Consider the following 144,179-nt stretch of genomic DNA (forward strand, 5'->3'; position numbering starts at 1 on the left):
TCGGTACCGAAATTCTCCCCAGTCCTTCCAGTCAATCACAAGAACACATACACAGTGTACCGAAGAACAAGCACTCGTTACGGTCTCACCCATGCGACGCAGATGCATACTTCAGAACTCGTCTGAGGGAAGCTGCGGGAAACCGTCTCAACTAGGACCGTTCCAAGGGCCACATCTGCCCACATCGCTCATTTCCATAATATGGGACTGACTTGACTTCTCATTGCATCGGAATCCATATGATGCTGTTGTGCGCAGAGATCGTTGAATATTGCAGTGGAAAAAAGAGTAGCAATCGATTGCGAAATTCCTCGTTTAATTACAGCAGATCTAGATTTCAGCGATTACATAGACATCTTCAGTGCATATAACAACAGGTGACATTACTTCGAAGTGCCACGTAGTAAACAACATTCCTAGATGCATACAGGAATCTAACATGAACGCCACATGAGCTCCCTTACGCTCTACGTCAAGCAATATTGTTTACTACGTGGCACATTGGACTAATGTCACCTGTTCTTGTAGGCACTGAAGACGACTACGTAATAGTTTAAATCTAGATCTGCTGTAATTAAACGACGAATTCTGCGATCTGCTCTTTTATTCACTGTCTGACTTTCTTCATGTGCCACTCGAGAGACACTGAAAGATTCTATGAACAAAACTCTGTCGACTGTCCGTATCTTGTTTTTTTTTTAGGTTTTTAACTGCAATATGTATTTTCGGAGAGGAAGGTCCATCATCATCGTATGAAAGATTTAACTGAAGCTTACCATAAAGACCTGATGAAGCAGTCGCATCTCGGGAATGTTATTTTGTTATATAGGATGATTCAAAAGTTTCGCACAAACTGACGTATCTAACAGAGGAGTCAAAATACAATAACTTTTGAACAGGAATTTGCGGTCTTGGAAGTAATCCCGAGCCACTCAAAGCTTCGGTATGTGAGGAATAACAAGGACAATAATGCAAGTGCTCCTTAAGTTCAGCAACGATAATGCAGTTGTTACTCGAAAATGTTGTTGCGCTACAGAGATTCTCAAATTGGCAACCACTATATTCGCTATGGCCATAACATCTCCGTAGATAATTCCGGAGCACTGTACCAAGTACACCTGGCAACGGAGTTTCTTCGTCGGGAACCGTTGTTACATACACAAGGGTTGTGATATGGTCCTACACACACACACACACAGACACACACACACACACACACACACACACACACACATATATATATATATATATATATATATATATATATATATATATATGTATGTATATGTATATGTATATATATATATATATATATATCCAACGTCTGTGGTATGTAGTACTCCTCCACAGTAAAGGGTGCAGGTGCTCCATGCAGTTGCAGCCAGTCACACGTACACAAAAACAGTGTATTATATTTGTTGAACATAAGATGCATGTATAAATGTGCAATAATTGTATTTGTCACTCCTGATAGCCATAACCTTTCACTAGCTCAGGATTACTTCCTATTCCAAATTTGTTGTATTTCGACTCTTCTACCAGCCCCTTGACTTTGTACGCTACGTCTGGATTCAGTCAATGCTGTGGGAATTAGATTAGGAAATGGGAGACTAAAACATAATAGAAGATTTTCGCTATTTGGGAAGGAAGGAAACTGATGATGGCTGAAGCAGAGAGAACAGAAAATGCTTACTCGCACTAGCTACAAAGGCGTTTCTGCACCGGGAAAATTTATTGGTATCGAATAGAATTTTAAGATTAATAAAGCTTGACATGGTGATTAAGCGGAGATATCAGTGTCAACTAATATCTTAATATTTTTTGTTACAGTTTTTATATTGCAGAGCACTACCAATGTAGTGTGGAGACTGAGAATAGAACGTATAACACATGGGTTGCTGTGGAACTACAGTTGACGCTAAGATGTTCTAAACTGGAACGATATCGATATTAGTTATAAACGTAAATGCGACTATAGACTGAAGCATTATCTTTTTAATTTAGTGTCTGAAAGTCTTTTGTTAAGGTATTTGTCTGAACGTGCAGCATTGTACGCAAATGAAACGTAGACGATAAACAGTTCAGACAAGAAGAGAGCAGAAGCTATAGGATACTGCTGAAAATTAGATGGACGCATCGAATAAGTAGTGAGCAGGTCATTCGAAGTAGTCGCATACTGAGGGAACGAGAGTAGGGAGGCCACATGCATGATGTCTGCGTTGTCATTCCAAGCGAGGTTTTGTTGCAGATGGTTTGCCGCTGCCTTCTTCCGAGCTGCTATGAAGTGTCAGATGAATATCTCTGAAGTATGGATGAATGTGATCAGTGGTTGTACAGTGTAGCGTCAGGTTTGTGTTGCTACGGATGAAGGGCAGGGAGAGGGTGAAACCTGGTGCTGATCCTTGCGATGAGCACCAAGGGGTCGCCAACCTTGATGTCCCTGTCCGATAAATAGATCACCATCAACAGTGCCACGTGTCCTTCCATCGTGAGACACCGCGTAGTCGTGTGGAATTCAGTCAAGGACACTGGTACAGAGACTGGTGAACAGAAATTTTGTGGCACCACCGCTTCTCCCCTGGCCTGACAAAAACAGGCAGTGAAAATTTTCCACTACGAGGATTACAGGCCGCGTTCCTCCAAGTCTAGCGCCACTGTAGAAGCGTACATTGCCAACCCCGGCTGTAGAGGAGGGAATTGTGAAGAGGTACTGAATTCGAGAAAAAGCACATTTATACCACATCTTGACTAATAGCATAGGACAAAGCCCAAGGCACTAACGAACCGTCATTTCGATAAAGGGTCAGGGCCGGGCGGGTCTTTGTGGCCGAGCGGTTCTAGGCGCTTCAATCCGGAACCGCGCAACTGCTACGGTCGCAGGTTCGAATCCTGCCTCGGGCATGGATGTGTGTGATGACCTTAGGTTAGTTACGTTTAAGTAGTTCTAAGTTCTAGGGGACTGATGACCTCCCATAGTGCTCAGAGCCATTTGAACCATCAGGGCCGGAGGGGAATTGTAGAAGGAGGCAAAGGAAGGATAATGTATGCAAGCTCAAGTGCATGTAGGGTCTAGCAGTTGCACTGAGATCAAGAGCCTTGCATTGAGCAGAGTAGCATGGAGAGCTGCACCAAACCATTCTTCGGACTGAAGACCGAGGCTAAAATCTAAATGGATGAAAGATGCAGCCAGCATGCAGATACGCTGAAGCGAAATAGAAAGATGAATATATGCAGACTGAAGCGACAAATAAAAAATTTGCACCAAACCTTGGATTCGTACTGAAGTCTCCTCCTCACTAGGCAAATGCGCTAACCACTTCACCACCCTGGTACAGCGGCTTTTTCACAATTTCACGCCTCCCTCCTCAGTCCAAATTCCCACCCATGCCTCAGCCCACTAGTATTAACCCAAAACTCGAAAAGCATTGCAGGGGCTGTCCAACTGTATCGGAAAAGCACCACAGCATCAAACGAAATCGAGGATCCTTCCTGAAACCCAGTAACAGTTGCGTTAATGAAATGGGAACTAAATTATTCCAGGTACCTTTTCAAGTCTCAAACATATGTAGACATAATTTCTGGATAGAAATTTGTACCATGTCTGGGATTCGAACCTGGTGTCTCGCTCATTGCCCAGATACGATGACCACTACACCATCCTGGTACAGTGGCTTTGCACAACTGCACAGAGGAAGGCGTGCTAGGGTGTTCCATGTAGTTGCGCAAAGCCACTGTACAAGGGTGGCGTTCTGGTTAACGTATCTGGGCAATGAGCGGGGCACCAGGTTCGGATCCTGGCCATGGTACAAATTTTGATTCTTCGTGTTGTGGCGTATCAAGACAGCCACGCCACTCGGAAGTAGCCGAAATGCACGCGTTACACGCGCCGGCTGGCGTGATGTCTGAAACAGGATACGTAATGAATGCTATAAAGAAAAGTACGTCGCTTCTGTAATACTTAACTTTAATCCATCATTTGTATATAGCATTCTTGATGATACAAGTGAGACTCTTTCCAGAAATGGTTGATGCCGCCTTGCTAAGTCGTAGCCATGGACTTAGCTGAAGGCTATTCTAACTGTCTCTCGGCAAATGAGAGAAAGGCTTCGTCAGTGTAGTCGCTAGCAAAGTCGTCATACAACTGGGGACGAGTCCTAGTACGTCTCTCTAGACCTGCCGTGTGGTGGCGCTCGGTCTGCAATTACTGACAGTGGCGACACGCGGGTCCGACATGTACTAATGGACCGCGGCCGATTTAAAGCTACCACCTAGCAAGTGTGGTGTCTGGCGGTGACACCACACTTCGGTTCAGTCAGGATATATGAATCATAGATGTATGAGACTTGAAAAGGTCTCTGGAATCGTTTACTTTCATTTGATAAAATAGTAGAAGTTACACGCTGCATTAAAGTGTATGGAACACCGTTACTCGTTAAGATAAAAGAATAATGAAAGGCTGTGAGCAGTAAACCGTAAAAGTCGTAATGATTGTTATTTGTTAAGATAAAAGAATAATGAAAGGCTGTGAGCAGTAAAACATAAATTTCGGAATGGTTGCTCTTAAATTTCTATTGTTACGTGGTCTTTGCATTTGTATCATGGTTGTTGGGAAGGGTGTGTAGCAAAGTACTGGAAGTCTGTGTGAGAGTTGGAGAGAAAACTGCGAATGACGAAGCAACTGAGGTGGCAGGGCAATGGCACGGAGAAGTTGCGTGGCAGCCTGCTGGAGTGCCTACCTGGCAGTCATCACGTACCCGTGGTGGCGGGGGAGGGGGGGGGGACGCAGGGACATTACACTTTTTACGCGGAACAGATTAGCGAGTTGCCAGTAACCGCCGTGGCGCGGCGCGGCGCGGAGCGGAAAGTTTTCCACTCGCCGCGGAGGCAGCCACGACGGCGCCTCTGGAGCGGCTATTATACCCCCAGGAGGCAGCCGGGCCCTGCTGACCCCGAATCCCGGTGCTCCCTATTAGGGAGGTGGCCGCAGGTACCGGGACTCAGCCAGGCAAGCGGCGAATGGAAAACTACCGCCTCGCCTCCCCACTTCACTCACTCATCATCGTTCTCTCTCTCTCTCTCTCTCTCTCTCTCTCTCTCGCTCGCTCGCTCTCTTCCTCCTCCTCCTCCTAACACACCTGCACACGCTCACGTAGACACCCTGTATCCGAGAAATTCCATTGCTAATCTTTTCCCAGAGACCATTCGCATCGTGTGTACAGGGTGATCAAAAAGACAGTATAAATTTGAAAACTTAATAAACCGCGGAATAATGTAGATAGAGAGGTAAAACTTGACACACATGCTTGGAATGGCATGGGGTTTTATTAGAACCAAAAAACAAAAACAAAGTTCATTAAATGTCCGACAGATGGCGCGTGAAAGATCTCTTGCCCGCGTCGTTTGGTGATGATCGTGTGCTCAGACGCCACTTTCGTCATGCTCGGCCTACCAGACCTCAGTCCGTGCGATTATTGGCTTTGGGGTTACCTGAAGTCGCAAGTGTATCGTGATCGACCGACATCTCTAGGGATGCTGAAAGACAACATACGACGCCGATACCTCACCACAACTCCGGACATGCTTTACAGTGCTGTTCAGAACATTATTCCTCGACTACAGCTATTGTTGAGGAATGATGCTGGACATATTGGGCATTTCCTGTAAAGAACATTATCTTTGCTTTGTCTTACTTTGTTATATTCCTCGACTACAGCTATTGTTGAGGGATGATGCTGGACATATTGGGCATTTCCTGTAAAGAACATTATCTTTGCTTTGTCTTACTTTGTTATGCTAATTATTGATATTCTGATCAGATGAAACGCCATCTGTTGGACATTTTTTGAACTTTTGTAGTTTTTTGGTTCTAATAAAGCTTCATGTCATTCCAAGCATGTCTGTCAATCTGTACCTCTCTATATACATTATTCCGTGATTTATTCAGTTTTCAAATTTATGGTTCAAATGGCTCTGAGCACTATGGGACTCAACTGCTGTGGTCATAAGTCCCATAGAACGTAGAACTACTTAAACCTAACTAACCTAAGGACATCACACACATCCATGCCCGAGGCATGATTCGAACCTGCGACCGTAGCGGTCGTGCGGTTCCAGACTGTAGCGCCTTTAACCGCTCGGCCACTCCGGCCGGCTTTCAAATTTATACTGACTTCTTGATCACCCGGTACTTTATTTATTATCTTTATTTATTTATTGTAGTCCTCTTTCCTGACGTTAACAATGGACTGTTATGACCAGGCGAAAGCACATTCGTCCGGCCACAGCTGTGGGTTCTTTGATTGCCTTGGAAGAAGACTCATCACACTAGAACACATTAAATATTAGTTCGCTTTATTACATAAATGAATAAACGTTTACTTAAAATTGACACACGTCTTTGCCACATGAGTACTTGATAATATTGTTATTGACTATTACAGATTCCCCTGATACATAAATTAACAAACAGTTGTCTTGCAGTAGAATGTTCCATATTCATATTAACAAGTCCGTCAGTAACTTTACCTATCACATTGGTCCTAGACGATGATGTTGACCACTGCAGCTGATGTCTTGAACTGGGCAGAGCTCTAGCACTGTATTGATCTCAGAGTGAGAGCACAGCTGCACTGAGAGGGAGGTGTGATCTTCCGAGCGGCTCTTAGACATCGTTGCAGATTGCAGTGAGCCCTCGCTAATGTCTGCGGTAGCGATTCGCGTTGCCGGTTTTTCTGTGGCACTGCGATCTGTGGACGATACCACATACATCGAAATGGTTCAAATGGCTCTGAGCACTATGGGACTTAACTTCTAAGGTCATCAGTCCCCTAGAACTTAGTACCACTTAAACCTAACTAACCTAAAGACATCACACACATCCATGCCCGAGGTAGGATTCGAACCTGCTATCGTTCCGGTCTCGCGATTCCAGACTGAAGCGCCTAGAACCGCTCGGCCACTACGGCCGGCAGTGGTCTTCATTCTAAAGACTTGCTTGATGCAGCTCTCCATGCTACTCTACCCTGTGCAACCCTCTTCAACTACTGCAACCTACAGCATTCTGAATCTGCTTAGTGTCTTCATCTCTTGGTCTACCACTGCGATTTTTACCCTCCACGCTTCCCTACAATATTAAATTAGTGATCCCTTAATGCCTCACAACGTGTCCTACAAACCGATCCCTTTTTCTAATCAAGTTGTGTCGCAAATTCCTCTTCTGCCCATTTCTACGAGTATTCAGTACTTCCCCCTTAGTTACACTTCAGCATTCTTCTGTAGCAGTACATTTCAAAAGCTTCTATTCTCTTCTTGTCTGAAGTGTTTATCGTCCATCTTCATTTCCATACATGGCTACTCTTCAGTCAAATACTTTCAGAAAAGACCGCCTGACATTTGAATCTATACTCGATGTTAACAAATTTCTCTTCTTCAGAAATGCTTTCCTTGCCGTAGCCAGTCTACATTTTATATCCTCTCTACTTGGACCATCATCAGTTATTTTGCTGCCGAAATAGCAAAACTCACCTACTACTTTAAGTGTCTTATTTCCTAATCTAATTCCCTCAGCATCACTTTATTTAGTTCGACTACATTCGATTATCCTCGTTTTGCTTTTGTTCATCTTATATCCTCATTTCAAGACACTGTCCATTCCGTTCAGCTACTTTTCCAGGTCCTTTGCTGTCTGTGACAGACGTACAATGTCATCGGTGAACCTCAAAGTTTTTATTTCTTCTCCACGGATTTTAATTCCTACTCCGAATTTTTCTTTTGTTTCCTTTACTGCTTGCTCAATATACAGATTGAGTAACATCGGGGATAGGCTACAACACTGTCTCATTCCCTTTACAACCACTGCTTCTCAATCGTTTCCCTCGATTCTTATAGCTGTCATCTGGTTTCTGTGCAAATTTTAAATAGCCTTTCGCTCCCTGCATTCTACCCCTGGTACATTTAGAATTTTGAAGAGAGCGTTCCAGTCAACACTGTCAAAAGCTTTCTCCAAATCTACAAATGCTATAAGCGTAGGTTTTCCTTTCCTTCACCTAAGCTACGTCGAACGGTCAGTATTACCTTGCGTGTTCCTACATTTCTACAAACTCGAAACTGATCTTCCCCAAGGTCGGCTTCTACCAATTTTTCCATTCGTCTGTAAATAATTCGTGTTAGTATTTTGCAACCGTGACATATTAAAGTGACAGTTCGGCGCCTGCTTCCTTTAGAATTGGAATTATTATATTCGTCTTGAAGACTGAGGGTATGTCGCCTGTCTCATATATCTTGCTCACCAGATGGAAGAGTTTCGTCATGGCTGACTCTCGTAGGCTATCTGTAGTTCTGACGGAATGTTGTCTATTGCCGGAGCCCTGTTTCGACTTAGGTCTTTCAGTGTTGTTACAACAGCAAATACCACTCCCACAATAATAAAAAGTTCAAATTTCATAAATATAAAAAGGCTTTACTACTACCACCAGCACCTTAATTTTTCTACAGCAGCTTCTACTACTGAAATGTAGGCTACTAACACGAATACTAATACTCAGAGAACAGATCACTGACCCTTGGAGAAAAGTTAAGTAGCATATATTCACAGAAAAGAGAGTATGCAAAAAGGAAAACAGAGCGCTGATCCCTTAATTTGTATGAAGTCAAGCCATATTGTAATCGAGTAAACGTGAAATGATAGCTGTTCGTTACCAAGGTTCGACATGGACATTGTTACGAAATGGAAGTAGTGTGACCAATTACTTTACGAAAGGAGACGCTAACGACACAAGGTGTGACATATGTGCTACTGCTATTAGCTTCAGACGAAAATGAAGCCACTTTGTTGTCTAAATACGGTTTTTTCTTTGCAGCAATTTTATTTAGCCTCTTAATTTTTCTTTTCTTGTGCTTCAAACTGGTAAATCAGCTTTACTTAAACGAGAATGACTCTGCATGAGTTTCAGTGCTTGTATCAGTGTTGGAATTTTCATTCACGTTTTCAGCCTGACGGCAACACGTAGGTGTTAATTCAGATGAAGACTGTAGGCTGCATTAAAGCTTAATTTATACAAATGCTTTGAAGTGGACCCATATCTATGATTCACTCTAATGTATAATGTAATATGAATGATATTCTTAATAAATGACGATCGATAAATGTCGCAAATAAACTTTTGTCAAGTTTTGATCTAAATATGGAATATGTTTCAGTTTTCCCATTAGGTATGTAACTGTTGGTGTGGAATGTCTTCTTCTTCATAATTTTCTTGGAATAGTAAATACAACAAGAAATCACGATCACTGATTTGAGAAACATTCGTCTGTTTGCACAAACTGTTCACGACTGAGCTACAGTCTTCTTTCACTTGGTGCCCACAGGCAGAACGCTCAAATAAAACGTTTTAAGAATGAGATTTTCACTCTGCAGCGGAGTGTGCGCTGATATGAAACTTCCTGGCAGATTAAAACTGTGTGCCCGACCGAGACTCGAACTCGGAACCTTTGCCTTTCGCGGGCAAGGTTCCGAGTTCGAGTCTCGGTCGGGCACACAGTTTTAATCTGCCAGGAAGTTTCATATCAGCGCACACTCCGCTGCAGAGTGAAAATCTCATTCTGGAAACATCCCCCAGGCTGTGGCTAAGCCATGTCTCCGCAATATCCTTTCTTTCAGGAGTGCTAGTTCTGCAAGGTTCGCGGGAGAGCTTCTGTAAAGTTTGGAAGGTAGGAGACGAGGTACTGGCAGAAGTAAAGCTGTGAGTACCGGGCGTGAGTCGTGCTTCGGTAGCTCAGTTGGTAGAGCACTTGCCCGCGAAAGGCAAAGGTTCCGAGTTCGAGTCTCGGTCGGGCACACAGTTTTAATCTGCCAGGAAGTTTCATATCAGCGCACACTCCGCTGCAGAGTGAAAATCTCATTCTGGAAACATCCCCCAGGCTGTGGCTAAGCCATGTCTCCGCAATATCCTTTCTTTCAGGAGTGCTAGTTCTGCAAGGTTCGCGGGAGAGCTTCTGTAAAGTTTGGAAGGTAGGAGACGAGGTACTGGCAGAAGTAAAGCTGTGAGTACCGGGCGTGAGTCGTGCTTCGGTAGCTCAGTTGGTAGAGCACTTGCCCGCGAAAGGCAAAGGTTCCGAGTTCGAGTCTCGGTCGGGCACACAGTTTTAATCTGCCAGGAAGTTTCATATCAGCGCACACTCCGCTGCAGAGTGAAAATCTCATTCTGGAAACATCCCCCAGGCTGTGGCTAAGCCATGTCTCCGCAATATCCTTTCTTTCAGGAGTGCTAGTTCTGCAAGGTTCGCGGGAGAGCTTCTGTAAAGTTTGGAAGGTAGGAGACGAGGTACTGGCAGAAGTAAAGCTGTGAGTACCGGGCGTGAGTCGTGCTTCGGTAGCTCAGTTGGTAGAGCACTTGCCCGCGAAAGGCAAAGGTTCCGAGTTCGAGTCTCGGTCGGGCACACAGTTTTAATCTGCCAGGAAGTTTCAAAACGTTTTAACTTCTGTTTTCTCCATACTGTAGAGAGATGTGGTTTTCTTTCCAACTTTGTGTTAGCTACGTTTAGTACAGATCAACGTATTTCCTACAATGCACCAAACGTAAAGCAGCCAGCGACTACATTTTTCACTACCAACTGTTCAAATTTTATGCTGCAGAGTAGGGAACTAAGTATCAAACTATGGCCGCTATGAAAAAACAGATGCTTCATCAACATGTTGTTATATGAACTTATAAGGTGCGAAATAAATCAGATTTGTGCACCAATTAGTTTTCTCAGAATGGCAAAAGAGGTTTTACATACAGCAGCGAAGAAAACGCACAAATGCGAAACAAGTTTTTCTAAATTTTTTAAGAAGAAGAAACTCTACCGAAAACCGAAGCCCAGGAGTTGATGCAGCTTTGTTTCCTTTATGTACAGTAGTTTTTATAGTTTAATGAGCGTTCATTTTTTACAGCAAGAAAGTCGGAAAACTCGTTTTTCTCATGCACTACTGTCAGCCTCTTTGTGAGTACAGCTCATTACTTTCCTGTGGGCTCCCTTTACCATTAGTCATTACATATTTCTAACAGTACGTTAAACAATTGCTTAGTTATAGATAAGCACGATATCCAAAATGTACACTCAACAAAATAAACAAAAGGTATCCGCTCGCCTTTTGCCTCAGACACACCTGTTTCTTTGGTTTCAGTACAGCACACATATACATACACTTTACAACTATTGCAATGTATGTAGTTCCTCTTTACAATCCATAGAAGATCACCCACGCTGTAGGTCGGAGCTAACCTTTTCTCTTTCAGCGATTTTGCTTGTTCAGCGTAGGTAAGTTTGTGGCCTCCTGTCCTGTAACTTGCCCAAACATCGTAGAGTTATCATATCTTGTTCTCTGTCGCTCGGATTGCCTACATGTCTCATTCATTTCTACTTTCGTAACTGTTGCGTGAATTCTTTTTGTAAACATGTTTATCTGAGACAGAGCAGTGTTCCACATTATGCCTAAAGAGGACCCTGTACTGCCACATTAGAAAGATTTATATTAATATCCACACATGAATCTGCATCATTATTCTGGAATTTCTCTTTTCTTTGTTTCACTGGTGAAGGGAACGAAGGGAAAATTGTTTGTATGTGTTGCTACTCACTCGGCCTGGTCTCTGTCACCTTATGATAAACCTTATATGAAATACATTGTGAACCCAAAATCTACTGACAAAGTCTCTGACGTTGTTCAGGAACATTTTTAGAGAATAATGGTGTTAGATACCTATTGTCTCCGGATTAGGGGGAGAAAGAGAAAGGTGATTCATTTTCTTAGTGCCAGGTGCCTACACTCGGGGGTAAGTATGCATTCAGGGGCAAACCCATTGTTCTTTCATTAACAGATCCTAAACCTGTTGTTCTGTTAAGTTGTTGAAGACCACCTGGGGATAATCCATCCAGTCAATCAAAAGGATGGAATATCCTCAGGTTAAGGACCAGTCAGTCAAAGGAGAATAGTAGGTTTGCCCCTGACTACATACATGCCCCTGAATGTAGGCAACCTGCATAACTAAATGCACCAGGTCTCTCTTTGTCCCCCTTGCTACCCTATTGTTCTGCCAAGAGGATGAAGACACCTGGGGATAATCTATCCTGTCAATCAAAAGGATGGATTAGCCCCAGAGGGTCTTAATCCTCTTACCAGAACAATAGGTTAAGGACCTGTCAATGAAAGGAGAACAATAGGTTTGTCCCTGAGTGCATACTTGCCCTGAATGTAGGCAACCTGCACTAACAAAATGCACCACGTCTCTCTTTGTCCCCTTACTCTCCTGTGTTCTGTCACACAGCACAATTTGTACACTGTGTGTGTGTGTGTGTGTGTGTGTGTGTGTGTGTGTTGTGTGCTGGAGAGATGGTTTTTGTAGGACTGCCATTCGCTTCCTCCTACACATCCCCTTTCCTGTTCAAGTAGCGAATGGTGTGTGGGCAGAATGTATGTGCTTGAATGTCTTCCATTTTACTTCATGGACTTTGCACGTGATGTATGTAGGAGGAAACACTACATGAGGGATGACTCTTCTAGGGCAGTACACTCACAGACATTTAAGAATAAACTACACTGTACCGAACAACGCCTCTCTTGTAGTGTCTGCCACCAGAGATGGCTGAGCATCTCCATGACGCCTCTGCATTTTTTAAACGAACCTGTGACGATACGAGCCACTCTTATTTAGACTTCTCGTTTCACATCTTAACCCTAATTATCTTTGTAATTGTATCAAACTGAAAGTATTTGCACAACAGTGCAACAGACGATGGTACAGGCTGTGCAGGTTATTTGGCAACAAGCTTTTATCCAATAACTCACAGTAGTTAAAGTTGACAACAGTAATCACCACTATAATATTTGCCCTCAAGCTCGCATTCATGCCTGCTCCATTTTGCTTGCTGTTTCTTTTCTGGCAATGTAAGCTGTACCTTAACAGTAATACATAGCAATGAGGACAGTTTAACTGATGAGGTCGTTATGCGCACCGCTTTTGGTTTCGATAAAAGCAATGGAAGAGTGACACAATGACGCAATGTTGGAATGTTCATGCAGCCACGTCAACCACACTGAGATAAAACTGCACATGTTTTGTCTGGGGGTTGAGCATTACTCAGTCTTTCATAATACACGTGTACGTTTTGGTGATGGTATACTATAGTTTTTTTCACTGTTGTGAAAGTACACTCCTGGAAATTGAAATAAGAACACCGTGAATTCATTGTCCCAGGAAGGGGAAGCTTTATTGACACATTCCTGGGGTCAGATACATCACATGATCACACTGACAGAACCACAGGCACATAGACACAGGCAACAGAGCATGCACAATGTCGGCACTAGTACAGTGTATATCAACCTTTCGCAGCAATGCAGGCTGCTATTCTCCCATGAAGACGATCGTAGAGATGCTGGATGTAGTCCTGTGGAACGGCTTGCCATGCCATTTCCACCTGGCGCCTCAGTTGGACCAGCGCTCGTGCTGGACGTGCAGACCGCGTGAGACGACGCTTCATCCAGTCCCAAACATGCTCAATGGGGGACAGATCCGGAGATCTTGCTGGCCAGGGTAGTTGACTTACACCTTCTAGAGCACGTTGGGTGGCACGGGATACATGCGGACGTGCGTTGTCCTGTTGGAACAGCAAGTTCCCTTGCCGGTCTAGGAATGGTAGAACGATGGTTTCGATGACGGTTTGGATGTCCCGTGCACTATTCAGTGTCCCCTCGACGATCACCAGTGGTGTACGGCCAGTGTAGGAGATCGCTCCCCACACCATGATGCCGGGTGTGGGCCCTGTGTGCCTCGGTCGTATGCAGTCCTGATTGTGGCGCTCACCTGCACGGCGCCAAACACGCATACGACCATCATTGGCACCAAGGCAGAAGCGACTCTCATCGCTGAAGACGACACGTCTCCATTCGTCCCTCCATTCACGCCTGTCGCGACACCACTGGAGGCGGGCTGCACGATGTTGGGGCGTGAGCGGAAGACGGCCTAACAGTGTGCGGGACCGTAGCCCAGCTTCATGGAGACGGTTGCGAATGGTCCTCGCCGATACCCCAAGAGCAACAGTGTCCCTAATTTGCTGGGAAGTGGCGGTGCGGTCCCCTACGGGACTGCGTAGGATCCTACGGTCTTGGCGTGCATCCGTGCGTCGCTGCGGTCCGGTCCCAGGTCGACGGGCACGTGCACCTTCCGCCGACCACTGGCGACAACATCGATGTACTGTGGAGACCTCACGCCCCACGTGTTGAGCAATTCGGCGGTACGTCCACCCGGCCTCCCGCATGCCCACTATACGCCCTCGCTCAAAGTCCGTCAACTGCACATACGGTTCACGTCCACGCTGTCGCGGCATGCTACCAGTGTTAAAGACTGCGATGGAGCTCCGTATACCACGGCAAACTGGCTGACACTGACGGCGGCGGTGCACAAATGCTGCGCAGCTAGCGCCATTCGACGGCCAACACCGCGGTTCCTGGTGTATCCGCTGTGCCGTGCGTGTGATCATTGCTTGTACAGCCCTCTCGCAGTGTCCGGAGCAAGTATGGTGGGTCTGACACACCGGTGTCAATGTGTTCTTTTTTCCATTTCCAGGAGTGTATTTTCATAGAAACAAAGATAAATACAATTAATCATAATTACGCTGTTACTCTGCAAAAGAGCAAACAGAGACCCGTGGGCCCTTGTACAAAAACACTTAGAAAATATCCCTGAAAAATCACCGAAATTTTGTCTGTGGAGTTCGTATGTGTATCCTGCATAAGATGAACCCAGAAACGTCACATTCCCGAAAATATATCCGCCAAACCTAATCTCGTTCGCAGGGTTGCCACGCAATACACCAGAATTGAGTGAATCAGTAAAAATTCTTGCAGCGGGTCTGAAAACTGCAGCAAACACTTTGATTACACATATAATAAACTGAAATGCCTGTTTCTTGCTACCATTTACATTTATTTACGTTTCAAACACGTTTCGGATTTTACATTAAGGTATCTTCAGTTTTATTTTTGCATGCAGTTTTTGCAGATTATACACTGAAGAGCGAGGGAAACTGGCAATCCTGCCTAATGTCGTGTAGAGCCCCACGAGCACGCAGAAGTGGCGCAACACGACGTGGCATGGACTCGACTAATTTCTGAAGTAGTGCTGGAGGGAACTGAGACTGTGAACCCTGCAGGGCTGTCTATAAATCCGTAAGAGCACGAGGGGGTGGAGATCTCTGCAAGGTGCCGGGGCAAGCAGTGAATTTAACACTAAATTCTTCTAGAATCTACATATGTAAATGATGCCCTAAGCCCCCCCTATTCTAACTCCGACTTTTGCTGTTGCACAAGGATTAAAAAAAAATACGCGAACTGACTCTAATCAACCCTGCCAGTGGAGTAGAAGAGAGTTTGGCACCTGCAATACTTTAATTTGATAAATACGTTAAATAAACGAAGGTTTCATTAACATAGTGAGGAATGATAGGGTTGCTCTACCGATTAACAGACTGAAAGTTCTGTCCAAAATAACAATATGATTTATTGAGACTAAACACAAAATAATAAACAAAAACACATGAAACATTTACAATACATCAAATTGGCTCAAATTGGATACTCAAACAAATGCTGTGAATGTGAAGTTGTCCCTAACCTAGATTGTGAGGATTATTACGAAGTGGTATGTGGAGCCAATTCCTTGCAACTCAAATCTTAAGAGAAAACACATAGCCAACCCAACATTAATTGCTGCTACCCAAGACAGAACAAAGTTAGAAAAAGATGAACAGGCGCGCTCTGCTGAGCTCTGATTATCACCTAGGAAAATCCCTGTCTGCCGGTGCTGCGGATATACCTTACCAATCTGTCTTCTTAACTGCAAGAACACGATTTGGCGTACCGCAGGCGATGGCTGGTTGCTTCGACGTCCTCGACCGATGGGCGAGAGCCGACTACCTAGAGCACCCGTACAGGCCGAACACACAACATTCCCGCTCCCACGACAGTGGCCGTGGTTAAACGTTCCAATCAGCAACTCGAAAACCGGCGGAAAATTCCACTCTATTGCCGGAGCACTACCATTCCACCAATGGAGATTCTTGGCGCCAATTTCTGCGCTGATTTTGCTACGTCACGGAGCTATGCCCTGAGCAAGCCAATCACAGTTACTATTTTGCAGAAAGCGCGGAAATTTTCCCGCCACAACTGCCTGGGTACACAAGTCATTCCCACGCCTCGCTGGTAGCCCGCCAGAAAGTGTTTTCGCTAAGTTTCTGCGAAGTAACGGAACCTCTAGCCCAGCCGCTACTTCAGACCCCTCTGGGCATGTCTTTTGACAATGTCAGCGTCTGCAAACCATTCACTCGACTTCCTCACACCCGTCGGCTTAACCCTTTCCAGATCAGCAGAGCCCGCCTGTCACCGGACCACCCGGGTGACGAGAGACGCTGCGTGGGAAGTCCGCGTGTGAAGGAATAGCGACTTTTCACTGCATGCAATTAGAGAGGAAAATCGTAAGATAGAAATATGAGAGGGGGCTCATGCCACCTCTCATCTCTTGTGAACAGCACACTGCAAGGCATCCCAGATATGATCAATAATGTTCATTTCTGTGGAGAATGGTGACCAGCGGAAGTGGTGAAACTCAGGAGAGTGTTCCTGGAGCTACTCTGTAGCAATTCTGGACGTGTGGAGTGTCGCATTGTCCTGATGAATTGCCCATGTCCTTCGGAATGCACAATGAAAATGAATGGATGCAGGTGATCGACCCGTCAGAGGCATATCTAGACGTGTCAGGGGCTTCATAACACTCCAAGTGCACACGCCCCACACCATTGCATAGCCTCCACCAGCTTGAACAGCCCCTGCTGACATGCAGGGTCCATGGATTCATGAGGTAAGTCTCCATACCTATATACGTACATCCGCTCGATACAATTTGGAACGAGACTCGTTTTCAGTCAACAATAGTCCAATGTCGGTGTTGATGGGCCCAGACGAGGTGTAAATCTTTGTGTCGTGAAATCATCTAGGGTACACGAGTGGCCTTCGGCTCCGAAACCCTATATCGATGGTGTTTCGTAGAATGGTTCTCACGCTGACACTTGTTGATGGCCCAGCACTGAAATATGCAGCAATTTTCGGAAGAGTTACACTTCTGTCACGATGAACGATTCTCTTCAGTCGTCGTTGGTTCCGTTCTTGCAGTACGGGAAAATTCCCACTTCATTGCTACCTCGGAAATGCTGTATCCCATCTCTCGTGCGCCGACTATGACACCACGTTCAGACTCACTTGAATGTTGATAACCTGCCTTCGTAGCAGCTGTAACTGATCTAAAACCTGCGCCAGACACTTGTTGTCTTATACAGGGTGTTACAAAAAGGTATGGCCAAACTTTCAGGAAACATTCCCCACACACAAATCAAGAAAAGATGTTATGTGGACTTGTGTCCGGAAACGCTTAATTTCCATGTTAGAGCTCATTTTAGTTTCGTCAGTATGTACTGTACTTCCTCGATTCACCACCAGTTGGCCCAATTGAAGGAAGGTAATGTTGACTTCGGTGCTTGTGTTGACATGCGACCCATTGCTCTACACTACTAGCATCAAGCACATCAGTACGTAGCATCAACAGGTCAGTGTTCATCACGAACGTGGTTTTCCAGTCAGTGCAATGTTTACAAATGCGGAGTTGGCAGATGCCCATTTGATGTATGGATTAGCACGGGGCAATAGCCGTGGCGCGGTACGTTTGTATCGAGACAGATTTCCAGAACGAAGGTGTCCCGACAGGAAGACGTTCGAAGCAATTGATCGGCGTCATAGGGAGCACGGAACATTCCAGCCTATGACTCGCGACTGGGGAAGACCTAGAACGACGAGGACACCTGCAATGGACGAGGTAATTCTTCGTGCAGTTGACGGTAACTCTAATGTCAGCGTCAGAGAAGTTGTTGCTGTACAAGGTAACGTTGACCACGTCACTGTATGGGGAGTGCTACGGGAGAACCAGTTGTTTCCGTACCATGTACAGCGTGTGCAGGCACTATCAGCAGCTGATTGGCTTCCACGGGTACACTTCTGCGAATGGTTCATCCAACAATGTGTCAATTCTCATTTCAGTGCAGATGTTCTCTTTACGGATGAGGCTTCATTGCAACGCGATCAAATTGTAAATTTTCACAATCAACATGTGTGGGCTGACGAGAGTCCGCACGCAATTGTGCAATCACGTCATCAACACAGATTTTCTGTGAACGTTTGGGCAGGCATTGTTGGTGATGTTTTGATTGGGCCCCATGTTCTTCCACTACTCTCAATGGAGCACGTTATCATGATTTCATACGGGATACTCTACCTGTGCTGCTAGAACATGTGCCTTTACAAGTATGACACAACATGTGGTTCATGCACGATGGAGCTCCTGCACATTTCAGTCGAAGTGTTCGTACGCTTCTCGACAACAGATTCGGTGACCGATGGATTGGCAGAGGCGGACCAATTCCATGGCCTCCACGCTCTCCTGACGTCAACCCTCTTGACATTCATTTATGGGGGCATTTGAAAGCTCTTGTCTACCCAACCCCAGTACCAAATGTAGTGACTCTTCGTGCTCGTATTGTGGACGGCTGTGATACAATACGCCATTCTCCAGGGCTGCATCAGCGCATCAGGGATTCCATGCGACGGAGGGTGGATGCATGTATCCTCGCTAACGGAGGACATTTTGAACATTTCCTGTAACGAAGTCTTTGAAGTCACGTTGATACGTTCTGTTGCTGTGTGTTTCCATTTCATGATTAATGTGATTTGAAGAGAAGTAATAAAATGAGCTCTATCATGGAAAGTAAGCGTTTCCGGACACATGTCCACATAACATATTTTCTTTCTTTGTGTGTGAGGAATGTTTCCTGAAAGTTTGGCCGTACCTTTTTGTAACACCCTGTATAAGCGTTGCTGACCGCAGCGCCGTATTCTGCCTGTTTACATATCTCTGTATTTGAATACGCATGCCTAAACCAGTTTCTTTGGCGCATCTGTGTAAAACAGTAAACGTCATAATAATTTATTATTGTTTACAGTGATTCGTTTTTGCTGCCAAAGTATGTGTTTCCTCTCATCTGGTCATAGGTCAGAGGTGGTACTATCTCTTCACTTACAAAATATTGGTACATCATCACGTCACGATGTTTTTGCTTCGAAGTTTTCGTATTTTGTAAGCCAATTGCCGTGAAACACTACTTCAGATCTTGCACAAACGTCAGATTTTTCTTACGAGAACAATGTGTGACTTCTCGTGTGTCGAATGAAACAACAAGTTTACTGTTACCAACCACTGTTCTCTTCTGTTGTAACTGAAGATGCCTTACATTGAGGTGACGGGGTCATGGAATAGCGACATGCAGTTCTACAAATGTCGACAATATCTCGTACACGAGGTGTAAAAAGGCAGTGCATAGGCGGAGCCGTCACTTCGACTCACGTGAATCATGTGAAAGAGTTTCCGACACGATTAAGGGCGCACGACGGGGATTAACAGACTTGCAACGACGAATAGTAGTTGGAGCTAGACGCACAGGACATCCAATTTCGGAACTCGTTAGTGAATTCAATACTCCGAGTTCCACAGTATCAAGAGTGTGTTCAGAATCCAAATTTCAGGTACGAAGCAACGTCATCAGGAGCTACATACCTGAGTAACAAGATTATTGATATAATGTTGTAAGTTACTAACAAACATGTAATACCTGTGGCTGAAAAAAATTACCTAAGCTTTAATTTTTACGCATTTTCGGTTTACAGTATTGTCGATCGTCTCTGTGTCGTCTCCACCTCAGACCAGTGTGTGCATCTTTCACACTGCTTGTCTGAATGTAATATAATGCACATTTATTCGCATATTCAACAGCTCGAGATAAAAAGATGGTGCGAAACAGCATTTAGTGAACTCCAGTAATAATAAACAGATAAATACACTCCTGGAAATTGAAATAAGAACACCGTGAATTCATTGTCCCAGGAAGGGGAAACTTTATTGACACATTCCTGGGGTCAGATACATCAATGATCACACTGACAGGACCACAGGCACATAGACACAGGCAACAGAGCATGTACAATGTCGGCACTAGTACAGTGTATATCCACCTTTCGCAGCAATGCAGGCTGCTATTCTCCCATGGAGACGATCGCAGAGATGCTGGATGTAGTCCTGTGGAACGGCTTGCCATGCCATTTCCACCTGGCGCCTCAGTTGGACCAGCGTTCGTGCTGGACGTGCAGACCGCGTGAGACGACGCTTCATCCAGTCCCAAACATGCTCAATGGGGGACAGATCCGGAGATCTTGCTGCCCAGGGTAGCTGACTTACACCTTCTAGAGCACGTTGGGTGGAACGGGATACATGCGGACGTGCATTGTCCTTTTGGAACAGCAAGTTCCCTTGCCGGTCTAGGAATGGTAGAACGATGGGTTCGATGACGGTTTGGATGTACCGTGCACTATTCAGTGTCCCCTCGACGATCACCAGTGGTGTACGGCCAGTGTAGGAGATCGCTCCCCACACCATGATGCCGGGTGTTGACCCTGTGTGCCTCGGTCTTATGCAGTCCTGACTGTGGCGCTCACCTGCACGGCGCCAAACACGCATACGACCATCATTGGCACCAAGGCAGAAGCGACTCTCATCGCTGAAGACGACACGTCTCCATTCGTCCCTCCATTCACGCCTGTCGCGACACCACTGGAGGCGGGCTGCACGATGTTGGGGCGTGAGCGGAAGACGGCCTAACGGTGTGCGGGACCGTAGCCCAGCTTCATGGAGACGGTTGCGAATGGTCCTCGCCGATACCCCAGGAGCAACAGTGTCCCTAATTTGCTGGGAAGTGGCGGTGCGGTCCCCTACGGCACTGCGTAGGATCCTACGGTCTTGGCGTGCATCCGTGCGTCGCTGCGGTCCGGTCCCAGGTCGACGGGCACGTGCACCTTCCGCCGACCACTGGCGACAACATCGATGTACTGCGGAGACCTCACGCCCCACGTGTTGAGCAATTCGGCGGTACGTCCACCCGGCCTCCCGCATGCCCACTATACGCCCTCGCTCAAAGTCCGTCAACTGCACATACGGTTCACGTCCACGCTGTCGCGGCATGCTACCAGTGTTAAAGACTGCGATGGAGCTCCGTATGCCACGGCAAACTGGCTGACACTGACGGCGGCGGTGCACAAATGCTGCGCAGCTAGCGCCATTCGACGGCCAACACCGCGGTTCCTGGTGTGTCCGCTGTGCCGTGCGTGTGATCATTGCTTGTACAGCCCTCTCGCAGTGTCCGGAGCAAGTATGGTGGGTCTGACACACCGGTGTCAATGTGTTCTTTTTTCCATTTCCAGGAGTGTACTTAAATGCACGCGACAAGAAGCGGCAAAATGCTAGAGAAAAGGACGCAGTTTCGTTGTATAGTGCACCAGTTCACTTCCTGCTCTCAGGATTTCATTACTGCTAGTGTTCGATGCATGAGGTGGCACATCTCTGTTGGCAACCATCAGTCATTTTATGTCTCAGGGTGCAAGTGTGAAACACAGTTCAAACAGTTTCTCTTTTTCAAACACTGGCATTCGGAACTTAAACCAATGAATAATGAATTACCAACTATTTTGTACAAAACCTGTCACAGGAATTTGGCTCGGCAAAAGATTTACATGATACGAATGCCCACTTTTTTCCCTTCCTTTTTTTCTCTGTTATATGAGAAGTAGAGTAACCAAAATACATTTGCTTCTTGTACGAAAATGTCCTGTCCACAGCAACAAATTCATTTTGAATTACTGCAAATAGCTGTATGAAGTTAACACATTTATAGAGCCTTCATGTGACAAATAAAGAAAGTAACTAATGTCGATTAGGATCGTGAGCTGTTATTCTGTTGTAAAAGTATGCTTTAAGAATGAGGTAATTCTACTTGCACTGTGGGCTGTGTTTACATGGGATGGACTGGGACCTCGACTATGTTCGACTACTTGGAGACTATTTGCGGCCATTCGTGGAGTTCACGTCCCCAAACAACGATGGAATTGTTATGGATGACGGTGCGCCATCTCACAGGACCACAACTGTTTGCGATTGGTTTGAAGAACAATCTGGACATTTCGAGCGAATGATTTGGCCACCCATATCGCCCGACATGGATACCGTCGAACATTTATGGGAGGTAATTGAGAGATCGGTCCGTGCACAAAATCCTGCAGGGGCAACACTTCCGCAATCACAGACAGCTGTAGAAGGAGCATACACTCAGTCGCAAAAGTATTCGGACAGTGGGAAGTTTCACAATGAGTACTCGAGAAAAACTGACTATGAAACCTTACATATTTATTAGCAATATATGTGCGTAACAACATTAATTAATAAGAATTATTGTATTATTTCGTTTCCAAAACATAAATAACAGAAGAATTAACAACAAAAATGAAACATCCTGCACACCCTGCTGCTACAAAAGTATTCGGACACTGTCCAATAAATGTTCATAAGTTGTACGACGAAAATGTCAATACTTTGTGGGACCACCTTTCACTTTCAGTGCCTCCTCCAATCTACTAGGCATACTTTCCACGAGTTTTCATGAAATCTGTGGCTAAATTTGCCCATTCTTGGCGCAGTTTCTCTTTCAAGGTCTACTTCGTATAGATGTTGTCCCCGCGGAGGGTCAGTTTCAATTTATCCCACAAATGTTCTATTGGTTTAAGGTCTGGTGATTGGGGAGGGGGGTGCAATACTTTCGGGCAATTGAAGAACAACCACATTTGTACAATATGCGCGTTATGCTTGGAATCATTATCCTGATAAAAATGAAAGTTGTTCGCAATACCTAGATGTCGTGCACTCTGCTTCATATGTCCTCGCAGTATATTCAAATACGCTTTCTTGTTCATCGTATCATCAATCACCCACACTATTGCCGGACATGCATCCCCACACCATGATGCTCCCACCTCCAAACTTTACTGTTGGTTTGAGCTTCCTGGGATTCAGCTCTTCATTGGTCTTTCGCCATACGTTTGCCTTTCCGTCGCTTTGCCATAATGTAAATTTACATTCGTCGCAAAATATCACCCGATTCCACTAAGCCTGATCGTATTCGGCGTATCCCCTCGCAAACTGCATGCGTTTCTTCTGGTTCACTGCATTTATGAATGCCTTGCGCCGTGCCACTCGACCACGGTATCTCCCTCCACCTCACTTGCAATTCGTGTGGCAGATATTCTCGGATTCTGTTGTACCTTTCGCACAATCACACGTTCATCTCTCTGTGAAAATGTCCGTGGCCGCCCTGTACTGCAACGGAGTTCCAGTCGGTCTTCTTTCTCGAACCGTTTAATAATGTCGTGAACTGTACTTTTCTTCATGTTCACTACTGCGGCAATTTCCCTGCAGGTTTTCCCCTTCGCGTGATGACAAACGACAAGTTGCCTCTGCTCGAACGTAGAACACTTCCCTCTGCGTCCCATCGTCGACCTGCACAGGCTCGCGCTATTTGTTCACTAATCATCGCTATCGTCTCGCGGAAATGTAGGACACACTGCAGTCGCTTCACCCTCTGTGCGTCTCGGAATGAACTATTCTCTCACGTTGTCCGCCTTTGTCCGATTACTTTTGTTGCACCTTCCCATGCCGTTTCCAGGAAATATTACTAACAGACACATGTCCAACAACAATTCTTCGTATTTGACGCTTGTTTCGCGTTGCGACATCGTACCCAGAGTCCCAAAAACATTATAAAGTGCAATTTCAGTATTTGTTCATGTGACAAACTGCACAATTATGCGCCGTTACGTGCTGTCCGAATACTTTTGCGACTGAGTGTATTTCTGCAGGGGACTTCCAGCGTCTTGAGTCAGTGCCTCGTCGTTGCTGCACTACGTCGGGAAAAAGGAGGTCCGGTATTGACATTACGAGGTACCCCATGACATTTGACATCGCAGTGTACTTTGCGTGGTTGCACTGAAATAATAAACCACTTGCGTATTCAATCAAGTTGTACACTCCATGCCAATCTGACGTTTATTGCGTTCCGTCTGGTAGGTATTGTGATTTCAAGCCCAGCATTAATGACTTAGAAGGGGATTATCACATATCATAGTAAGCTCTGTGCAGCGTTCATTAACACATGAGATTTTTCGTTAGATTTAGAAGCAACACTCCTTAACGTAATATGCAAAGTTCAGTGTCGTTTTTATGTATGAAATAGTTCGTGTACGGACAGTACACAACGTTCAGTTACAGTGTATTAAAAGGAGAACAATATTATATGAAGAGATGAAGTGGATAAAGGCTTCAGTCCAGGGTCAAGAATAATAATAAACTACTGGCCATTAAAATTGCTACACCAAGAAGAAATGCAGATGATAAATGGGTATTCATTGGACAAATATATTATGCCAAAACTGACATGTGATTACATTTTCACGCAGTTTGGTTGCATAGATCCTGAGAAATCAGTACCCAGAACAACCACCTCTGGCCGCATTAACGGCCTTGATACGCCTGGGCATGGAGTCCAACAGAGCTTGCATGGCGTGTACTGGTACAGCTGCCCATGCAGCTTCAACACGATACCACAGTTCAACAAGAGTAGTGACTGGCGTATTGTGACGAGCCAGTTGCTCGGCCACCATTGACCAAACTTTCTCAATGGTGAGAGATCTGGAGAATGTGCTGGCCAGGGCAGCAGTCGAACATTTTCTGTATCCAGAAAGGCCCGTACAGGAAATGCAACATGCGGTCGTGCATTATCCTGCTGAAATGTAAGATTTCGCAGGGATCGAATGGAGGGTAGAGCCACGGGTCGTAACACATCTGAAATGTAACGTCAACTGTTCAAAGCACCGTCAATGCGAACAAGAGGTGACCGAGACGTGTAACCTATGGCACCCCATCCCATCACGCCGGGTGATACGCCGGTATGGCGATGACGAATACACGCTTCCAACGTGCGTTCACCGCGATGTCACCAAACACGGGTGCGACCATCATGATGCTGTAAACAGAACCTGGATTTTGCACCCAGGTTTGTCGTTGAGTACACCATCGCAGGCGATCTTGTCTGTGATGCAGCGTCAAGGGGAACCGCAGCCATGGTCTCCGAGCTGATGGTCCATGCTGCTGCAAACATCGTCGAACTGTTCGTGCAGATGGTTGTTGTCTTGCAAACGTCCCCATCTGTTGACTCAGGGATCGAGATGTGGCTGCACGATCCGTTACAGCCATGCGGATAAGATGCCTGTCATCTCGACTGCTAGCGATACGAGACCGTTGGGATCCAGCACGGCGTTCCGTATTACTCTCCTGAACCCACCGATTCCATATTTTGCTAACAGTCATTGGATTCGACCAACGTGAGCAGCAATGTCGCGATACGATAAACCGCAATTGCGATAGGCTACAATCCGACCTTTATCAAAGTCGGAAACGTGATGGTTCGCATTTCTCCTCCTTGCACGAGGCATCACAACAACGTTTCACCAGGTGACACCGGTCAACTGCTGTTTGTGTATGACAAATCGGTTGGAAACTTTCCTCATGTCAACACGTTGTAGGTGTCACCTTGTGTGAATGCTCTGAAAAGCTAATGATTTGCATATCACAGCATCTTCTTCCTATCGGTTAAATTTCGTGTCTGTAGCACGTCATCTTTGTGGTGTAGCAATTTTAATGGCCAGTAGGGAATGAAGAAAAATATTTCGTCGCCCTTTTATTCCACATGGTATGTAATTACACTGCTTAATTAGTTTTTGGGAGACGACCGACGGGCTTGGTTTACCACAACGCTAACCGTGACAGGTACTCCACAAGGTTTAGCGTAATCGGTCCGTCACGAACGTTGCCTCGAGCCAGCAGCGCGGCACAAAGCGGACGGCGCGACCGCACGATATGGGTCGCGGCAACAGCCTCGACCGCGAAACCGCTCGCGGGCCATTGTCCGCCAGAGGTCGCGTCGCGGGAGGTGCGTATTGTTCCCGAGGGCTGCAAAACACGTGACTCACTGCCATTCTGCGGCGAACGCCTGCACCCAGGCACGTAGGTACCCGAGTGCAAATTACTTCTCTTCACCTTTCTTATTTCGTGGGTTACGACGGAAGAGAGGTGGTGCATTGAGTCCTAGTCATTAGAGCACGTTTAGTTTGCACCGCTGCCCTACCAGGACAATAATCCACGTCCTAGATGTTACGAGTACTGTTATTGGGCATCTCAACAAAACTTTCCACGATTGCAAAGGAAGGAGAAAGGGCAGCGTCGGTAGTTAATTTGTAATCTGTTTACTGCAAATGGATTTCAGTTGCTCTGTAGCTACAACGGATAGGCAAAATAGTGTGAACAGTGGTAGTAATGGGATGGTTATGGTTGACGGTCAACAACGCAGGTAAGACACGTGTTGCGCAGGACTGCGAGTCTTCAGTAGAGACCATCCATCAGTGTAGTTTGTTTACGAGTAGTGCACACTTCGTATTTGCGTTCGACATGAAATGAAAGACCTAACTGAGTTCCAAAGAGGGCCCGATTACCTGGAGCCTCAGTAACCAAGAAAGCCAACTTATTGAATGTTTCGAGAGCAACTGTTTCAACAGTCATGACAGCCTACACAAAACATGGAATGACGTCATCGTGTAAACGTAATAGTGGGCTCAAATCAAAACTAAATGACAGAGATCGACGTACGCTAACACGAACTGTCTCAAAACAGTACAAAACTACGGCGCCTAAAGTGACTGCAGAGCTCAATAGGCATCTTCGATACCCCGTATCTATTGACCTCGTCTGCTGAGAACTCCGTAAAGCGAATACTCATGGACGAGCTGCTATACCGAAACCATTAGTGACACCAATGCAAAGAAGCATAAAACATGGTGTCAGGAGCATAAATCCTGGTCCACTGATCAGTGGAAACACGTCATATGGTGCGACGGGTCAACGTTTTCGTTATTTCCAACATCGGACCGGTTACGATATTGGAAATAACGAAAACGTTGAATCGTCGCACCATATGACTTGTTTCCACTGATTAGCCGACCAAGATTTATGTTCCTGACACCATGTTTAACGGTTCTTTGAGCTGGTTGTTGTCACTAATGATTTACAGCCGACGATTCTGTGTACATTTTAGGTTACAACATGCACCATATGATTCAGATGTTGTTCCCCAACAGTGATGCCATATTTTAGGACGATAATGCACCCATTCACACAGCCAAGAAAGTGCAATCGTGGTTTGAGGAGCATGCAATTGAACTGCAGCGCCATCCCTGGCCAGACAATCCCCGGACTTTAACATTATTGAAACCTTGTGGGAGGTATTGGAGCGCAGACTCCGGAGCAGATTTCCGCCTCCCTCGTCACTACAGGAGTTAAAAGAGGTTCTGATCGAAGAGTGGCGTAAGATCCGCTGGCATTATATGCCAGTATTCCAAGAAGTATCGCAGCTGTATTACGAGCAAATGGAGATCGAACCCTTATTAATGAAACATTTTCAATTAAGTACAGGTGTTCACATTATTTTGCCTATCCCCTGGATCTTCAGTGCGATTTACATTCATCTAAGAATGTGTTGCATCACTTCGGTTCAAGCTCTCCTAAACACTGACGCTGAATGTGTATACTGCATCAATAACACAGTCCCTTAGATTGTTCATAGGCATCTCTCAACCCACACGAAGACGTAAACAACCATGCACGCTCAGTGTCTATGCAACTGAGTGGGTAAGACAGCCGATCAGTTCCAGTCATAACTCCAGGAAGGAAGTACATTGCTTGTGTTGTCCGTAGTTCTGCCATGCTAGGTCAATTCCGAAGTTTGATCGTATCCGCATTGTTACGTTGTCTCAGGATTGGCTCTGACAGAGGGCAGTTTCCATACGTCTCCAGTGAAGTTTTAAGCTGTGATCTTTAGCGAAATCGACGGTCTAACTCGTCCCAGTAGTATTCCGTTGAGACCAGTTCGGGACTCTGGGAAAGTCAGTGTACTTTAGGAATTTTACTGTCCAAAAGCATTTGCCTCACCGATACTGCTACATCACAGGGTGCAGTGTCCCGGATATTATTATCGTTCCAGTACACAATCACTGTAAATTGCGATAATACCCTTCCACATTAAGCATTTTCTTATGCACAATAAGAGGATTGCATCATACACTTCCATGATTGCTGATATTGACAAACATCAAGCACTCATACAAATACTTCAAAATTCAAGAATAAAAGATTGAAATAGTAAAAGAATTCAAATATCTCGGAGCTGGAATGCTGGGGAAAGCAAAGCAATTGAATCCGGAAAAAATAAACTTGGTTTGGCCTTCCAGCTAACAAAAAATACATACAACAAAAATTCCTTTCATGGGGCTCCAGAATTACACATCACAAGACAGTGATTAAGGCAGAAGCACTGTATGCAGCAGAAACACTAAACGTGAATTTCAAAGGCCAGATGGAGAAACTTGAGGTAAAGGAAAGAAAAATTTTAAGTAAAATCATAGAACGAAAATTTCAAAACAATTAGATTATATACATCAAAAATGAAACTCTCTACAAGAAAATTGAAACCCTTTCAGATGCTATGCGAAAAACGAGGACACATTTTTATGATCTTCTCAGAATGAATTCCAACAGATTAACCAAACAAATCTTCGACTTTCGTAACCGCAAAACGAAACCCAACTGGTTTAAAGAAACTGAGAAAGACCTAGTAGAATTAAAGATTTCAGAAAATTCACTTATCAATCGAACGGATAAATTAATTACTAAAGATTAAAACGTAAGGTTCCAAGACAAATCTACACAAAAGTCCAGACCCTCCATCTCGGAAGAAGAGAGGAAAAACGATCAGAAAGAATGAAGAAATACTGGGCCCTAAGAAAAGAAGAACGCACAAAGAAATGATTGATCCAGCGAACCCCAAAGAGGGTGAAACGAAAGAAGAAGGAGAAGGGGGACTACAACCCATACACGAAAAACACCCTCATACCGTAACACTACCCCTTCGTTCTTCACTGTTACCAAGGCACACGCTGGCAGGCATCGTTTTCCAGGCATTCGCGAAACACAGCACGTACCGTGACTTGTCACTCCAAATTACTCGTTTCCGGTCATCCATTGTCCAATGGTGTCACCCTTTCCACCACCTCAACCGTCGCTTTTCAGTGGCTACAGAAATATGTGGCTTATGAGGAGCCGCTTTAACATTGTACCCCATTCTTTTTAGCTCCCTACACACAGTCTTGGTGCTAGCATGACAGTCGACTGCACTTTGGAGTCGACGAGAGAATCCTGGTGTTGCTTTCATGCAACTTTCTACAGTCACCCTCAGCAACGCTCGACGGTCCTTGTCTTTCGGTGTATGAGGTCGGCTTAGTCATATTTTAGCTTTACTTGTTCCTTAGCTTTCCCATCTTACAGTCGGACCACTAACACACTCACTGGGAAGCTATAGCGGGGTTGAAATGTCCCTGATTAATTTGTTACTCGGGGAACATGCAGTGACTAGTCCACTTGTCTCTGAACTCCCCTGTCCGACTCTTTCTGTTCTTACTGCTTCTTTACTGAACTGACAACACAGTGCTTCCCGCTTCCTTTTATACTGGCTGGTCCACCTCTCGTGATTTCTAGTGATGGATTCAGCTTTGCACATGAGTGTCCGGATGCTTTTCATCAGCGTAAATCTGAAACGGATCTAACTTACTAATTCTTCGATTTTTCAGAAACTGCACTGCAAGGAAAGAAAACAGACACCACGAAACCCGAATGGGACGGGAATTGGTTGACGTGATGTACGTTTAAAGACAAATAAATGCTAAAGATTCAGAAAATTTGGATGACTTATTCTAGAGAAAGAGCTTCACAATCTGAGCAAGTCAATAACGCGTTAGTCCTCCTCTGGCCCTTACGCAAGCAGTGTTCCGGATTTGCCTTGATTGACAGAGTCGCTGGATTTCCTTCTGACAGATATCGTGGCAAATTCTCTCCAACTGGTGCGTTAGATCGTCAAAATCCCGAGCTGGTTCGAGGGCTTTGCCCGCAAAGTTCCAAACGTTCTCAACTGGGGAGAGATCCGGCGGCCTTCCTGGCTAAGGCAGGCTTTGACAACCACGAAGAAAAGCTGTAGAAACTGTCGCCGTGAGTGGGCGGGCGTTATCTTGTTGAAATGTATCTTGCTGATAGCTTAGGGTGGCTTGCCGTGAAGGGCAACAAATCGGAGCGCAGAATGTCATCGACGTACCGATGTACTATAAGGGTGCTACGGATAACCACCGATGGGGTTTTACTATGAAATGAAATGGCAGCGCGCGGAGTGGCCGCGTGGATTGAGGCACCATGTCACGGACTGCGCGGCCTCTCCCGCCGGAGGTTCGAGTCCTACCTCGAGCATGAGTGTGTGTATTGGTCTTAGCATAAGTTAGTTTAAATAACGTGTAAGTCTAGGGACCGATGACCTCAGCAAATGGTTCAAATGGCTCTGAGCACTATGGGACTTAACATCCGAGGTCATCAGTCCCCTAAAACTTAGAACTACTTAAACCTAACTAACCTAAGGCCATCACGAACATCCAGGCCCGGGGCAGGATTCGAACCTGCGACCGTAGCGTTCGCGCGGTTCCAGACTCTAGCGCCTAGAACCGCTCGGCCACTCTGGCCGGCTCTCGGTCCTCAAGTTCTGTCGCCTCTCTAGGCCGCCCGCTTCCTTCTTGACGCTGTGTTTGGCCACGGTTCACTCATTCCTGCCAACACCGTCGAATAGTGGCATTGCCTTTATGCAGATGTCGAGCGATTCGCCGGTTGTTCCAACCACCTTCTTTGAGCCCAACTACACATCCTCTCTCAAATCCTGACATCTGTGTATATTGTTCACGCTCCTGCCTGCGAGACATAGTTATTGTCCAATACAGTAGACGAATGAAATTCGCAGAGACTTCAACCCCTGTAATCGACATGTCCTCTGTTTACCATCCTTGCCAGAGGCATGGTGAAATTGAGCTGCATCGTTACACATTCATCCATCGGCCGCCGAAGTTTACAACTTTGAATATTCCGTCGACACATGTACGAATATCACTTCGTGACCAATTTGCCTAACTCCTTCGAGCTGCGTGCTTTTCTTCCAGTGCGTTTGATTCATATCGGTTCCTGCGTCAGTAAGCTTTGATTTTTTCGGAAACGGAAGCTACGTGTTTCAAGCTCTTACACAGGATTTACCGGGTGATCAAAAAGTCAGTATAAATTTGGAAACTGAATAAATCACAGAATAATGTAGATAGAGAGGAACAAATTGACACACATGCTTGGAATGACATGGGGTTTTATTAGAACCAAAAAAATACAAAATTTCAAATAATATCCGACAGATAGCGCTTCACCTGATCAGAATAGCAATAATTAGCATAACAAAGTAAGAGAAAGCAAAGATAATGTTATTTACGGGAAATGCTCAATATGTACACCATCATTCCTCAACAATAGCTGTAGTCGAGGAATAATGTTGTGAACAGCACTGTAAAGCATGTCCGGAGTTATGGTGAGGCATTGGCGTCGGATGCTGTCTTTCAGCATCCCTAGAAATTTTGGTCGATCATGTTACACTTGCGACTTCAGGTAACCCCAGAGCCAATAATCGCACGGACTGTGGTCTGGGGAGCTGGGAGGCCAAGGATGATGAGAAAGTGGCGGCTGAGCACACGATCATCACCAAACGACGCGCGCAAGAGATCTTGCACGTGTCTAGAAATATGGGGAGGTTCTAATAAAACCCCACGTCATTCCAAGCATGTGTGTCAATTTTTACCTCTCTATCTACATCATTCCGTGTTTTATTACGTTTTCAAATTTATACTGGCTTTTTGATCACCCGGTACTTTCGGGCGGCTCCCGACTAGTACGCTGAAACTCTTCAGAATCGATGAGTCACACTGTGCGGCCAGTCCTCGTCGTTCATCACTTTGCCAGCAGCGAGTTTCCCGACAAAGGGCTGAAGTCGCCGGCGGAGACCAACGCCGTCCCTCGACGCATTCGCCAGCCCCCACCTACCGCGCTCATACGGTATGCGTCCCTCTTCCTCCCCATCGCGTTCCGACGTGTTGTGCGCACTCCGCTGTTTTGTAGCTCCCTGGTGCCACATGGGCCGTGTATTTGCTAGTAACAGCCTCTCTCTCGCATATTTGTTGCTCTCTGGCGACACACCAGGGTTGTTTTTCTGCCCCTCGCCACGTCGTATCGTTTCCAGAGGCTGAGGGCCTTTTCATTTCTGCCTGCCGCCCCTATCACATTTGCTATGGAGACACATCCTCCAGAACAACTCTCGGTGCATAGTTCTCTCATGCATCAAGTCTATCTCTGCCTATAATCTCTAAATTACTTTACAGCAAGGGGCAGAGTATATTTATTCTCAATTCTTCTGGGCCTACAGCTTTACTAATTTTACTACACATTTTACAAGACAGTTTTAGTCATTTACTAGACATAGCTTTACTAGACGTTTTATGTCTAGTAAGCCAAAGTATTGTGTGGTGTGCACACTGTAAGACCTTCTATACACACACCATCAGACTATTTGACTTGTCGCTCTAACGAAGTAGGCGAGAGTCAGCAATACGTCTCGTGGTCTTATTGTGGCGTGTTTATCTTCTGCCGTTAGGTCAGACGATAGAAATGCCACTTCCACGCTTAGAGTAGCAGATTGACAGTGACAACTTTAAACAGAACTTGATTAATTTCACCACACATTTACTAAAATAATAACAAGCATAAAAACTACTGAACTTCGTTCTGGATGCTATTTACAATTGACAGTCTGAAGTTCCTGTGGTATTGGTACGTTAATCTTATTCTCACATATATCTCTGATACTTGACAAAAGTGTCTACACATTTACCTTCATGGCTATGTACAGGAATATGGTAATCTTATTAGGCGCAGACTGAAACTTGACTATAGACTAATGCAGACAAATGCAGACTGACTAATTGGAGGTCTGTACACTCGTTATAATACCTTGCACGTTCATGTATCACTGTGCGAGTGTGATCCGTGAGGAGAAAAGGTTCTACATTAGCAGCAATCTCATTGGCTGCGTGACATATTAATACGCTGATCGGCGGAAGCAAAATTAGGTCCGTCTCTATGGCAGCGCCATCTCGTAGTGCGGAGACGGACGAGCGCTGCGCCTGCGCTGTTGTGCTTAGCGGGGCGCGCTCTAGTGGGAAAGTTGCGTACGCGCTGACTATGCGGAACTATGTACACAACACATTGTTATGTTCAAAGACTTTTTATTATAATGTTATATTCTGGTGCTATAAGCTTATTTCGGCACCATAACCATCATCAAGCTACCTGCAAACATGTGGAGTTGTTAGTGTCTGTTTGTAACTAATAACAATTTTGTACATATCTGTCGTACTACTTACTTCCATAACGCATAGCTGATGCTGTTGCTGGCTAATGTCTTGCATTGCTGCGTATATTAGGTGTACACAGACGAATCTGCAGGTATGTAATGTCTCAGCAGTGGAATTTTTTGCTCAGCAGTATTCCGTAAGATCCATTTAATATTCTTCGTGAGTTTGACAGCTTCAACTGATAGCTGAGGCAACGATTTTATGTTGTTGTTGTTGTGGTCTTCAGTCCTGAGACTGGTTTGATGCAGCTCTCCATGCTACTCTATCCTGTGCAAGCTCCTTCATCTCCCAGTACCTACTGCAACCTACATCCTTCTGAATCTGCTTAGTGTATTCATCTCTTGGTCTCCCCCTACGATTTTTACCCTCCACGCTGCCCTCCAATACTAAATTGGTGATCCCTTGATGCCTCAGAACATGTCCTACCAACCGATCCCTTCTTCTGGTCAAGTTGTGCCACAAACTTCTCTTCTCCCCAATCCTATTCAATACTTCCTCATTAGTTATGTGATCCACCCATCTAATCTTCAGCATTCTTCTGTAGCACCACATTTCGAAAGCTTCTATTCTCTTCTTGTCCAAACTATTTACCGTCCATGTTTCACTTCCATACATGGCTACACTCCATACAAATACTTTCAGAAATGACTTCCTGACACTTAGATCTATACTCGATGTTAGCAAATTTCTCTTCTTCGGAAACGCTTTCCTTGCCATTGCCAGTCTACATTTTATATCCTCTCTACTTCGACCATCATCAGTTATTTTGCTCCCCAAATAGCAAAACTCCTTTACTACTTTAAGTGTCTCATTTCCTAATCTAATACCCTCAACATCACCCGACTTAATTCGACTACATTCCATTATCCTCGTTTTGCTTTTGTTGATGTTCATCTTACATCCTCCCTTCAAGACACCATCCATTCCGTTCAACTACTCTTCCAAGTCCTTTGCTGTCTCTGACGATTTTATATGGTTACATAAATGCCTTATTCGTCTATGGGGTTGTGCAGCCGTTGGAAATTCTTTGCTAATGTTCTCTGGTGTTGGCTTTGCCTGTAATTTTGTTTCATACGTTATCGTGTTACATAATTTCAATAAAGTGATCAACATAATTTTCATGTTCTCAGTCGGTTTATTCGTGAAGATTTTGTCTGGATATTTACGCGTGTGTATCTAGAGTTCTGTTTATTCTAAAACGTTAGTTACTGGGCAATTTTAAATGTAATTTACGAATACCTTGCCATGAAGGAAATTAAGTTTTTGGACTACATTGCACAACCAATCCAAATCACAAACATCACTGTAAATATGACCCTGTTTCCACAATTGCCATTGTCAGTTGACTTTCGGCCACTGCGGACTAGTCAGATTCACAGCTGACTACGATTACACGAGACAAAGCTCAGTTAAGAGACTGTTAGCGGCAGCTGTAATGGCCCACTCTGTACCGGTAGGAATTATCGGTGATAGAGTCATAAGGTCACACACTTTACCAAACAGATTTCTGCGCGATGAATTACTAGCGCTATTGGAGAACGTTACTCTTGTGGAAAATGGCTATGATATATGCACTAACTAATTTTCTACGGACCTTGCGGCAGTACCTCGCCTCTAGGTTTCATGCGTGATTGGTTGGTTGAGGGTATCCGGTAACATGGTCTGAATCCGTTGGCTTTCTGGCTATTAAAATTTATTTTGTGTATATTTGAAGAATAAAAGGACAAAAACTGTTTTCCTTTGTGATAAATAATACTCTTTCACTATCAAGCATTTTTTTGAGCTGACCGATTTTGAAAATCGGTGAAGTGAGGACCCGTATGTCCCACGAACCTAACCTAGATACACGTTTTCATGTGAACCTAGGATTTTAAGCGTAAAATTTTTAATTCTACAATGATATTATCAGGATGGAAATTATTGAAAAAGTACAACAAATCACTGTCAAATCACATTTATTCTTCTGACAATGAAACCCAAGAAATATCGCACACAGGCTTCCAGCACAACAGTTGAAGATGGTTTTGACATACCACACATCCTATTGAGTTTTCTGAAGCATATACGACCCACTACATATAAATTATGTACACATCAGCAGGATTATTGAGGTGTGTTGTAATGTTTGAAAACATTGCCTGTGATATATAAGAAAACACATTCATTTACTTCAAACATTTTTGGAATGGAGAAGATGGTGATTTGATTTTGCGAAAGAGACGCACTGTGCCACCTATCAACACATTCTGTCCCATTTGATGGCTCACAACCGTCTACATATCCACCCCATGGGGCGTAACATTATTCTCCACTTTCCAAAAGCATGTCGCTACATGGTAACAATAGACAGATAGGTGATATAGATGTCCCAAACCCTCAAAACCGCGTATTACTTCAGTGGGACAAAAAGGTTAAAGGTGATGGTGAATCCCCAGCCGATGAACAATGTGTAGACATCACAGGAGCGTGTGACGAATGCATGGGACGTAACTTGAAAGAGTGCGTGCGCTTCGATAAAGGGCTAAAGGATGTGTCAGGATGCGAGGCAAGCTCATTCAGCACTACCTAGTCTCTATTTCTACATAACAGATGGGTGTGAGGGATATATTTCAACAGGTATTGGGTTCCGGACAATTCACTACAGGAATTTTGCTTCTAGTTTTGACCAGCATTACCTGCTGTAGGAATACGTGACACTTTTTTAAACACTCTGTACATGTTGATTTCTGCATTTACCGATTGCTGTCTCAGCTCGTAGTAGTGTTAACCAGTCAGTTAGTTCTGCTCCCAGATATATGTTTGCGAATTTGTTAGTGTTGAATCCATTGTCTATGTCCTAATTAATTGACATCCCCTGTAATTAGGTTCGAGGTTGATTGCCTGTCATGGTCAGTACTGAGTTAGACCTCAATTAAATAACCTTGCAGGTTGCTGATTTCCGCCCCAAAACGCTGAGACAGTTGGTATGGGCTGAAAATTCAGTGGTAATCAGTTGATGACCATCTCTGCAGCCTTTAGGTTCAAATGGCTCTGAGCACTATGGGACTTAACATCTTAGGTCATCAGTCCCCTAGAACTTAGAACTACTTAAACCTAACTAACCTAAGGACATCACACAACACCCAGCCATCACGAGGCAGAGAAAATCCCTGACCCCGCCGGGAATCGAACCCGGGAAGCAGCCTTTAGGACACAGCAGCTGGGGAAGGGGGGGGGGGGTTACAATTGTGAGAAAGTGTCCACTGATGTGACGAGGGAAGTATTTACTGTTGAAAACTCGTCATGATCGACAACGTTCAGTCAACGTTTTTTTTTAATACTGGATTGCGCCGAACGCAAAGCCCCAAGCGACTGGAAGAAAGCGCAGGTGATTCTTGTATATAAGAAGGGTGAAATGACTGACCCGCAAAAGTTACAAACCAATATCGTTAAAATTGGTTTGTTGCCGAATTCTTGGTCATATTCTCAGCTCGAATGTAATAAAGTGCCTTGAGACGGAAGAACTTCTGTCCACAAACAGGGGCGGTTTTAAAAAGCGCCCTTTTCCAAACGATATACTGCGAACTATGAATTTAGAGGGCATATTCCTTATCCCTAGATTTCAGTAAAGGTTTTGACACGATGATGATGATGATGACGTTTGGTTCGTGGGGCGCTCAACTGCGCGGTTATCAGCGTCCGTAAAAATTCCCAACCTTTCCAGTCTCGCCACTTTTCATGAATAACGATGAAATGATGAGGACAACACAAACACCCAGTCATCTCGAGGCAGGGGAAAATCCCTGACCCCGCTGGGAATCGAACCCCGGACCCCGTACTCAGGAAGCGAGAACGCGATTACGAGAACACGAGGTGCGGCCGTTTGACACGGTACCCCACTGCAGACTGTTAACGAATGTGTGACCATAAGGAACGAGATTCCAGGAATGTGAGTGGCTCGAAGACTTCGTAAGTAGTAAGACCCTGTACGCAGTCGTCGACGGAAAGTGCTCATCAGAAACGAGGGCATCGTCAATAGTGCCCCGTGGAAGTGTGATAGGACCGCTGCCGTTCTCTAGATACAACTGAAAGAAAATCAGCCCTCGGTGACTATTTTTAACAAATTAACCTGGTTTCGACACTGCTAGGAGTGTCTTCCTCAGAATTTAAATCAGAGAATGGTCTGTATTCTATAACATGGTCTCTAGATACATAAATGATGCGACGAACAGAGTCAGCAGCAGTCTGGGACTGTTTACTAATGATGCAATAGTGTACGGGAAGGTGTAGTCAATGAGTGATTGTAGGAGGATACTAGATGACTTACACAAAATTCCTGGTTTGTGTTATGAATAGCAGCTAGCTTTAAACATAGAAAAATGTAAGGTATTGCAGATGAGTTGAGAAAACAATCCCGCACTGTTCGAATTCAGCATTAGAGGGCTGCTGCTTGACGCAGGTGGATTAAATGTCTGAGCGTAACGTTGCAAAGCGATATGAAATCGAATGAGCACGTAAGGATTATAGTGGGGAAGGCGAATGGTCGATTTCTCTTTATTAGGAGAGTTTCAGGAAAGTGTGGTTCCTCTGTAAAGGAAACCGCATATAGAACACTTAAGTACTGCTCGACTGTGTAAGATTCCCACCAGGTCGGATTAGAGTTAGGCTTGAAGCAGTTTAGAGGGGGGCTGCTAGATTTGTTACCGGTAGGTTCGACTAACATGCAAGTATTACCGGGCTACTTTGAGGACTCAAATGGGAATCCATGGAGGTAGGACGATGTTCTTTCCGAGGACGCTGTTGAGAAAATTTAGAGAACCGACATCTGAAGCTGTCTGCAGAATGGTTCTACTGCCCCCAATGTACATTTCGCGTCAGGATCACGAAGACAAGAGAAGACAGACTAGGACTCGTACTGAGGCACATAGATAGCCGTTACGCCCTCGCTGTGTTTGCAAGTGGAACAAGAAGGGAAATGATTGGTAGTGGTGTCTACATACCCTCCACCACGCACCGTACTGTGGGCTGCGGAGTGTGTACAGGGTGTTTCAAAAATGACCGGTATATTTGAAACGGCAATAAAAACTAAACGAGCAGCGATAGAAATACACCGTTTGTTGCAATATGCTTGGGACAACAGTACATTTTCAGGCAGACAAACTTTCGAAATTACAGTAGTTACAATTTTCAACAACAGATGGCGCTGCGGTCTGGGAAACTCTATAGTACGATATTTTCCACATATCCACCATGCGTAGCAATAATATGGCGTAGCCTCTGAATGAAATTACCCGAAACCTTTGACAACGTGTCTGGCGGAATGGCTTCACATGCAGATGAGATGTACTGCTTCAGCTGTTCAATTGTTTCTGGATTCTGGCGGTACACCTGGTCTTTCAAGTGTCCCCACAGAAAGAAGTCACAGGGGTTCATGTCTGGCGAATAGAGAGGCCAATCCACGCCGCCTCCTGTATGTTTCGGATAGCCCAAAGCAATCACACGATCATCGAAATATTCATTCAGGAAATTAAAGACGTCGGCCGTGCGATGTGGCCGGGCACCATCTTGCATAAACCACGAGGTGCTCGCAGTGTCGTCTAAGGCAGTTTGTACCGCCACAAATTCACGAAGAATGTCCAGATAGCGTGATGCAGTAATCGTTTCGGATCTGAAAAATGGGCCAATGATTCCTTTGGAAGAAACGGCGACCCAGACCAGTACTTTTTGAGGATGCAGGGACGATGGGACTGCAACACGGGGCTTTTCGGTTCCCCATACGCGCCAGTTCTGTTTATTGACGAAGCCGTCACGTAAAAATAAGCTTCGTCAGTAAACCAAATGCTGCCCACATGCATATCGCCGTCATCAATCCTGTGCACTATATCGTTAGCGAATGTCTCTCGTGCAGCAATGGTAGCGGCGCTGAGGGGTTGCCACGTTTGAATTTTGTATGGATAGAGGTGTAAACTCTGGCGCATGAGACGATACGTGGACGTTGGCGTCATTTGGACCGCAGCTGCAACACGGCGAACGGAAACCCGAGGTCGCTGTCGGATCACCTGCTGCACTAGCTGCGCGTTGCCCTCTGTGGTTGCCATACGCGGTCGCCCTACCTTTCCAGCACGTTCATCCGTCACGTTCCCAGTCCGTTGAAATTTTTCAAACAGATCCTTTATTGTATCGCTTTTCGGTCCTTTGGTTACATTAAACCTCCGTTGAAAACTTCGTCTTGTTGCAACAACACTGTGTTCTAGGCGGTGGAATTCCAACACCAGAAAAATCCTCTGTTCTAAGGAATAAACCATGTTGTCTACAGCACACTTGCACGTTGTGAACAGCACACGCTTACAGCAGAAAGACGACGTACAGAATGGCGCACCCACAGACTGCGTTGTCTTCTATATCTTTCACATCACTTGCAGCGCCATCTGTTGTTGAAAATTGTAACTACTGTAATTTCGAAAGTTTGTCCGCCTGAAAATGTACTGTTGTCCCAACCATATTGCAACAAACGGTGTATTTCTATCGCTGCTCATTTAGTTTTTATTGCCGTTTCAAATATACCGGTCATTTTTGAAACACCCTGTATGTAGACGCGAACGCGTGGACGTAGATCGCGCTGAGCTATGTCGAACTATCGGCTCTGCCAGAGATAACAGCTGTGTCTTCATCGGTGCCGCTTGCTGTGCATCATAGAACAACACGAGACGAGCGATGCTGCGGATGTACCCACGCAGCACAGGAAGCCAGTGCCGACCTCGACCTGTGCTGTAATGGAAAAAGAAAGGCGAGCGGCACGGAGGCAGACTGCACTCCAGCCAAGTGTTCCAGGTAAGGCTCTGCAGTCAGCCCTTCTGCGAACTGCTCTCACCCACTGCTCTCCCCACCCTCTATCGACGTTCTGCGTTTACATTAAAAGTTTCCATTGCTAGCTGTCTACATACAGACATGCTGATTATTTCTTCTTTTTCTGGGAATAATTTGCAAGCCAGTTTCTCTGATGGCGCCGACAGACGCCAAGTGCTACGGAGTTCTCAAAAAGTTTTACGTATGAACCGGAAAAAATAAAGTTTCGTGATTACGTGTTTGTTTGCAGCTCCATGTCTGTAGTGCTGCTACGCACATCCCTGCCTCACATTACTTCAGCACGCCGCTAGGGAACGTAATATCACATTTTATCACGGAAATAACTGTGTCACATACTGTGTTGTGAGGAGGAACCAAAGACGTTACTTCTTCCGTAAGAATATCGAACATTATCATTGCATTATCGCTGATTTTTGTTATCTCTGTTGTTTAATGCATAGAGTATGTCGTATCGATAGCAACGATGCCACGGCGTAGGTGCAAGTTCATAAGTTGGCACTACGAGACACCGACGACAGCGTCCTCTAGCCGGCGCTGTGGAACTCTACGAGCAACGCCCCGGATGCAGCCCATTTTGATCAAGAGCAGACGGCCTAGAAACATCACTTCAACTTCAGAGGGTGTTGGCTTGCTATTGAGACTCTACTACTTACGATGGGTCTAAGGCTTGCTCATCATTGCATAGTTATGTAACCATTTATTAACTTGTTTTTGCCTATAGTAAACATATACAGGGTGTTACAAAAAAGGTACGGCCAAACTTTCAGGAAACATTCCTCACACGCAAAGAAAGAAAATATGTTATGTGGACATGTGTCCGGAAACGCTTACTTTCCATGTTTCTTACTTCTCTTCAAATCACATTAATCATGGAATGGAAACACACAGCAACAGAACGTACCAGCGCGACTTCAAACGCTTTGTTACAGGAAATGTTCAAAATGTCCTCCATCGCATGGAATCCCTGATGCGCTGATGCAGCCCTGGAGAATGGCGTATTGTATCACAGCGGTCCACAAAACGAGCACGAAAAGTCTCTACATTTGGTACCGGGGTTGCGTAGACAAGAGCTTTCAAATGCCCCCATAAATGAAAGTCAAGAGGGTTGAGGTCAGGAGAGCTTGGAGGCCATGGAATTGGTCCGCCTCTACCAATCCATCAGTCACCGAAACTATTGTTGAGAAATGTACGAACACTTCGACTGAAATGTGCAGCAGCTCCATCGTGCATGAACCACATGTTGTGTCGTACTTTGCATGGGGGCTTACTTAAACAAAATGCAAATATTTTTTTTTTTAGTAGCTGTATGTCCGATTACGCAAGTCTCGTAAACGGCTGGCCCTGACTAGTTTTAGTACGCAATCTGACTGCTTAGAATGACAACAAAGAATGTAAGAAAATTTTCGTTAACACAGTTAATTAATTAAGTCCCCAGCAACTATAAAACCTACGAAACCAACAAAGCACAAGTGTAGCTGTTCTGTATGTGGTAGTATGACTCAACGCACATCTGGCACGGTTCTTCTTCAACAAGACAAGAATTTTTAAATAGCAATTATACTGACGTGATAAAAGAAAATTACAAATACCATAATTGTGCAAGAAAACCAAAATTACACTCTAATACAAGAACACAAGCCAGATGCTTTGTTGACTGAACCTGTAATGACACATTATTCAGGACACACAAATAAATAAACAACATAATATTTATTACCTTCATATATATTGACGAAAAGCACTCTGACCATTACAATATCTCCATTGGAATAACATCTGCTATCTCTCCCATCAAACCACTGCATAAAACATGGAACAACACTCTCCACTACCACATCTCACTCTGACTTCACGACAAGCAGTGTCCACCACAACTTCTCGGTAAGAACTGCTTGCCGCTACGTCTCAATAATCACTGCCAGTGGAGGCGGCGGAACAATACTCTCTGGCGCGATTTCTGGCGCTGTGGCTCAGTGTAGCAACCTTTCATATGCCCTTCCTCCACGGGCTAGAATTTGATGGCATTTTTGCCAGCATTGGTGGTGAAAATACCACCAAATTCATAAAAAAAATACAGACAAAAATAAAAGATAATATTAATACGTAAGTATCATATAACTAGATAAAATTTTGGCTTTGCAATGACCTTACAATAGCCTAATATATAAAATACATATGACTTCACATAATAGTTTACACAAATATCATGTGGTTAAACAATTCAATCGATAGTGTCAGCAATGACGAATATGAGCAGGTAAGAGTCTTATAACTTTTCACAAACAGTAATACACAAAAAATCAGTTTATATAAATATTCACATAAAATGTTTTCATAACAAGTGGTTGACAGTTCCAGCAGTAGCACCCAGCAATGTTGAGTAGGTGCAGACATCATCAGGTGACATCATTTCAGTAGAAGCAGTCCATCAGTGGCACCCAGCATTGTGGAACAGGTGCAGACTCCAACAGGTGACATCATTTCAGTAGAAGCAGTCCATCAGTGGCGCCCAGCATTGTGGAACAGGTACAGACTCCAACAGGTGACATCATTTCAGTAGAAGCAGTCCATCAGTGGCACCCAGCAATGTTGAGTAGGTGCAGACAGCAAGAAGTAACATCATTTCAGTAGAAGCAGTTCCATCTGTGGTACCCAGCAATGTTGAAGAGGTACAGACAGCAAGAAGTAACATCATTTCAGTATAAGCAGTTCCATCTGTGGTACCCAGCAATGTTGAAGAGGTACAGACAGCAAGAAGTAACATCATTTCAGTAGAAGCAGTTCCATTTGTGGTACCCAGCAATGTTGAAGAGGTACACACAGCAACAAGTCACATTTCTCAGTAGAAGCAGTTCATCAATGGCACCCAGCATTGTTGAGTAGGTGCAAACAGCAACAGGTGACATCTCAGTAGAATCAGTCCATCAGTGGCACCCAGCAATGTTGAGTAGGTGCAGACACCGACAAATGACATCATTTCCATAGAAGTAGCTCCATCTGTGCACCCAGTATTGTTGAGTAGGTGCAGAGACCAACAAGTGACATCATTTCAATAAAGGCAGTTCCATCAGTTGCACCCAGCAATGATGAGCAGGTGCAGAGAGCAGTCCATCATATTCACTATCACTGAACACACTATTCATCCGAGTTTATAAGCAGAAATTAAACATGTCCTATCGGCACCAATCATGTAGAAAAAGTACAAGTAACAGTCCATAATATTTACTATCACTGATCACACAGTTAATCAGCAGAAATTAAACATTTCTAAGTGTCACACATCATGTTGAAAAGTGCAGGTAACAGTTCAAAATATTCACCATCACTAATCAGACAGTTCAAGCATGAACAATAGTTTGAATGCACATACAAATGCTTTTACAATGCTCTTACACTAATCATACAAATCATAACAAACACACAATGATATCAGATAATTGTCATATTACTATTACAAATACACAAACATCAGTAAACCTATAATATTTATGGGTGTCAGTGCAAGCCACTACAAACAAATAAAATAATATTTAGGAGATACGTGGGTAGGATTAGGAAAGGAAAACACACAAAACACACTCACTCATCTTTCATCCACATTAAGTACTACTGTGTAATTGAATAGTGTTAACTGTGTAATTCAATTCTGTCAAAATTTTTTGTTCAACTTGTGTATCAAGTAGTAGTGGGAGCAGTGTATAACAGTCAATAATAGTTAAGTCAGCGTCATAGTCATCATGTCAAGACCAATGTTTGCCAAGCCAAATAAAAATGTACGGTTGCTGAACAACTGTCAGTGTGCCAAGATATGCAAATTCCTCTCTCCAAAAAAAAGTACATACTGCTTAGTGATTTAACAAAGTGTGTGTAGACAATCTTCCTTCCATTTTAGTGTTCTCTCACTTATTTTACCTCTTATACACCATAACTCCAATCAACTTCATATAATCTCAATACCTCCATAATACCTCTTCAATACGTCGATACATATAAACCTTATTGCCAGTATCATTTCACTTCCATAACAACTCTTTCCTCTAGTCAGTCTCCTCGATCGAGTATAGATAAAATCCTAATGCAAACCTCCTCATCCCATACAATCCGAAGACACACTGTCAACACACAACCTCTGTGTAATCCATCTGACCAAAATCTTCTACTCATTATGAATTATAAACAAAGAATGCATACATGACCTCTAACAGACTTAGTTCGAATAACTCTCAGTAATTAAGTACAATTACGGAGTGTGAATGATCCTAATATTTCACAGTGTGTACACCACTTCAAGAATTATGGCAAACAGAAGCAAACATGTGGAGTATTTCTTGTGTCAAGTGTCACTTCCTATTTCAATTGCTCACGAAAAATGCAGTGTAATAACTGTGTTGGTATGTCATGTCGTTAGCTTCCTTCCTATTGGCATACATTTATACAGCTTTCATAAAACCTCCAGCTCATGTGACTTCTATGAAGTTTCTTGTACTAATGTCATTCGTCGAATTATAGCAGTTCATTTTCTTATCTTAAAAATATAAGGCACTGAGCGTAAGCAAGGCAAGCAATAGCGAGTAAATATACCAGTAGTGAACAGAATGTCAACAAGTGGATGCAGCACAATTCTTACAACGAGGCTCTGCCAAGCGAACAATCTGTAACTAGTACCATAGTGTAACCTAAACTCTATGTTTGTACACTGTACATCAGCATTGCTATATACCAAATTAAAGTATAGTTATGACAACAAGCAGAAGTGTGTAAATGTGCAATCCATACGCATAGCAGTAAACATATATCTTACGTACTAAACAGGTCATTAGCATCGTATCTTAATAAGTAAACATGAAGGCGCAAGCAGATAAATCACAAAGTATAACTTACATACCTAACCACATCAGCACAATTAATCAGGTGACAATTATAATTTAAATAAATAGGCACAGCAGGCACATAATTAAAAATATGACATCAGTGAAAAAGCAGTGCAGCCAAGCAATGCATAATATACACAAGTAACAATCCAGTTCATTAATAATCATTGTCAAAATCAGTTAACGTATGCAAGCACGTCGCTTCACAAGTAATTTCATTGAACATGTAATTAGCACAAAGTATGAATCACGTAATCGCGAGCAGCAAATTACGTCTAAAGTACGTACCTAAGTGGAAATATGTTACCTGAAAAATAAACTCAATTAATAATTACCTTTTTAGTTTATTACTTTCTTCTTCGAAATAACATTTTTCCTGAAATTTTCTCGATAGCAAGTCGTCTTAACGTCGGACACGTACAGAATTTACCTGAAGTTCTTAAATATTTTATAGAACCGTATCCTGAAAAATACTGAATGTTAATAACAGAATTCATCAAGTCACTATAGCTTTATACTGAATTTAGTCGGAGAAATTAGACTGTGTATTTATTTACGGCTGTCAGTGCATTCGCACTGAGCGCTCGATCAGCTGTAGGCGCGTGACGTAGGAAGTGATTGTTTGCGGTCAACGACTGCCTTGTGCGGCGCGCAGACTTGACTGTTGCTTTGAGTATATGCCGCCGCCAAAACACAGCGCGGTATCCTTGTACTCTCCGCATGTTTACATGTAGCTGTTAGTTTCTCAAAAGTATGTCATTCTACAAAAATTTTTTAAAAGTATATCATTCCACAAAAATTTTAACGTTAGATATATGATGTATTCCCTTAGAGCGTCGTGATTTAAGAGTTTCTACTTCGACAGTGTTATCATGAATAATTTTGCGAATTCTATATGGGTCGTTATAAAGCAGAAAAAATTTGCGACACAAGCCTTTTCCTTTGTGAGACAAACGGTGAGACTTAATTAACACTTTTTGACCAACTGACAAAATTTTTAAACGACCAGGACGCTTCGCTGATTTCTCTCTTCTAGCAGCCGCAGATGCAATATTTTGCAGAGCCAGGTTGACAACTTCAGAATGCCGCAGTTTCCGTGCAGGCGGAAAAGGAACGATTTCAGAAATGCGATTTGTCGGTGCTTTGTTTTTTAATATCAGTATAGGTGGTAAAGAAGTTGAGTCGTTAGGAAGTTCATTCAGAATGTTTTGAAAAATATGAAGATACTTATCCCAAGTTCTGTGATTCTGATGACAATAAAGACGACACAATTTATTGATTTCCTTCATCCATCTCTCTGAAGCGTTAGATTGAGGGTGAAAAAGTGAAATGAAAATTGGTTTAATTTTACGACGCTGTAGAGTACGAAGCCAAATTTTAGAACGAAACTGTGATCCATTATCTGATATAACCTTATCAACATGACCCACTTCTTTAAGAAAATGTTTGATGAAAGCGTTAGATACTGAACGAGCTGTTGCTTTGCGTAACGGTGTAAAACACACATATTTTGATGTCAACTCCACTGCTACGAAAATGTACGCAAAACCATTAGTAGATCGAACCACTGGACCGAACAAATCAACTGCAGCCATCTCCTTTAATTTTGCTGGAATGATAGGAAACAACGGTGCTCTGTGAGAAACTGTCGGCGGCTTAGCCTTTTGACATAATTTGCATTTGGCAAGAACAAATCGAATACGTTTTTCCATATTATTGAAGTAGCAATTTTCTCGTAATTTATGAAAGCATTTTCTGGGACCAAAGTGTGCATAACTGAAATGCGTATACCAAATCAGCTTATTAACCCACTCATCAGGAATACAAACTAACCAAACAGAGTTGTCGACCGATTTTCGTTTGAAAAGAATGTCATTGCGAACTAAATAATGCTGTCTAATCGCTACGCTTTCCTTTCTCCTCCACTTCTCCTTAATGTCCTTCCAGATTGGATCCTTATTTTGCTCCTTAGCGATGTCCTGGAGCGAAGACGAAATAAAGTTCTCAAACGCAACACCTTGAATATACATCAAACAATAATTGTTTTCCTTGCAGTCCTCTTCAGCACTTTGTTTCAAACCCATAGGTGCACGTGATAAAGCATCAGCAACAATATTTGAAGAACCCTGTATGTAAACAATACTAAAGTCAAATTCCTGTAGGTACAACGCCCATCGTGACAATCTGCCATGAGTTAATTTTGTCGACATAAGAAATTCCAGAGCTCGATGATCGGTGTAAACCTTAGTATGTCTGCCAAACAAAAATGTGCGAAATTTTGTAAAAGCCCAAACAACAGCCAAAGCTTCAAGTTCCGTAATCGAATAATTCTTTTCCGATTTCGAGAGAACACGACTTCCAAATGCAATAGTCTTTTGTACTACAACGCCGTTTTCTTCTATCTCTTGAAATAAATGTGCACCTAGCCCTTTGTATGATGAGTCCGTTGCCAAACAAAAATCTTTACATAAATCCGGATGTGAAAGAAGTGAGGCAGCAACTAAGGCATCACGAAGTTGTTCAAATTCTGACTGAGCTTCCTCATCCCAACACCAATTAGATTTCTTTCCGGATAGTTCACATAAACGAGGTGTGGCCAAATTGTCCAATCTGACAAAGCGTCTAAGAAAATTACAGACACCAAGGAAACTACGAACATCACGTTTTGTGGTAGGAACAGCATAATTACGAATAGCGTCTAATTTTTCTGGATCAGGAAGAATACCTTCTGTAGAAATAATGTGACCGAGAAATTTCACCTGAGAACGACCAAATTCAGATTTTTCTAAGTTCACCGTAATGCCAACTCTTGCAAAGATACGTAACAATGAATCCAAAATTTTGTTGTGCTCACTCCAAGAACGTTTAGCAATAAGAATGTCGTCAACATATGAAGTAATATTGTCACGAAGATAAACAGGTAAAATTTCATTTAAGCTACGAATGAATGCTGCTGAAGATACAGTAAGTCCAAACGGTAATTTCCGAAACTGGTAACAGTTACCAAAGGCTAAAAAGGCAGTATATTTTCTACAATCAGGGTGGAGTTCTATTTGCCAAAAACTTGCGCGCATATCAATCGTGGATAAAACTTTAATTCCATGAAAATGTTGAAGAAGTTCATCTAAATTTTGTGGACGGTCAGTTTCAGGAATGATGATATTATTTATCTGTCTGGAATCCAGAACCAAACGAACTGACCCATCCTTTTTAAGAACAACGTGTAATGGGCTAGTATAAGGACTGACTGCAGGCTCAATAATGCCCTGATCTAACATGTATTGAAGTTCATTCTTAACCTTGTCCCTGTAAGCCAAAGGAATAGCGTACGTTTTCCCGCGAAATGGTGTGTGTTCTTTTACTTTAAATAAATATTGTAAGCCTTGTATAGTTCCTGTGTGATGTCTAAATACTGTAGCATGTGAAGTCAAAATGTGGTGCAGCTCTTCTCTTGCAACGTCATCTGGCACTTCAGCTTTCTTAACCTTTTCATTAATTAATTCTTCGCTATTAATTATATCATCCATTGTGTCGCTGTATCTATTGTCATTGTCATGAATAAACACACCGTCGTCATAATGCTCAACGAAAACATCAGAAGTAAGAAACCTTAAACATTTTGTATCTGACTCAGATCTTGTTAAACACTCGAAAAATTTCAAACATTTCGGCATTCCGGCAACAGTCAAGTTCACACTTCCTTCTTTGAAGTTCAAAATTGCCTTATGTGTGTTAAGAAACTCCATACCTAATATAATTTGTGTGCTGAGTAATGGAACAATAATAAAATTAGCAGAAAATTCGTATCCTTGACAAATGAAATTTAAGTTGGTCTGTTGTTTAACTTCCACACTTTTTCCAGAAATCGCTCCTCGAATTGTAGTTTTTGAAATAGGTAACACAGGACAGGCAATAGTTCTTTCACATATACGAAAAACTGATTCAATAATGACGTTCAATGGGCTCCCAGAATCTAAAACTGCAGTGAACTTATTCTTACCCACACATACTTCAATAACAGGGTGTAAAAATGCGTCTATATTATTTTCCTTTTCGTCTAACAAAATGTCTCTCATGTCTTCCAGGCGTACGTAGTGTAAAGTCGTAGTGTCATTACTTTCTCAACCGTCTATATTGCTGCCAGAAGCCGAAGCTGGAAGTCATTGTCGATTGTTTGCGTCACGTCTTTGATTATTCGCGTCATTTCGCGGATCCATTTCTACGATTTGCACTTGTCTCTCTGAAGTTCTGTCACGTGGAGGATGCCAATTAGGTCCCTCCTGTCAGATACAAATTCTTGGTTGTGTCTTATTAAAATTTCTGTTTTCCTGTCTGTCTGCATAACTACTTCTTGTGTAATTTCGACTGTCACTTCTGAAATTATTGTTGTATCTACTACCCTGATTATTTCTGTAGTAAGAATTTCTATTACTGTATGAATAATTTCTGTCTTGGTGATACCGATTACTGTTTCCGTATGATTGATCATTCCGGTACGAATCACCGTTATTATAATTGTCTGTGTAATTTCTGTTAGAACGTCTGTTATTGTCATAAGGCTGGTAGCTATTGTCCTGTCTGTTACGTCTGTCATTCTCAAAGTTACCCATATAACGCCCGTTCCGATCTCTATCCCTTTTCTCTGAAAATCTATCATAATTACTGTTATTGAAAAAATTACAGGTAGTCCCGTCGTCATTGTCGTACTCGAGTTCTTGTAGCAAAGTCTTAAAAGTCTCAATGTCGTCTTTACATCTTCCGGCTAAAGCAATTTGTCTTATGGATTGTGGCAGCTTGGTTAAACAAATGCGAATTAATTCAGTCGGGCTATAAGGGTTGGAAAGGAACTGATTCTTTCGAATCATGTCTTCAAAATATTCCGCTGGCGTGCGGAATTCAGACTGTTTGAAATTACGCTGCATGATAAGACTGTGTTTGACTCTGTCTTGCGTGTTTTCGGACCAATATGCCGATAGAAATGCATGATAAAAATCATTCAGATTATTACAATCTCTAATGAGTGCGCGCATCCGCGTCGCCGGTTCGTTTTCTAAATATCCACACATAAATTCCAGTTTGTGACTTAGTGGCCAATTTGGTGGGAGTGCGTACATAAATTGATCTAACCATGAACATGGATGTATGTCATTCTTAGAATTGCGGAAGATCTTAAATTTCCGAACAGTCAAAAAGTGTTTATAGTCAAAGTTTTCGCCTCGTGGCGACAAAGACCTACCGCGTCTGTCCCAGTCCGAATGTCGATTATTATAAAGTTCGCGCGCCTGGCGCTCTCTTGTTGCATCCCGTAAATGAAACAAATTATTTTCTTCAAGGCCCTCTGGTATCTGTGATTCTAGATTTCTTCTGCTGTCTTTACCTACGATTTCGCCTTCAATTTGTTTGACTTGCTTTTTTAATGCCTCAAATTCCCTTTTCACGCGTTCATTAAATTTTCCCTGATTTTCAACATGCTTATTTATGTTCTGGTACTCTTCGGTTTCTGAAAATGGCAATGGAGCTGTATCATCTGAATCTCTGTCCCCATGTAAACTAAGATTTGTCAATTTATCTGAAATTTCCTCAACTCTTTCCGATAAGTCACCTAATTGTTCTTTCTGTTTATTTACGTCTTCCGTAAGTGTCACGACTCGCGTTTCAGTATTGACGCATTTAGTACTTAACTGTTCATATTGTTGTGTTAGATTATTTATCCTGTCATTTGGTACGGATTCCTCAATTCTCTCAAATATTTCTTCCTTATCTTTTGCACGTTGTAAATTTAACTCTGAAAATTTCTGTACTATCACGCGATCTCTTTCTTCCTGTTCTCTATCCTGTTCCTTTTGTCTAATCTCTACTGCAATTAATCTCTTATTGTGAGAATTCAAAATCGGTTGTACTTCTTCTCTGATTTCTTTCTTTAATTCATCTTTCATGTTTTTGAAACATGTCCCTATTCGTGAGTCTAACCGTGTTTCCATTGTTCCCATATCAGTTTTTAATTCAGATCGTAAAGTTCCCATCTCTGTTTTAATTGTTCCTATTTGTGATCCCATTTGTGAGTCTAACCGTGTTGCCAAAGTTCCCATCTCTGTTTTTAATTCAGATCGTAACTGTGAACCCAAATTTAATATTGCACCCATCACCTGCTCCATATTAAATGTTTCAGAATTCTTTTCGCCCCTAACATTTCCCGCAAAACTAACTTCCTTCTGCATAGCCATAAGGCTATCTGTGTTCGATACTATTCCAGAATCTTCTATCGTTAATCTCGTATTCTGTGAATTTTCTGATTGAGAAAAATTTTGAAATGGTTCCGGACTATTTCCCCGACTTATTACATTGTTTTCCACTTCATTATTCATCACACGTATTCCTCTGTTGGCGAGTTCGCCATGTTAACAATTTCGTCATTCTCACTATCCATCATTTTTGCCTTTTTCATCGATCACGTAATCATTTACCAAACATACAAAACTCGTCACTGTGCGAAAGTTACACACAATGCCTCCTTATCTCCAACAATACCATTTACATGAAATGTCTCCCTCAAACACGATCAATCGAACAATTGAAATAATTGCACTAAATTGTCAAACGCGTATACAAGGCAATAAAAATTAAATTATAAAATACCATTAGGAGAATGACAATTACCAAATCTACACATGCAATCTAGACTACAATTACTAAACTACAAATTACTGCAATAATACTACTGTCTAGTATTTTTACAATCAGAAGAATTCCAAGGGACGATCCGAAGCAGCGGTCGACACGTGCATGGGGGCTTAATTAAACAAAATGCAAATATTTTTTTTTTTAGTAGCTGTATGTCCGATTACGCAAGTCTCGTAAACGGCTGGCCCTGACTAGTTTTAGTACGCAATCTGACTGCTTAGAATGACAACAAAGAATGTAAGAAAATTTTCGTTAACACAGTTAATTAATTAAGTCCCCAGCAACTATAAAACCTACGAAACCAACAAAGCACAAGTGTAGCTGTTCTGTATGTGGTAGTATGACTCAACGCACATCTGGCACGGTTCTTCTTCAACAAGACAAGAATTTTTAAATAGCAATTATACTGACGTGATAAAAGAAAATTACAAATACCATAATTGTGCAAAAAAACCAAAATTACACTCTAATACAAGAACACAAGCCAGATGCTTTGTTGACTGAACCTGTAATGACACATTATTCAGGACACACAAATAAATAAACAACATAATATTTATTACCTTCATATATATTGACGAAAAGCACTCTGACCATTACAATATCTCCATTGGAATAACATCTGCTATCTCTCCCATCAAACCACTGCATAAAACATGGAACAACACTCTCCACTACCACATCTCACTCTGACTTCACGACAAGCAGTGTCCACCACAACTTCTCGGTAAGAACTGCTTGCCGCTACGTCTCAATAATCACTGCCAGTGGAGGCGGCGGAACAATACTCTCTGGCGCGATTTCTGGCGCTGTGGCTCAGTGTAGCAACCTTTCAACTTGTAAAGGCACATGTTCTAGCAGCACAGGTAGAGTATCCCGCATGAAATCATGATAACGTGCTCCATTGAGAGTAGTGGAAGAACATGGGGCCCAATCAAGACATCACCAACAATGCCTGCCCAAACGTTCACAGAAAATCTGTGTTGATAACGTGATTGCACAATTGCGTGTGGACTCTCGTCAGCCCACACATGTTGATTGTGAAAATTCACAATTTGATCACGTTGGAATGAAGCCTCATCCGTAAAGAGAACATTTGCACTGAAATGAGGATTGACACATTGGTGGATGAACCATTCGCAGAAGTGTACCCGTGGAGGCCAATCAGCTGCTGATAGTGCCTGCACACGCTGTGCATGGTACGGAAACAACTGGTTCTCCCGTAGCACGCTCCATACAGTGACGTGGTCAACGTTACCTTGTACAGCAGCAACTTCTCTGACGCTGACATTAGGGTTATCGTCAAGTGCACGAAGAATTGCCTCGTCCATTGCAGGTGTCCTCGTCGTTCTAGGTCTTCCCCAGTCGCGAGTCATAGGCTGGAATGTTCCGTGCTCCCTAAGACGCCGATCAATTGCTTCGAACGTCTTCCTGCCGGGACACCTTCGTTCTGGAATTCTTTCTCGATACAAACGTACCGCCCCACGGCTATTGCCCCGTGCTAATCCATACATCAAATGGGCATCTGCCAACTCCGCATTTGTAAACATTGCACTGACTGCAAAACCACGTTCGTGATGTACACTAACCTGTTGATGCTACGTACTGATATGCTTGATGCTAGCACTGTAGAGCAATGGGTCGCATGTCAACGCGAGCACCGAAGTCAACATTACCTTCCTTCAATTGGGCCAACTGGCGGTGAATCGAGGAAGTACAATACACACTGATGAAACTAAAATGAGCTCTAACATGGAAATTAAGCGTTTCCGGACACAAGTCCACATAACATATTTTCTTGATTTGTGTGTGAGGAAAGTTTCCTGAAAGTTTGGCCGTACCTTTTTGTAACACCCTGTATAATTTGACACGCAGTACCGAAGCGTTTCACCTTTTTCTGTTCCTACTCACTTCCTACATTCGGCCTACCCTTCAGTTTACAGGAACCTTGCCGGCGGGATACAAAAGAGTATAAATATCTATGGAGTGAGCATTTGTATGCGCAGAACGAGAAATCTGTCCGCAACATATCTTGCTGGTCAAGTCACGTGGTATTGGGAGGGCGCATGTTAGTCCGCATAGCGCTTAGTGTATTTTGAGTGTTATTACTTTGATAGCAGAGATAGATCACCTTCAGAAGTAAACTGAAACTTTGTACATGCGTTTTATAGACAATTTTATGCCTGGATCTGAAATTAAAGCTGTGAAGAGCAAGGGTATTGTGCTTTTTCGCCACAGTATCATAACTCAGTTCCACTTTACTTAAGTTTTTCCAAGTTTTTTTGGAGCCATAATTTGGCTCTCTGTTCATCTTTCGGGAGACTAGAATACATAAATTATATAGCGTAGGAAACTGTCTCATGAAGAAGTACTTAGATACACACAAGGGTTTGAGGACCTGAATAAACTGGAGGAAATTAATCACACTGTCTTCCATAAGTTTTATCTGCAGATGAACGTAGCACGAATACGTAAACACTGACTGGTAGCTTAAACGCACTTGCAAATTTATCTAGCATTTCCTTTGTAAACACATGGGCAACAAAAAATCGCAGAAATTTGCTCTGCAATACTAGACATTATAATACCGCGTCTCGATATTTTTAAACACATATAGCGCCTCACATCAATATGATATTCACTATTAGAGATTTGTTGTACGTACCTATGAAAAGTAAATCGCTGTTATTACTACTAAAACGTGTCGAAACGTCTGTAAAAACAGGAGAATACGTGTAATATTAAAGTTTCGTTGTTACCACAAATTGCAGACAAGCAGCGACGTCCCAGTACCACGCGACTAGCCCCGTTTGATGTTGAGAACATGCGCAGTCGGCTATGCTCACTCCATAGATATTTATACTCTATGGTTTAATGCAATGTTAATGACTCCGATTTTGTTTTTGCTCTGACATTAACGAAGGAAACTTGCACCGAAGCGCCAAAGAAACTGGTATAGCCATGCGTATTAAACTACAGACATACGTAAACAGACAGAATACGGCGCTGAGGTTGGCAACGCGGATGTGAGACAGCAAGTGTCTGCCGCAGCTGGTTAAATCGGTTATTGCTGCTACAGTGAAAGATTGTTAAGTGTGTCTGAACGTGGTGTTATAGCCGGCGTATAAGCGATGGGACGCAGCGCCTCCGAGATAGTGATGAAGTGGGGATTTCACCGTACGACCATTTCACGACTGAACCGTGAGTACCAGGAATCCGGTACAACATCAAATCTCCGACATCGCTGCGGCAGGAAAAAGATCCAGGAAGAACGGGACCAACGATGACTGAAGAGAATCATTCAACGTGACAGATGTGCAACCCATCCGCAAATTGCTGCAGATTTCAACGATGGGCCATCAAAAAGTGTCAGCATGCGAACCATTCAAAGAAACACCATCGGTATCGGCTTTCGGAAACGAAATCCCACTCGTGTGACCTTGATGACTGCACGATACAAAGCTTTACGCCTCGTCTGGGTCCGTCAACTCCGACACTGGACTGTTGATGACTGCAAACATGCTTCCTTAGTCGGAAGAGTCTCGCTTCAAATTGTACCGAGCAGATGTGCGTGTACGGGTATGGTTACACCCTCTTGAATCCATGGACCCTGCATGACAACAGGGGACTATTCAAGCTCATGGAGGCTCTGTTATGGTGTACGGCGTGTGCAGTTGGAATGATATGGGACCCCCGATACGTCTAGATACGACTCTGACAGGTAGCACATGCGTGAGCATCCTGTCTGATTACCTGTATCGATTCATGTCCACTGTGCATCCGACGGACGTGGGCAATACCAACAGGACAATGTGACACCCCACACGTCCAGAATTGCTACGAAGTGACTCCAGAAACACTCTTCTAAGCACTTCCGAAGGCCACGAAACTCGCCAGACATGAACATTACTGAGTATATCTGGGATGTCTTGCAACGCGCTGTTAAGATGATATCTCCACCACCTCGTGCTCTTACGGGTTTATGGACAACCCTGCAGGATTCATGGTGTCAGTTCGCTCTAGCACTGCTTCAGATATTAGTCGAGTCCATCCAACATCGTGTTGCGGCACTTCTGCGTACGCACGGGGCCCTCCACGATATTATACAGGCGTTCCAGTTTCTTTGGCTCTTCACTGTATTTAGGAAGCATCATCTATGTAATTGATAGTTCGTTAATATTCAGATCTGTTAGCACCTGCTTTCTTTGGAATTGGAATTACGGCGTTCTTCTTGGCGTGTGAGGGTACTTCGCCTGTACATCTTGGGCACCAGGTGTTTGGTGTAGTTACCGCTGGCTTCCCCGAGGATATCAGTGGAGTATCCTGTGGTAAATCGTTTTCTGTATTTGAAGGGGAACAAAAATTGCAACAATGCATGCTGCTTTGGGAGAAGTGTACAGCAGCAGTGTACCTTCACATGGCAAAGTAGGTAGCTAGCCCGACGCGTCTAGAGTGGCCCGGAAAGTCCGAATGACGAATAACGAAGTGGCAGACCAACTTTCTGTTAAGAACGACGAATCGTAGAATGAGGCTCTGCTGCTCAAAGACCGGCGGCTTACCATCGAGACGATAACGCAAAATGTGAAAATAAGTCACGGATCAGTTTTCAACATCTTGCTCCACATTTTGAATATGACAAAGGTCGATGCCTACTGGTTTCACATCCAGTCTAAAAGACCGCCTACACGACACAGCAGGGTAGATGTTCCAGCTGTGTGGGGCCAATGCGAATGACTTTTTCAGTCACCTGTTCACTGTAGAAGAATGTCGGATGTGTATCTATGACACCGATTCAAAGGAACAAATCAAGGTTTGGAAACATGTGGATTCCCTACAGTAAAAAAGGCGAAGGTCTATCCATTATCGCGCAGCGTAATGCTAAGTATATTTTGGCACTGCGATTGGGCAGTGATATCACTTTACGCTTGTAAGGTTCAAGCATACACAGTAGCATATTACGAGGCATGTTTGGGAAGTAAGTAAAGTGTACAGTGTCACGTCACACTACACGCATTGAACGAGACGACGATTATGTGTAAACGTAGACGGCAAGTGTATCAACAATATCCGTATTTTTTTTCAAATACAGTGTTTCTAAAAAGTATAAAAATCTGGTACACTTACTTCCTGAACATGCCTCGCACCGCATTATCCTGAAGAGAATACGGTAGTCTGTACCTCAGCCGAAGAAAATCACGACGAGGTATGTCGACGATGTGTTTGTCCAGGTGGAATTTTTCCTACAGAACCAAACTGAAGACTTTTCATGAACAAGGTGTCCTCCAAGCCATACATTGTTTTGAAAAACGAGTCGCATTGACGTGTGAACCTGCAGAGAGGTTATGATCAAGACTTTTTTGCGATTACCCTTCGCAGATGTTGATACAACGTGTCCGAAGCTCGACTGAAATGGTGCTGTCCAATGAGAAGATAATTTGTCACAGTCGCCAACACAATATTTCGGTACAGTCATTTCAATGGAACTCGTTGCAGACTAATTATAAAGCTAAATTGGTTCACTTTGGGGTTGCTTTAAAAAAAAAAAATTAACAGTTTTCTGACTGGTTTGTCGCGGCCCGCCACGAATTCCTCTCACTTTGAGTACAAATGAATAATTATGTTAATCACGGCTGGTGTGCTCAGCTTCCATATGCGGTGCACCCCTCTCACCCCCAGGGAGAACCACCTCTCGCTGAGGCGATAGACTGTTTTTCCAGAGGACAGAGGTTCACATTCAGTCGGAGCATTCTGGTTTTAGTTTTCCATGATGTTTCCATGTCACATGAAATGTAATCTGGCTCTTCTTTCATCCTTCTTGATCGTCGGCACAAATTAAATTACTGGGCAATTCGGGAGTCTTAATAATGAACGACCGGCAACAACTTCCTGTTACAAACTTGGTAGCATTTCATACGGATTTTGGTTATTGTACTAGCGCAAACTGTCTATCCTTCCCATAAACGAGCTGAAGTCAGTATCTATATCTACATCTACATGACTACTCCACAGTTCACAATTAAGTGAATGGCAGAGGGTTTATTGAACCACCTTCATGCTATTTCTCTACTGCTCCACTCTACTGCTCCTACTGTCGCAGGGTTTTTTTTTCCCTTGGCGCTTGCCTTGGCACTTTTTTTCCTCTGCCCTTACAACCGCTACCCTTCGAACGCTTTCGTCCACTTTCTATCTCCTGATGGACCATGTTAATGAGTAATCTTACCCAGACGCGTGGATAACATCACAGCCCGCATCCTGTGACTCCTGATTCAAAAACTAACATGTTATACGGAGGTGACAGTAGAACTTTTGGTTTGGTCACCACGTTGGTGTGGGCGTGGATGGGCCCCATCCTTTGCTCCACTATCTAACAGCGCGCGGAAACAGTGACCTTTCTGACAGGAAATCACTAATCTAGTCACACAACTGAGACTATGTAGGTACGCAATTTGATTAGACGTCGCTCGTGAGGAACGGTGTCAAAAGCCTACTGGAAATCTAGAAATATGAAATCACGTTGAGATCCCCTGCCAATAGCATTAATTACGTCGTCTGACTAAGGAACTAACTGCACGCTGGACTCGCATTCGGGAGGACGACGGTTCAATCCCGCGTCCGGCCATCCTGATTTAGGTTTTCCGTGATTTCCCTAAATCACTCCAGGCAAATGCCGGGATGGTTCCTCTGAAAGATCACGGCCGACTTCCTTCCCCATCCTTCCCTAATCCGATGAGACCGATGACCTCGCTGTCTGGTCTCCTTCCCCAAAACAACCCAACGCAACCCAACTAACTGCGTTTCACGAGAACGATATTTTCAGAATTCACGCTATTTATCAATAGATCGTCTTCTTCGGGGTAATTCATAATGTTCGAACACTTTATATGTTTGAAAATCCTACTACATATCGACGTTATTCATATGGTGCTGTTATTCAACAGAGTACTCCTACTTCATTTCTTGAGTGTTTGTGTGATCTGTGCAACTTTAGGTACTAATCTTTCGTCACGAGGTGGTTATATATGATAGCTAAGAATCGGGCGATTGTACCCACGTACTCGGAAAGAAACCTAAATGACCCACAGCGTGGACTTGCCTTTAGCAAATGATTTCAGCTGCTTCGCTACACCAAGGAGACCTACTTCTAAGTTAGTCATGTTGGCACCTGTTCTTGGTTCTTATTCTGGAACAAATGCTTCCTGGAAGAATTTCGGTAAACCCTCTTCAGTAACTCCACTTTAGTGGCGCTGTCATCGGTAAGACCAACACTGCTATCACGTAGTGAATGTATTAACTGCGTCTTGCCGCAAGTGTTCTTTAAACGCGATCAGAACCTCATTGGATTTTCTCCCCGATTTCGAGACAGAGTTTCGTTCTGGAGACTATTAAGAGTACCTCGCACTGAAGTACGCGTTAAATTTCGAGCTTAGGTAAAACATTGCCAGTCTTGCAGATTTCGCTTTCTTTCGAATTTGGCGTGCGTTTTTCGTTGTTTTGGTTAGCTAGCTTGAGAGTTGTGCGAGAGAAACGACTTGCCCGACGTCCTCGCTAACCAGGTTGCGGCGCGTGAGTCACATCTGCTGTTAATACGCCACGCCGGAAGGTGCGGTTTCCCATCCGCTGCTGCTGACGAGCGAAAGCGGCAGTCATTGCCTTTGTACGGACCACGCAGGTGTCTGACGATTGCGCGAAGCACAGAAGAGGGGAATACGACAACTGTACGGCGGCGTTAGTGCAGCAAAATCAACGTTTCCGACGACACTTAGCGAAGCTACATAGCGCAATTACTTCAGACACCTGCTAGAGAGTCAGGCGTTTCAAATCCACAGCAGCGTTACAATATGCTGAAAATCTCGCCATCACAGATCTGATCGGAATAATAAAATACAGGGTGCACCCGAAATCCAAAGACAGAATTTACTACATTTTAAAACATTATTCCTTTAGAAATAACGTTTCTGCACCTCTACTGGGATCGTCTTCATGGCTTTTCTGGTGTATCCTGGAGAGAGTGTTCCGAAGGGATACATGAAAAACGCGCCCAGCGAAGTTTGCATTTATACAAAAATCTGTGAAATGAAAGCACTGTCAATTCAAAAAAATTGGTATTACGTAAGTTACTTTGCCCTTCTGAAGCACGTCTTACTTAAAATACAGTTTTATAATGCTCGTATGTCTTCAGCTTGGTAACAGTGACAACGATACGCAGAATCATATTTATGAAGCAAACCGTTGAAGTCGTGTATACATGACGCGTGTATGTACCGCTAGGAGTATCAGAAGAAGCTGTGTACAGTTTCTGCCCTGTACAGGGTGTAACAAAAAGGTGTGTCCAGACTTCCAGGAAACTTTCCTCAGACATAGATGAAGAAAAGAAGAAAATGTAACGCTTTGCCGGCCGCTGTGGCGGAGCGGTTCTAGGCGCTTCAGTCTGGAACCGCGCAACCGCTACGGTCGCAGGTTGGAATCCTGCCTCGGGCATGGATGTATGTGATGTCCTTAGGTTAGTTACGTTTAAGTAGTTATAGGGGACTGATGACCTCAGATATCAAGCCCCATAGTGCTGAGAGCCATTTGAACCATTTGAGGAACGCTTTATTTCTATTTTAGAGCACATTTTCCGCTTCGCTTCATAATCATATTAATCACGAGAAACACAGAGAAACAGAACGTACAAGCATAAAATGAAATGTTTTTCTTTCATGAAATGTTCCGCAGTCAACTTTCGCGACAGCGAGGTCATTAGAGATGGAATGCAAGCTCGGATTACGAAAGGATGGCGAATGAAACAGGCTATCACTCTACAAAGGAAGCATCCCGGCATTTGCCTCGATTTAGGGAAATCGCGGAAAACCTAAATCTGTATGGGGACTCGAAACGTCGTTCTCGTGGTTGCTTGGTCTGCACACTCTCCAGATCTAAATGCACTGGACTTTTATTTGTAGCGGCAGTTGAAATCTCTTGCCTACGGAACCCCGGTACAAGATGTACAGAGTCTTCGTTCGCGTTATTGTAGAAGGCTGTGACGCAATACGCAATTCTTGAGGTTTACATCAGCGCAACAGGGCGGGTTGATGTATGCATCTTTGCCACTGGAGGGCATTTTGACCATTTCATTCCGGAAAGTGTTTCATACAGAACTGATACGTTCTTTTCCTGTGTGTTTCCTTCATTAATGTGTTGAAGAGTCGACTGAACTGAACCCTAACATGGAAATAAAGCGTTTCTGATAGCATGTCCGTGTAATGTACTTTCTTCCTTTATGTGTGAGGTATGTTTCTTGAGTCTGGAAGCGTCTTTATGTTACATGCTGTATACTTGCATAATCCTGACCTTTTAGTTAGTATGACGACGCGTCTTGCCGAAGGCATAAAACCAGGACTACGTAGAAATGGAAGATAGTCATTTGACCGGATGAGTCTTATTCCACACAGTTTCCGACACCGGTCTGAGCATACGTTCCACAAGTGAAACATGGCCGGGGTTCCGTGACAATTTGGGCAGCCACATTATGATATTCCATGGGCCTCGTGGTTACTCTTCATGGACGCATTACTGGCAAGGATTATGTGACCATTCTGGCTGTACAGATCCATCCCACTGTTGCAGTATTTGTTACCCTACGGTGATGCTTTGTTCCAAGACGACAGGGCCCGTGTTTGCACATTTCGCACCGTACAGGACTGATTTTGTGAGCACGAGCTGACTTGACGCATCTCCTCTGCGCACCAAAACCACCAGATCTCAGTATTATTGAGACTTTATGGTCTACGTTGGAGAGAAATACGCTTCTACAGGGTGTTTCAAAAATGACCGGTATATTTGAAACGGCAATAAAAACTAAACGAGCAGCGATAGAAATACACCGTTTGTTGCAATATGCTTGGGACAACAGTACATTTTCAGGCAGACAAACTTTCGAAATTACAGTAGTTACACTTTTCAACAACAGATGGCGCTGCGGTCTGGGAAACTCTATAGTACGATATTTTCCACATATCCACCATGCGTAGCAATAATATGGCGTAGTCTCTGAATGAAATTACCCGAAATCTTTGACAACGTGTCTGGCGGAATGGCTTCACATGCAGATGAGATGCACTGCTTCAGCTGTTCAATTGTTTCTGGATTCTAGCGGCACACCTGGTTTTTCAAGTGTCCCCACAGAAAGAAGTCACAGGGGTTCATGTCTGGCGAATAGGGAGGCCAATCCACGCCGCCTCCTGTATGTTTCGGATAGCCCAAAGCAATCACACGATCATCGAAATATTCATTCAGGAAATTAAAGACGTCGGCCGTGCGATGTGGCCGAGCACCATCTTGCGTAAACCACGAGGTGTTCGCAGTGTCGTCTAAGGCAGTTTGTACCGCCACAAATTCACGAAGAATGTCCAGATAGCGTGATGCAGTAATCGTTTCGGATCTGAAAAATGGGCCAATGATTCCTTTGGAAGAAATGGCGGCCCAGACCAGTACCTTTTGAGGATGCAGGGACGATGGGACTGCAACATGGGGCTTTTCGGTTCCCCATATGCGCCAGTTCTGTTTATTGACGAAGCCGTCACGTAAAAATAAGCTTCGTCAGTAAACCAAATGCTGCCCACATGCATATCGCCGTCATCAATCCTGTGCACTATATCGTTAGCGAATGTCTCTCGTGCAGCAATGGTAGCGGCGCTGAGAGGTTGCCGCATTTGAATTTTGTATGGATAGAGGTGTAAACTCTGGCGCACGAGACGATACGTGGACGTTGGCGTCATTTGGACCGCAGCTGCAACATGGCGAACGGAAACCCGAGGCCGCTGTTGGATCACCTGCTGCACTAGCTGCGCGTTACCCTCTGTGGTTGCCATACGCGGTCGCCCTACCTTTCCCGCACGTTCATCCGTCACGTTCCCAGTCCGTTGAAATTTTTCAAACAGATCCTTTATTGTATCGCTTTTCGGTCCTTTGGTTACATTAAACCTCCGTTGAAAACTTCGTCTTGTTGCAACAACACTGTGTTCTAGGCGGTGGAATTCCAACACCAGAAAAATCCTCTGTTCTAAGGAATAAACCATGTTGTCTACAGCACACTTGCACGTTGTGAACAGCACACACTTACAGCAGAAAGACGACGTACAGAATGGCGCACCCACAGACTGCGTTGTCGTCTATATCTTTCACATCACTTGCAGTGCCATCTGTTGTTGAAAATTGTAACTACTGTAATTTCGAAAGTTTGTCCGCCTGAAAATGTACTGTTGTACCAAGCATATTGCAACAAACGGTGTATTTCTATCGCTGCTCGTTTAGTTTTTATTGCCGTTTCAAATATACCAGTCATTTTTGAAACACCCTGTACCTCTATTACCGTTTCCTGAACTTGTCACTATTTTGCATAAAGGCTGTTGTAAGGATCCATGGAGAACCGTGTAGGACCTGTATTTACCTTTCCCGAGACGACTGGAAGTTGTTTTAAATGCCTACTTTTCCCATTCACCGTATCAGAAATGGTAATGTGTTGGGTATCTGGTGTTTCCGGGTTTTTGTCTACTCTCTGTAGATGTAGCTGTAGGCTGTGGTCTGGAAGTTTGGATCTATATGTTTGGTGCTCGTTGCACTTACCGAGTCAGTGGCTTATGGCGTTGGCAAACAAGCGTTTTTGGGGTTTCGTACTCAGTCGGTAAAAACGGAACCGTAATAGGATCATTTTGTTATCCGTCTGTCTGTCTGTCTGTCTGTCTGTGCGACTGTTCAGAACCATTTTTCTCAGGACGGATTAGTCACTTGGCGGTGTAATAAATGTAAGCTTCTGAGCCAGTGAAAACAAAAGATACAGTCATTTATCTGATATATTTTGATACTTGTAAATTGACTCATCAAAACCTATAGGGTGCTTCCCGTTGGTTTGGAATCAGAAAGTTTGCTAAGAAGTAAAAAATTCCGAAAACTGTAATTTTGAGATTATATCACATAAAATTTTTTTGTCATTTTTTATGTGAATATCTGTCTGCACGTGTCTCTGTTAACCAACCTTTGTCTCAAGAAATGTTAGACGTATCAAGTTGAAACTTATGTCACATACCAAGGACTATAGTCACTTGGCGGCGCAACAAATGTAAGCTTCTAAATCAATGTTCTGATACTCGCAAACTCACTCACTAAAACTTACAGAGTAGTTGCTGTTCACCTGCAATCATGAACTTTGCCAAGAAGCAAGATTGAATAACACAACCAAAGCAAACAATTCGAAATTTGTTAATTTCTAATATCACACAAAAATATCTTTTGTGATTTGTTATCAGTCCCTTCGTCTGTTATGACCCTTTTTTCTCAGGAACGGGAAGAGGTATCAAGCTGAAATTTACGTGTTATATTAAGGTTTATGGTCAATAGGCACTATAATAAACGTTAGTTTCTAAGTCAATGCAATCAAAAGATACGACCATTTACCTCATGTATTTGGATACTCGCAAATTCACTCGTCAAAACTTATATGGTGCTTTCCGTTGGTCTAAATATCATGATATTTGGTAAGAAGAATGGCTTTACAGGAAAAAATTCAAATATGGTTAATTCCCTATCATATCTTACGAAAAAAATTTTTTTGTCGTTGGTTACGTGACAGACTGTCTGTCCGTTCGTATGTTGCGCCTCCTTCTTGGGAACGGATAGTCGTAATTTGTATCACATACTGACATCTACAGTCCTTTGGTGATGTAACAGTGCTAAGCTTTTAAGTCAATGCAATCTACACTCCTGGAAATTGAAATAAGAACACCGTGAATTCATTGTCCCAGGAAGGGGAAACTTTATTGACACATTCCTGGGGTCAGATACATCACATGATCACACTGACAGAACCACAGGCACATAGACACAGACAAAAGAGCATGCACAATGTCGGCACTAGTACAGTGTATATCCACCTTTCGCAGCAATGCAGGCTGCTATTCTCCCATGGAGACGATCGTAGAGATGCTGGATGTAGTCCTGTGGAACGGCTTGCCATGTCATTTCCACCTGGCGCCTCAGTTGGACCAGCGTTCGTGCTGGACGTGCAGACCGCCTGAGACGACGCTTCATCCAGTCCCAAACATGCTCAATGGGGGACAGATCCGGAGATCTTGCTGGCCAGGGTAGTTGACTTACAACTTCTAGAGCACGTTGGGTGGCACGGGATACATGCGGACGTGCATTGTCCTGTAGGAACAGCAAGTTCCCTTGCCGGTCTAGGAATGGTAGAACGATGGGTTCGATGACGGTTTGGATGTACCGTGCACTATTCAGTGTCCCCTCGACGATCACCAGTGGTGTACGGCCAGTGTAGGAGATCGCTCCCCACACCATGATGCCGGGTGTTGGCCCTGTGTGCCTCGGTCGTATGCAGTCCTGATTGTGGCGCTCACCTGCACGGCGCCAAACACGCATACGACCATCATTGGCACCAAGGCAGAAGCGACTCTCATCGCTGAAGACGACACGTCTCCATTCGTCCCTCCATTCACGCCTGTCGCGACACCACTGGAGGCGGGCTGCACGATGTTGGGGCGTGAGCGGAAGACGGCCTAACGGTGTGCGGGACCGTAGCCCAGCTTCATGGAGACGGTTGCGAATGGTCCTCGCCGATACCCCAGGAGCAACAGTGTCCCTAATTTGCTGGGAAGTGGCGGTGCGGTCCCCTACGGCACTGCGTAGGATACTACGGTCTTGGCGTGCATCCGTGCGTCGCTGCGGTCCGGTCCCAGGTCGACGGGCACGTGCACCTTCCGCCGACCACTGGCGACAACATCGATGTACTGTGGAGACCTCACGCCCCACGTGTTGAGCAATTCGGCGGTACGTCCACCCGGCCTCCCGCATGCCCACTATACGCCCTCGCTCAAAGTCCGTCAACTGCACATACGGTTCACGTCCACGCTGTCGCGGCATGCTACCAGTGTTAAAGACTGCGATGGAGCTCCGTATGCCACGGCAAACTGGCTGACACAGACGGCGGCGGTGCACAAATGCTGCGCAGCTAGCGCCATTCGACGGCCAACACCGCGGTTCCTGGTGTGTCCGCTGTGCCGTGCGTGTGATCATTGCTTGTACAGTCCTCTCGCAGTGTCCGGAGCAAGTATGGTGGGTCTGACACACCGGTGTCAATGTGTTCTTTTTTCCATTTCCAGGAGTGTAGATACTGCTATTTATGTAACAAATTTCGATACTCGAAAACACACTCATTAAAATCTTTAGTGTACTTCCCCTTGTCGTAGAATCAAGAAATCTGGCAAGGAGGAAGGTTTCACAGTGCAAGTAAAGGAAAAAAGATCAGAAAATTGTTAACTTAAAATTATGTTACACGAAAAAAAGTTCTTTCACTTATTATCCGCTTTCAGACTTAAAATTTAGAGATTCTCGAAAATTTTGGAATCCGGTGTACCAGTATCTTGCCAGTACCAATGTCGATAATAGGAAAAAATCGTCGAGATCCTGAATTACCGAAATAGCTGAACTGTCTCTGTGCGCGTGTCTCAGTGCGCGTGTCCTCCTTGCACCTGGTCAATTTTTTTCTATACTAGATGATAATGTGTCGCCCCTTTACACCCTCGAAAGAGCCATATCTAGCGAATGTCAGATTAAACTGTGCAACAGACAACAATAGCAATCTCGGCTGTTACAACTGGCGGATTGTCGCAGCTACGTCTGGAATGTTGTAGCTCGCAACGCCCTTCCTCACCCACATTTCTCGTCGCGACAACATTGCATCTTGCACTGCTGAGAAAACGATGTTTTACTTTATCCCCAGTGAGTACCATTTCCTCCTTCAGTAGCATTTTGTAGGAACATGTAATCGACTCGAAATTCGTGGTGGTACGTATTTAACTTGGTGCAAAGTCACTTGGAATCTGGACTAAAGTGCCACATAGGAGACAGTACCGATAAAATTGGACGTCTGATCCATAAAGTCAGATAATAGATTCGCGTAACATCAAAATCTTCTTTGGTTTTAATCACGTACCAGGAAGTAAACGTGCAGTTATAAAATTTCTGGGTGGCAAATAATTGGCAATATTCGTAACAATTTATGTGTCAAGCAAACCATTTCGTGCTTTTCTGACGATTCATTCATACTACACTCCAAGACAAAAAAAAAAAAAACACCGTCCGCGAAGGAAATATTCGAATGGGATGTAAATCTGTATGTGTGATTTACATGTACACACGAACAAATTGGTATAATTTCAGAAAAATATGATGATTTATTCAAGAGATAAAATTTCACAAACTGAGTAAATAAAGTCTTTAGTGATGAGTCCCGCTTCGAACTGAACTCGGATGACCAGTGAGAAGCTGTCTGGAGACGAAGGGACAGCAGTGGGATACGAAAGAGATTGTCGCCCGCCATACGGTTCAACAACCATTTCTTTCCATTGTTGAACTTCTTCGTTAGTCATCCCCGGCACCCTTACAGGACAGCAGTACGTCGACGACGTTCACGCCCCGTATTGATGCCCTCCATGGTAAGCCATCACGTCCTTACATTTCTGCAAGTAGTGGCCACCGGCACACTGCGAGGGTTTCTGCTGCATGTTATCGTACTTGCCAAACCCTACCTTGGCCAGCAATGTCGCCGGTTCCCTTCCCAATTAAGAACGTTTGAAGTATTATGGGCAGGGCCCTCCAACCATCTTTGTATTTTGACGGTTCAACGCGCCAGTTGGACAGAATTCGGCACAATATCCCTCAGGAGGAATCCAAGTAAATCTGTCAATGAATGCCAAGCCGAATAACTCCTTGCATAAAGGCCAGAGGTGGACCAGCGTGTTATTAACTTGCTCAATTTGTGAAGCTCTTTCCCCTGAATAAATAATTCAGTTTTTCTGAAATTACAAAGATTTGTTTGTCTGAACACGTACATCACATCCAAAGATTTCCGTCTCATTCGGATAATTCCTTCGTGGTGTATCGTTCTTGTTTCTTTCTTTTTTTTTTTCCTTATCGTGTATTACGTACTCATAGTTTCCTACCATTCTTCATTCACTACGCAGACAGATGTGGGTTGCAGTGATTCTCTTTTCTCATAACGAAAGAACATTCTCCTAGCTCGGTATTGTACTTTCATGTGATCTTTATCGTGACAGGTACGTTCCGCATTGTCCTTCATTTCCAGGGGAGATAAATTGTGCCGTAACTATCAGTCGGACTAGAAGTGCAGACAATGCCCTTTATCAACGGGCGGTAATAGTTTATCTGGCGTTTCTTTCAGCCCAGGCGAGGTGTTCGGCCAGCGAGCCCCGCCCACACGGCAACGCCCATGGTCTGAGAGCATGTTCGTGCCAAGCTTTTCTCCGCATACAGTAAGCACTGGCAACTATCTGCTTTAGAGGACACGGTTTTTTGTTGCCTCTTTGTACGATTTATTTTTGGGTCGTCGGTTTATAGTGATTATTTGAGCATATCTGATGTTCAGTGGCTGTCATCGCCCATGGTCATTCATGCATTCTTCAACACTAATCTCGGTCTCCTCTGTTGCACATTTTACACGTACATCTACACACATACCCCACAGACCACCGTACAGTGCATGGCGGAGAGTAACTTACACCACAAACGCCTCTGTACGAGCTCTAATTTCCATCTTACCTTTATGGGATTTACGTGAAATGTACGTTGGTGGCAGTAGCATCATTCAGCAATCGGCGTCAAACGCCGGTTCTCTAAATTTGCCCAATAGTGCGTTGCGGAGAAAGTGTCGTTATCGCTCCACGAATTCCCGTTTGTGTTCACGAAGCAATTCCGTAACACTTGCGTGATGATCAAACCTACCGGATACAAGTCTTCAAGCCCACCTCTGAGTCGCTCCGCTACCCCAAACACACGCACAGTACTCAAGAATGAGCCGCACTAGCACTATGTACGCCGTCTTCTTTATGGATGTCCCACACTTTCTCAACGTTCTCCCAATAAAGCAAAGTCAAGCAGCTGCCCTTCCTACTACCAACCTGATGTGCTAGTTCCATTTCATATCGCTTTGCAATGTGACGCCTACACATTTAATCGAAGCGACTGTGTCAAGCTGCACACTAATAACGCTGTATTCGAACGTTGCAGGACTATTTTTACTGCTGATCCGCGTTAACTTACATTTCGAGCAAGCTGCCATTCATCACACCAACTAGAAATTTTGTCTAAGTCTCTTGTACCCTCCTAAGTCGCTCAACGACGACACCTTCCCGCAAACCACACCGTCATCAACAAACAGCCGTAAATTGCCGTTCACCCTGTTCGTCAGGTAATTTAAGTATACAGGGTGGTCCATTGATAGTGACCGGGCCAAATATCTCACGAAATAAGCGTCAAGCGAAAAAACTACAAAGGACGAAAGTTGTCTAGCTTGAAGAAGGAATCCAGATGGCGCTATGGTTGGCCCGCAAGATGGCGCTTCCATAGGTCAAACGGATATCAACTGAGTTTTTTTAAATAGGAAAGTGGGGATTCCCATTTTAAAAAAAAAAAAAACGCAGTTGATATCCGTTTGACCTATGGCAGCGCCATCTAGCGGGCCAACCATAGCGCCATTTGGATTCCCTCTTCAAGCTAGACAAGTTTCGTCCTTTTTAGTTTTTTGGCCCGGTCACGAATAATGGACCACCCTGCGTACAGAACTAAAGCGGTCCTATCCCAATTCCCAGGTGCCCTCCTGACTATACCATAGCCTTTGATGAACACTCGCCGTGGAGGACCACGTACGGGGTGCTGTACTTAAAAAGTCGTCGAACCACTCACATATCTGAAACCTAAACCTTATGCTTGGACCTACGTCAATAATCTTGGATGGGGCATCGTGTCAAATGCTTGCCGGTAATCTGTGAATATGTAATGTGCCTGCTGGCCTTCATCCATGGATGTCGTGTGACAAAACAGCAAGTTGGATTTCCCACGATCGATGCTATCAAACAGTCCTACAGTTGCCTAATAACAATTGCTGCAGTCGCTGCTGTAGACGTCCGTCCGAAGACTGGTTTGAAGCAGCACCCCATGCTAGTCTATCCAGTGCAAACATTTTCGCATCTGCACTATTACTACCATCTACATCCATTTCCAACTGCTTACGAAGTCAACCACTGGTCTCCATCAACTGTTTTCACACACCACACTTCCCTCCAATAACTAACTGACAGTACCTTCATGCCCCAGGATGTTTCCTATCGAGTGATTCCTTCTCTTAGACGACTTGTGCTATAGATTATATTTTCCCCCAACTCAGTTCATTATCTCTCCATTAATTACCAGACATTCCAGCCCAACCTTCGGCATTCCTCTGCACCAGAACATTTTAAAAGCCTCTGTGCTCTTCTTATCTAAACTGTTTATATTACACGTTTCATTTCTATACAAGGTTACATCCAGACAAGTACATTAACTACGAAAGTTTGGAATCACCATGCAGCGTATTACAACGGAGCAAGCTGGGAGTGACCTATGAGAGTTATTGTTTAGAATACAGGATAGTATCCTCAAACAACTATTAATAACGACACTTAGAGTATTGTACAGATAATTATAGTACAGATGTATACATTGATACGCCCGCTAAAACCGCTGTGCAGAACAAGTAATTAGAATTGCAGAAAGGGCCAAATAAGGTTGGAGTCAGTTTCACCTTCTAATTGTAATTTATTGTAATTTATCAACACATTTACAACCAAAGCGGCACATAGCCGAACCTTTACCAAATGCAACTCTTTCACGGCTGAAGGCCTCCAGATAAGAAATCTTAAAAACCAACCAGATAAAAAAATCCAATTAAAATAGCAATGAAGTAATTAATGAAACATCTATCACAGCTAGGTAGAAAGCCTCAAAGCAAAGCAGATAGAACAAACACATGCAAGGTGCAATACCAATGACTGAAGGCCACAATTAAGTTTCAAAATTTTAAAATATATTACCATAATCCTTTAAAAGCAGAAGAGCGCAATGTTTAAGCTTGGAAGATAATTTTAAGAATAAGGTTACAAGACTGAAAGCCCACAATTAATTTTGCAAAATATTTAAGGAAAAAGAAAAAATAACCATAAACCTTCAATTTTAAGTAGCTGATAACAGATAATTGAACAGAAGTGGGAAAGACAATAAAGACAACGGCACTAAGAAGCCTCCAGGGAGGTCAGTCTGTCCTCGTTCACTTAGGCGAGACAGGTGGTGAGCCCAACTACACTTGATCCGTCGGAACCCAACCAGGGGACAGCCACGGACCGACCGACACAACGACTTGCTTCCCATCAAACAGTACATGAGAACTCAAACACAAAAGGTTACAATAGGATGATATATACCGGTATTGCTCAGTTTTATGTAAACTGAATTTCCCTGTCCTAGCAGTAGACGGAACGACTGTGTATAGGTACGTTATTTACAGCACCGTTCACTTGTAGTTCCTTTCGCATGAAGGTAGTATACGCCCCGAAATAAGGTAATACATGCAGCGCAAGTAATTAGAAATCGTTCCAAAGTGCCAGATTCAAAAGAAAGATACTTTGCACCAAGAAGGAAATAGTGTCCGACAAATATCAAAGAAACAGGACATTTCCATCAGCGGAGCTGCCAAGACCACATATCGACATCGAGTTACAGTTATTTAGGTAGTGACCAGTAAACATAATAGATTCAAAACTGCCCATTAAATGACTGCTGAACTGAGCACAACTAGGGATACCCCAGTGAGTGAGTCAACAGTGAGACGATGCCTGGCAAAAAACAACCTCCTGGGCTATGTGGCAGCAAGGCAACTGTTGTTGCGCCGTGTTAAGAAGAAGAAAAGGCTTTACTGGGCTACGACACACCAACATTGGACAGCAAGTGATTGGGAACAAGTCTTATTCATAGACAAATTCAGATTCGAAATATAATCCGGATTCGAAATATTTGGAAGTACGCTGTTCACCCCACGAATGCTTGAACCCTCAGTGCGAAATTCCAGCTTTGAGGGGTTCTCTGATGGTATGGGTATCTTTTGGTGGGAATACAGAAAATTTAGGAAAACAGCCCACTGATTGTAACACAATCAAGCTATTGTAGGAAGAGTTGGACAGGAGGATCCGAAAATGGGGAACCATGAGTTGGATACGTTCATGGGAGGTCCTGTAGGAAGTCTGTAGACTAAGTCCGACTAAAACCCTGGCAAAATTGACCCATCGCATACCGAGAGTATGCAAGGCAGTGACTTAAGCAAAGGGGTGGTTATGTAGAAGAATTAAAAATTTAATAGTTCCATTTACCTACGTACTGTTTGAGCTTAATAAACATTTAGAAAACAATTAAATGAAATTTCATTATATATTTGCTTTTCATTGTGTTTGGTGTTAATAAACTTACTGTGGGTAGTGCACGTTCACAAAAGACATCGCAAGAAATGAAGTAACAACCGATGGTATGAATTCATCTCTTTCCTTGCCGTAGCCAGTCTGCGGTTTATATTCTCTCTCCTTCGGCCATTATCAGTTATTTTGTTGCTCAAATAGGAAAACCGGTCTACCACTTTTAGTGTCTCATTTGCTAATCGAAGTCTCACGTCATCGGAAGATTTTCTTAATGTTGTTGTTGTTGTGGTCTTCAGTCCTGAGACTGGTTTGATGATACTCTATCCTGTGCAAACTTCTTCATCTCCCAGTACCTACTGCAACCTGCATCCTTGTGAATCTGCTTGGTGTATACATCTCTTGGTCTCCCTCTACAATTTTTACCCTCCACGCTGCCATCCAATGCTAAATTGGTGATCCTTTGATGCCTCAGAATATGTCCTACCAACCGATCCCTTCTTCTGGTCAAGTTGTGCCACAAACTTCTCTTCTCCCCAATCCTATTCAATACCTCCTCGTTAGTTATATGATCTACCCATCTAATCTTCAGCATTCTTCTGTAGCACCACATTTCGAAAGCTTCTATTCTCTTCTTGTCCAAACTAGTTATCGCCCATGTTTCACTTCCATACATGGCTACGCTCCATACAAATACTTTCAGAAACGACTTCCTGACACTTAAATCTATACTCGATGTTAACAAATTTCTCTTCTTCAGAAACGCTTTCCTTGCCATTGACAGTCTCCATTTTATATCCTCTCTACTTCGACCATCATCAGTTATTTTGCTCCCCAAATAGCAAAACGCCTTTATTACTTTAAGTGTCTCATTTCCTAATCTAATTCCCTCAGCATCAACCGACTAATTCGACTACATTACATTATCCTCGTTTTGCTTTTGTTGATGTTCATCTTATATCCTCCTTTCAAGACACTGTCCATTCCGTTCAACTGCTCTTCCAAGACCTTTGCTGTCTCTGACAGAATTACAATGTTATCGGCGAACCTCAAAGTTTTTATTTCTTCTTCATGGATTTTAATACCTACTCCGAATTTTTCTTTTGTTTCCTTCATTGCTTGCTCAATATACAGATTAAATAACATCGGGGATAGGCTACAACCCTGTCTCACTCCCTTCCCAACCACTGCTTCCCTTTCATGTCCCTCGACTCTTATAACTGCCATCTGGTTTCTGTACAATTGTAAATAGCCTTTCGCTCCCTGTATTTTACCCCTGCTACCCTCAGAATCTGAAAGAGAGTATTCCAGTCAACATTGTCAAAAGCTTTCTCTAAGTCTACATATGCTAGAAACGTAGGTTTGCCTTTCCTTAATCTAGCTTCTAAGATGTAAATGGAAATGTCGTGTGGCTAGGGACTCCCGTCGGGTAGACCGTTCGCCTGGTGCAGGTCTTTCGATTTGACGCTACTTCGGCGATCTGCGTGTAGATGGGGATGAAATGATGATGGTTAGGACAACACAACACCCAGTCCCTGAGCGGAGAAAATCTCCGACCCAGCTGGGAATCGAACCCGGGCCCTTAGGATTGACAGTCTGTCACGCTGACCACTCAGCTACCGGGGCGGACAGCTGCTAAGATAAGTCGTAGGGTCAGTATTGCCTCATGTGTTCCAACATTTCTACGGAATGCAAACTGATCTTCCCCGAGGTCGGCTTCTACCAGTTTTTCCATTCGTCTGTAAAGAATTCGCGTTAATATTTTGCATCCGTGACTTATTAAACTGATTGTTCGGTAATTTTCACATCTGTCAGCACCTGCTTTCTTTGGGTTCGGAATTATTATATTCTTCTTGAAGTCTGAGGGTATTTCGCCTGTCTCATACATCTTGCTCACCAGATGGTAGAGTTTTGTCAGGACTGGCTCTCCCAAGGCCGTCAGTAGCTCTAATGGAATGTTGTCTACTCCCGGGGCCTTGTTTCGACTCAGGCCTTTCAGTGCTCTGTCAAACTCTTCACGCAGTATCGTATCTCCCATTTCATCTTCATCTACATCCTCTTCCATTTCCATAATATTGTCCTCAATTACGTTGCCCTTGTATAGGCCCTCTATATACTCCCTCCACCTTTCTGCTTTCCCTTCTTTGCTTAGAACTGGGTTTCCATCTGAGCTCTTGATATTCATACAAGTGGTTCTCTGTTCTCCAAAGGTCTCTTTAATTTTCCTGTAGGCATTAATTTTCTTAATACACATCTTAAAACTCTTTTCAGGACACTATCTATTTCGTACAATTGCCTTTCCAAGTCCTTTTCCGTCTCTGACAGAATTACGGCACCGTTGACAAACAATGAAGTTTTTATTTCTCTTTCCTGATCTTTAGTTCTGTTGCGAAATATCTCCTTGGCTTCCTTTACTGCTTGCTCCGTGTATGGACTGAATGACACTGGGGGCGGACTGCAACTCCGCCTCACTCCCTTTTCAATTACTGCTTCCGTTTAATGTCCTTCGACTCTTGCAACTACAGTCTTGTTTCTGCACAGCTTGTAAGTAGCCTTTCGCTACGTGAATTTCATTCCTGCTGCCTTCAGAATCTCTAAGTGTGTATTTTGTCAACATAGCAGCAGTCAGCAGGCATGGTACCCTCTCATCAGAGATGTGAATTATGTGAAATAAATGTATCTGAAATGCAAGTACAAAACGTAATTACCTATTTTTATTTTGTATTTGAGATGATTTATTTTCCAAAACGTTTTCTGTTTCATTTAAAGTATTTAAAATATAGATATGTTCCATTTGTAAAATACAAAATGCTTCTCTTACCTTCTTTTTATTTCATATTTTGTAGTTTTCATTTATTTAATAACTCAATTGAGTTAACAAAAACAGTTCCACGATGGATACAGATGGCGCAATATGCGCCAAAGGTATGTCTGTCAAGTGGATAAGACCACCACACTAATTCTTAGAAAAGGCAGTAAGACTTGAGTACACATCATATGCTTGCCATTATTGTATGTGTAATGTAAAACCTGCCGAAATCATCTGATAATGCCTAGTGGTCTCAAAAGGAAGTGAAGGAACGAAGGAGCGAGGTCAATATCTCGTTTTTGTGAGGTCACAACTTCACTCAGAGGTGACACTAATGTGACAGTGGCAGGTACTCCGATGTAAACACCGTCTACAGCTATTGAGTACTTGAAAAACAGATTTTTCTTTTCGTCGGTTAGAACAGTATCGATAGTTTTCAACTAAACATCAACTTGTTAAACATCATAATATACTTATTTCTGGTAATCCAACATAAAATAAAATTCCACCATTATCGATCATCGTTCGGTACCCTGTAAAACTGTTTTCACAGCTTCTAATTTGCACTAGCTGGAGTACCCGGCGTTGTTCGATAGTCTACGTTTTATGTACTTCATAATGTATCCTAGGAGTTTCTGAAGTTCAGTATTATGGCACTCTCATGTATTGTCTGTCTACAGTTCGTACGCGACAGAAAACCCCTTGCCTCCTATTTCTTTTCGTCCCATGTCGGTACAATTCGGAACATTTCGTGCCGACTATCTTCTGTTTCAAGTTGAAAGAATTTTTTCCTTTTGGGGAATGCATTAAGGCTACATGGGTGGAACATGAAAGATGAACTGTTTGAACAGTCATTGGTGATAAAATTAGTGGCACAAAGGGCCTGTAAGATATTTGCTAACTAGGGTATTTTATTTGAATAAAGGTATTTTAAAAATAAATATTTTGCATTTTATATTAAATACTTTTATTTAAAATTATCTACATCTACATCTACGTGGATGATCTGCAAATCACATTTAAGTGCCTGGCAGAGGGTTCATCGAACCACCTTCACAATTCTCTATTATTCCAATCTTGTATACGTATAGAGTGAGGAAAGAACGAACACCTATATCTTTCCGTACGAGATCTAATTTTCCGAATTTTATCATGGTGATCGTTTCTCCCTATGTAGATCGGTGTCGACAAAATATTTTCGCATTCGGAGGAGAAAGTTGGTGATTGGAATTTCTTGAGAAGAGTCTGTCGCAACGAAAAACGCCTTTCTTTGAGTGATGTCCAACCCAAATCCTATATCATTTTAGTGACACTCTCTCCCCTACTTCACGATAATACAGAACATGCTGCCCTTCTTTGAACTTTTTCGATGTACTCTGATAAGGATCCCATAGTGCGCACCAATATCCTAAAAGAGGACGGAAAAAAGTAGCGTAGGCAGTCTCTTTAGTAGAGCTGTTTCATTTTCTAAGCGTCCTGGCTATGAAACACAGTCTTTGGTTAGCCTCCCCGACAACATTTTCTGTGTGTTCCTTCCAATTTAAGTTGATCGTGATTGTAATTCCTAGGTAATTATTTGAAACTACGGCCTTTAGATTTGACTGATTTATCGTGTTAACGAATTTTAACGGATTCCTTTTAGCACTCATGTGGATGACGTCACACTTTTCGTTATTTAGGGTCAACTTCCAATTTTCGCACAATACAGATATCTTTTCTAAATCTTTTTGCAATTTGTTTTGATCTTCTGATGACTGTATTAGTCAATAAACGACAGTGTCATCTGCAAACAACCTAAGAGGGCTCCTCAGACTGTCTACCAAATCGTTTATATAGATAAGGAACAGCAAAGGGCCTATAACACTACCTTGAGAACACCAGAAATCAGTTCTATTTTACTCGATGACTTTCCGTCAGTTTATACGAACTGTGACCTCTCTGACAGGAAATCACAAATCCAGTCACATAACTGAGACGATATTCCATAAACAAGGAATCTCACTACGAGCCGCTTGCGTGGTACAGTGTCAAAAGCCTTCCGGAAATCCAGAAATACTGAATCTATCTGAAATCCCTTGTCAATAGCATTCAACACTTCATGCGAGTAAAAAGCTAGTTGTGTTACACAAAACGATGTTTTCCAAATCCATGTTCACTGTGTGTCAATAGAACGTTTTCTTAGAGGTAATTCATAACGCTCGAAAACAATATATGTTCCAAAATCCTGCTGCATATCGACGTTAATGATATGGGCTTGTAATTTAGTGGATTACACCTACTACCTTTCTTGAATATTGGTGTGACCTGTACAACTTTCCAATCTTTGGGTACGGATCTGTCATAGCAAATGGTTGTATATTATTTTTAAGTATGGAGCTATTGGATCAGCATACTCTGAAAGGTAGTGGTATACAGTCTGGACCAGAATACTTGTTTTTATTTAATGATTTAAGATGCTTCGCTACACTGAGGATATTTACTTCTACGTTACTCATGCTGGGATCTGTTGTTGATTCGTATTCTGGAATATTTACTTCATCTTCTTTTGTGAATACATTTCGGAAGGCTGTGTTCAGTAACTCTGCTTTGGCAGCACTGTCTTCCATAGTATCTCCATTGCTATCGCGCAGAAAAGGCACTGATTTTGTCTTGCCGCTAGCATACTGTACATACGCCCATAATGTCTTTGGATTTTCTGTCAGGTTTCAAGACAAAGTTACGCTGTGGAAACTATTATAAGCATCTCCAATTGAAGCCCGCTCTAAATTTCGAGCTTCTGTAAAAAATCGCCAATCTTGGGGATGTTGCGTCTGATTAAATTTGGAATGTTTGTTCCGTTGTTTCTGCAACAGTTTTCTGACCCGTTTTGTGTACCAAGGAGAATTATATCCGACGTTTGTTAATTTATTTGGTATAAATCTCTCAATACCTGCCGATAATATTTCTTTGAATTCAAGCCACATCTGGTCTACACTTATATTGTTAATTTGGAAGGAGTGAAGATTGTCTGTCAGGAAGGCGTCAAGTGAATTTTTATCTGCATTTTTGAATAGGTATGTTTTTCGTTTATTTTTGGAGGATTTGGGGGTTACAATATTCAGTCTCTCTACGACAACCCTGTATTCATTAATTCCAGAATCCGTTTAGATGCTCGTTATTAACTCCGGATTATTTGCTGCTAAGAGATCAAGTGCGTTTTCACAACCGTTTGCTATTCGCGTGGGCTCATGAATTAAATGCTCGAAATAATTTTCAGAGAATGCGTTTAGCACAATTTCGGATGAAGTTTTATGCGTACTTCCGGAATTAAACATGTATTTTCGCCAACATAATGAGGGTAGATTAAAGTCTCTACCAACTATAATCGTATGAGTCGGGTATGTGTTTGAAATGAAACCAAAGTTTTCTTTGAACCTTTCAGCAATTGTATCATCTGAATTGGGAGGTCGGTAAAAGGATCCAGTATTATTTTATTAAGGTTGCCAACCATGACCTCTGGCCATAGCAACTCACATGAACTATCTACTTCAATTTCGTGACAAGATAAACTACTTCTAACAGCAAGAACCACGCCACCGCCAACGCTGTTTATCCTATATTTCGGAACACCGTTAGGCTCTTCGCGGAAACTTCGGCTGAGCTAATCTCTGGCGTTAGCCACTTTCAGTGCCTATAACGATTTTAGCAACAGTGCTTTCTATTGTATTTAAGTTGTAACGTTGTTGCTTTAATTTGCTATGAAAGCGATGCTGATAGACAATAAAAGCGGGTTAAAAGCTGTGAGCTGTCTGGGGAAGTTAACCTTGCATTACTGAGCAACTGTTTCACCAGGTATCCAGTCTAGCTTACCAAATTCCCAACCAGACTAACATTAATTATAATCTTGTAATAGTCATACGACAAACGGTGATATATATATATATATATATATATATATATATATATATATATATATATATACAGGGTGTTTCAAAAATGACCGGTATATTTGAAACGGCAAAAAAAAACTAAACGAGCAGCGATAGAAATACACCGTTTGTTGCAATATGCTTGGGACAACAGTACATTTTCAGGCGGACAAACTTTCGAAATTACAGTAGTTACAATTTTCAACAACAGATGGCGCTGCAAGTGATGTGAAAGTTATAGAAGACAACGCAGTCTGTGGATGCGCCATTCTGTACGTCGTCTTTCTGCTGTAAGCGTGTGCTGTTCACAACGTGCAAGTGTGCTGTGGACAACATGGTTTATTCCTTAGAACAGAGGATTTTTCTGGTGTTGGAATTCCACCGCCTAGAACACAGTGTTGTTGCAACAAGACGAAGTTTTCAACGGAGGTTTAATGTAACCAAAGGACCGAAAAGCGATACAATAAAGGATCTGTTTGAAAAATTTCAACGGACTGGGAACATGACGGATGAACGTGCTGGAAAGGTAGGGCAACCGCGTACGGCAACCACAGAGGGCAACGCACAGCTAGTGCAGCAGGTGATCCGACGGCGGCCTCAGGTTTCCGTTCGCCGTGTTGCAGCTGCGGTTCAAATGACGCCAACGTCCACGTATAGTCTCATGCGCCAGAGTTTACACCTCTATCCATACAAAATTCAAACGCAGCAACCCCTCAGCGCCGCTACCATTGCTGCACGAGAGACATTCGCTAACGATATAGTGCACAGGATTGATGACGGCGATATGCATGTGAGCAGCATTTGGTTTACTGACGAAGCTTATTTTTACCTGGACGGCTTCGTCAATAAACAGAACTGGCGCATATGGGGAACCGAAAAGCTCCATGTTGCAGTCCCATCGTCCCTGCATCCTCAAAAAGTACTGGTCTGGGCCGCCATTTCTTCCAAAGGAATCTTTGGCCCATTTTTCAGATCCGAAACGATTACTGCATCTTGCTATCTGGACATTCTTCGTGAATTTGTGGCGGTACAAACTGCCTTAGACGACACTGCGAACACCTCGTGGTTTATGCAAGATGGTGCCCGGCCACATCGCACGGTCGTCGTCTTTAATTTCCTGAATGAATATTTCGATGATCGTGTGATTGCTTTGGGCTATCCAAAACATACAAGAGGCCGTTTCAAATATACCGGTCATTTTTGAAACACCCTGTATATATATATAAGAGAATTTAAATAAAAAGAAATAAATCAGTTTATATTTGGAAATTTATTTTAACATTGATCATTGAAATTTCAGCATATTAAACGTGAGTCATAACTAAGCTGGTGCGTTGGTTTAGGATTGTGAAAGTGTGAGTTTGTAATCTTACGGAACACATCAAATATGGAGGTAAGATTGGGAGACTGCATACAACACTGCATTCATAAAATAACACACAAAGAACGTTGCAAGAGGAAATTAGCCACAACCAACCGATTCAATTTTCACCCAAAGAAGTTACATTTGTAGCCCAATCCTGTCCGTCATGAAATTACCACACACTGGTATACTAAATTCATACTAACTCTCTGTGAAATCTTCCCGAAAAGAATAGCTGAGGGCTACTTTGATGCTTACACCACATGCTTCACATGGTCAACTTGGTTTACACAAAGAGTGTAACTCCACGATAATTTTGATAATTAAAATAAATTAGATCGAAAAGCAATTTACAAAAGAAAAACCTCGAACTGGTTACTAACGTCTTACTATTAACCTGATGGGTCAAACAATTGTATAAGCACGTGGTACTGGTCTCACAAAGTACACCCCACGTGGGTTGAACATAAAGAAAAGTTGCTATATTGAAAAATATTGTCAAGACGAGACGTTATAATCTCACGCACATTCGCATTTAAGATTGATGATCTTAGTTAGAGTTACTGATCAACACGTGGTTCCACTTTACTCACAAAGTAGTGACAAAGCAACTACTGGAAGATATTCTGAACTGTACACTCGAATCACACTGGGTTGCAATTTAAGATAACATTAGATATTTTAGAGCTAAACCTGAAATAAAGGTGATTAAATTTTCAGTTAGGCTGAACTTAAGAAATCCATTGTCCTACGGACTTAGCAGAAACGCGCTTAGCCGGAGATCTTACCACTTCAGACGCTCGCCGCAGACCGACTGCCATGGTCCCTTTCTGAGGGTGGCTCACAAATACAAACGTAAGTGGCCAGAGGGGCAGCTTCCTATACCAACATGACAAGGGACGGACAGGATTATACTAAGCATAGAAACCTCTCTGCTTTTAGAAAGCGTAGCTACCTGTTCCGACGTTGGTCCTACTGTTCTCTAGCAGACAGGCTTGTCTGCTACCCTCAAGCATGCAGCTAGAAATACATTTGCTCATTCATCCTCTCACACAGAAGGGAAGGGGGATGACAGTATCTTATCATATACAGTATATAAAAGAAAGCGGATGTAGGTTCCATATGAGACTGTGTGACATGAATTACATATACACTGTGTTTTAAAGTGTAGTAGTGTGACAGATCGTTCTTTTTTATGTGTAAAAGTAACACGTTCCACTACTCAGTCTCCTCGCAGATAGTCAGAAACACCACAGTAAATTTAGAAGAGGAATTTATGCCGTAAATGACAACATATTTAAGAAATTAGAAAGGAATCCAACAGAGACCTTTCAAAGTCTCAAAAAGAAAAAACAACCAAGTATCTGCATTTTGAATTGAAATACTAGAAAATAAACTATTTTGGGCATCTCTCTTTATCATCTATTGCTCTTCCAGAAGAGTGTACAGCCGTTTCCGCAAACACTTTTTTTTTTTTCCAAACAGATGATGTTAAGTATGCAGCCTGCGAATGTAGCCACTTTTGCTTTTCTTCGGTTTCTAACCGTATCATTTCTACGCATGCCGGAGCATTTTTTTCAGCTCATTGTTAGGTAATTGCATCATTGCTTCTATCCCAACTAATTTTGCCGAAGCCTTCTCACAATACCTTGATCTGTACCACCGCCTTTCTTAAAGGTGTCACGGGGTATTTCGCTTTCAATAGGTTCTCTGAGTGCGCCGTCCAAGAAATTGCCATCTCGACTGACAAAGGAAGTACTGTGGAAGGCGGTCTACGGCGTTTTTCTGCACTGTGCCACGTCAGCGCCGTGTCCTCTGGATTGCGAAGCCGCCACCATCCTTCGCGTTCGCCCCACCGCTGTTCACTATGCACTATCCGCTTAACGTAATACTGTTCAAAGTGAAACAGCTCTTCCCTCACGAAGTCAGTCTGAAAACGTTCTGTCTTCTGCCGTCTACTTGACGATTTCCCTCCAGTAGTGTTAACATGGAAAAGTATTAGAGGAGAGTTTCTGTTGAGCTTGGGAACTGGCAGACTGCAGCTATGGCGCATGTACTGTCAATAAACTGTGTCTGGATATCTCAGTATTAAGTTATCTAATTTTAAAACATATGCTGCATAAAACGAAACAGCACAATCACAGCCGAAAGGAGATGACACAAGCAACATACAGATGCTACACCGAAAGCTTAATTACAAAAAAATGGTTCAAATGGCTCTCAGCACTATGGGTCTCAACTGATGTGGTCATAAGTCCCCTAGAACTTAGAACTACTTAAACCTAACTAACCTAAGGACATCACACACATCCATGCCCGAGGCAGGATTCGAACCTGCGACCGTAGCGGTCGTGCGGTTCCAGACTGTAGCGCCTTTAACCGCTCGGCCACTCCGGCCGGCGCTTAATTACAGTATCCCTTCCTGAAGGAGACAAACAAGATGCTTAAAAATAGAAGAAGTTTCTTAACATGTTAGTTCATGTATGCTTTTTGTTCGATATTGATTGAAGAGGCAGATGCGCCTCCCTGTCTTCCTCCTTTTTCCTTTTGGTACTTACAGTGCCTATTACAAAGTTTGAGAAAAGAAAACTAAACAACGCTTCAGTATATTATCAGAAGTCGTGTTTTACATTTTATACGAGCAGAGCCTAAGTCTTTGACTTTTAAAATTCGTTAATGTTTTCTTATGCTATTCTATTGTATGATTTCATATGTTGATGTTTTATTAGAACGCCAGTCGATTATGACTATGGCACCGCCTTCCGGCAACTTCTCGACTGAACTTAAGTCAGTCAGCTTAGTGCATAGTTAGATCTAAAGGGTGACATTTATTGAATCATAAAAATAAAATCGTGATAACTTGTGAACGATTTGCGTTATGACAGTCAAAGTGCATGGTTGGCCGCGGGGCATGATGCGCTGAATGGTTTGGTTTAGCGACGAAGCCCACTTTTATTTGGATGGGTTCGTCAATAAGAAAAATTGGCGCATTTGGGGGACTGAGAATCCGCATTTTGCGATCGAGAAGTCTCTTCATCCTCAATGTGTGACTGTGTGGTGTGCGATCTCCAATCACGGAATAATCGGTGCGATATTCCTTGATCGCACGGTGTCTATCGAACGGTACGTGAAGATTTTGGAAGATGATTTCATCCCCATTATCCAAAGTGATCCCGATTTAGTCAAGATGTGGTTCATGCAAGACGGAGCTCGACTCCATCGAAGTAGGAGAGTGTTAGATGTCATGGAGGAATATTTTAGGGACCGCATTCTGGCACTGGGGTAGACACAGGTCACTGGCGTGGGCCTCCATTGGCCGCCATATTCTCCGGATGTGAACAAATGCGACTCCTTTTTGAGGGGCTATATTAAAGACAAGGTGTACAGCAGTAACCCCAAAACCATTGCTGAGATGGAACAGTCATTCAGGAGGTCACCGACATCATCGATGTTCCGACACTTCAGCGGGCCATGCAGTATTTCGTTATTCGTTTGCGCCACATCATCGCCAATGATGGCAGGCATATCGAACATGTCGTAAACTATATAAAGATATCTGTAGTGATATTTACATGTTGAATAAAGTGTGTGCACGTCCTAGTTTGTAACTAATTTACTTTTTTTTCATATAGTTCAATGTCACCCTCTGTGTTCAGTATCGTATTTGACGAGGTACAGTGTATAGATCTTAGTTTATTTATTGCGAATCACGAATTACGAAGTCTTCTCATAACCTGCTTGTACATTAGCGTATGTACATTGTTCTTTACGTGTCCCTTTCGCTAATAGATCTAACGAAACGCGTAATAATAAGGATTAATATATATATGAGATCTGGGAAATTCTGTATATAAGTTTGACGTGCCCTCACAACTTCGATACTGAAAATTGCAGTGTCCGTGCATTAACAATGTACAAAATCGTTTGTAAAGTGTGTGTGTTTCCTGTTATTGTAACATAATTCAGAGAAATTTTTATTTACGAAATTGCTGCTATTCAGAGATATCTTATACTTCAAAACACAATTCATTAGTGCATGGTGGGGAATATTCTGTGTTGCGTGTATCCTAAAGTAGTGAAACTACGTAATGTGAGTGTAATATACAGCAAAATAATTGCGATGAGATATAATAAACAGCAGAAATAACATCCTTAGTCATGTACGTACGTGAAGCAACAGGAAGCGTCAGAAACAACAGCTGTAAACAATCCAAGTTAGTGTATAGAGCCCTTTTCCAATGTCAGATAAATACGACTAAATGTTGGCTTCGTTCTGCCGATTTTCTAGCTCCCCTTTCGACTGAATTGGAGTTTTTTAAACTAATTCTCTAGCATGTTACTTTCCATGGGTACAACTGTCATTTTTCGCTGTACGCTCAACTAACCTGTAAGCAGACTTAAAGCAGACACTACAAAAAGACACATCTTGTATTTTGTCTTAAAAATATAATTTTTATATCGAGCAGTTGCTGATTATAAATATGCAGACGGATAGCAGTTTTGGCCTAGCGTTGACATGGCGACGAAAACGAAACCTCAGACACTGTTAGGCTTGATAGGAACCGTGTCAAAGTGAGAATCCCTAACAAGCTCCGTAAATATGTTGCTTACAGCTGGTGCCAGCTGACACCCAGCATGAACGACGTCAACACGGTCATATAACTGCCGTCGTGTATTATTTTATGACAGCCAGCGCATTCACGACGCCCGCCGTCAGCGCGGCCATAGCCTGCAGGTCATGCATGTATAAGCATGGCGACAGCTGAAACACGGCACTAAATCACCCGAAACAGGAGGGGGGATGTCCTCTACCGCAGAGCGCCGGACTTGGCCGTACGGCGGTTTATGACGAACTGTAGCATTCTCCGACATTTCGTAGCAGAGAGGTAACCCTAGGGCGAATGAATGCGCGCCGAGAACTACTGTATGAACTGTGCAGGGTAGTTAAATTTCGGTAAAATAGTATATTTTTTGTTACATACACCCATGAGCCAAAATACAGGGTGATTCAAAAAGAATACCACAACTTTAAAAATGTGTATTTAATGAAAGAAACATAATATAACCTTCTGTTATACATCATTACAAAGAGTATTTAAAAAGGTTTTTTCTCACTCAAAAACAAGTTCAGAGATGTTCAATATGGCCCCATCCAGACACACGAGCAATATCAACCCGATACTCCAACTCGTTCCACACTCTCTGTAGCATATCAGGCGTAACAGTTTGGATAGCTGCTGTTATTTCTCGTTTCAAATCATCAATGGTGGCTGGGAGAGGTGGCCGAAACACCATATCCTTAACATACCCCCATAAGAAAAAGTCGCAGGGGGTAAGATCAGGGCTTCTTGGAGGCCAGTGATGAAGTGCTCCGCCGTCCAGAACTTTTCCCTTTGCACAAACACCCATTCTCTGTAAACTGTTTATACCGACGTTTAATACACCACCTATCAGGAGGTTAAACACCATACTTCGTTCGAAATGCACCCTGAACAACTGTCGTCGATTCACTTCTGGTCGTACTCAATAACACAAAAGGCTTTCTGTTGAGCGGTCGCCATCTTAGCATCAACTGACGCTGACGCCTAGTCAACAGCGCCTCAAGCGAACAAATGTACAACTAAATGAAACTTTATAGCTCCCTTAATTCGCCGACAGATAGTGCTTAGCTCTGCCTTTTGTCGTTGCAGAGTTTTAAATTCCTAAAGTTGTGGTATTCTTTATTAATCACCCTGTATTATGACTTCCTTTGGAAGTCTATGCAAAGGTTATGCAGTTCTCATAATGGCGGGTCGGTGGTCTGTGGACGCGGAAACGGCGCAGATAGGGTCCCAGATGTGTTCCAGTGGGTTAAGACCAGGAGACTGTCGTGGGCAGCACATCAACTTGAGATCAATGTCAAGCTTCTCAAACCACTGCAGTACGATTTTCGCCTTTTGACACGGACATTCCTGAGAATGAGAGAATCGTCGCCGGAGGGAAAACATCAAGCATCAACATCACGATACGTTCACGTAGGTGCCTTCTGTTATTACTAGAGGTTCCATGTAAACGCCATAGTATGACATCGCTCGCAAAGGCCGGCGTGCATGGTACGGTGCATTCCCTGCAGTGACAAAAGTCATGGGATACCTCCTAATATTGTTTCGGACCTCCTTTTTCCCGGTGAAGTTCACCAGATTGACACGGTATGGACTCAGAAACACTTTGGAAGGCTTCTGGACAAATGTTGAGTCAAGATACCTCTATAGCCGTCCATAATTTCGAAAGTGTAGCCGGTGCAGCATTTTTTTTGCACGAACTGACCTCTCAATTATGGACCATAAACGTCCGATGGTATTCATGTCGGCCGATGCGCATGGCAAAATCATTCGTTAGAATTGCTCAGCCGGCCGGGGTGGCCGAGCGGTTCTAGGCGCTACAGTGTGGAACCGCGCGACCGCTACAGTCGCAGGTTCGAATCCTGCGTCGGGCATGGATGTGTGTGATTTCCTTAGGTTAGTTAGGTTTACGTAGTTCTAAGTTCTAGAGGACTGTTGACCTCAGAAGTTAAGTCCCATAGTGCTCAGAGCCATTTGAACCATCTGAGAATTGTTCAGAATGTTCTTGAAACCAGTGGCAAGCAACTGTGGCCCGGTGACATGGCACGTTGTCATCCATAAAATTCCATCGTTGTTTGAGAACATGAAGTTCACGAATGGCTGTAAATGGTTCCCAAGTAGCCGAGCATAACCATTTCCACTCAATGATCGATTCTGCAGGAGCAGAGGATCCAGTCCATTCCAGATAAACACAACCCGCATCATTATGGATCCACCACCAACTTGCCCAGTGCTTTGTTGACAGCCTGGGTCCCTATCTCTTTGGGGTTTGCACCAACTCGAACCCTACTATCAGCTCGTACCAACTGAAATCGGTATTTATCGGACAATGCCACGGTTTTCCAGCCGTTTAGGGTCTAATTGATATCGTCACTAGCCCAGGAGAGGCGATGTAGGCGATACCGTGTTATCATCTGACCAGGCCACGGTTTTCCAGTCGTCTAGGGTCCAATCGACATGGTCACGAGCCCAGGAAAGGCGCTGTAAGGGATGTCGTGCTGTTAGCAAAGGCACTCGCGTCGATTGTCTGCTGCCATAGCCGGTCATCATCACTTTTCGCCGCACTGTTCTAACGGACATGTTCATCACAAGTCCCGCACTGATCTCTGTGATTATTTCAAGTAGTTCTGCATCTCAGTTAACACTGGTACCTCTACCCAATCGCCACTGCTCTCGGTCGTTCAGTGAAGGCTGTCTGCCACTGCGTTGTCCGAGTTGAGACGTAACGCTTGAAATTTTGTATTCTCTGCACACTCTTGACACTGTGGATTTTGGGGTGAAAGGTCTCTGTTGGATTCCTTTCATGTTTAATTTCTTAAATCTGTTGTCATTTACGGCATAAATTCCTCTTCTAAATTTACTGTGGCGTTTCTGACTATCTGGGAAGAGACTGAGTAGTGGAACGTGTTACTTTTACACATAAACAAGAACGATCTGTCACACTACTAGACTTTAAAACACAGTTTATATGTAATTCATGTCACACAGTCTCATACGGAACCTACATCCGCTTTCTTTTATACACTGTGTATGATAAGATACTGTCATCCCCCTTCCCTTCTGTGTGAGAGGATGAATGAGCAAATGTATTTCTAGTTGCATGCTTGAGGGTAGCAGACAAGCCTGTCTGCTAGAGAACAGTAGAACCAACGTCGGAACAGGTAGCTACGCTTTATAAAAGCAGAGAGGTTTCTATTCTTAGTATGGTCCTGTCCGTCCCTTGTCATGTTGGTATAGGAAGCTGCCCCTCTGGCCACTTCCGTTTGTATTTGTGAGCAATCCTCAGGAAGGGACCAGGGCAGTCGGTCTGCGGCGAGCGTCTGAAGTGGTAAGGTCTCCGGCTAAGCGCGTGTCTGCTAAGTCCGCAGGACAATGGATTTCTTAAGTTCAGCCTAACTGAAAATTTAATCACCTTTATTTCAGGTTTAGCTCTAAAATATCTAATGTTATCTTAAATTGCAGCGCAGTGTAATTCTCGTGTGAAGTTCAGATTATTTTCCGGTAGTTGCTTTGTCACTACTTTGTGAGTAAAGTGGAACCACGTGTTGATCAGTAACTCTGACTAAGATCAATCTTAAATGCGAATGCTTGTGTGATTATAACGTCTCGTCTTGACAATATTTTTCAATATAGGAACTTTTCTTTATGTTCAACCCACGTGGGGTGTACTTTGCGAGACCAGTACCACGTGCTTAATAACTGTTTGACCCGTCAGGTTAACAGTAAGACGTTAGTAACCAGTTCGAGGTTCTTCTTTTGTAAATTGCTTTTCGATCTAATTTATTTTAACTATCAAAATTATTGTGGAGTTACACTCTTTGTGTAAACCAAGTTGACCACGTGAAGCATGTGGTGTAATCATCAAAGTAGCCCTCAGCTATTTTTTTCGCGAACATTTCACAAAGAGTTAATATGAATTTAGTACACCAGTGTGTGGTAATTACATGACGGACAGGATTGTGCTACGAACGTAATTTCTTTGGGTGAAAATTTGAATCTGTTGGTAGTGCTTAACTTTCTCTTGTATAAGTTTCAACGTTCTTTGGGTGTTGTTTTATGAATGCAGTGTTGTATGCACTCTCCCAATCTTGGCTCCATAATTGATGTGTTCCATAAGATTGAAATCTCACATTTTCACATTTTCACAATCCTAAATAAGGCACCAGCTCAGTTATAACTCACGTTTAATATGCTGAAATTTCAGTGATCAATCTTAAAATAAATTTCCAAATATAAACTGATTTCTTTCTTTTTATTTAAATTCTCCTTTTATATATATATATATATATATATATATATATATATATATATATATATTACCGGTTGTTGTATGACTATTAAAAGATTATAATTAATGTTAGTCTGGTTGGGAATTTGGTAAGCTAGACTGGATACTTGGTGAAACAGTTGCGCAGTAATGCAAGGTTAACTTCCCCAGACAGCTCACAGCTTTTAACCCGCTTTTATTATCTTGTCAATCAGCACCGCTAACACCACAAATTAAACCGACAAACTTACAGGGGTACTTCATTTCCTAACGATTTCCGAAATGGAATGTCCCATGCGTCTAGCTCCAACTACCAGTCCGCATTCAAAGTCTGTTAATTCCCGCCGTGCTAGCGTAATCACGTCGGAAACCTTTATATGTGAATTACGTGAGTAAAAATCACATCGCTGCCAGTGCACTGCTCTTTCTTACCTTGTGTACGCGATACCACGGCCATCTACATTTGTGCATATCTATCCCATGACTTTCCTCACATGAGTGTATTTTAAGCTGCTGTTTGCCTGGATGACTGCGTGTACAGATAAAAAAACATTGCAAAATTTTACCAGTATACTACAATTTCACAAAAATAAAGAGATTGCGTTCCACTATGTCATCATGGCATGTGCTTCTAAATGTTATTGCGAGGTTAGCTTTACTTAATGCACTAAGATCGACTACGTTGTTAAAGTGAAGCACCAAAGAATGTGGTATTAGGTTACGTATTCAAATACAAAGATACGTTAACAGGCAGAATACGGCGCTGCGGGCGGCAACGCCTATATAAGACAACAAGTTAAGATTAAAACTGTGTGCAGGACCGACACTCGAACTCGGAACCTTTGCCTATCGCGGACAAGTGCTCTACCATCTGACCTACCCAAGCATGACTGACGATCCGTCCTGACAGCTTTCTTCGGTCAGAACCTCGTCTGTCAACTGTCTGGCGCAGTTATTAGATTGATTAAGGCTGCTACAATGGTAGGTTATCAAGATTTGAGTGTTCGAATGTGGTGTTCTAGTCGGCGCAAGAGCAATGGGACACCGCACCTCCGGAGTCGCGATGAAGTGGAGATTTTCCCGTACGATCATTTCACGAGTGTAGCGCGAATATCAGGAATCCGGTAAAACATCAAATTTCCGATATCGCTGCGGGCGGAAAAAGATCCTGCAAGAACGGCACCAACGACGACTGAAAAGAGAATCGTTCAACGTGACAGAAGTGCAATCCTTCCGCAGATTGCTGCAGCTTTCAGTGATGGGCCACCAACAAGTGTCAGCGTGCTAACCATTCAACGTAACATATCGATATGGACTTCCGGAGCCGAAGGCATACTCGTGTACACTTCATGACTGCACGACACAAAGGTTTACGCATCGCATGGGACCATCAACACTGACATTGGACTGTTGATGACTGGAATCATGTTGCCAGGTCGGGCGAGTCTTGTTTCAGATTGTACCGAGCGGATGTACGTGTACGGGTATGGTTACACCCTCATGAATGCATGGATCCTGCATGTCAGCAGGGGACTAATCAAGCTGATGGAGGCTCTGTAATGGTGTGCAGCGTGTGCAGCTGGAATGATATGGGACCCGTGATACGTCTAGATACGACTGTGACAGGTGACACCAACCTGAGCATCCTGTCAGATCGTCTGTATCGATTCATGTCCACTGTGCATTCTGACGGACTTGGACAATTCCAGCAGGAAATGCGACACCCCACACTTTCATAATTGGTACAGAGTGGCTCTAGGATTACTCTTCTGAGTTTAAACACTTGCGATGGCCACCAAACTCCCCAGACGTGAATATTATTGAGCATGTATTGGATGCCTTGCAATGTGCTCTCCACCGCATGGTACTCTTACGGATTTATGGGCAGCCTTGCAGGGTTCATGTTGTCAGTCCCCTCCAGCACTACTTCACACAGTCGGATCCATGCCACATCGTGTTGTGGCACTTCTGAGTGCTTGAAGGGCCGCTACACGATATTAGACAGGTGTACCAGCTTCTTTTGGTCGTCAGTGTATGTCGCATATCTTTCACTGCCCGTGTACTCCACGCATCACTGTTTCCAAATTAAAAAGGAGGCAAAACCAAAAAACCACACCTACAGATCCAGCTCTTTTCCTACAGTTTGACAGTAAATTTACTCGTATACACATTTTTTACCACCACCTTTAGCATTTTCACTTACAAGGGTAGTAATTGTAACGAAATTGAATGTATTAATTTATGTGCATAAACTGATCGGTTTAAATATATTTTAGTTTTAAAGTTAACAGGTTAACACTATGAGGAATGAAAATAAAATTTAAAAAACTGGTTACTTCTCCTCCAAAGACTACTAGGAGAGAGCCTCTTCAGCAGGTCATCTACAGAATTCCCCGCGTTGCTTGCACAACAGTATTTTACACACAGTTTCGATGAAGAACACTGACCTGGTTGAAAGACGTACACATTGCCGGCGATGGGCAAGGCATGACAGAAACTCTGACCAGAGAATAGTTTATCGTTAGCTGTTGCTAGTCTGCGCTTGACCGCGCGAGTCGACAGTAGTAGTAGTCAGTAGCGAGTGAGTAGTAGTCTGGTGTAGTCGGCGGGAGTCGGCATGCGTCGGCTGTGTGCTCTGCTCGCGGCTCTGGTCAGGACTCTGGAGGATGAGTATTGTTGTAGAAGGTAAAGAAGCAGCCTTGCGCATATTTAATAATGTATGTTAATTGTAATTTAATTTGTTCCAAAAAATGCCCCAATAATAATTTTTAAAATGTAAAGCAACTCTTTTAAAGAAAAGCATTCATTTCAATTTAAACAATATTTCAAATGCATGATCATTCCCTCCAATAATCAAAAAAAATATACGCCAGCATTGCACGAAGCTGTGTCGAAAAATTCCAACTTAAGAGCAGATATAATTGCAGTTTTATTGAGGTAAGAATTTTTGCTTTTTTTTTTATTCAGAATACAGGGCCGAAGGTCAGCGCTGCTGTCCTCATAAAATTTATCAGGTTACAGAACTTTTTTTATTATTTTGGTGTTTAGGAATTTTTCTATTTCGAACTTGACATTAAATGAGAAAAGAATTTTGTGGGAATATTAAGTGTGAATGCATTCTTTGCACAGAGACTATAAATCGGAGCCAATTTTGTTCAGAGGTTACATTAAAACCAATTTTGTTCAGAGGTTACAACATTTAAAAATTCATTTAATTTAATAGTTGTATGTGAAGGTTACACTTGGCTCAATTTTCATTTCTTTGTGGGGAGGTTGCATGGTGCTGAAGCAACGTAGCACCCTTTAGTGTTAAGAGGGATCACAACACATCAGAGCATGTGCAATCTAAAACAGACAGCTACCTCTCTTACGTGAGTAGATCGTAGTGTAACTGACCATCTTGCCAGTACCCAATACTTGTTTCTCGTTATCGCGGAGAGAGTGCTACAGAAGATGTCTGCGTCCTTTTTATTTGGGTACCAGAACGCATTCAAGGAGAAATGGCGTAATTTTAGTATGATGTCTGGTTCGCATTGCAAGCGAAATAGCACCATTTTAGTGCGGTATTTACAGCGTGCCGTAGCACATTAGCACATCGGCTGCCATTGCAATCGACTTGCTGTAACGTGATTTATCCGACTAGGCGATACGTTTCCATTGATCCATGATCCATCTCGATGATTCCGTACGCACTAACATCGTAATTAACGATATCATTCAGTCAACATGGCAACACTTTGGGGTGTCTGTTCCCACGACCGTTCTTCAACAACGTTCGCTGAAGGATTCACTTCAAAGCCCTTGTGCCGGCATCAGCACTGTATTCTGCTTTCCGATCTGCCATAGTTCGCTGCCTATCTTACTTTACAGAGCGGGCAAGCCTCCGACATCAGCCTTTTGCGATGTGGTGTCGACCTCCAACACCTTGCCATGTACTCGTAGTTCCACCGTCCTTCAACCACTTCCCATAGATGCTCACGACAGTACCAAAAGAACAGTCTAGCGGTTTCAGAGATGCTAGTTTCCTGGCTCTGGATCACAAAAATCTGTCGTTTTCCAAATTTGCTCATGTCAGTATTTTTCCTAAGTTGCTGTCCGTATAGTCGCTAGAACGATTCCAAATATGAAAGAGTGGAATTTTCTGTTTTTTATAATTAACTGGAAAGACTGTTACTTTCACGTTTCAGTTTCTACAGTAGCCGCTCTTCGTCACTCATCGAGTAGAGCCATTGGCTGCAGTCGATTAGAAGGTATTCGGACCGTGTGTGTGCGCGTAGTGCTAGTTGACTCCGCTTTGTTACTTTACATAATTTTCAAGAATTTCCAGCACAAGCTTAATGGTAAAACCCACAATACATAGCCAGAGATTCATCCTTGGAGGGTACAGGTACCTTTGATGATCCGTTTGACAGCGTAAAGACTGCCTGGAGTCCACAGACCCATTCGATTTTCTCAGTAATACGCAAGGCTGTGGCAGATGGCACGGGGTCGCGAGTGCCTCTGGACACTATACGTTGCCGATGCTGTCTACGACAGAGTGACAGTTATTGAACTATGTGAAATAAAAGGGTCATAACTTCTGAACGGCTTGCGTTAGGGCGTTCAAACTTCACGGTTGGCCGCGAGGCATGATGGGAATTAATCCTTTAGCAACGAAGACCACTTTGAAACTTCCTGGCAGATAAAAACTGTGTGCCCGACCGAGACTCGAACTCGGGACCTTTGCCTTTCGCGGGCAAGTGCTCTACCATCTGAGCTACCGAAGCACGACTCACGCCCGGTACCCACAGCTTTACTTCTGCCAGTATCTCGTCTCCTACCTTCCAGATGATGATGATGATGATGATGGTTGGTTTGTGGGGCGCTCAACTGCGCGGTTATCAGCGCCCGAACAATTTCCCAACCTTTGCTCAGTCCAATTTCGCCACTTTCCTGGATGATGATGAAATGATGAGGACAACACAAACACCCAGTCATCTCGAGGCAGGTGAAAATCCCTGACCCCGTCGGGAATCGAACCCGGGACCCCGTGCTCGGGAAGCGAGAACGCTACCGCGAGACCACGAGCGGCTCCTACCTTCCAAACTTTACAGGAGCTCTCCTGCGGACCATGCAGAACCAGCACTCCTGAAAGAAAGGATATTGCGGAGACATGGCTTAGCCACAGGAGGCTGGGCGAGTCGTGCTTCGGTAGCTCAGATGGTAGAGCACTTGCCCGCGAAAGGCAAAGGTCCTGAGTTCGAGTCTCGGTCGGGCACACAGTTTTAATCTGCCAGGAAGTTTCATATCAGAGCACACTCCGCTGCAGAGTGAAAATCTCATTCTGAAGACCACTTTCATTCGGATGGGTTCGTCAATAAGCAAAATTGGTGCATTTGAAGGGCTGAGAATCCGTATTTTGCGATCGTGAAGTCTCATCGCCCTCAACGGAAGAATGTGTGGTGTGCAGGGTCCAGTCAAGAATAATCGGTGCGATATTCCTTGATGACACGGTGACTACCGACCGGTACGTGGAGGTTTTCGAAGATGATTTCATTCCCATTATCCAGTGATCCTGATTTCGACAAGGTGTGGTTCATGCAAGACGTAGCTCGACCACATCGAAGCAGGAGAGTGTGATTGGGGACCGCATTCTGGCTCTGTGACACCCAGAAACCGCTGGCACTGGCCATGATTGGCCATCTTATTCTCCGGATCTGAACATATGCGACTCCTTTCTGTGGGATATGTTAAAGGCAAGGTGTACAGCAATAGCCCCAAAATCATTGCTGAACTGAAAACAGCCATTTAGGAGGTCAGCCATTCGACAGCTTCGATGTTCCGACACTTCAACGTGTTATGTAGAATTTCGCTATTCGCCAATGTCCGCACTGATAGCTGAGTGGTCACCGTGACGGATTGCTGTCCTACGGGCCCGGGTTCGATTCCCTGCTGGGTCGGGGATTTTATCCGCTCAGGGACTGGATGTACGCCAAACGCTCATTTCATTTCATCGCCAGTGATGGCAGGTATATCGATCATGTCACAACCTAAATCCAAATATCTGTAGTGATGTTAACGTGTTGAATAAAGTGTGTGCACGCCGTATTTTGCAACTAATTTACCTTTTTTCACATAATGCAATAATTGTCGTCCTGTATTTACGCGAGAGAATTCTACGGCTCCAGGGGCCTCGTTTATCGCGTCGTGAATTAAGCAGTTCATGTAGAAAGCGCGCCGTGCGCTTCAAATTCCTTATTTTCTTGGTCATTAGCCGGTTGAACGGCTTCTAGCTGTGGGCCACGATTTCCTCCTCTGTGACAACTTCTAAAACTCAGTGCAGCTCCTACACCTGACGTTCTCAAGTGCTTGTTGGGTGTGTTCCTGCATACCAGAGGTCACCAAACTGTTTTCACAACGGGCCGGACAACAGATAAAATGACGAGCGCAGACCGTATCATCAATGTGGAGGAGGAGGATATTGGTGTTTAACGTCCCGTCGACAACGAGGTCACTAGAGACAGAGCACAAGCTCGGATTAGGGAAGGATGGGAAAGGAATTCGGCCGTGCCCTTTCAAAGGAACCATCCCGGCATTTGCCTGGTGTGATCGAGGGAAATCACGGAAAACCTAAATCAGGATGGCCGAACGCGGGATTGAACCGTCGTTCTCCCGAATGCGAGTCCAGTGTGCTAACCACTGCGCCACCTCGCTCGGTTCATCATTGTGTACAGTACGTAAAAGCCAGAACGAAAGCTCTGGGAAAAAAGGCGAAAAACTAAGTTCAACATCACGTGTGAGTGACATGTTATGCATATAAAACTAGGACGACCAAACATATTTATTTGCTACATATGTTATCAAAGAAGGTAACATCAGCAAAAAGATAGGTACACCAAATCTAGTGTGCACATATCCGAATCACACAAACTAAGCAGCAAAGTACGTTGGTTATATTTGTGAAGCTGACATTTGGATTTCTACATATCGTTTGGTATGGTACTACTGCATTCAGTCAAGGCAGTTGGTTTCAAATGTAGATCAATCTCATTCGATATGCTGAATTCAGATACCTCATTTCTGTAAATGGTTTCTCCCAGACATAAGTTGTTCAAAACAATGATGTAATAACAACGGCAAATTTCTTCGCTTTTGGAAATTCAGCAGCACATAAACAGCGGTAAAATTCAACACGTTTTTCCTTCTCTGTGCTTCTCTTTCAACAAGGAATTTGTTCGTAAATCAGTAAGATCCGACTGCAGATCTACTGCCATATCATCAAAGTTACAATCAAACGGATTCTGAAACAGCAGAATGTCAGTCTTAATGTAGTCAAGATCTGAAAGTCTCTCTAAAAAATACTGCTTCAAGTCAGGAATAACTTTTTTTAGGAAAATTAGTTTGACATCTTCGGGGACTGTAGCACAAAACTCTTTGAAATGAAAATCGGAATAGATTTCTCCTTCCAATTGTGCCTTAAACAACGTCAGATTTCTCCAAAATCTTTCGATAATTATGTAGAAAACACGAGCTTATCATCTCCCTGATGTGTTCAAGTTCAATTCATTCAGGCGGGATGTGACGAAGACCAAAAATGACGACTCTGAGAGCCAGGCAGGATCTGACAGATGTGAATCATCTTTCTTTTTCGGTGAGAGAAACATCTGTTTCGTTTCGGAACTTGTAAAAACGAAACCGGACTTCTCTGCAACTGAGCCGCCTCATCGCTGTGTGATAAGGTCAGTCGTAAAAGTCAGAATCTGTTTCGTCAAGAAAAGCATGGAGCTGACGCTGACTGAGCGCATGTCGCCAAATGAATTTCATACAGGATACAACGGGATCTGGCGGAGTCTGTGACCGAGCGAGGAGGCGCAGTGGTCGGCACACTGGGCTCGCATTCGAGAGGACGACCGTCCAAACCCGCGTCCGGCCATTTTGATACAGGTTATCCGTGATTTCCCCAAATCGCATCAGGCAAATGCCGGTATGATTACTTTGAAAGACGCGGCCGACTTCCTTGCCCATCCTTCCCTAATCCTATGGGACCAGGTGGTGGTTGGCGTGGTCTTCAGTCCTGAGACTGGTTTGATGCAGCTCTCCATGCTACTCTATCCTGTGCAAGCTTCTTCATCTCCCAGTACCTACTGCAACCTACATCCTTCTGAATCTGCTTAGTGTATTCATCTCTTGGTCTCCCCCTACGATTTTTACCCTCCACGGTGCCCTCCAATGCTAAATTTGTGATCCCTTGATGCCTCAGAACATGTCCTACCAACCGATCCCTTCTTCTGGTCAAGTTGTGCCACAAACTTCTCTTCTCCCCAATCCTATTCAATACCTCCTCATTAGTTACGTGATCTACCCACTTTATCTTCAGCATTCTTCTGTAGCACCACATTTCGAAAGCTTCTATTCTCTTCTTGTCCAAACTATTTATCGTCCATGTTTCACTTCCATACATAGCTACACTCCATACAAATACTTTCAGAAATGACTTCCTCACACTTAAATCTATACTCGATGTTAACAAATCTCTCTTCTTCAGAAACGCTTTCCTTGCCAATGGGACCAATGACCTCATTAATTGGTCCCCGCCCCCAAATCAACCAATCCACAGAGTCTGTACGCAACATGGCCGGAGAACACGTCCGTAGATCCTTGGGTACAAAGATTTCCCAGTGCATAAGCCAGATCTCGGTGACGGGTGAAATTTAGAGATGTAACTCTTGCTGAAGTTGGGACGAAGTTTCTCGTCACTTGTGGTCACACTGTTGCTCGAAAAATTCCGAAGGTACTGTCAGTGGTTCACCATATACGAATTCTGCTGCAGAAGCTCCGATGTCAGGCTTAACGGCTGCAAGTAGTCCTAATAACATCAGCAGTAAGGAAGATACGTCACTTGTCAAAGACGTTTTATGAAGCAAATTCAAGTACCGTCGGCGGGCCAGATAAACTAACGTCACGGGCTGCATCCTTCCAGCGGGCTGTAGTTTGGAGACCCCTGCTATATACAGTGGTAGAAATTATTATAAAGGCAGAGTTGTTGTGAAAGTAATAGTACAATGTCTGAAGCATTACGAAAATATTAGATACATATAAGATATAAGGAATCACGACGGAATTAGATAGTTTCTTTCGTAACACAAGTAAGAAAATAAGGTATTTGAACTTTTGGGTGGAAATTGGTGTAAATGCTCTCACTGTCCCGTTGTGTTATTGCATTGTTAGGGTCATTGCCCAACCTCCGTACTTCCCGATTATCTCAAAAATTTTCTTCTGCACCATTTTTGTAGGGTTTGCAGTTCTTGCAGTGAAATTGACGCCCACTCTTCCGGTGTTGTTCTTTTCAGCTGACATACGCCTTTCATTGGGATAAAAACGCCTTGCAAATATTTCCCGAAGGTTTTCCACGGTTTCAGATCCGGATTACGTGCTGGCCAGGCCAAGCATCGATAGCATTATGTTAAAACCACTTTTTGGTTGTAGAGCAAACGTGCACTGATGCATTGTCTTGTTGAAACTTCCGTATCCAAGGTCCTCACACATGCTAATCAACTCTGTCTCTAGCATCTTAGAGTAGATGCTAGAATTCATTCTAGACTTCAGCCGAGCAGTGCAAAATTTACTTTTAGCTCCGAAGGCTGCCCCAATCATAACACTTCCACCACCAAAATTTCTCTCCATTCTTACTTGCTGCTCTGTTCTCAGACGATACAAATAATACTGAAATCCATCCGGCCCATATATATTAAACTTCTTCTCATCACAGAAGATCACTTTAAGCCATTCTGAAGACGATTACATACATTTTTCAGCGAACTCCAATCTAGCCCACTTCCGTTGGGCGTTAGAGCAGATTTCTGCAGTCGTTTCTTGAATGGAAGATGTTTGTCATTTGATAAAATTTGTCGTATACGTGCCGGCCCTTGTGACCGAGTGGTTCTAGGCGCTTCAGTCCGGAACCGCGCTGTACTACGGTCGCACGTTCGAATCCTGCCTCGGGCATGGATGTGTGTGATGTCCTTAGGATAGTTAGGTTTAAGTAGTTCTAAGTCTAGGGGACTGATGACCTCAGATGTTAAATCCCATAGTGCTTAGAGCCATTTGAAATATTTTTTTGATCAATGAAGTCGAATAACTGCTTGCATAAGGGCCAGATGTGGATCAATGCGTTATTGACTTGTTTCATTTGTGAAGCTCTCTCTCTTGAATCAAACAATTATTTGTTGGTCTCTACGTGTACATCACATCTACCGATTTCCGTACCATTCGGATAGTTCCTTCGTACTGCGTCGCTTTTTTGTAGATGCTGAAAGCTATAGCCAGAGCTGCAGCGTACCGAACAGGTTAAAGTGGTGTATGACATTTTAATACCCTTGGATGAGAATAAAAGACTTCCCGATGAAGTGGAAGCATTTATCTGGAGAGCTCTACCTACGAGTCATAAAGCAGCATATCTTCTGGCGCAAACAGCGGAGGAAACAGTGGCAAGTGCGGGCAGACCGTTCGGCCATTTGCATAAGAGAGTGCGAGCATCTGTGGGCAGAGGTGAGGTGAGGTGAGGTGAGCGTATTTACGACTGTCGCGCCGCACAATGGGGCGCCGTTTCCGCGTTTTCCGCGGCCCACCAGCGGCAGCAGAAACAGCGCGGCCAGGCCGGGCCGGCGCCGCCTATTGTCTGCCGCCGCTTGTGCTGCGCTGTTATAACACAGCCACGGCGTTCAAACGCAGCGTTCACCCGAGCACGTCACGTCCAGCTTCGTCAACTGCATGACGCATGACAGCACTCTCGCAAAGTCGACGGGCACTTATGGACTAGGGATGGGAAGAAACGACACCGGAATTTCAGTCCAGAATACCAGTATGTTTTGGTATTTGTCTTCTCTCGGCTACAACAGGTGTTTTTATGTTTTTACCGCGTGAGAAGACCGAAATATCTATTATTCATTGCAGCAGTGCTAAAATTTTTCGTTTTTAATTAAACCTTTTATAAAGAACGAGTAATTTTTATTTGTAAAATTTGCACTGCTTTGAAATATTGCGTTAGTGCAGAAAATGGGAAAAGCGGTCAGTGTTATTTTAATAATGATGCCTAAAGAATCGAGCAACAACCACATGGCGTAACAATTGGCATAGCTTTGCTAAGACGATAATGTACTCCTTACCATATGGTCTGACATATTACACGGTATTCATGTACATGCAGTGTGCAGCATACGCCCCGTTTGGTCTCTATAGTAGTTTCTCACTCTCGTCTTCGGACATCACATGTGTGGTGTCCCGCCAGACACCACACTTCCTAGGTGGTAGCCTTTAAATCGGCCGCGGTCCGTTAGTATACGTCGGACCCGCGTGTCGCCACTATCAGTGATTGCAGACCGAGCGCCGCCACACGGCAGGTCTGGTCTAGAGAGACTCCCTAGCACTTGCCCAGTTGTACAGCCGACTTTGCTAGCGATGGTTCACCGTCTACATACGCTCTCATTTGCAGAGACGACAGTTTAGCATAGTCTTCAGCTACGTAATTTGCTACGACCTAGCAAGGCGCCATATTCAGTTACTATAATTACTTCAAGAGTGTATTCTGAACAGATAATATTGTGAATCATGTACCGTCAAGAGCGACGTTCATCATTAATGGATTAAAGTTATCAAACTAATTACGTCCACTTTCTGAATTCTCATTCCTTGTCATGTTCCAGACCTCACGTCAGTATAGTTCTTCCATCCTCACACCAGCCAGCGTGAGCAAAAAGGGGGGAATATCGGCCTCCACTCGTAATACGGCGTTGGCTCTTCTGCTAACACAAAAACTTGTATCACAGACTGGACCATACTTAGCCTGCTAGTTTTTACGAAGTGCAATATCAGTGAAGTACAATGCTCCATTTGCTGTAAACGATTAACAATGGGAGGAGCCACAACGAATTTGTTACTTAATATAAGAAGAAAACTTCACAGTTAATTCAAAGTTTACAATAAAAATAGAAAGCAGCTGATCAACTGCCTTTGTCTCCATAAAATGCGTTTTTCCTATAGCCCTTAACAACGGACATATCAACATGAAAAATACGGTTGTTCAAGCTCAATTTTCACTCTGTAAGTAGGCTGTTTATGTTTTCTTATTGGCAACGTTACGTAGCGCTCTGTATGAAAATCACTGGCTGTACTGTGTGCAGTCTGTGGCTAGTTTGCATTGTTGTCTGCCATTGTAGTGTTGAGCAGCGGCAGCTGGATGTGAACAGCGCGTAGCGTTGCGCAATTGGAGGTGAGCCGCCAGCAGTGGTGGATGTGGGGAGAGAGATGGCGGAGTTTTGTAATTTGTCATGAACTGCTATATATATTAGGAATATTAAGGTAAATACATTGTTTGTTCTCTATTAAAATCTTTCATTTGCTAACTATCCCTATCAGTAGTTAGTGCCTTCTGTAGTTTGAATCTTTTATTTAGCTGGCAGTAGTGGCGCTCGCTGTATTGCAGTAGTTCGAGTAACGGAGATTTTTGGTGAGGTAAGTGATTTGTGAAACGTATAGGTTAATGTTAGTCAGGGCCATTCTTTTGTAGGGATTTTTGAAAGTCAGATTGCGTTGCGCTAAAAATATTGTGTGTCAGTTTAAGCACAGTCTTGTATAAATTGTTCTAAGGGGACGGTATTTGGTTTCTTTGACAGCTACACGGTTATATTACGACACTACTAATGTGTGACATAATTTACATTGTTGCTTTTGCGGTGTATCTGTTTTATATCTGCACAGTTTTTCTGAATTCTTCTGGAAAGCAAAACATGTTTTATTAGTAACTTTTGTGGTATAGCTACAAGGAGACAGCCTTTTCCATAGCACAACAATACGTTACAGCACAGTACTTTCATCATCACAACAATAAGCGTAATAACTAAGATATCTCTACGCCAAGCATTTCACTTTTGTTTATCATGAGGTAAGTACATTGGCTTCTGCAGAACTTAGCTTTCAGAGGAAAATAACTACGACACTTCCACAGAGATTATCTTACAACAAGATGCACCTTTAGCGCTACAGGACACGCATTTCAGTGATTAATTTTGTACTTAAAACATTTATTTTTAAAGATTTTTGAATTACAAAGAAAGTTTTCCGTGATACATTTCATTCCATTGCTGTAATCTGTAACACCTGAGGGTATAATTACATTAATCCTCAGGGGGGTACACGCTTACTTTGTGTACCATGTGTGTGGCAAGCACAAGGAGCCCTAGCTAATATGGTATTTGCTTATACAATTTAACACATCGGTACCATATTTCTCTAACACATAAATTACACAGCTATCTGATCATTTAACAGAGAAACAAACATCTTTTTATTACGTCAGTGACACATGTTTACGCAATTACAGAGTTGGATTACTTCACACTTACGAAGTTGTATTTTGTCTGTACTGTGTGAACTCTTCATATTTTTTTCGGAACCATTGTGATATTATGAGAGCTTTGAATGATGTATTTGGTATGAGATCATGATTTTTAAAGTACGTTTGAGGTAGATGACACTATTGAAATGAGCAGGGAATTTTCTTTAGGTTTAGAAATTATTGCAGAAAGCTACGACTTTTTTGAGATTTGACTGAGGTGTTATGATGTTATTTTTACGACGACGATGTGTATTATGCTGTTGAGGTATGTTTATGTCAATAAGATGATGCTACCATATATGAGGAATGTGATTACGTGTTTATATGTATATGAATAATGAATAGAAGTTGGGACTCTTGACTTGTGAAAAAGGATGTTGGAAACCAAGAATCGTACTTTAAGAGTTATGAAATGTGTGTAAATGCGTGAATGCATCACAATGTCGGCGAAAATTTTTTTTGGACACTGTTATATTCATAGGATTTTTTTTCTACACATTTGCAACGTAAATTCTCGACCTGTGAAATTTTTATATGAGACTGTCACTGTAGCGGAAACTGCTGTCGTAAATATTTCCGTAAGAAAGTTAAGTGACCACCTGCACGTGCGTCGTCGGCACACAGCTGTGTCAGACACCTGGAGAACAAGCCATTAGGGTGTGCCTTTCCGGAAGCACAGGTAGAAAAAAAAAAGGGGGGGAGGCCATTATCCTCGCTATTGACATTTCCTTGTTGAAAGCATACTGTGGAGCTCGTAATTTATGATATTTACTGAAATGCCTAATGAAATGAAGAGAAATATTTTTACATCTGCACACCTGATTACGACAAACGTCTTTCTACGAGAGTTGAGAGCTACTGACTTACGAAATGCCACATAGCTATTGAATGATGTTTTTATGCTTTGGTTTGCGTAATTGCTTATTTCATTTGATACCTGTTTTCCAGCTGTGTTACAGCATTAGTTTTATAAAATAAAAATTAGCATTTGCTAATGTGAACACTTTCTGTCAACAGATCTATTAAATGATAATTTTGTAATCCACATTCTTTAAAAAAGGAGCACTTGGAAAGGAAAGAACAATAAGAAGGGACTAGTAACAGTAACTGGACACATAATTTTCTTTTCAAGTACATTGTAATATTTTTTTACAATAAGTTGTTATGGTGCACCACTTTAATTACATACACATTAAGATGTGAATATACATTTCCCTTATCTGCATTGTTGTTTTTACTGTAATATTTTTTCTGCTTGAGCTATGTCATGTTTAGGTATAAGTTGCTGCTGTTTGCCAGGCATAGTGTTATTGAATTTGACTTTGTATTATTCTGTTAAGCCAGTTTTACTAATGATTTATTTTTATTGTTTGCTGCACATTGCCTTAGATTAGTTGTAATATTACAATTGCTTTGCTAATTTCTTAATGCTGCTTGCTTCACAAATCTGCGTTTTTTTCATTGCTGTTTATATTAGTTGTTTTATGTGATAATGCATTGCCTCGTCCCTTGGTATATATATCTGAGCTCAGTAGATTTAAGTTAGCTTAAGAGGGGTAGACTATATAAGAAACTAACTATGATGACTTGGAAGAAATGTATTGAGAAGCTATATGAAAATGGTTTGGGTAAAAAAAAAAAAGGATACTGTACAGTGGAGAAAAACTATTTTTGACAGAAGATGTGAACAGAATACAGAAGGCAGGCTTAGATAGGACTTTTGGGAATAATGATGAATGAAGGGAGAGGGAGATCTCCAAGAAGCAAAGAAAGTTTTGTTTGCAAAATACTGCAATGAAACAAACCCTGTCCTTTCCTTTTGTGTTATCCCACTATGTGTTTCGGTACCCATGTGTAATTATGTTCTTCCTGTCTTTATATGTTTATCTAATAAAACTTATGTTGTAGAATTTTTCTAATACTCAGCTACATTCACTATGATGAGGAATACTGTTATCCTCAAATATACTTTGCATTAATAATATGTTATTTTCTTTGTAAAGATGCTTAGACATTATTTATTCTGTTTTGTTTTAATGCTAATGTGTGAAGTGGATGTTTCAATAATTATTCTGATCTTTTATGTATGTACTCATGTCATAATTCCTGTAACACTGATGTATATATCTATTTCTATTCTTTTGTAAAGCCTGTATTACTACAAATGTTATCTGTACTGTTATGTTTTTAATGATGTATTTTGTACCTTTGTTCTTGTATTCTTATGTTATAAAATTGTAATTGACACCAGTTCATCAAATTAAGTAACTTGTAAGTAACATTTCATTGCACACATTTCTGTTGGTCATAGTATATGGACAATATGTGAGAAGTTGGGGCTCTTAGTGTTTACATGTGTGTTAATAATTCAGCAAGGGACTGGATAACAGCATTGCTGGTTCTAAGGACAATTCCAAAAACTTTGTGAGTGCACAAGTGGTGGTTATGGACTTGCTCTATTATCCGCAAGGCTCTTCAATGGTGATTGTGCACCTGCACAGTCGCAACGGATGGCTGCTAGCCATCTCTACAAGGACTACAGTGGGTCTACACCTTCGATGACTCACCAATACCATTATTTCTACAAGGACTGCAGTGGGTCTACACCTCTGGTGGCCCACCAATACCATACTCTCTACCAGGACTACAGTGGGTCTGCTCTGCGATGACCTACCTACCAATCTTCTTCAAAACGTCGAATGACTCTGCTGTGGGTTTGCTCTGTTGTGGCCCATTACCTGTCTGCATGTCAAGAGTCAGCACTGTCTTTCCGTTGGAAGGACAACACTACTTCTTCAAGACTGCATGGAAATCCACTACTTGCGTGTGCATTCTCTTTTACTAATGAGACTTTGTGAAAAAAAACTGTAATTACTATTATGATGAATGATCAGGACTGTCTTTATGGACTGTGAGAAAATTTTAGCTTTTGACCAACATTGTATTAATAAGTGTGTGCATTTGATATCTTTCTTACTGTAATTATGAAAAAATTTTTCAAATCTGTATTGGCCACTGCCCAAAAAAATTTGTTAATTTTTTTGTGGGGAGCGTGGGGGCTATGTAAGTAGGCTGTTTATGTTTTCTTATTGGCAACGTTACGTAGCGCTCTGTATGAAAATCACTGGCTGTACTGTGTGCAGTCTGTGGCTAGTTTGCATTGTTGTCTGCCATTGTAGTGTTGGGCAGCGGCAGCTGGATGTGAACAGCGCGTAGCATTGCGCAGTTGGAGATGAGCCGCCAGCAGTGGTGGATGTGGGGAGAGAGATGGCGGAGTTTTGTAATTTGTCATGAACTGCTATATATATTTTGAAAATTAATGTAAATACATTGTTTGTTCTCTATTACAATCTTTCATTTGCTAACTATCCCTATCAGTAGTTAGTGCCTTCCGTAGTTTGAATCTTTTATTTAGCTAGCAGTAGTGGCGCTCGCTGTATTGCAGTAGTTCGAGTAACGGAGATTTTTGGTGAGGTAAGCGATTTGTGAAACGTATAGGTTAATGTTAGTCAGGGCCATTCTTTTGTAGGGATTTTTGAAAGTCAGATTGCGTTGCGCTAAAAATATTGTGTGTCAGTTTAAGCACAGTCTTGTATAAATTGTTCTAAGGGGACGTTTCAACTCTTCAGCACTGATTCCTCGTAATGTCCAAATAGAGGTAGGAACCCCAATTACAACATGATTTTTGAACAGAGTTTCAAAAAATTAGAATCAATAGGACAACACTGGTGATTTTTTGTAGTAGTCAAACTTTTATCACTTTCCTAGAAAAGCTGCAGTCGGTGGACTGACTAAATGTCCCTTTATTTGCCTAATTCATTTAATATTTTGATTCTATGTGTTTTAAAACTCAGGAGTCAAAATTGTCCAATCTTTGTTCGACTTCTACGTTTAATACAGGAGATAACAGGAACAAAAAACGTAAAATCGGTTATTTCATCAACCGATGATTCTGAGCGGTTTTAATATTCCGGTTAGACTGTCGTTGAAGAAAACTGATGTAATCGAAAACCGGGTTTTACAGCAATAACCGTCATCCCTAGTACAGACACGCAGAAAATGACACATCGTTGTTAATTTCTGACACAAATATTATAGGTTATCTGTATGGATTACGAAGGGTATAGGGCACCATATTGAAGGTATCTGCATAATTTATGAGGCGTGTCTGTGCAAGATATGAACATTCTCTATTGAAATTCCGGAACACGGAACAATAAATCATTTTAATTAGCCTCACTGAGGCTAAGGATCTCTCATCAAATGGGAAAGTGCATTCTGTTCTCAGTCAGGGACACGATCGGTTCGTACGGAAAATTGAAATATTGCATAACAAGAATTTCAGTAAATAGGCTTTCATGAATTGCGTAAGGGAAAAGTGTTGTAAAGTATATCTATGAAACAGAGATTGGGACATGTGGAATAAAACATTAACAGTGAAATTCAATTTAAACTAGATTTAACATTTATTTTAATTTCAAAATGGTTCAAATGGCTCTGAACACTATGGGACTCAGGTCATCAGCCCCCTAGAACATGGAACTACTTAAACCTAACTACCTTAAGAACATCACACACATCCATGCCCGAGGTAGGATTCGAACCTACGACCGTAGCAGTCGCGAGGTTCCGGACTGAAGAGCCAAGAACCGCTCGTCCACCACGGCCGGCTTATATTAAGTAATAAAATTGGAAAATCACTATAGACTTATACAAAAAAAAATAACTTTGCTGGATCCTGCTAAATTAACCAAGTGAATGCAACAAATTATCAGATACCTTGCCTGATGGGCTTGTAAATCATTAGAGTCTCATAAAATAGGAATCACTTAATGGTATACGAATCATATACGCAATTCAGATTCATATTAACACCACACAGTTGATAGAAAGGGGACTCCCAGAACTACAACTAGCATGACAAACACGTGGCTCCATGTAATGCAAAATACGGAGAACTCCAAGCAGTGGAGCTGAACGAGAATTACGATCCGAAATGTAGATCAGATGGGAAATGGGTGTAAAACACAGCACACACGTGAAGGCAATGTAGATTCTAGACGTATAGGGTATGAAGGAAAACTGTCGAGCTGAAGGCTCGTCCGTTTCTCAAACATGTGGCCCTAGCCCCACAAGTCGGACCAAGAAAAAAAATATAAAAATTCCGAAAAGTCGTTTAATTTGTGGGAGGAACTATCCACATAAATAAATTATCGCCGAATAACTGCAAGATGAAATGTTGTTGTTGTTGTGGTCTTCAGTCCTGAGACTGGTTTGATGCAGCTCTCCATGCTACTCTATCCTGTGCAAGCTTCATCTCCCAGTACCTACTGCAACCTACATCCTTCTGAATCTGCTTGGTGTATTCATCTCTTGGTCTCCCTCTACGATTTTTACCCTCCACGCTGCCCTCCAATACTAAATTGGTGATCCCTTGATGCCTTAGAACACGTCCTACCAACCGATCCCTTCTTCTAGTCAAGTTGTGCCACAAACGTCTCTTCTCCCCAAACCTATTCAACACCTCCTCATTGGTTATGTGATCTACCCATCTAAGCAGATTCAGAAGGATATAGGTTGCAATAGGTACTGGGAGATAAAGAAGCTTGCACAGGATAGAGTAGCATGAAACCAGTCTCTGGACTGAAGACAACCACAACAACAACAACAAGAACAACAATATGTTTCCCAGTAATTCAGTCAGACAGCTGTAATTCATTAGTATGATAAATAACGTACATAATACCCTCTGGCTGATAATATCCAAGTTATTCATTTATGCAAACTTGTCTTGATTTCATCTCATAAAATTTCCAGTAATTCATTCAAATAGAGACTTAATAAATGGAATTTGTCACCAATAAAAACTCGTAGTTTCATATAGTTTTTAAAAATTTTTCTTCTTAACATAGAATGTAATGATCACTTTACCCCGAATAACGACTCTTCTCGAATAATGAGCTTTAATATAAAGTATTACGGAATGTACACTATGTCAGACGATAGCTTTCTTCGCTAGCCGGACAGTCGGACAGTGATTAAAACAATTTCTTGACGTGTATTATTAAGTCAATCACAATGGTTGTCTTTTATTTTATTACCACAATAAAGCGCAATGAGTGCCTTGTTGATGCAGCTTCCATTTTCTCGCGGTCTCTGGTCGTCGGCTAACACATCGTGACGAATGGCACTAAACATCCGCATCAAGTAAAGAAGATGATGGCGTATTGTCTCGATATCGGTTAGTTCCACATGAATTAAAGGAAGAAACGCGTGAAGATGTTTAAATATAATCAAAGTGAATACATTAAAACGTGAAAGTACAAATACGTTCCTGATGTCACTCAAACAGAAAATACAGGGTGTTTCAAAAATGACCGGTATATTTGAAACGGCAATACAAACTAAACGAGCAGCGATAGAAATACACCGTTTGTTGCAATATGCTTGGGACAACAGTACATTTTCAGGCAGACAAACTTTCGAAATTACAGTAGTTACAATTTTCAACAACAGATGGCGCTGCGGTCTGGGAAACTCTATAGTACGATATTTTCCACATATCCACCATGCGTAGCAATAATATGGCGTAGTCTCTGAATGAAATTACCCGAAACCTTTGACAACGTGTCTGGCGGAATGGCTTCACATGCAGATGAGATGTACTGCTTCAGCTGTTCAATTGTTTCTGGATTCTGGCGGTACACCTGGTCTTTCAAGTGTCCCCACAGAAAGAAGTCACAGGGGTTCATGTCTGGCGAATAGGGAGGCCAATCCACGCCGCCTCCTGTATGTTTCGGATAGCCCAAAGCAATCACACGATCATCGAAATATTCATTCAGGAAATTAAAGACGTCGGCCGCGCGATGTGGCTGGGCACCATCTTGCATAAACCACGAGGTGTTCGCAGTGTCGTCTAAGGCAGTATGTACCGCCACAAATTCACGAAGAATGTCCAGATAGCGTGATGCAGTAATCGTTTCGGATCTGAAAAATGGGCCAATGATTCCTTTGGAAGAAATGGCGGCCCAGACCAGTACTTTTTGAGGATGCAGGGACGATGGGACTGCAACATGGGGCTTTTCGGTTCCCCATATGCGCCAGTTCTGTTTATTGACGAAGCCGTCCAGGTAAAAATAAGCTTCGTCAGTAAACCAAATGCTGCCCACATGCATGTCGCTGTCATCAATCCTGTGCACTATATCGTTAGCGAATGTCTCTCGTGCAGCAATGGTAGCGGCGCTGAGGGGTTGCCGCGTTTGAATTTTGTATGGATAGAGGTGTAAACTCTGGCGCATGAGACGATACGTGGACACTGGCGTCATTTGGACCGCAGCTGCAACACGGCGAATGGAAACCCGAGGCCGCTGTCGGATCACCTGCTGCACTAGCTGCGCGTTGCCCTCTGTGGTTGCTGTACGCGGTCGCCCTACCTTTCCAGCACGTTCATCCGTCACGTTCCCAGTCCGTTGAAATTTTTCAAACAGATCCTTTATTGTATCGCTTTTCGGTCCTTTGGTTACATTAAACCTCCGTTGAAAACTTCGTCTTGTTGCAACAACACTGTGTTCTAGGCGGTGGAATTCCAACACCAGAAAAATCCTCTGTTCTAAGGAATAAACCATGTTGTCTACAGCACACTTGCACGTTGTGAACAGCACACGCTTACAGCAGAAAGACGACGTACAGAATGGCGCACCCACAGACTGCGTTGTCTTCTATATCTTTCACATCACTTGCAGCGCCATCTGTTGTTGAAAATTGTAACTACTGTAATTTCGAAAGTTTGTCCGCCTGAAAATGTACTGTTGTCCCAAGCATATTGCAACAAACGGTGTATTTCTATCGCTGCTCGTTTAGTTTTTATTGCCGTTTCAAATATACCGGTCATTTTTGAAACACCCTGTACATTATTGTTAGAAACAGTATTTTTAACAATACAACATCATAAAAGTGATCCTATAAACAAGAAATGAATAAAATTTAGCGTGTTTGGGAGGGGGGGGGTTAGTTTGACGTACCTCACAACAAAACGATGAAGGAATTAACAACGAGAGGTAGAAGGCAGTGATTGCAGCCTAGACTCACTGATTTCCTACATAACTGTGTAACGAACCACCGGAAACTATCTATTCCTCGTACCACAATATTAAGAAAATTTCCCTAAACTATCTTCGAACTGTGTCGGTCGAGCTCATTTTCATCCTGTGTAAATAAATATGTGGACGTAGACAAGTGGAATCGAACATTATATTAAAGAAAGTGAATCTACTAAGCTGCCCACGAGAACGATCACCTTTTCTTCTTCATGTTCTTATGTTGTTAAACCAATAATGAAGTTATTGATAGTCGGATTATATATTCTTTTCATCCGTCAGAATCATGATGACTTCAATACAATATTTTAACCCTTCAAAAAGTGTAAAAAGAAATTAAAATCAGCAAAAAATTCACTAAACAGCTGCAATGAGTAGATAAAACGCGTTATTCAAAGATTCCCTTCACAAACATCATCGAGATGCTTTACAGTAAACACAGAAAGAATATTGCTTTCGTTTCGCAGATGAAATGGTTAACTAGAAGAAGCAGCAGAAAAATCGACATTCAGATGGATCGGACAACAGTCTTAATGCTTACATTCCACAATAGGTCCGGTGCTAGTTCGCTGTAGAGAAATATAACACAGTGTCTTTTAACTAGCCAGTATAAGAAAAGCCTAAAGTAACATGCACAGACTGTCAGCAGAAGTGAGAAATGACAACATGAAATTAGCAAGAACTTCTTGTCCACGCCAGGTCGTGTTCTGGAACACCGTCGCCTTGCCACCTTGCTAACCTTTTAATCTGCTTTTCTAAAATCACGTTACATGGAAACCGGAATGTTCCTTCCAACGAGAAAAAGCAAGATTTCCTTGCCCATCGTTATTCCAGCCCAGTTCGTCTTTTACCTCCAGTGGCCTCGTCGACGGGACATTACTGACCTTCCTTCCCTTCAGATAGCTAAGACAGGTCAAGAATGGGGGAATAAAATCGGCCGTGTCCTTTTCAAAGTAACCGTCTCGGCGTTGCAATGAGACATTATAGCCTGACCACGGGACGGAAAAACTGTATTTAGATGATCGTAAAATGTAGGCTTTCACCGCCGGTATTAATTTCACTTGAAACTTACGGGCTGAGAGGCCACTTTACCTCTGAAGATGTCTGCCGCACTCGAAGATCAGATGTTAAGAGGAAGTTTTATACATTGGCCACGGTCTATCACTACTGACGTTTCAAGTGAAATGTCAGTGAACTATGAGGGTTCCCCAGAAAGTAATGCACCGCAATTTGTTTTCTTCAACAGCTCTTTATTGAACAGAATGAGCTTTACACAAACGAAAGAATGGTGTTTTATCTACACACCCTATTATTCCGTGCAATCTCCATCCCGTTCTATGACTCTCCTCCAGCGCGAAACAAGGGCGTGTGTGCTCTGTCGGCAACAATCCTTGTCCAGTGTTTTCTTTGATTTAACGAAGGCTTTTGACTGTGTCGACCACAAAATATTACTGCAGAAGTTGGAACATTATGGAGTAAGGGGAGTAGCTTACAATTGGTTCGCCTCTTACTTTAAGAACAGAAAGCAGAAGGTAATTCTCCGCAATATTGAGAGTGGTAATGATGTTCAGTCCCAATGGGGCACTGTTAAATGGGGCGTTCCCCAAGGATCTGTGCTGGGGCCACTGCTGTTTCTTATTTATATAAATGATATGCCTTCTAGTATTACAGGTGATTCAAAAATATTTCTGTTTGCTGATGACACCAGCTTGGTTGTGAAGGATCTTGTGTGTAATATTGAAACATTATCAAATAATGTAGTTCATGAAATAAGTTCGTGGCTTGTGGAAATTAATTTGATGCTAAATCACAGTAAGACTCAGTTTTTACAGTTTCTAACTCACAATTCAACGAGAACTGATATTTTAATCAGACAGAATGGACATGTTATAAGCGAGACGGAACAGTTCAAGTTCCTAGGCGTACGGATAGATGGTAAGCTATTGTGGAAAGCCCATATTCAGGATCTCGTTCAGAAACTAAATGCCGCTTTATTTACCATTAGAACAGTATCTGAAATAAGTGACATTTCAACACGAAAGGTAGTCTACTTCGCATATTTTCATACGCTTATGTCATATGGTATTATTTTTTGGGGTAATTCTTCTGATTCAAAAAGGGTATTTTTGGCTCAGAAACGGGCTGTTCGAGCTATGTGTGGTGTAAGTTCTAGAACCTCTTGTCGACCCCTATCAATAGTCTGGGAATTCTGACATTACCCTCACAGTATATATTTTCTTTAATGTCGTTTGCTGTTAGCAGCTTTCACTCAGTTAATACTAGGCAGAAATCAAATCTGCATGTGGAATGCACTTCCTTGACTCTTGTGCAGAAAGGAGTGCAGTATTCTGCTGCATCCATTTTCAATAAGCAACCACAAGAACTCAAAAATCTTAGCAGTAGCCCAAACGCTTTTAAGTCTAAACTGAAGAGTTTCCTCATGGCTCACTCCTTCTATTCTGTCGAGGAGCTCCTGGAAGAGCTAAAAAATTAAGCAAATTCCAGTGTTACATTCTTGATTTTCTTTATTTAAACTAATGACGTGTCGCCTGAATATGTTTCTTATATTTCATTTTATCTGTTTCTACAATCGTGTTATAATTTCATGTATTGGCTCGTTCCATGACCATGGAGACTTCTCCTTAATGTGGTCCCACGGAACAATAAATAAAAAAATAAATAAAAATAAACTGTCTGAATCACCTCCTCATCATCCTCAAAATGTCTTCCACGAATGGCATCCTCTAATGGCCCAACCAAGTGGAAGTCCGATGTGGCTAGCTTAGGGCAGCAGTGTGCGTGGGGTAAACAGTCAAACCTCAGACTTGTGTGGCACCGAGCGTTATCGTGTTGGAGCAAAACATCTCCTGCGTTGCTGTGGCGCGGAAGTCGCCGGAAGCGCGTCTGGGGTTTTGTTAATGTGTTGACATATGCTACTGAATTAGTGTTACCGCCTCTTGGCATCACATCAATGAGAATCACACTTTCACAGTCCCAGAGCACGGTGATCATGACCTTATCGGCGGAAGCAGTCGCTCTGAATTTTTTCTTCTGTGTGGAGTGGAAAAGGCACCATTCCATCGACTGTCGTTTTGTTTCGGGTTCAAAATGGTAAACTCAAGTTTCATCACCTTTAACAATCCGGGACATTTTTTTTCAAGAGGTGGAGCCCCTCCACGCCCACACCGGCATGATGACCAACACAAAAGGTCTACTGCCATCTCTGTATAAGGATTAGTATTCACTAAAGTGAGGTGTCGCAGGATGTGGGTACTGCGATGTTTGCGTACGTCTGGTTAGGATTAACCATTAATACGCGCTCATCTGGAGATAGATTGGTCGAAATCTGACGAAGGGTAGCGGTTTGAAGGGCAGAGGAGAAAAAGTGCCAAGGCAAGAGCCAAGGGAAAAAAACCTCTGCGAAAGTTAGGTCGGGTGGAAAGAGCAGTAGCGGTTGTCTTGCTGCCTGCGATAGGTTCTGCAAGGATAGGGTTTGTTAGTAGTGGGTATCATGCATGTCGATACCTTGACGTTGTGCGTTTGTGCTGCTCGGCGGCTGGCGCTGGGTGCTGGTACAGAGTCCTCGTTCAGCGTCAGCAACCTGCGTCTAGAGACAGATCCTAGCACTCGTCCCAGTTGTACAGCCGACGTTGCTAGCCATGGTTCACTGAGAATTACGCTCTCATTTGCCGAGACGATAGTTAGCATAGCCTTCAGCTACATTTGCTACGACCTAGCAAGGCGCCATTACCAGTATAGATATTGAGATTCTATTAATGTATCATCAAGAGCGATGTTCTACAAATGTGGATTAAAGTTAAGTATTCCAGAAGCTACGTACTTTTCTTTATAGCATTCATTACGTATCCTGTTTCAGACCTCACGCCAGCCTGCGTGAGTTTTAGCGCGTGCCTTTCGCCTTCCTCTCATTGTGTCTAGGCTGTCATGTCTAGACACAACACCCCACAGTTCCTTTCTCTGAAGTGAGACATTCAATGACGACACGTTGCTTGTCAACTCCTGCAGCTACGCTATCTGTCGGAAGTCATGGAATCTTGGCGCGCTCAGTCAGGAGACTTCAAATAATACGGAAGTAACGTTTCGCATTCGTAGCATTGTTTTCGGCTGAAAAAAAAAATGCTGTTCATTACTTTCTGGGCAACGCTCGTATATTTAGATGACTGGGACGGGAATTTCAACACCGCAGTCGACGAAAACGACACCAGTGTCATAACGATTGTACCAGTACCAACCTTCTGGTGCGCCGGAAGTCAGCATAGGGGAGACGTTCTAACAGCTGCTGACGGTCCTCATACTGGAGTCGGGGAACAGAGGACAGACCAGCTGCACGGCGGTTAATGCTGCGAGGCGTACGCAGGGCCGCAGCTGGCGAATCCATGCCGATACCCGGACTATTGGATTTAACAGCCTCCGGACGAAATGTCAGCTGGCCCCTTCGAAATTCAAAATCTGCCTGCATCGCAAAGTAACGAACCCTTTATTTACTGGTGCGGCGGGGCTTGTGACTCCCAGCAAATTCTGTGAGGGTCCGCAGCTCGTGGTCGTGCGGTAGCGTTCTCGCTTCCCGCGCCCGGGTTCCCGGGTTCGATTCCCGGCGGGGTCAGGGATTTTCTCTGCCTCGTGATGACTGGGTGTTGTGTGATGTCCTTAGGTTAGTTAGGTTTAAGTAGTTCTAAGTTCTAGGGGACTGATGACCATAGATGTTCAGTCCCATAGTGCTCAGAGCCATTTGAACCATTCTTGAAATTCTGTGAGGAGGCAAGCAGTCGTAACTCAACAGCCCGTCGGACTTATGAGGACTGGAGGGCCTCATCACTTTCTACACTGGACGTCATGACAGCCTGTGCGCCATTCCGAAGACTACACCTCAGTCTGAAATGTGAACAGGTGTACTGCAAATGGCTGCTTGGCGTGTGAAACAATGATGCAACGTTACACAAGTAAAAGTAAGGTTTACATGTGAAAAGAGATGAGTGATAATTCCTACGTAGTAAAGTCTATGCACACTAATGGTGATTTGGATAAAATATCATCACACAACCCTTGCAGTATTCAATTATAACATACAATGGGTCTGAGACTTGAAGTCCCGTCACAACCAGGGCTGTGACTTCACAAGTTGAGGTTACACTGAAGTGACGAAAGTCATGGGACAGTGATATGCACTTATACAGATGGCAGTAGTATCGCGTACACAGGGTATGAAAGGGCAGTGCATTGGCCTAGCTGTCTTTTCTAGCCGGCCGATGTGGCTTCAGTCTGGAACCGCGCGACCGCTATGGTCGCAGGTTCGAGTCCTGCCTCGGGCATGGATGTGTGTGATGTCGTTAGGTTAGTTAGGTTTAAGTAGTTCTAAGTTCTAGTGGACTGATGACCTCATAAGTTAAGTCCCATAGTGCTCAGAGCCATTTGAACCATTTTTTTGTCTTTTCTACTCACGTGATTAATATGAAAAAGTTTTCGACGTGATTATGACTGCAAGACGGGGTTAGAAATGTAAATGTCGTGTGATTAGGGCCTCCCATCGGGTAGACCGTTCGCCGGATGCAAATCTTTCGATTTGACGCCACTTCGGCGTCTTGCGCGTCGTTGGGGACGAAATGATGATGATTACGACAACCCAACACCCAGATGGGAATCAAACCCAGGCCCTGAGGACTGACATTCTGTCCCGCTGACCACTCAGCTACCGGGGGCGGACGACGGCAATTAATGGACTTTGAAGGCGGAATAGCAGCTGGAGTTAGACGAATGTGACATTCCATTTCGGAAATCCTTAGGGAACTCAATACCCCAAGATCCACAGCGTCAAAACTGTGCCGAGAATACCAAATTTCAGCCATTACCTCTCACCACGGGCAACGTAGTGGCCGACGGCTTTTATTTAACGACAGAGAGCGGCGGCGTTAGCGTAGAGATGTCACTGGTAGCAGGCAAGGAACACTCCGCGAAATAACCGCATAAGTCAAGGTGGGACGTACGACGAACGTATTCTGTGGAACAGTGCAGCGAAATTTGGCGTTAATGGGCATTGGCAACAGACCACCGACACGAGTGCATTCGCTAACAGCACGATGCCGTCTGCAGAGCCACTCCTGGTTCCTGACAACATCGGTTCGACTCTAGACCACTGGAAAACTGTGTGCATGTCAAATAACTTCTGATTTTAGTTGGCAAGAGCTGATCTTAGGGATCGAGCGTGGCGCAGACCCCATGAACCCATGGACTCTTTGTCAATCAGGCACTGTGCAATCTATTGGGTGGCTGAATAATGGTGTAGGCTGTGTTTGCATGGAATGGACTGGGTCCTCTGGTCAAGGTGAACCCATCATCCACTGGAAATAGCTATTTTCGGCTGCTCGGAGACCATTTCTGGTCATTTGTGGATTTCATATTCCCAAAAAAACGATGGAATTTTTATGGATGACATTGTTCCATGTCACCATGTAATGTCCCCACAGAAAATACCCTCTACCACGCACCAATTAATCATTGTCAATCAAACCATCCACATTCATTCTCTTTGGAAAAGTATCTGATCTGATTTTCTCGTAACATATGCGGCGACAGCTCGACGACGCCAAAGTATTTTCTAGTGCGTTTATTCTTTGAAATAACAGAGATGCATATATGCATTCTCCATGGTTGTTGGAGTGGTAGCTAGGACAGCTTCTGGAGTATCTGTTGAGGGATTGACGTGTTTCTGAGAGATACATATTCTGCTTTTCTTCTTGCTGAGGCGAGCCAATTAACATTTGTGCCGCTAGCGATTTGTTTGAAGAGAAAGAGATTGTAAAAGGAAAATAATTAAGGCGTGGAATCACCGGAGATCTGGATATGTAATGGAGATGGTTTTAATACACAATTTCCTTCATATATAAGGTTTGTGACTTTTTTGTTCGGGAGTGAATGAACGAATGAGTTTTTTCTGAATCATTTGATGATCACGTTGGCCCTGTAATTAGTGGGGAAGTTTCAGCTGTGTCGAAGAGAGCCTGCAATCACTGAGTCTGTGTTAAATCGTCCAAAATGGCTTCGTACACATCTGGAATTCGCAATCTTTCGTAATAGGAACAAATTGTCCACACGATTGATTCTCCCGACTGAATGCAGTGTTTAACAGTAATAATAAATGTAAAGATCTCTTACAGCAAGCCAGCCGCTGATTACCAAGACGAAGGACTCCACCAAAGATCCTATTTGGCTGATTTCACGTAATGAAATATTATATTAAAACTGTCTAACTTTTCGCCTGTCTTATCACGGATCAGCCAAGAAATGGGAGGCCCTTACTTTACTGTATAGGTTTGTGTGAAGGTGAAGGGATCTTAAAGGCAACTGATACACGTCTATACAGACAAGACATTACACAAAGTTAGCGGCTAGCAGCATTCATCATCTATTCTTAGATAAAGAGACGGCAACTTATTATCCTTAACATTTAAAAAATGATAAAACCAGATAACAATTATTGTTCGCTGTTGGTTTGAAAAACATTCTGGACAACTCCAGCGAATGATTTGGCCACCCAGGTCGCCCAACATGAATCCCGTCCAACATATATGGGATGTAATCGAGAGGTAAGTTCGTGCACAAGATCCTGGAGTGGCAACACTTTCGCAGTTATGGACGGCTACAGGGGCAGCAAGGCTCAATATTTCTGGTGAGGAGTTCCTACGATTTGTTGAGTCCAAGCCACCTCAAGTTGCTCCATTACGCCGGGCAAAAGGAGGTCCGACACCATATTTGGAGGTATTCCACGGCTTTTTTCACCTCAGTGTACACTGACTTCTGGATGCTTTGCTTTAATGTTTATAGCGTTTTTTGCTTTCATGACCTTTTGCAAATAAAACCATATCCTTGGTGAGGACATACGACATTTTATTTTATAAAAAGCAGCAAAAATAATGCCTGACTTGTAAAACATTAATAAACTTCGTAAGATTTTGTTTTGTTTCCGGATATGGCTACTTATTACAGAAGATGTCTTACAGATGAATAAATTTTCTAGATGATGTTGATACACCATCTAAATCTTGTGATGACAGATAGACAGATATTCACCGATCACTGGCCATTTAGACCACGCGCTGCTTCCACGAACTGCCTCCATTCCTTCCTCTTTTGTGCCTGGTTCCTCCAAGTGTCTTCGTTTCCCAGGGCTACTAGGTCCTGGCCGGCCGTTGTGGCCGAGCGGTTCTAGGCGCTTCAGTCTGGAACCGCGCGACCGCTACGGTCGCAGGTTCGAATCCTGCCTCGGGCATGGATGTGTGTGATGTCCTTAGGTAAGTTAGGTTTAAGTAGTTCTAGGTTCTAGGGGACCGATGACTTCAGATGTTAAGTCCCATAGTGCTCAGAGCCTTTTGAACCATTTTTGCTACTAGGTCCTCCGCCAGGTCGTCGATCCAGCGCTACCTTGGTCGTCCAATGGGGCGTTTGGTGTTTGGTTTCCCCGCTAGTGCCATCTTCGCCTGTCTTCCATCTGGCATACGGGCTACATGGCCCACCCATTGTATTCTTTTGCTCTTTATCTTCTGTAGGATAGTTGGTTGACGCATCAGAGGGTACATTTCATCGTTTTTCCTCCTCCTCCATTCTCCGTGATCTAAAACTGGTCCCCATATCTTCCTCATTACTCTTCTTTCAAATATTAATAGTTTTTCCCTTTCTCGCTTAGTCATGCTCCATATTTCTGAACCGTACATTAATGCTGGGCATATCACTGGGTTGTAGATTTTCATCTTAGTGTTCACTGAGATCGATTTAGAGCCGAGCGTCTCTCTGAGGGAATGCATGCATTACATTCCCACTGCTATTTTTTCCTTGATGTCCATTTTTATTTGTTGTACGTGGTAAACCAAGATCGCAAGTATTTGAGCTGGCGTACTCTTTTGAACCTCTTGCCATCCATCTCAAGAAATTCTTCCTGCTCTTGTGTTTTTCCTGATTGCATGAACTCTGTTTTGTCTTCATTCACTTTGAGCCCTACCTTCTATGCATAATTGTCCATTTTCTGGTACATTTCTTTCAACTCGTGCTTTGATTTACTTAGTAGTACTATGTCATCTGCATATGCGAGACAACTGATGTTACCGTCCATCTTTACTCCAGCCCACTTCTGTTGCGTACACTCTTTTATTACTTTCTCTAAGATGACATTGAACAGAACACATGAGAGAGCATCCCCTTGTCTGAGGCCTGTCTCAATCTCGAATGTTTCTGACGTGACTCCTCGGAAACGTACTGCTGCCTTTGACCCTTCCATACAAGCTTGCACCATTCTCACTAGCTTCTCAGGGATTCTCAAGTCACGCATTGTATTGTATAGGCTATTACTGTGAATGTTGTCATATGCACGTATGAGGACAGTGAAGATGAAATGATGCATAGTGCTCTACGGAACAATACCGCTAAAACTCCTCGGCCGTGTGCTAGTAGTTCGCTATATATCAGAGAACATAAACTATGTGCTAAAGAGAAAGTGGCAGACAATGAAGAAATTGTTCGAGCTGTATCTCTTGAGGTGTGTGCTAGTGCTTCACAGAACATGGAATAACAGTCGAACAGTTTGCTTTCTTTCAAATTATTACTGAAAGAAGTATTTAGCCCATCCACAACTCAGAAAGGTGGAACAAAGGTTGAAGTGATGGCACTAACAGTTGCACAGACTATAATGAACATAGCGGTGGCGTAGGTAAAGCTGACTTGGTGAGCTCTCTATGAAATAGGCGGAAAGACAAAATGAACTGATACAGACTGTTTTATGCAGTGATGGAAATGACCATTGTGGATTCTTATAATTCAAACGGTGACTTAAATGAGACACTTCCACTGATTAATTTCAAACGTAGAACTACACTTGGTCTACTCACACTTGAAAATCAAATGTCAAAAACTGGGAAAGACCCAAAAACGATCAAGATTCTCCTCTTTAACGATGTAGGTTTTCAGAATACCTTTCTGACAAGGACTCGTCAGTTCTAGAGGCAGATGTGAACTTTACTCATCTACAAAGGCGAAATTTTGATCCAAGCGTAAGAGCGTAATAATCTTTTGTGTGTTAATGAAAAAGAAGGAACTGTTTTTATAAGCGTCACCAGAGGCACTAGTCCTAGCACTTTATGCATTTTAATTAATTCATATTATTTTTTAAAAAAATAATTTGCTATTAATTCAGTAACAGTACACCAGTATCAAAGTGAAAATTTTGAACTCTGTTTTTATATTTTTTACATTTGCAGTAAATAAAGGGTTAAAGGAAATAATGCCCGCCGTCGAGGGTCTCGTAAACGATTTGCAACAAGTGGCAGAAAAGCTTTCTTTGTAAACACTAAATGTCCTGCTGAGTGCACGGCTGGTAGGCGGCGAACATTTGTAGAGATTAGAGAATGAACGGAACTTGTACTGCCTAAAGTTTATGAAACTATCTAGGTACACTTCTTGACTGATCCAGAATCTAAAATATAGCTACAATTCTTTTGCTGATGATTCCATACAATCGACTGGTACATACGCATCACTTCACTACCATGACTTACGTCAGCTGTGTAGGAATACATGACTGCCTACTATTAGTTCCAAATCATCTCCAAACCATCGCTACCTTCTCTTAAGGACATGATTAATATCTTATGCAGTGAGCTTATTTGTAATGTGATACAAAGTTAGTGTCGTATATTTGGTAGAATTGGTCCGGCACAAAATAAATAAATAAAACACTGTCTAGAGTTTCACACAAATGTTCCACGGACATCTGGTCGTGGATCTATGCAGGATATCCCAGCAAATTCGCCTAACTTTCTTCGCAACACGATCTGGGATAGAGAGCATTATCTCGCTCGTAAAACAAGATCCGATTCCGAACGGTTTTCAAAGTGTGGGAAATATGCTCGTATCAAAAACATCTACATTTGCAGTGCAGTCGATCAATAATAATAGTCCGTATCCAATTAAGTGTGAACAAACCCATACTGTCAAACCATCTCCACCAAATTTTATGTACATCAGAGCAAGCCTACGTCAATAGTGAATACCATGCATACAGTATTTCCGCACACGACGAACTGAGTCGCACGTCTTACCTGTGGCTCGACATTTCATAAAACACCTTGCCCTTTCCCTCTACAGGTCAGTGATATGTTACACTACCGTAAACAACGACACTCACTCTTTCTTATGATCAGTGGCTTCTTGGCTCTTGCACGTGTGCAGAGTCCATTGCTTGCCAACAGATGCCTCTATTATGGGCTTCTGCAAGTGGACTGGACAACAAGTCACAGTTGGATTGTTTCCAAGACACTTCACGATGCAGGAAATGTATTAGCAGCTTTGGATATCGACCACCTTCGGCTGTATTTTGGAATGAGGGCAATGAAAATTTGTGCCGGACCAGGACCCGAAAGCGGATTTCCTGCTTTACGCGAGCGATCGCCCAAACCACTTCGGCTTTCTGACCACGAATCACGGCCAGACCCAAACTCCCATAAGTCGTCGTACGAGTGTCGCAAACGGTACTCGTACGTTACAGATATCCCCGTCCCGGAAGGACGTAGGTATTGAGAGTCGAGGGCATCGTATTGGCAAATAAACACGAAATTGCAGTGCCTGTGGTGTTGAGAAGTGCGAGGTAATGTTTCTTCGCACATGCAGAACATTACATCGTACTTTTTAATAAAAAGGCACTGCTATGTCGTTGTTGTCGCTAACCATATGCCTGCAGGCATGATATTCGTCTGAAATTTTCCTCGTGGAATGCCTGAACCTGTGACTCTCTACAATTACGCTCTTTGCAAACTTATCAAATTGACTCCTATGACCCATTCTGCCATTAAGAACGTATATTATGTTGACGAATTGCGCCTGTGCATGTCTGTATTCATCTGTATAGTACGACTTAATAAATATTTTCAATATTTTCAGTGTTCATCAACTTCTACGTACACTGAGCGACAATTATTACAGTAGAACAGATCATCCATTACTCATAAAATTAAAAAAAAGGGGGCCACGTCATCCTACATCTGAGACTATGTACTTCAGGATAATTTATCTAACACCTCATCTCAATTTATGTCATTGAAAAATTGTTAATAGTGAAAAAAATAAATAAACCCTTGTTGAAATGGAATCATCTCGCATGGAAAGTGCACACCTGATTCTTGCAGACGTAAGGCATTAAAAAAGTCAGATAGTAGGTTCAAAGCTGAAGAGTTTCATATTGATTGGTAAAAGCTTTGTTTTTCATTATAATTCAAAAGATTCCTCAGGAGATCGATCACCTTTATGTCTTCTTGCCACAACATGTACACACATAAACGGCCGCCGACGTATTCTTGTGATTAGCTTTGCTGGTTTCTAACGCGCAGGTCCCAAGTTCGGTATCCGGCACCTACCTCAAATCTGTCTGTGATGGAAAGATCTGGAACAACCTCTCGATGCCGCACGAGAAGCTACTTGATGAAATATGCAGAGAAACCAGAGGGCTTATCGCCGAAGTGGCAACTAAGTGGTTTGTTTTTGACACCCAACTGATGATGTTTCACGAATGAAACGGCTACTGCATTGGGTAAGAAAGTAACTTACGCTGATTATATCAGTTGCACACCTGACACCTATTACGGAAAAATTATACTGTTTCGTATTTTACTAAGTACATTACTAATGACATATTCTATGCCTTGTCTTTGTATAGAAAAAGTATGAATGTCTTCTACATACATTTTACTATCCTTTCCGCAATCTTTTAAAGCACCTTCTTCATGTCCGGTAGTCTCCTGAGACACCCAACCAACTGATGCAAATATTGTGGAACATTCACAACCGATTGTATTTAAACCGTGTTTGCTGTAAATCAGAGAGATTTTATGTTGGTAGCTTGATCTACGAACTTTGTTTTCAGTAAACGATGGCTACAACTCCACTGATGCATCTCCTGTGTGGTAATGTATAAGGTATACAGCGTAAACTCCAGGTGTTGTTTCATTCTTCTCACCTGACACAGTTTCTTAACTCTCCGAAATAACACCAGTAAACTTTTCTTGCTAAAGAATTTACTTTTGACTTTTCGTGCATCAATAACTCACCCCTTTATGCAGACTGTTATTGTTAGTTTGGCCCTGATTAATATTTGGTACCTCTTTCTAAAATACATAGTACAAATATTTGGGTTAAGTGAAATGACATTCAAATGTCCATTTTAACACACAAGTTTTACTAGACATTTTCATACTGACGGTGGTGCCACTCTTACGCCACTTACCGAAGGAAAGCTGCCCATGCGGCTGGTTGCAGAGTGTTCCAGTGCGCAACACGATTCGTGGCTCGACTCGGCTCTTTCACATTCACGAAGTGTTAGCAGAAGTGAAAGCCAATCACAGAAAAATTTTAGTGGCAAGTGGTGACTGAACTATGGGTCATAAAAATCAATTGCTATATAGGTTCTTTGACTTTACAAGCACCGTTCGTCCACTGGATGTAAACATTCCCTAGAAAATATGTAAAAGACTCGTCGTCTTACGTAACGAACTGTAATGGTCGCCTGCGTGTCTTTTGACATTCAATGGTACGCACGAACAAAAAGCGAGTACCAGCTGTTCAGGGCAAGTGCACAAACAACTCTGCACACAGTACAAGAAGCGAAAGCTGAAATTATCGCCTGTGACGACCTTAATGTCAGCAGATCGTAAATTTCTGCTATGGCTCTGGTCGACTAAATAGTTGAATTACAAGTAGGTACCGGCAAATTGCTTCGTGTAGTCGTTATTTTTGCTCAGTTTCTCCTTTCCCTAATCGACAAGGTGGGCTGTTTGAGAACTTGGCCCATTATCAACCTCAGGTCTTTCTAACCTGATCGTAGCGAAATCGAACTCGAAAAATTGAAAAAAAGAATTTCCGTTTTCAACATTCACCTTATAACGAAGGAAAATCTTTCGAAAATCTTTGTCGGTTTCGACAAATATCTACTTATGCATTTACATCTACATCTCTACTCTGAAAACCACTGTAAAGTGCATAACAGAGAGTACTTCCCATTTTACCAGTTATTAGGGCTTCCTTCCGGTTCCATTCACATACGGAGCTCAAGAAGAACAATTGCTTAAAGGTCTCTGTGTACGATGTAATTAGTCTAGTATTTTCCTGTCAGTCGCTTCTGGAGCCGTATTATATTCCTGTATTCAGTACATAACGCTTATTCTTGAAAATTTGTAAGTAGGCTATTTTAGGATATTTGGTGTCAACGTTGAACTGTCTGCCAGTTCAGTTTCTTCAGCGTCTCCGTGAAACTCTCTCAAGGGTCAAACAAACCTGTGGCCTTTCGTACTGACTTTTTTTGTATCCCTTCAATCCGCTTGTCTTATTTGCTACAAGTCCCACATAGTTGAGCATTATCCTAGGATGAGTCCCAAGAGCGCTTCGTAAGCAACCTCTATTGCAGGCTTATAGCACTTCCCCAGTATTCCACCAATCAACAGAAGTCTGACACCGGCTTTACCCACTAATGAGCCTATGTGATCGTTCCATTTCATAGTCCCACAAATTGTACACCCAGATAATTGTATCAGCTGGTCGATAGTGATTGTGACTCCCTGATGATGTAATCAGAGCTGCTACATGGTTTTAGTTTTTGAACTGCACAGTTTTACGTTTCTCAATGTTCAAAGCATGTTACCAATAATTGCAACACTTTACAGTCTTATTAAGATCTGACTGTACAGATTTTTTCAGAGTATTTCATTATACACTGAAGAGATAAAAAGCTTGGACACATTCCTACGAGGGCAGTTGAATAAGTAATGCAACACATTTTTTTTCTGAAACAGGGGTTGTTTTATTCAGCATTGAAATACACCAGGTTATTCCCCAATCTTTTAGCTACACAACACTATTTTTCAACGTAATCTCTATTCAATGCTACGGCCTTACGCCACCTTGAAATGAGGGCCTGTATGCCTGCACGGTACCATTCCACTGGTCGATGTCGGATCCAACGTCGTACTGCATCAATAACTTCTTCATCATCCGCGTAGTGCCTCCCACGGATTGCGTCCTTCATTGGGCCAAACATATGGAAATCCGACGGTGCGAGATCGGGGCTGTAGGGTGGATGAGGAAGAACAGTCCACTGAAGTTTTGTGAGCTCCTCTCGGGTGCGAAGACTTGTGTGAGGCCTTGCGTTGTCATGAAGAAGGAGAAGTTCATTCAGATTTTTGTGCCTACGAACACGCTGAAGTCGTTTCTTCAATTTCTGAAGAGTAGCACAATACACTTCAGAGTTGATCGTTTGACCATAGGGAAGGACATCGAACAGAATAACCCCTTCAGCGTCCCAGAAGACTGTAACCATGACTTTACCGGCTGAGGGTATGGCTTTAAACTTTTTCTTGGTAGGGGAGTGGGTGTGGCGCCACTCCATTGATTGCCGTTTTGTTTCAGGTTCGAAGTGATGAACCCATGTTTCATCGCCTGTAACAATCTTTGACAAGAAATTGTCACCCTCAGCCACATAACGAGCAAGCAATTCCGCACAGATGGTTCTCCTTTGCTCTTTATGGTGTTCGGTTAGACAACGAGGGACCCAGCGGGAACAAACCTTTGAATATCCCAACTGGTGAACAATTGTGACAGCACTACCAACAGAGATGTCAAGTTGAGCACTGAGTTGTTTGATGGTGATCCGTCGATCATCTCGAACGAGTGTGTTCGCACGCTCCGCCATTGCAGGAGTCACAGCTGTGCACGGCCGGCCCGCACGCGGGAGATCAGACAGTCTTGCTTGACCTTGCGGCGATGATGACACACGCTTTGCCCAACGACTCACCGTGCTTTTGTCCACTGCCAGATCACCGTAGACATTCTGCAAGCGCCTATGAATATCTGAGATGCCCTGGTTTTCCGCCAAAAGAAACTCGATCACTGCCCGTTGTTTGCAACGCACATCCGTTACAGACGCCATTTTAACAGCTCCGTACAGCGCTGCCACCTGTCGGAAGTCAATGAAACTATACGAGACGAAGCGGGAATGTTTGAAAATATTCCACAAGAAATTTCCGGTTTTTTCAACCAAAATTGGCCGAGAAAAACATGTGTTGCATTACTTATTGAACTGCCCTCGTAAATCGCGTAGGGCCCCAGCGAGCACGCAGAAGTTCCGCAACACAACGTGGAATGGACTCGACTTTTGTCTGAAGTAGTGCTGGAGGGAGTTGACATCATGAATCCTGTAGGGCTCTCCATAAATCCGTAACAGTACGAGCGGGTGGAGATCTCTTCTGAACAGTACATTGCAAGGCACCTCACATTTGTTTAATAACGTTCATGTCTCGGGCGTCTGGCGGCCAGCAGAAGTATTTAAACTCGAGAGAATGTTCCTGGAGCCACTCTGTAGCACTTCTGGACGTGTGGGGTGTCACATCATCCTGGTGGAATTGCCCAACTCCGTCAAAATGCACAATGGACATGAATGGATGCAGGTGGTCAGACAGGATGTTTACGTATGTGTCACATGTCAGAGTCATATCTAGACTTATCACGGATCCCGCATCACTCCAACTGCAGACGCCCCACATCATTACAGAGCTTCCACCAGCTTGGACAGTGCCCTGCTGACATGCACGGTCCACGGATTCATGAGGTTGCCTTCATACCCGTAGATGTCCATCCGCTCGATACATTTCGAAACGAGACTCGTCCGACCAGGCAACATGTTTCCAGTCATCAACAGTCCAGTGTCGGCGTTGACGGGTTCAAATAGTTCAAATGGCTCTGAGCACTATGGGACTTAACATCTATGGTCATCAGTCCCCTAGAACTTAGAACTACTTAAACCTAACTAACCTAAGGACAGCACACAACACCCAGACATCACGAGGCAGAGAAAATCCCTAACCCCGCCGGGGATCGAACCCGGGAACCCGGGGCGTTGACGGGCCCAGGCGAGGCGTAAAGCTTAGTGTCGTGCTGTCATCCAGGGTACACGAGTGGACCTTCGGCTCCGAAAGCCTATATCGATGATGTTTCTTTGAATGGTTCGCACGCTGACACTTTTTGATGGCCCAGCATTGAAATCTGCAGCAATTTGCGGAAGAGTTGCACTTCTGTCTCGGTGAACGAGTCTCTTCAGTCCTCGTTCGTCCCGTTCTTGCAGGATCTTTTTCCGGCCGCAGCAGTGTCGGAGATTCGATGTTTTACCGGATTCCTGATATTCACGGTACAGTCGTGAAATGGTCGAAAGGAAAAATCTGCATTTTATCGCTACCTCAGAGACGCTGTGTCCAATCGCTCATGCACCGACTATAACACCACGTTTAAACTCACTTAAATCTTGATAACTTGCCATTGTAGCAGCAGCAACCGATCTAACAACTGCGCCAGAGGCTTGTTGCTGACCGCATCGCCGTATTCTGCCTGTTTACATATCTCTGTATTTGAATACGCATGCCTATACCAGTTTTTCTGGCGCTTCAGTGTACATTTCTGAATATTCAAAACGTGTTTCCAATCACTGCAACACTTTGCAATCTTATCAAGGTCTGACTGTGTAGCTTCTTTCAGAGAGTACTTCATTACAGATAACCGCATCGTGTGAGAAAAGTCAGAGGTTTTTGTTAATGTTGTCTGTTAAGGTCATTAATATGCAACACGAACAGCAAGGTCTCAACACACTCCCCTGGGGCACACCTGAAGTTACTTTTACTTCTGTCGACGACTCCTTGTGCAAGATAATATGCTGCCACTTCCCTACCAAGACATACTCCGTCCAGTCTCACATTTCACTTGATAGCCCATACAATTGTGCTTTTGATAACAAGTTTAATGCCGTACTGATTCAAATACATTTCGAAAGTCAGGGAATAATATCTCTCCCTTACTGCCTTGTCCCACGCCTGTCAGTATACTGTCTGAAGCTTTTCAAAAGAACTGTTTCTAGGAGCGTATGTGCGAGAGAAAAATATGGATCCCTAATGCATGTATGTGTGTATTTTTTAATTTTAATTTTCTATTTATTTATTTACTGAGTTTATCAGTCTTGTGACTGGCTTGATGGGGCCCGCTACTAATTCCTCTCCTTTGCTAGCCTCTTCACCTCAGAGTAGAAACTGCAATCGACTTTCTCAATTATTTACTGGATGTAGTCCATTCTCTACATTTCTCTACAGATTTTATCCCCTGCAACTCCCTCTAGTACCATGGAAGTTGTTTCCTGGTGTCTTAACAGATGTCCTATCATCCTGTCGCTTCTCCTTGTTACTGGTTTTCGTATTTTCCTTCCCTTTCCTCTTAGAATTTTCAATATTCATCTGTAGCACCACGACTCAAATGCCGACTCTCTTCTGCCCCGGTTTTCCCACAGTCCATGTTTCACTACAGTACAATGAGTCGAAACAAGGCCCCGGGAGTAGACAACACTCCATTACAACTACTGACGGCCTTGGGAGAGCCAGTCCTGACAAAACTCTACCATCTGGTGAGCAAGATGTATAAGACAGGCGAAATACCCTCAGACTTCAAGAAGAATATAATAATTCCGATCCCAAAGAAAGCAGATGTTGACAATTGTGAAAATTACCGAACTATCAGTTTAATAAGTCACAGCTGCAAAATACTAACGCGAATTCTTTACAGACGAATGGAAAAACTGGTAGAAGCCGACCTCGGGAATGAGCAGTTTGGATTCCGTAGAAATGTTGGAACACGTGGGGCAATACTGACCTTACGACTTATCTTAGAAGAAAGATTAAGGAAAAGCAACCCTACGTTTCTAGCATAGAGAAAGCTTTTGACAATGTTGACTGCAATACTCTCTTTCAAATTCTAAAGGTGACAGGGGTAAAATACAGGGAGCGAAAGGCTATTTACAATTTGTACAGAAACCAGATGGCAGTTATAAGAGTCGAGGGACATGAAAGGGAAGCAGTGGTTGGGAAGGGAGTGAGACAGGGTTGTAGCCTCTCCCCGATGTTATTCAATCTGTATATTGAGCAAGCAGTAAAGGAAACAAAAGAAAAATTCGGAGTAGGTATTAAAATCCATGGAGAAGAAATAAAAACTTTGAGGTTCGCCGATGACATTGTAATTCTGTCAGAGACAGCAAAGGACTTGGAAGAGCAGTTGAACGGAATGGAGAGTGTCTTGAAAGGAGGATATAAGATGAACATCAACAAAAGCAAAACGAGGATAATGGAACGTAGTCGCATTAAGTCGGGTGATGCTGAGGGAATTAGATTAAGAAATGAGACACTTAAAGTAGTAAAGGAGTTTTGCTATTTGGGGAGCAAAATAACTGATTATGGTCGAAGTAGAGAGGATATAAAATGTAGACTGGCAATGGCAAGGAAAGCGTTTCTGAAGAATAGAATTTTGTTAACATCGAGTATAGATTTAAATGTCAGAAAGTCGTTTCTGAAAGTATTTGTATGAAGTGTAGCCATGTATGGAAGTGAAACATGGACAATAAATAGTTTGGACAAGAAGAGAATAGAAGCTTTCGAAATGTGGTGCTACAGAAGAATGTTGAAGATTAGGTGGGTGGATCACGTAACTAATGAGGAGGTACTGAATAGGATTGGGGAGAAGTTTGTGGCACAACTTGACTAGATGAAGGGATCGGTTGGTAGGACATGTCCTGAGGCATCAAGGGATCACAAATTTAGCATTGGAGGGCAGCGTGGAGGGTAAAAATCGTAGAGGGAGACCAAGAGATGAATACACTAAGCAGATTCAAAAGGATGTAGGTTGCAGTAGGTACTGGGAGATGAAGGAGCTTGCACAGGATAGAGTAGCATGGAGAGCTGTGTCAAACCAGTCTCAGGACTGAAGACCACAACAACAACAACAATGCTGTGCTCCAAACGTACATTCTCAGAAATTTATTACGCAAATTAAAGCCTATATTTCATACTGGTAGACTTCTCTTGGCCAGGAATGCTCATTTTACCTGCGCTATTCTCCTTTTTATCTCCTCCTTGCTCCGTTCATCATGGGCTATTTTGCTGATTACGTACCAAGTAGTAATTAGACGGTGTGATGGAGTAAAGTCAAGTTCTTGCTACAAATGCGTGCGTAACGAAGTGTACACACGACCTTCGCTCATTCCGATATCAATAAAGCAGCTTTGTCAAGGTAATTTACCATGAGGCACCTAAGATTTGTACCTCCGTTTGACTAAAACTGCTGTCCTGGGAAACCACTAAAATTTTTCTATTTGATTGCACTTCTTTCTTCGTTGAATGCCATTCGTCTTTTGACGTACAATCGCAAATCACAGCGATGTAGATTTTAATTAATTACCGAGGTTTCGAACACTGTTTTGTATGAGTGTGGTGCACGCCGACTGCTGACAGTTATATGTGAATTAGGAACTTGTGTGCGTTAAGCAGGAGTCGTCACGATTTTCTTCAAAGCTGGTGTGTGATTCTGGTCTCCGTAAAAGCAAGAGTTGAGGGACAGTCACCGAGGCGAACGAGGTTAGTACGAGGTGCATTCAAGTTCTAAGGCCTCCGATTTTTTTTCTAATTAACTACTCACCCGAAATCGATGAAACTGCCGTTACTTCTCGACGTAATCGCCCTGCAGACGTACACATTTTTCACAACGCTGACGCCATGATTACATGGCAGCGGCGAAGGCTTCTTTAGGAGTCTGTTTTGACCACTGGAAAATCGCTGAGGCAATAGCAGCACGGCTGGTGAATGTGCGGCCACGGAGAGTGTCTTTCATTGTTGGAAACAGCCAAAAGTCACTAGGAGCCAGGTCAGGTGAGTAGGGAGCATGAGGAATCACTTCAAAGTTGTTTTCACGAAGAAACTGTTGCGTAACGTTAGCTCGATGTGCGGGTGCGTTGTCTTGGTGAAACAGCACACGCGCAGCCCTTCCCGGACGCTTTTGTTGCAGTGCAGGAAGGAATTGGTTCTTCAAAACATTTTCGTAGGATGCACCTGTTACCGTAGTGCCCTTTAGAACGCAGTGGGTAAGGATTACGCCCTCGCTGTCCCAGAACATGGACACCATCATTTTTTCAGCACTGGCGGTTACCCGAAATTTTTTTGGTGGCGGTGTATCTGTGTGCTTCCATCGAGCTGATTGGCGCTTTGTTTCTGGATTGGAAAATGGCATCCACGTCTCATCCATAGTCACAACCGACGAAAAGAAAGTCCCATTCATGCTGTCGTTGCGCGTCAACATTGCTTGGCAACATGCCACACGGGCAGCCATGTGGTCGTCCGTCAGCATTCGTGGCACCCACCTGGATGACACTTTTCGCATTTTCAGGTCGTCATGCAGGATTGTGTGCACAGAACCCACAGAAATGCCAACTCTGGAGGCGATCTGTTCAACAGTCATTCGGCGATCCCCCAAAACAATTCTCTCCACTTTCTCAATCATGTCGTCAGACCGGCTTGTGCGAGCCCAAGGTTGTGTCGGGTTTGTTGTCACACGATGTTCTGTCTTCATTAAACTGTCGCACCCACGAACGCACTTTCGACACATCCATAACTCCATCACCACACGTCTCGTTCAACTGTCGATGAATTTCAATTGGTTTCACACCACGCAAATTGAGAAAACGAATGATTGCACGCTGTTCAAGTAAGGAAAACGTCGTCATTTTAAGTATTTAAAACAGTTCTCATTCTCGCCGCTGGCGGTAAAATTCCATCTGCCGTACGGTGCTGCCATCTTTGGGACGTATTGACAATGAACGCGGCCTCATTTTAAAACAACGCGCATGTTTCTATCTCTTTCCAGTCCGGAGAAAAAAAATCGGAGGCCTTAGAACTTGAATGCACCTCGTACTGGCATATAACGGCGCGAGAAACGCACCATGCCCCTGCGGTGTCTCCATCTGCGGACGTCCGTCAATCAAGAGCCTTTCATACTTGGTGAAACTGAAAGTACTGCGTAAGCTTAGCTCAGGTCGTTACCATGTGCACCGACATTATTCGTGATATGCACATTTAACCGCACGCTCACTTTCACTTCCTTCTCTGGCTTAGGCCTTTCCTAGCGTAATTCCGTACTTGCTGCTACCGCAAAATGATAGTTCTGAACTTCGCCTCTCCCCTCCCTCCCCCCCCCCCCCCCGTTTCTCTCCCCCTCATCCACTCCCCGCAAAGTAGAGGCACTTGCGTTTTCTCTGTCTTCGGTTCATGTTCGTGTTTCCCTAAAACCGCTAACACGCACTGGTTCATGTAGTTCGGGAGATTTACGACTCTATTTTTCCTGCAAGGAATTGGTGCATTGGTAGTTACTACATGGATAGCGTCCTGCGTGTTGTGGAATAGTAAAGTGGGTGAATCATTATAAAGTGAGTGATAGTAGGCTTGTTCTGTTGTACCATTTTCCAAATTACATTCACGGCTAGAGTACGGTAAAAATGAATTCATATATGCGTCTTGTGGCGTCTGCGTCTCCTTAGAGTTGACGCGACTTAGTGGTGATGGTTGTTCCAGTTGGTATGACGTGGAACGGCGCCCGTAGCTCACGACAACGCCATCCTGTAACTAATAGAAAGACGCAAACTCCTCGCGTGGTTTTCTTTTCTTGTGAGTCCGCGACAGATTTTTCAGCTTGCGCGAACTGGCTAACTGTAGTTCTTCTGTTTACTATGCCCGGTTAGCTAATGGATGTTGAATATTAATAATATAAAGTCTTGAATCTTCAATCCATTACCCAAGTCGTGACCACATTATGAAATTGCGAGGATGTTAAGTTGATAAATTGTTATTTCGTCGTCAAGACGTCGCTACGTCGCGTGTTCAATAACTACACGACGTAATTCCAGAGATAACATATACTTAATCAATGTTCAGAATGTGCCGTAATCTTCGGACAAATCGATGACTGTTTACTGTTAAATAATCATGAATTCACTTTTCGCTTCATAATATTCTAATAGTCAATTAATTTTCACTATATACTTGATAATATCTATTCCATTATGTAGGCGGTATGAAGAATTAAAGTTGGAATCCAATTTAATTGTTCCTTGTAATTAATTGTCCCTACGCTGAGCACGCACACCGATTTCTCACTCAGGGAATTGCTTCCGTTTGCATCAGTAATCCTGTCGTTACGACAACGTCTAACTACTCGGCGCAGTTGTGCGTTCTTCGTGTTTGCGTTTGTCTGTTACCTACTCGAGACTAATAATTGTTTTTCTGTCGGCGATCTTTCTTTTTCAATGTCCTTGCATGTTCGTGCTTATTTACACTGACGGCCATTAAAATTGCTGCACCAAGAAGAAATGCAGATGATAAATGGGTATTCATTGGACAAATATATTGTACTAGAACTGACATGTGATTACATTTTCATGCAATTTGGGTGCATAGATCCTGAAAAATCAGTACCCAGAACAACCACCTGTGGCCGCAATAACGGCCTTTATACGCCTGGGCATTGAGTCAAACAGAGCTTGGATGGCGTGTACAGGTGCAACTGCTCATGCAACTCAACACGATACCACAGTTCATCAAGAGTAGTGACTGGCGTATTGTGACGAGCCAGTTGCTCGGCCACCATCGACCAGACGTTTTCAGTTGGTGAGAGATCTGGAGAATGTGCTCGCCAGGGCAGCAGTCGAACATTTTCTGTATCCAGAAAGGCCCGTACAGGACCTGCAACATGCGGTCGTGCATTATCCTGCTGAAATGTAGGGTTTCGCGGGGACCGATTGAAGGGTAGAGCCACGGGTCGTAACACATCTGAAATGTAACGTCCACTGTTCGAAGTGCCGTCAATGCGAACAAGAGGTGACCGAGACGTGTAACCAATGGTTCCCCACACCATCACACAGGATGATACGCCAGTATCCAATGTGTGTTCACCGCGATGTCACCAAACACGAATGCGACCATCATGATGCTGTAAACAGAACCTGGACTCATCCGAAAAAATGACGTTTTGCCATTCGTGCGCCCAGGTTCGTCGTTGAGTACACCATCGCAGGCGCTCGTGTCTGTGATGCAGCGTCAAGGGTAACCGCACCCATGGTCTCCGAGCTGATAGTCCATGCTGCTGCAAACGTCGTCGAACTCTTCGTGCAGATGGTAGTTGTCTTGCAAACGTCCCCATCTGTTGACTCAGGGATCGAGACGTGGCTGCACGATCCGCTACAGCCATGCTGATAAGATGCCTGTCATCTCGACTGCTAGTGATACGAGGCCGTTGGGATCCATATTCTGCTAATAGTCGTTGGATGTCAACCAACGCGAGCAGCAATGTCGCGATACGATAAACCGCAATTGCGATAGGCTACAATCCGACCTTTAGCAAAGTCGGAAACGTAATGGTACGCGTTTCTTCTCCTTACACGAGGCATCACAACAACGTTTCACCAGGCAACGCCGGTCAACTGCTGTTTTTGTATGAAAAATCGGTTGGAAACTTTCCTCATGTCAGCACGTTGTAGGTGTCACCACCGGCGCCAACCTTGTGTGAATGCTCTGAAAACCTTATCATTTGCACTTCACAGCATCTTCTTCTTGTCGGTTAAATTTCGCGTGTGTAGCACGTCATTTCCATTTCCATTTCAGAGTTACATTGTAGTCACATCGAACATCCTTTTCGACGCGGCTATAACTCTCTCCATGGTAAAAGTTATCTTTGGCCAATTTACCATCTGGGCTTTAACCTTCGTTATTAATTATTTTGCAATTCTTTCTTTGATGTTTTTGTTGCGTGCCCCATCATATTCTTTCATTCAGTCTCTACTTCATAATAAATATTGTTATTCACATGACATTCCTGTTGATCATATTATCACGAGTGTAAATTTTGTCGTCAGTAGGTGCCGTTACTGCCAGGATGACTAATTCCCTGCTTCTTTTACAAAAAAAGGGTTGTTTATCAGGGTTTCTGTAACTGGGGTCTTATAATGTGTACTCCAAATGGTTCAAATGGCTCTAAGCACTTAGGGACTTAACATCGGAAGTCATCAGTGCCATAGACTTAGAACTACTTAAACCTAACTAACCTAAGGACATCACACACATCTATACCCGAGGCAGGATTCGAACCTGCGACCGTAGCAGCCGCGTGGTTCCGGACTGAAGCGCTTAGAACCGCTCTACCACAGCGGCCGGCGCGTCTGTACTTGCAGTTATTAATACAAGTGTATCTTTACCATCTTCAAGCCACCTGAACTCCACCTACAAAATTATGGCGTTTCTACAAGGGTATTTTGTGAGCATTTCGGAGGGACCTTTGGCCACGGTGACACGTCATGGAGTAACTGCATTTTGTTTGATTTCTGGCCCACATTTATCTGTGAGTGGCGTTCAATAGGTAACGCAGCAATTTATTTTCTGAAAGAAGGTTGGTTTCATTCAGGATTACAATACACCGTATTATTCCCCACTCTTTTGGCTACAAAAATCTATTTTTCAACACAGTCTCCGTTCCGTGCGACGGCCTCGGGCGGGCTGTATGCCCGCATGATGTCACACTACTAGTCGACGTTAGAGCCAACATTTTGCTGCATTAACGAATTCCCCATCGTGCACGTACGGCCTCCTACCGAGAACATCCTTCATTGGGCCAAACGGATGGAATTCGGAAGGCCAAAGATCCGGGTTGTAGCGTAGATGAGGAAGAACAGTCCATTGATGTTTTGTGAGCTCCTCTCGGGTGAGCAGACTTGTGTGACGCCTTGCCTTGTCATGGAGGAGGAGAACGCATTTCTGTGGCGGCGAGCTCGCTGAAGTCCTGTCTTCAGTTTCCTGAGAGTAGGACAGTTTACTTCAGAGTTGTTCGTTGCGCCATGGGTGAGGAACATCAAACAGAATAGTCCTAGAAGACCGTCGCCATGACTTTACCGTCGTAGGCGAAGTCGTGTGAGCGTGTCAGCGCTACCAAGAAAGACGTCCAGCTTAGCAGCGAGGTGTTTGTGATCCACGATCACCTCCAATGAGAGGGTCTGCAACATTGCAGGAGTCACTGCTACGTGTGGCCGGCCAGCAAGCAGGAGATCGTACAGGTTTGCGCGGCCATGTCGCTATGACGTCAGAAACCTCACCCAACGACTCGCTGTGCTTTTGATAACTGCCAGGTCTCCGTAGACTTTCTGCAAGCGCCTACGAATATCTGCAATGCTCTGGTTTTCCGCTAAAGAAACTCAATGACAGCTCTCTCCTAACAACGCGCCTCCGTTACAGACGCCATTTTGAAGGCTACGTGTAGCGACGCCAGCTATCGGAACTTCGTGAGACTATAGGTTGCTGAATCTGGGAAATTCCACGATGCCCCACAGCAATTTCCGCATTTTTTTCGACAGAAATTGGCCGAAAAAAAATGTGTTGTATTTCTTATTGAACTGTGCGGCTGGTCCCGGCGGAGGTTCCAGTCCTCCCTCGGGCATGGGTGTGTGTGTTTGTCCTTAGGATAAATTAGGTTAAGTAGTTGAAACGTCCCCTTAGAACAATTGTATACGAGACTATGCTTAAACTGACGCACAATATTTTTAGCACAACGCAATCTGACTTTCAATAATCCCTACAAAACAATGGCCCTGACTAACTTTAACCTATACCTTTCACAAATCACTTACATCACAAAAATCTTCATTACTCGAACTACTGCAATACAGCGAGCGCCACTACTGCCAGCTAAATAAAAGATTCAAACTACAAGGCACTAACTACTGATAGGGATAGTTAGCAAATGAAAGATATTAATAGAGAACAAACACTGTATTTACCTTAATAATCATAATATATATAGCAGTTCAATTTCAAAACTCCGCCATCTCTCTCCCCACATCCACCACTGCTGGCGGCTCACCTCCAACTGCCCAACGCTATGCGCTGTTAACATCCAGCCGCCCAACAATACAATGGCAGACAACAATGCAAACTAGCCACAGACTGCACACAGCACAGCCAGTGATTTTCATATAGAGCGCTACGTAACGTTGCCAATAAGAAAACATAAACAGCCTACTTACATAGTGTGTAAGCTTAGGGATTGATGATCTTAGCAGGTAAGTCCCATAAGATTTCACACACACACTTATTGAACGTCCCTCATATGAATCTGACACAACAGTACAAATAAAGGTATCAGTTGTCTTACTGTTGCATTCACTCACGTTACATACTGTTGACATCAGCAATGCCCACTTCAGTTTTCACTCTCAAGACTGCATTGAGTACTGCTAGGTTCTGTCTCGGGTTTATTCTTCTGGAAGTTTTAGTTGTACGTTAACACACAGCTGTAGGGATGGTGTAAGATGGGCATGTCATTTTGATTTTTGTAAGTTATCGATGTGCACGTCAGAGAGAGAGAGCCAGTTACGATAGTGCAAACAATCTTTGGTCTTGTCGTGGCACAATCTTTGCTTCTACGCAGTCTGATACGTTCTTAGTTGAAGTGTGGCATGTGATGGACGTATTCAGTAGTCTTGTGTTGACTAGTGATTCTGTCTGTTAGGTGAAGAAAGATTTCTTGTAGAGGACAGAAAGATTGAATACAATGTAAATAGTGAAAGGCGAAAAGAATATCAATTTTGAGTAATTTTTTTTTTCAAGACAAGAAATCTGAGGTACGACTGCAGCACTGAGCAGCTAGTTAGTAGGAATGATTATTGTCAGGTAGTTAAGTTTATTCACTTGCTTGAGCTGAAAGAAAGACCACCCCACTTTACTGAGTCATGCATTAACATATCAACTGATTAAGCTGCTTGGTTTTTAACGAAATATTCAGTTAACATTTTACCCTTTTTAAATAATTGTTCGCTTTTTTGTATCCCGCCTGGAAGGCGGCGCGTGGGTCTGCTCCCGAAAACTGAAAGCTTGGCCGAATGAAGGAAGTGAGTAGGAGCAGGAAAAGGTATCACACGTCGGTACTGCAAGAAAGTAAAAGTGGTCTACTGGTGCATGAATATTCACAGAGGCATACATAACTTAGTACGTAGCGAAGCTGAAGTGAACTGTCCCGGCCGTCTGCTCTCGATCAAATGGGCTGAATCTGGAGCGTAGCTCGTAGTGTTCTCCCGCTCCGGCTGGAGTGCGCTGGCGTCGGTGTCTGTGTCGTAGCGCCAAACTACGCCGTAGCGTCGTAGCTATCGATACCACACACTTTGTTAAGCATAGTACTGTTCAGACCAACGATACGTGTGAAAAACAGGCGACATTTTGCTCTATATTTTTGAATACATACTTCACTGTAAAATCGTTATCTTGGAATATGATTTCATAGGAATAGTTACTCTCCCCATTCCACTGTTTAAAGAAGGTTTATCATTGCACCATGTCTTATTCAACAATATGATTATTCTTTGGAAAGTGTATTCAACAATACAGGGCTATTACAAATGATTGAAGCGATTTCATAAATTCACTGTAGCTCCATTCATTGACATATGGTCACGACACACTACAGATACGTAGAAAAACTCGTAAAGTTTTGTTCGGCTGAAGCCGCACTTCAAGTTTCTGCCGTCAGAGCGCTCGAGAGCGCAGTGAGAAAAAATGGCGACAGGGGCCGAGAAAGCGTATGTCGTGCTTGAAATGCACTCACATCAGTCAGTCATAACAGTGCAACGACACTTCAGGACGAAGTTCAACGAAGGTCCACCAACTGCTAACTCCATTCGGCGATGGTATGCGCAGTTTAAAGCTTCTGGATGCCTATGTAAGGGGAAATCGACGGGTCGGCCTGCAGTGAGCGAAGAAACGATTGAACGCGTGCGGGCAAGTTTCACGCGTAGCCCGCGGAAAATTGGCTCATGCCACAACTGGAGACCGACAGCGCCGACTTCATCTTTCAATAGGATGGTGCTCCACCGCACTTCCATTATGATGTTCGGCATTTCTTAAACAGGAGATTGGAAAACCGATGGATCGGTCGTGGTGGAGATCATGATCAGCAATTCATGTCGTGGCCTCCACGCTCTCCCGACTTAACCCCATGCGATTTCTTTCTGTGGGGTTATGTGAAAGATTCAGTGTTTAAACCTCCTCTACCAAGAAACGTGCCAGAACTGCGAGCTCGCATCAACGATGCTTTCGAACTCATTGATGGGGACATGCTGCGCCGAGTGTGGGAGGAACTTGATTATCGGCTTGATGTCTGCCAAATCACTAAAGGGGCACATATCGAACATTTGTGAACGCCTAAAAAAACTTTTCGAGTTTTTGTATGTGTGTGCAAAGCATTGTGAAAATATCTCAAATAATAAAGTTATTGTAGAGCTGTGAAATCGCTTCAATCATTTGTAATAACCCTGTAGAACTCTAGCTTAGCCGCTGCCTGTTTGCTGCTGTACTTCAAGAAATTTGCAACAGTGTTGTCAAGTCACGAGATAAGTGAAAATTTTGATTAGGGCCATATAATTGCTTTACTTCAGTTGCGCATGTAATCTAAAGCCAAGACGTATTCAGACGAGTTACAGTTCAGTCCAAATTAGGTTCCGTTTACTCAAAGGTTAGCATACGAGTTTAAGTTGGATAACAGTTTTTGGGTACATAGTTTTGGAAGTACGTAGAGTGAGAGGTAAATTTGGGCTTAACTTCATCCAGAAGTACACAGTGGCGAACTCAGATTGGGTTTAGAGTTGAACAGTTGCCCGATAAGCACCTCATGTACCCGTTCACAGAACGCTATGGAACAGCAACACAGCGACGATATGCTGAGCTGTGCATGCAGCGGTAGCAATTCCATATCACACTACTTTTGCATTTGAGGGTAGTTGCATTATTCTACGTTTTGTATTGCACGTTACATGTTTTCGTGATTGCATATTACCCGGTTTTTCACAGTTGTGAATGCATTTTCACAGAAAAGTAGCTGGGACAAGGAACCTAATAAATCATAGCTGCAGTATTGCTCTGAGCAAGCTAGCAGAGGTCAGGAGTCACTTATACCAAAGTACTCAAAAGTTACCCCCCCGAAAAAACTCAGAATACTTTGTTCGCGAAGTTCGGGTTCAGCCTGAGTGTAGCCGTCTGCAGAATATTTGCAGATTCTGCCCTGAATACCTGTTCTTTGAATTTTTTGACGTTTTAGTCAACTTTCTTTGTCTGCCTGCCAGCTGATATTCATCAGCACTTTTCCCAGAGGTCGGAAAAGCGTGCCACTATTCACGCTAGCCTTCTCTTAAACCTCTCGTTTTGCTGTGTAACTTCAACCTGGTAAGGATCCTACACACTTGAGCTGTATTCCGGCACGGACCGCACAGCCGTACGTTGGAAAGAACCCTGCAGAGAGTATCGTCCCAATTAATCAAAGTAAGCCATTTTACTAACCCGTAACTGACCCTCGTCCAACTTAACGTTTCTCTACGTTAAACGCTAGCTGCCATTCTTTTCACAGTGTTCATTTTTTCCCCTTTCTTTCACAGATAAACATGTCATCTCCGATAAGACTGAAACTGCATGCAGTACAATCCGACACGCTATAGAACACGTACAACCTGTGGCGGAAAAGAATTACTGTGCATTTCTTAACTGCCTGTGCAAAACACAGCACCCGACTGCAAGATGCAATGCAATGCAGTCTGCGTCGAGACTCCTTTCATGTCCACTACAAAAGGAGCACTTTCTCGCCAACATTCCCGTTCGGAAACACCGACGAGAAAGTGCTGCATAGAAAGAACGGACCGAGATCCAAGCACGTGAATGCGATACACCACATGAGCACCAGTTCGGTTGAATATATTCTGTGAGCCGCTTTCTAAGAACTGCTGTTCCTTCTAACTGCGAGCAGCCAATTTCTCTGGAAGACGAAGTGGGGAACCACCAAAAATACAAACGCCTTTACGATAATGCTTTCGTTCCTGGGCATGGTTACACTTAACATTCACAGAAAGGCAAAGAACAGCCTGCGTAAAATTTTGACAAATACAAGGGAAAGCACAGAATCTGATGGTTTTCTGTAGACTCAACAACTTGTAACCATCTGCTACATAATATGATCTATACTTATGAACTTATGAGAGCAAACAGAAGCATTGTAGATATGTCCTGTTACTGTGTAACCGCAATGTTGTTGTTGTTTCCTTCAGTCCGAAGACTGGTTAAGCGCAATTCTTCACTCTAGTCTAGCTTCGTACATAAATACTATCGACTGCTTACTATCCACTGAGGTTGAAACGTCCCCTTAGAAAAATTATACAAGACTGTGCTTAAACTGACACACAATAATTTTAGCGCAACGCAATCTGACTATCAAAAATCCCTACAAAAGAATGGCCCAGACAAACATTAAACTATACCTTCCACAAATCACTTACCTCACAAAAATCTTCGTTACTCGAACTACTGCAATACAGCGAGCGCCACTACTGCCAGCTAAATAAAAGATTCAAACTACAGAAGGCACTAACTACTGATAGCCCTAGTTAGCAATTGAAAGATGATAATAGAGAACAAACAATGTATTTACCTTAACAGTCATAATATATATAGTAGTTCATAATATCCAGTATTACAAATTTCAAAACTCCGCCATCTCTCTCCACACATCCACCACTGCTGGCGGCTCACCTCCAACTGCGCAACGCTACGCGCTGTTCACATCCAGCTGCCCAACACTACAATGGGAGACAACAATGCAAACTAGCCACAGACTGCAAACACAGCACAGCCAGTGATTTTCATACAGAGCGCTGCGTAACGTTGCCAATAAGAAAACATAAACAGCCTACTTACAAGGTGACAAAGGTCTTGGTATACCTCCTAATATCGTGTCGGACCTCCTTTTGCCCAACCTAGTGCACCATCTCGACTTAGCATGGATTCAACAAGTCGTTGGAATTCCGCTGCAGAAATATTGAGCCATGCTGCCTCTATAGCATTCCATAATTGCGAAAGTGTTGCTAGCGCAGGATTTTGTCCACGAACTGAACTCTCGACTACGTCTCTTACGTGTTCGGCGGGATTCATATCAGGCGATCTGTGTGGCCAAATCATTCGCTCGAATTGTCCAGAGTGTTCTTCAACCGAATCGCGAACAACTGTGGCCTGTTGACATCCATAAAAATTCCATCGATATTCGAGAACATTAACTCTACATGTTGTTGTTGTTGTTGTGGTCTTCAGTCCAGAGACTGGTTTGATGCAGCTCTCCATGCTACTCTATCCTGTGCAAGCTTCTTCATCTCCCAGTACCTACTGCAACGTACATACTTCTGAATCTGCTTAGTGTATCTTTTCTCTTGGTCTCCCTCTACGATTTTTACCCTCCACGCTGCCCTCCAATACTAAATTCGTGATCCCTTGATGCCTCAGAACATGTCCTACCAAGCGATCCCTTCTTCTGGTCAAGTTGTGCCACAAACTTCTCTTCTCCCCAATCCTATTCAATACTTCCTCATTAGTTATGTGATCTACCCATCTAATCTTCAGCATTCTTCTGTAGCACCACATTTCGAAAGGTTCTATTCTCTTCTTGTCCAAACTACTTATCGTCCATGTTTCACTTCCATCCATGGCTACACTCCATACAAATACTTTCAGAAATGACTTCCTGACTCTTAAATCTATACTCAATGTTAACAATTTTCTCTTCTTCAGAAACGCTTTCCTTGCCATTGCCAGTCTACATTTTATATCCTCTCTACTTCGACCATCATCAGTTATTTTGCTCCCCAAATAGCAAAACTCCTTTACTATTTGTCTCATTTCCTAATCTAATTCCCTCAGCATCACCCGACTTAATTCGACTACATTCCATTATCCTCGTTTTGCTTTTGTTGCTATTCATCTTATACCCTCCTTTCAAGACACTGTCCATTCCGTTCAACTGCTCTTCCAAGTCCCTTGCTGTCTCTGACAGAATTACAATGTCATCGGCGAACCTCAAAGTTTTTATTTCTTCTCCATGGGTTTTAATACCTACTCCGAATTTTTCTTTTGTTTCCTTCACTGCTTGCTCAGTATACAGATTGAATAGCATCGAACTCCACATGAATGGCTGCAAATACTCTCCGAGTATCCGAACGTAACCATTTGTCGTCAATGATCGGTTCAGTTGGACCAGAGGACCCATTCTATTCCATGTAAAGACAGCCCACGCCGTTACGGAGCCACCACCAGCTTGCACAGTACCTTCTAAACGACCTGGATCCATGGGTTCTTGGTGTCCGCGCCACACTCGAACGCTACCACCAGCTCTTAGCAATTGAAATTGGGACACATCTGACCATGGGTTTCCAGTCGTCTAGGGTCCAACCGATATGATCACGACCCTAGGAGAGGCGCTGAAGGCGATGTCGTGGTGTCACCAAAGGCACTCGGTCGTCTGTTGCCAATGCCCATTACCTCCAAATTCCGTCTCACTGTCCGAACGTACGCGTTGGACGTACGCCCCACACTGATTTCTGCGGTTATTTCAAGCAGTGTTGCTTGTCTGTTAGTAGTTACAACTCTGTACATAAACTCCGCTGCACTTTTTTGGAAGTCCAGAAACATCCAATCTACCTGTTTCAGTATCATGTATAAAGAGCCCGAAATGTATTTAGCCTGATTGGTGTTTGCAAAGTCACTGCTGCTTGCCGCAGAGAAGGTAAGTTTCAGTGAGAAAAGTTTGGGGAAAATTAATAACATAAAACAAGAGAAGAAACAGACTCACGGAGACTGAATTCTTAAAGTACTAGTAACGCTGAATTTTTTATCAGAAGACTG

Source organism: Schistocerca cancellata, chromosome 2 (genome assembly GCF_023864275.1).
Source record: "Schistocerca cancellata isolate TAMUIC-IGC-003103 chromosome 2, iqSchCanc2.1, whole genome shotgun sequence".
Classification (NCBI taxonomy): domain Eukaryota; kingdom Metazoa; phylum Arthropoda; class Insecta; order Orthoptera; family Acrididae; genus Schistocerca; species Schistocerca cancellata.